The sequence below is a fragment of the Schistocerca serialis genome, chromosome 4 (assembly GCF_023864345.2).
Source record: "Schistocerca serialis cubense isolate TAMUIC-IGC-003099 chromosome 4, iqSchSeri2.2, whole genome shotgun sequence".
Taxonomy (NCBI): Eukaryota; Metazoa; Arthropoda; class Insecta; order Orthoptera; family Acrididae; genus Schistocerca; species Schistocerca serialis.
In genome coordinates, this window is record NC_064641.1 from 432432743 (window position 1) to 432576921 (window position 144179).

At 41.8% G+C, this 144179-nt stretch overlaps 1 protein-coding gene across 1 annotated transcript; it reads left to right on the forward strand.

Annotated features, from left to right (window-relative positions):
- The first annotated feature begins 12430 nt into the window (after positions 1-12430).
- On the forward strand, positions 12431-117271 carry LOC126474513 (juvenile hormone esterase-like). Its single transcript, XM_050101984.1, has 7 exons — positions 12431-12481; positions 28876-28983; positions 35484-35760; positions 43688-43884; positions 60740-60967; positions 101019-101191; positions 117103-117271. The coding sequence occupies exons 1-7, from the start codon at positions 12431-12433 to the stop codon at positions 117269-117271; spliced, it is 1203 nt and encodes a 400-aa protein (XP_049957941.1).
- Positions 117272-144179: the final 26908 nt, after the last annotated feature.

Here is a 144179-nt window from a genome sequence, read left to right on the forward strand (position 1 = left end):
CCAGGTGCTTAAATGTGAATTGCAATATAGTCATGTAGATACGGGTCTAGCTGAAACGCAAATAGATACCAGCTGGCTAAATATCTTCCTTTGTCAGAGACATGATTTCGATGCTTTATCCTAGATGATGTAATGATTGTCTTTTAAGTTTATCTTATCAAGAAGCTGCGGTTGATAAATAAATTACCCACTCTTCCTCTCATACCTGGAGAGGTCAGTCGATTCAGTACTGATTTGACGCTACTGGTGTCAGAAGACAAGCTGACATTATGTAACCGTGTACATACTGCGAAGATACATCGTGTAACGGGTATAAGTGTAGATATTTACCTTTTGTAGTATTCAGTACGCTATCAAGAACAGTGCTGAAGGTGGTTACCACTATTAGGTTATGTTTATGAAGGCGGTCCAAAGCTTTGGACTGCCTCAACAAATATGACTTAATGATCGTATAACAACCTTTAGCATTGTAGTTGATAATGACATAAAAGCTGAAATCTGGATGGTACAAAAGGTGAATATAATAATTCACAGTCAAATTACGGTTTGCTCTTTCAAAAAGTACTACATAACTGTGGCTCAAAGCCATCGAAAAATGTTTATATTTGGTACCTTAAAATGGATACGAACGCTGATGAGCCAAAACAATACGACCACCTGCTTAATAGCTCGTTTGAAACTAAATACTGAGACCTGCTGGCTTTCATCCTACCGATTCGTCTCAAGAGATCGTACCCTTTTGGCACTCGTGATGTGGTCGCGAGGTGACGCGCACGAGAAACGATGGGCGCGTTTAAGGATGGACTGTGTAGGGAAGAAGTTTAGAGGTCGATGGCCGATTATATGTTGTTGAGGGTCCTTACTCGTGACCTGCCTTTCCGATGCTGTTGGACACGGACTTCCACAGACGTACTAAGGTGATATCGTTGTACTTACGTCATTCGTTGAAGACACATTCTCCGCCCTCCGTGTCGCAAGTGTGATGAACCTGAGACAGACCACTGGTAGGTTCTCAATCACGAAACTCTTTGCACAATTAATGTCGTGGTTAGCCCCTACGAAACTTGTTGCGCCAATCGGTTTGTATGTAGTAATTCGTGTTGACGTCTGATGGCGTCGATATTCAGGTTTACCATTTAAAACTTGGAGGTTACTGTGTAATCTTTCTTAATCATAATATTTAGTCTGTTTCAGAAATCAAATGGCTCTGAGCACTATGGGGCTTAACTTCTGAGGTCATCAGTCCTCTAGAACTTAGAATTATTTAAACCTAACTAACTTATGGACATGACACACATCTATGCCTGAGGCAGGATTCGAACCTGCGACCGTAGCGGTCGCGTGGTTCCAGACTGTAGTGCCTAGAACCACTCGGCCACCTCGGCCGGCTTCAGAAAGCACTGTGCATCATTGAACAGACCTGTGCATCAATGTACGATCATTGCGTCAGATTTCTCTGCGGAGTCTTGAATGTTTGGTCCGTCAAGGACGTGTAATAATTGTAAGACTAATTTATCATTTTATGCCTTTCCTTGAGGGAATATTATGTTACTATGAGTTGAATTGGTTGTTTAAAATACCTGGCATTTGAGTGTCATTTGGCTACTGCTTGGAGGCAATGATAATATGCTTAACGTGTTTTGATACTACTTTGATGTTTTTTTACCTAGTATTGTCCTAAGCGCACTGCCTTGAGTTCATTAGGGAAGGATTATTTATTTCAGGAGCTTAAGTTGTGCCGTTCTCGCATTGGGACGCGCTATTTATTGGGTCCAAATTCTTGCGATTTGTTACATCTCCGAGCCTGGGTGTTTGTCTTTGTTGTTCCCGTTTATGCTCCAGGTGTACCCAATGACAGTTGCGTGTTTTGAAGTTAATACTGTATGATTGACTACATGTGAAACAACGTCGGTCTGATACTTGTATACCTCGCACGACTGGTCTGGACCACAATTACTGGTCGAGCGTTACAACTGGCCGTTGTTCACGCTGCCTGTTGTATAAGACGTTCGTGTCTGTATCTGGTTGGCGCCTGGAGCTCAGATACATATGTAAGACAGGTGTCGTTTACCGGTGCAAGATTCACAAACTTAAAAGAAATTTCTATACATGTAATTACTGCCTGTCCTTTTCAGGCATTGACTAAATCGTGTTTTATATGAAAGACGTGCATGTTTAAAGCTGCTTTTTGCATTTATTTACTTACGAATCCACTTGCCAAGCGTGTCGTTTAGTGTATGAAGCCATTTTCGTCACTGTTCTGTTTATCATGAGTTTAGTCCTCGATATACTTAACACTGAAAGCGTTATTTGTAATCGCATTAATACAAACCCGCGAAATTTGCCTTAACGTAAACTTGCTTCTGGCGTCTGATCTGTAACGATTGATCCCTATCATTTTACTGTTAGTCATGGTACAATAGTACCATGAATGTTGCATTAGTGTAAATCGGCTGCTGCCGTCTGATGGGTAACTATGTGGGTTGAATGAAAAGTAATGCCTCCGTCTTCGTTAATTGGGTTTGGATGAGAATATTTTAATAAATCAAACGCAGAAAAAATCCTTAGAATGAGATCTTTAATTACAAATTTTTTTTTCCACATATTCACCAGCCAATTGGATACATTTCTGCCAACGATGAAGAAGTTCTCTGAAGCCGTCACGGAAGAAGTCGACACTCTGTTTCCGCAACCACAGTCTCTCAAGCATAATGATGTCCCCGCAGATCATCTTTCATTATCGGGAACAGATGGAAGTCAGACGGTGCTATATCTGGACTGTATGGAGGATGCCGTACAGTGGTGAGATTGTGTTGCTCTGCTGTGGTGGCATCCAAGGTACCCATCGTGCACAGATCTTCCGGTAGCCAAGCAAAGCAATAATGTGACCCACACGTTCTTTTGAAACGCCGACTGTGCTTGCAATTTATGAGTGATACGACGATCGTCCTAAATCAATCTGTCGACATTATGCTTGTGAAACTGGGTGTAGCTGTCACACGACGTCCAACTCCTTGTTTGTCACGCAGGTCAGATTTTCCTGCCTCAACACCTTTAAACTTAGTCGCCCAACAACGCGCATAAACTGCTTTCATTCTCTGATGAATCTTCTTTGGGGTGACATCTTCTGCTGTGAAGAATGCAATGACTGCACGTTGCTTAAATCGCATTGACCGACCGTCAGCGTAGGCTTCCATACTTTGCGCTGTAACAACACAACAGTTCAATGCTAACTGGATCTATAGAGAAGAGGCTACCGAACAAGCCAGTACCTGCCACATACCAATGCTGCCTACTGTTGAAGAGTTACTTTTCAGTCAACCTTCGTAGTAAACACTGCAACGGCAAGGTGTTCAGGGAATTGTTATTTAATCCTAGTTTTTTGCTTTTGTAGATTGTATCTGTATCAGAATTATTGTGTCAAGAGCAAACTTGTTCCTGTTTAGATATCTGTTAACCACTCATTTGGAAAAATTTTTCGTTATAATTGTTGTTTGAATTAATGTTTATATGAATAAAACATTTTGTGCAATAAAAGGTGGATGAAGTTCTCCCTCCCCCAAGGGCAGTACTTCCACTTATTCAATTATGGGAGTTTTATGAGGCGCCGATGCATCCCCTTATCAAATACATCACTGGCTCTGCGTATCAGGGATACGACAATTTGTTGGTAGGTTTGTGGAGGTATGTGACATTAGATGTCTACGCACAGGTCGTATAATCCGCGTAAATAACGAGGCACTGCTTTGCGTGAGTGGTAATGGCGTTCGATAGCAACACAGACGGTTCCATAGAAATTACATCGGGCGAGTTTGGTCGCAGAGACATCAACGTGAGTTCACTGTAATTCTCCTCAAACCACTGTAACACCGTTTTGGCTCCGAGACATGAACAATTATACTTCTAAAAGATGGTATCGCCGTCGAGGAAGACATCAAGCGTCAACGGATGCAGGTGGCTCTCAGCTCTCAGCGTGTCTTTGATTACTACCTCAAGTCCCATGCAAGCGTAAGATAATGTCTCCCATAGCATAATAATGATGCCACCACCCTGCATCCACGGCGCGCTGCACATTTCGATCAACTTATCACCTCAAAGACGGTGTTTGGGAGACGACCTAGTATACCAAAAATGTGATTCATCCGAACAGCCGACATGTTTCCTTTAAGCGACGGTCGAGTCCTGATAATCCCGTGCCCACTGCAACCGTAATTGACGATGTGGTTGGGTCAACAGGTAAACACGTAGGGAGGTCAGCTGTGGAACTCCATGATCGACAATGGACGATGAATGGTGTGCTCCGGAACACTTGTGCGTGCACTAGCGTTGTGCTTTTTCGTCACAGATCACCATCTATCCCACTTTACAGAGCAGACAAGCCTGCGAACCCCACGTTCTGTGAATGGTCGTGGATGTCCAGCCTTGTAGCGCCTAGTGCTGGTTCCACTGTCCTTCTACCTCTTTCTATAGATGTTCACGACAGTAACACGTGAACATTCGACGAACTTCGCCGTTTTCGAGATACTCGTTTGTAGGCTGTGAGTAATATCTCCTCTTTGTGAAAGTCACATACCTCAATGGATTTGCGCATTTGCAGCCCATATCTTCTCTAGGGTGATCCCCGACCGTGTCTGCTCCACTTACATATTTTTGTTACCGCATCACGTCCCGGCAACGCCACCAGGAGGCATGCAACGTCGCGGTGGATAACGTTGATTGAACAGTGTATAAGTGTGTTCGCTGTTTTTTCTCTGCATCAAACAGTCTTCCCTCAAACACGTTATATAATTTACTACCTGATGTTTTCTGCATGGTCGTAACTGCACCACTAAATGGACTACGCCGGCAGTATGGACTAACTGTTTCGCGTCCTTAAGTCCACACTTCAACACAAGACGTGCTGCCCAGGGAAAACTAAACTTTAATGGCTTGCCACATGTGCTGGTAGGTACTAACTGACCTGAAACGTACTACCCCTGATAGATATAATCATTACTTTGCAGATAAAGCAAACGCTGATATAATGTGGTTCAATACACAGTTCTCAGTCACGAATAAAAATATCTGCACTTACACCCATTAAATCTGGAATACCTCTAAAAAAATGCAAGAATTAGAGTTTGCCACTTCGTCGTAGACTTTCGTATTTTACCAACGATACACGGTGCTGATATTTTCTTTGAATAAGCTTGTGTGCGTGCACCAGTGTTGTTAATTTCTTGTGGTCCTTGAATCACAACTAACTGCAGAATACTTTTCTACTGCCGTGTCCCTCGACTTCGCCTTCGACACCGCCAACTCGAACGCATCTGTACTTAACATGTTATTGTCAGCTCAACAGACTGTTTGTGTTCGAAGTTTATTTGTTCAAATAAACAAAGTTTAATTACATCTACCTGTGAGCTTGTGGATGTATTCTGAGTGAGGAATACTTCAACTACAATCTAAATTTACCGGTTACGAGTGATCGTTAGATAAACATTAGTAAGACTTACACGTTACAGAACAATTACTTTCTCGACGTTTGCAAGTGGAACACGGAAATTGTTAAGTGTTTCCATTTACTCACACAATAAAAATCGGAATGAAGTTCGTTTAGATGTAATATACGCATGGTCTGTAGGATGTCAGTACTATGCGGAACGCTATCACCATCATTGTGACGGAAAAACACTGAAAACTACCACCTGAAGGTGCTACATTTATTAGCAGATGATGTGTTCTGGAAGCTTAGTCGCGATCCGACACAAGCCATCTTCAGGAAGATAGGGAAGTTATTAAAGAATTCTGGTTTACCAGACGAAGTGGCGAAAAAATTAATGCCTCAGGCCACCGACCTCCCGGGCTTTATGGATTACCGAAGATACATAAGGAAAACGTCCTCTGAATTACAGCACTTGAGACAAGTGTTGAAAGGAGTGCTTAAAGCAAGAGAGCTATTGCGAACGGTTTCTGGCGCCACTGAAGAAAGACACCTTGTGAATCGGCTGAAGAGGTCAAACCGGCAGAAAATTGGGACTTGTGCGCAGAGACAATGCTTATAGCAAGAGAGTTATTGCGTACAGTTTCTGGCGCCACTGAAGAAAGACACCTTGTGAGTCGGCTGAAGAGATCAAACAGGCAGAAAATTGGGACCTGTGCGCAGAGACATGGAAATGAGACCAGTGTGTCGGTCCGCCCCTAAGATAGGAGATACGCTGCTCCCTGTTAAAGACGACACAGCTCTTCGTATGCTCAGTGTGCCTGGTATCCTTTGCGAATGCGGCAGCATCCACATAGGTCAGACAATTAGCACAGTTGCAGAGCGTTGTACAGAACACAAGCAACATACTACACAAAGTGAGCTCGACAAGTCGGTCATGGCTGAGCATTCCCTGGAAAATGGACACAAAATAATCTTTGAGAACACGAGAGTCTTGCCTCTTGCGACAACATACTGGGTTTCCGTTATGAAAGAGGCAGCTGAGATTAGAGAGAACAGCAACAATTTTATCAGAGTCCAGGGTTACACACTCATCAGGGCGTGGGGGCGGGCTTTGGATGTCGAAAGGAAGCAATGACGAATGCTAGACGCTTGTAGGGAGGCGGGAGCTGCAGTTTCAAACGTGGCGCCGGCCCCTCGCGCCAGCTGATGCCACTCGGTCTTCAGGCGTGCCGGAGCTGTTATGAGCTGCCCAATCATCTTCCACGTACTTGTTGGCCATCTCTGATGGGTGCCTGCGGCCGCAATAGTGACTATAAAAGCGGAAAACGGTTACGAGCCTGGCATCTCGAGGTTTGGATCCCCCAACTTCCAAATCAGATGATTCCGCCACCTGAGCTACTGTCAGGGTCGAACTGACGTTTTTGGAAGTCCCCTCCCCCTTCGCCGTCTGCCACTGCCGTCCGCCAGCCGCCGCCCGGTGCTCGCCGCTTCCGTCGCCGCACACTGTCTGTCTGTCCGTCACTGCCCGCCTGCTGTCAGTCTGTCGCCGCCTTTGTCATGAACCCTCCCACCTCCACTGTAATCTACACCTCCCACTCCTCCACTTCCACTATCACTTCCTGGAGTGCCGACTCTGGCCTCCCCACTTACATCTCGCCTCCCCTCCTCCCTCTCATCCATTCCCCATCTCCTCCCCTGCTGTCTACTTACGCCTCTACTCCGTTGCTCTAGTCTCCACACCTGCAATGGCTCCCCTTCCTGCCCCTGCCTTCAGATATGCCTCAGCTGCCACCTCCACTGCTACACCTCACCTTATCTTCTGCCCCCACCCCCACTCATATCACATCAGGCTATCTACTTCCAATACACCTGAAGGATCTGCAACCCACCACCTCCCTCTCTTCCCCGGCCCCCTCCCCACCTACCAGGTTACCCTCACAAAAAAAGCACTTCAATGCCAATACTGCTCCCGCCACTTCAAAAAAAGTCACCACCCCCTCCCCCTCCCGCTATTGTCTCCATGGATACCACCCCTCCTCCTGTCACTCACACCCCAGCCCCCACCTTCTACACCTTTGTCCTCTCGACCCCCAACCTAAAGTTCCTCAACACCCACACCCTAACCATGAAGATATGAAAATATCTTCCAGGTGCTCCCATCTCCCAACTGGTTCCCTGCAGGGACTCAGTCATGATCAAATCCCCCTCCCCTTTCTGTCATATGGTCCTCCTCCATATACTCCCATGTATCATGTTTGACCCCACATTCCTGACACCTACCTCTCCTATTCCCCTCCTCGCCAGCTGAAGCCTCCCTGTCATCTCCATCCTACACTGCCGTGATCACCAAGCTCAGCCCAGTGATCATTCAGGTTAAGGTGCTGGCTGAACTAAACTCTCACCCTGACCTTGAAATCCGCTCTGCTTGCCGTATCCACAATGCCTCCAGTCCCACTTATCCCATACACGCCTTTTTGGAGTCCACCCCTTTCATCGACCACCTCCTCACCCAGGGAATCGTGATTTTTCACCGCCACAACTCAGTTGAATCCTCCGTATACCCTCCACAATCCTATTGCTGCCAGTGCTGCTTAAAGTATAATGATCACCTGGCCCATAACTTTAAAAACCTCCCCACCTGTCCCCATTGCAAGGTCACCCATTCTTTCAAAAACTGTACCAACCTCGCCACCTTTCCGTCTTGTAACACCTACAATGGACTGCATCCCACCTACTCCCACAAATGCAGGGCTAAACCCCTTCCTGCCACCCTCAAGCTTACTGTCCCATCCCATCAACCTCTCATCCACCCCAACAATTCCCTGCATCGGCCCCTCATGGCTGAAGACATCATCTGTTACTGAACCACATTCCTTGAAAACATCCACCCTTTCCAACACCCCTGCACCACCCACTCCTTCTGTCTCAATGATTTCTACCTCCTCCCTTTTTTCCCTTCTCCCTCACACACCTACCCTTGGCAGATCCTCCCACTTTTCCCTTCATTATCAAGTGTACTGGGTCAATGTTGTGTTTGGGCCATTCTCCAGTGTTGTCAACTCATTTGGTTTTAATTGTGTGCTCGACTTGCAGTTTTGCTGTCTGTCATTGTTCTGTGCTATCCACGTGGCTGTTTTAATCGTTCTGTGACTTTTTATGCACTGGCCCTACTCCACCTTGTATCTTTTAATACTTACAGTGTGTTTGTTTGTGTGTAAAATACTTTTTTAGATTTTCTCTCCATTTTACAGTCACCCCTTTTTGTATGTTTTCTTCCATTGTGTTCCCCCTTTTTATATCTATCTTCCGCCATGTTTTCTCCTTTATATTGTTTTAAATATCTTCCTGTATACTTGAAATGTCCCTCAGCTGAAGAGCAGCTCCTATGCTGCCAGCAGACCCCCGCCCCTCCCCAGATGGGGAATGGAAAATACAATAAAGAAAAAAATCAGCCTGACGGTCACTTGTTGTACTCCTGACTGAGATGGCGGAAATGGCCACCGAAAGCTCGAGAATTTTATTCAGATTGAAGTGGCTTGAAAACCGAGAAGATTTTATTCTTACCTGGGTCTTTGCGTATATCCATGGAGTCGATAGGATTGGGTGCAGGGTGTTTTTGGGCTGATAGGTGGTAATATATGTTCTTATGTGTTAGACGCATGCCATCGTCTGAGGTGTAAGACTACGAAGTCCTCAAGAAATTCTTTTTTATCTGATGCCGTTGTGGAGGCATTATGTGACCGTTGGCACACAGCACGGCAACTACACAAGAAAGCTTCCAGCACCAGTCCATACTTTGCCATTTCTAGGGTAACGAGCATCATGGGCAACAAATATGTGGAGAAGAGGTTCGCGTAAGTGATTCATTAGAGCGATAGTAATCTTGCTAAGCTTTAGGAGTAAGTGACTTTGTCAGCTTTTGGCATGAAGAAATCACAGGAACAATAATTTGAGATGTCAGGCGATGACATGAAATTCGCTAGTGTCAGAGGCCCTTATTTGATCACAACAAATATCTTACAGGTTTTGCTACAGTGACTCGTAGAATGTGGTGAGATGAATCTTGACATCTGTTTGGGAAGGGTTTACCAGAGATAAAATCTGTGTAAGTCGTCTAAAGTGTTGGGCCACGTGTGATTGTCACTAGTATCCTGGTTTCATTTTCGGATACAGTGTAGCCACTTGGCAAACCGCACGGTGGTTACCGTGAAAACGGTCTAAAATTACTGTATCCATGGTTTAACATTCCTTGTTAGCAGAGAGTGGGTCTAGGAGGTGTACGGGGGTTGAGGTAACTTCTAAACATCATCGACTGTTATTCGCTTAACGAGGTGAGAGAAATCACAGCAAAACGAGTAGCAGTGTATTCATCGGAGGGAAGGCTAAGAACTGGAGCAGCAGTGGTGTTACTGGGCAAAATTATAATGAGTACAAGGGAACCTAGGCGCGACAGTAGGCAGGTCTGGCCGACCACGTCCTGTAGCCTTCTAGGGGATACAGTTCGACGTAGTACTCTTTGTGCTGATATTGAAGCAGAGATACAATGATGATGTTGTGCACGATGCCCCCCCCCCTCCCCCCGTCCTCACCTCACAGCTTTACTTCCGTCAATAGCTCATATCACTCCAAACTACTAGTTACTCTCGGCAACTTTGTGCGTTTGTGCTGAAATGGTACTTATTTTCATAGACATGCATGTAGTTCCATTCCTGCTAGTTTAACGTTTGTTTCGTTTCGCGTTCATGGAACAGAAATGTTAGCGGTCTGCAGTGTAGTAGAAGAGCACAAAAGGTGGAAAAATGTAAAAAAAAAAAAAAAAAAAAAGTAAGGAACTGCTAATGTTAATGTCCCATTAAGTTTGAATAATCACGAATAATTTTCGATATCTGAGATTTAAGCGTGTTTTGGTTTGTTTTATATAAATAAGGATAAGAGATGGGCCGGCCGGGGTGGCCGAGCGGTTCTACGTGCTACAGTCTGGAACCGCGCGACCGCTACGGTCGCAGGTTCGAATCCTGCCTCGGGCATGGATGTGTGTGATGTCCTGAGGTTAGTTAGGTTTAAGTAGTTATAAGTTCTAGGGGAGTGATGATCTCTGATGTTAAGTCCCATAGTGCTCAGAGCCATTTGAACTATTCGATAAGAGATGTGTTTCACGTCATCATCTGCAATAAATATGGAATAATGCCCTGAGGTGACGAAAGTCATGGGATACCTGCTAATATCGGGTCGGATCTCATTTGGCGTGGCGTGATATGGACTGAACAAGTCTTTGGAAGTCCCCTGCAGACAAATTGAGCCATGCTGCCTCTATAGCCGGCATAATTGCGAAAGTGTTGCCGTTGCAGAATTTGTGTATGAAATGACCTCCGGATTTTGTTTCTTAAATGTTCCGTGGCGTTCATATCGGGCTAGTTGGGTGGCTAAATTATTCGCTCGAATTGTCCAGAATATTCTTCAAACCAATTGCGAACAATATTGTGGTAGCTGAACGTAACCGAGGACCCAGTCCATCCCATGTAAACACAGCTAACACCATTTGCAGCCACCGACATCTTGCACAGTGCCTTATTGACAATTTGGGTCCATGGTTTCGTGGTGTCTACGCCACACTCGAAACCTGCCATCAGCTCTTACCAACTGAAATCTGGACACATATGACCAGGCCACAGTTTTCCAGCAGTCTAGAGTCCAACGGATAAGGTGACGAGCCCAGGAGACGCGGCACAGGCGATGTCGCGCTGTTAGCAAAGACAGTCGCGTCGGTTGGCTGCTGCCACAGTCCATTAGCGCCGAATTATGCCACGATTTTCTAACATATATTCGCCCTACGTCCCACATTGATTTCTACGGTTATTTCAGGCAGTGTTGCTTGTCTGTTAGCACTGACAGCTGTACGCAAACGCCTCAGCTCTCGGTCGTTAAGTGAAGGGCGTCGGCCACTTCATTGTCCTTGGTGAGAGGTAAAGCGTGAAACTGATATTCTCGCCACACTGTTGACGTTGTGGATCTCGGAATATTGAACTCCCAAACAATTTCCGAAACGGTGTGTCCCACGCATGACCTCCAACTACCATTTCGCGTTCAAAGTCTGTTAACTCCCGTCGTGCACTAACAATCACGCCGGAAGACTTTTAACGTGAATCATCTGTGTACAAATGACATATCCTGAACGGCTGTTTTATGCCTGGTGTACGCGGTACTACTGCCCGAGTGTGTATGTACATATCACGGTCCTATGACTTTTGGCATCACAGTGTATAAGTGCGTTTGTTTCGTAATAGGAAAAATAACAATATCTCAAAGCAAAAGGGAAATGAAATTCATTTTTTTGCTTAATTTGACTAATAATAAGTTCTCGAATGAAATTAAATTTAAGTATGATGCAGTAAGGAAGCAGGTGATAAAAAAATGCACTCGAGACTTCCTTTTCTAGCACTAGATGTCAACGTGTTATGTTTTGTCTGTGTGGAACGAGTCACAATCAGTTGCTTCTTGGATATTTAGTTTTGCCATCTTTGGTTATATAGTACGCGATTTCCATTCTTTTGAAAAGACCACTTTTTCCGTCCTATCCAGCAGACCTTTTTCCCACAAATCCACGCTGTGTTTGTGGGAACACTCCGTGTATGACTACTTTGTAATATCTTCACGTAATTTTCAGTGTTACAGTGCTACGATTCAGACGTTGGCATATGTGGAAGCACATATCTAGTTAATGCTTATTATCTGGAATGTAAAGGCGTTGTCAGCTGCTCCCATTTTAATCACCTTCTTCAACCCACTCGACATTCAAAACGCTTTATTAAGTATTTTCAAGAAAACTGACACTGTAGATACAGTGACTGGGTACAACGGACGCTGTACGCCTTCGCTTTCTCCCTCCACCTGTTAACTAGGTAACCTTTGTACAGCGACTTGCTTACTGGAGACGAGGCTAATACTTCGTGCTGCAGTTGTAAGGCAGTTGAGTCTCGGAGTACAGCAGCCCGGCGTCCAGTCCAAATGTCTCCTATGTGTGTTCTTCTGCTGTTCTTGTTGGTGGTCACGGTCAAGGTAAGTAAATTCCTACCTTCAGCGGTATTTCACCGACGACAATGTTTACTTTGAAGATCAGCAGAGCAATTCAAGAACAATCTGCATTAATATCAACAAGCCGCTCTCTTCGAAACGAATTTAGATTTGTAGAACCCTTGAGTGTAAAATGAATCTTTACAGAACTATGGTTTGTAAAGGCCTTTATCGATTAGACAATAATATTCCCGTATTCATTGTATTCCCTCTCTCCTGATTTGCATCAATGAGCTTCTGATACGTGTCCGCAAGTATTGAATATTCATCAGTCAGTTTGACCGTTCGAAATGCCGGGTCTCAGTGTGGGCATACGCCTTGTCTCAGTTATTTTCGTTGCTAAAGGGTGTGCTATCAGCTTTCGAATCTCCTCATTCTAAAACATGTATTATTTTCTCCAGTTTTAACCAGTCTGAAGTCCCACATTTATGTCTCGTGTCAGAATACCCTTTTTTTAAATGTAGGACTACCAGCTGCTTCTAATTTCTTTTTACTCCAACGAAATGCCTTAATATTCTGGCTTATCGATGTTTTACGCTATACTGTAGTATTTACGGAGAAAAAATACTTAGTCAGTATGTACCACTAAGTTTTAAGTCGTTAAACCCGTACTAAACGCCTCAGTGTTTTTAATCTTGGTTCCTGAACGGTGGGTTACAAGAACGTCTACTTGTACTCCTGTTCCTTCCTTCGAATTTTTCTAACGTTTCCTTACGATTAGTATAGTTTTACATGTGAGCAAGAACTAAGAAAAACAAGGCAGGTAGTCGGCTCGGCATTGATTGAAAGATTAGTTGAGTGTCGGGTGTCCTCGTAAGGGGTATCGTGCCAGATTTTGTCCAACTGGCAAGTTAGATGGTGAAAATCCCGAGCTGGTTGGAATGCCCTGCCCATAATGCTCCAAATGTCCTCAACTGAGAAGAGATCCGGCGAACTTACTGGCCTAGGTAGGGTTCGGCAAGCGCGGGAACCAACTCTTGTCGTTTGCGGGCGGCTACCATCTTGGAGAAATGTAAGCCCAGGATGGCTTGACATGAAGGGCAACAAAACGGGGCATAGAATATAGTCGCCGTACTGCCGTGATGAGAGGATACCGCGGATGAGAACGAAAGGGATCCTGCTACGAAAAGAAGTCTCCCCAGACCTTTACTCCCAGCTGGCGGGACATATGACTGGCGACAGACTGGAATCCCTCCTCTGTTTGGATCGTCCCCAGACACATCTTCGACCTGGAATCTCAATGAATGGAAGTAAAATTCCAGTTAGTGATGAGTCACGCCTTGAACTGAGTCCCAGTACCAGTGGAAGTGAAATTAGAACTTTGATCTTAAACGTAATTGTAAAATATACCTCAGTATTGTGTGTACTCGTACATGCTTGTAATATATATGTTGTTGTTGTTGTGGTCTTCAGTCCTGAGACTCGTTTGATGCAGCTCTCCATGCTACTCTATCCTGTGCAAGCTTCTTCATCTCCCAGTACCTACTGCAACCTACATCCTTCTGAATCTGCTTAGTGTATTCATCTCTTGGTCGCCCTCTACGACTTTTACCCTCCACACTGCCCAATACTAAATTGGTGATCCCCTGATGTCTCAGAACATGTCCTACCGACCGATCCCTTTTTCTGGTCAAATTGTGATCGGATGGTTCTTCGAAAAATAACAACTTTGTAGTCCTTTGCAAAAGTTAAAATTCACCTCAAGTTTCTTTGTTTATACATGTAGGAGATACAGTCTTGTGATGCTGGATGAACTTCTTTGAAGCACGCTGCATAAACCCATTCACCAAAAAGAACATCTTTGTTTCAACGGCTCCATTTGTCATACGACGAGTAACAATAATCTGGAAGAGTGTAAACGGTTTTGCTTTAGTCACAGATTACCTCTTCCATACTGAATCGCTCGCGACCCCTAGCCATCAACAAGTTTTGAGCTGTTAGTCGGAATTTAACCTTTAGTTTTTTTACTAGATTACTTGCAGAAACTTGTAGACTCTGATGGTGTAAATCAATATAATTTTCCATTAATTTAATTGGTATATAAAACACATTTCAATCAGCAACTGAACGACTGTTGCTAAGCGAATGTAAATATTTAGTCAATGTTAGCCATGTGAATTACATTACGGTATCTTTTATTAATATTATTTCCAAATTTTAGTTGTTAGTAACCTTTGAAGAAAAGAGAACCACTTGCATGAATATCAAGAGCTCAGATAGAAACCCAGTTCTAATCAAAGAAGGGAAAGCAGAAATGTGGAAGGAGTATATGGAGGGTCTATACAAGGGCGATGTCCTTGAGGAAAATATTATACAAAAGGAAGAGAATGTAGATGAAGATGAAATAGGAGATATGATAGTGCGTGAAGAGTTTGACAGAGCACTGAAAGACCTAGGTTGAAACAAGGCCCCTACGAGTAGATAACATTCCTTTAGAACTACTGACAGCCTTGGGATAACCAGGCCTAACAAAACTCTACCATCTGGTGAGCAAGATGTATGGGACAGGCGAAATACCCTCAGACTTCAAGAAGAATATAATAATTCCAGTCCCAAAGAAAGCAGGTGTTGACAGATGTGAAAATTACCGAACTATCAGTTTAATAAGCCACGGCTGCAAAATACTAACACGAATTCTTTACAGACGAATGGAAAAACTGATAGAAGCCGACCTCGGGGAAGATCAGTTTGGATTCCGTAGAAATGCTGGAACACGTGAGGCAATACTGACCCTACGACTTATCTCAGAAAATAGATTAAGGGAAGGCAAACCTGCGTTTCTAGCATTTGTAGACTTGGAGAAAGCTTTTGACAATGTTGACTGGAATACTCTCTTTCAATTTCTGAAAGTGGCAGGGGTAAAATACAGGGAGCGAAAGCCTATTTACAATTTGTTCAGAAACCAGATGGCAGTTGTAAGAGTCGAGGGGCATCAAAGAGAAGCAGTGGTTGGGAAGGGAGTGAGACAGGGTTGTAGCCTATCCTCGATGTTATTCAATCTGCATATTGAGCAAGCAATAAAGGAAACAAAAGAAAAATTCGGAGTAGGAATTAAAATCCATGGAGAAGAAATAAAAACTTTGAGGTTCGCCGATGACATTGTAATTCTGTCAGAGACAGCAAAGGACCTGGAAGAGCACTTGAACGGAATGGACAGTGTCATGAAAGGAGGATATAAGATGAACATCAACAGAAGCAAAAGAAGGATAATGGAATGTAATCGGATTAAATCGAGTGATGCTACGGGAATTAGATTAGGAAATGAGACGCTTAAAGTAGTAAATGAGTTTTGCTATTTGGGGTGCAAAATAACTGATGATGATCGAAGTAGAGTGTATATAAAATGTAGACTGGCAATGGCAAGGAAAGCGTTTCTGAAGAAGAGAAATTTGTTAACATCGAGAATAGATTTAAGTGTCAGGAAGTAGTTTCTGAAAGTATTTGTATGGAGTGTAGCCATGTATGGAAGTGAATCGTGGACCACAAGTAGTTTAGACAAGAAGAGAATAGAAGCTTTCGAAATGTGGTGCTACAGGAGAATGCTGAAGATTAAATGAGTAGATCAAATAACTAAAGAGGAAGTACTGAATAGAATTGGAGAGAAGAGAAATTTGTGGCACAACTTGACTAGAAGAAGGGATCGGTTGGTAGGACATATTCTGAGGCAGGAAGGGATCACCAATTTAGTATTGGAGGGCAGCGTGGAGAGTAAAAATCTTAGAGACCAAGAGATGAATACACTAAACAGATTCAGAAGGATGTAGGTCGCAGTAGGTACTGGGAGATGAAGAAACTTGCACAGGATAGAGTAGCATGGAGAGCTGCATCGAAACAGTCTCTGGACTGAAGACCACAACAACAACAACAGTAACGAAACCCGGCACGCATTGCCATACCTGTGCGTATTTTTATCTCTGTATATATAAAATAGAGCGATCTGTATGTCATCTAGAATCTTTAACTCGTAGACAAATATGGAAAAACGAGAGGTAGCTCATACTGATTAGATTACATTATTTTTATTGGTATAAACGGACCAACTGTTTACACATTTTTATTGATAATCGCTTCAATGAACAGTACTTTCGGGTACGCCATTGACTATAAAACTTAATCAACTTAAAATAATTTGTAGTAATGCCAACATTTAGTGTAACGCGAGTGGATACAGAGTATTTTTTTCGTTTCCTCATTTAGAGTGCAGACATATAGAGTTTTGGAGTTCCCACAATAGAGCAAACAATATGTAGCTGACCATGGGAAAAATATTGGTTTTCTAAATTTCATCCAGCAATGCACAGTGACTCCCCTTGAGCTTTGTTGGCTATCATTGTGAAAGCAAGACGCACAGGAAACTGTTGCCGTTTGAATGTGAAAGGCAGATTAGTGGGAACCGTGGAATGCGCGAAATCATCACATCTCTTTTACATTTGCCGTTAATTATTGTTGCTTCAGTCACATTTAGCATCAGTTTTTCACAGAAATTCTGGTTCCGTTACTCAACTTTGGCTTGCTGAGATTCCGAGAGAGCAGTATTTGTGAACCAACTTTTAACCTTATCATATGCTGTGGAATTCCAGAAGGTCCAATGAATTGAGAAATTCTATTGGATGGTTAATGGTTTGATCCACTTCTGTAACTGTGTCGATGAATCTGTATTTCCTAATCGCACCAGGAAATTTCAGATGAATCTTTTTGTTAATACGACTCATGATTCTTTGAAGCTAAGATAGCTCGCTCGTATTGTCAAACATGATTGTAGAAGTTTTTGGCGATGTTCGGAAAAACATTCTGTCCAAGGTCTTCAATTGATAACTGAAGTAGACAGTCGTTCGGTGAGAACGATATCACCTGTGTTTCAGGAGGAAACGAAAGTTTGTGGTTTCCCATATCCAAACGTGTTTCACATGTCTCCAGAGAGTCAAATTCTTCAGGCATGCCTTCAACTCGTCTACTGCTGCTTGTAAGAAGTCTGAGCAGATGTAATTTCGATGTATTGCTCACGCGCTGCCTGCGATATGTAAGGTATAAGAGAATCTCAGACCAGAGAGCAGTGTTGACTGCAGTAGGAACTGTGTACCTGTAGCAGTAAGTTGTTGCTAGCAGTCTAGTCTGGTGTATCGTGTTGGCTGGGCCGGTCGTGCTGCAGCGATGCCGGAACCTGAGCATTATTGTATAAGGTAAAAAAGCAGCCTCGCGCGTAAGTAGTATTGTTATCTCAAGTCCCATGTAAATGTTTTAAAAATGTCCTAATAATAATCTGTCTCAAAAAAAAAATTACTTTTAACAACCATTCATTTCAGTTTAAAGAATTTACAAATTTCTCCAATCCATGATCATCCCGATTATTGCAAAAGAAAAATCAGTTGTTTCCTTTCATGAATGACAAATCTATCGGCCAGCATTGCACAGGGCTGTGCCAGAAAAATTTATTGTAAGATCAGATATATATGCGTTATCCGGGGACTTCATTCAGGTAAGAATTTTTCTTCCTTTTATTCAGAATGATCTTTCAGGGCCATGACGCATCACTGCTGACATCCAAAATTTATCAGGTTAAATTCACAGTCAATTATTGAAAAGTTATAAGTGAGCGACAATTTAATTGAGAGGTTAGTTACACTGTTTTATCACCAGGTTACTGAATTTATTTTTTGTTGAGACGTTACACTAAATGTGAACGACATAATTATATTTTTTCTGTTGAGAGGTTTAGCAATTTTTCTGTTTTGAGGTTACACTAAATGTGTATATTATTTATATACATTATATTATTTTTATTTTGTGGGGAGGTTACACTTGGCGACAACCGGCCAGGATCGTATTTTTGTGAATTTCTGAGAAGTAGTAAGTTATATATCTGCTCTTATTTACTTAAATGTAGTTTGCATCTGGCGCAACGCATTTACTAATTTGTCACTCTTTCTTTCACAGATCACCGGCATTTTATTCCTCTTTGTTGTAATTATGTTTGTTCCATTTTTGCTTCGTCTTTGTTTCATTTTGTGCTTAATTTTGATTTGTGAAAAATGCCGCGAAAAACTGTAAACAGTACATCATGATGTGCAATGAGTGAAATAGCCGACTCGAATAATTTGACCGATAATACTTGCAACATTCAGTGTAATAGCGATAATCCTCTAATTACTGATAATCAGTGCGTACCGACCACTAGTAATGATTTTAATTTTAATGATGAGCAAACAAATTCAATTATGTCCACAGTAAATGTAACAACTGATGACGCGGCACGTTCTAATACAATGAACACTGCTCAGTCTGACACACTCGGTTTGCAAAATTTGCATTGTGAACAGACAAATTTTACCCACGAAGATGAACAATGTAGTCAGAATACGTCAGATTTATTTGATTCCGATGTAGTGGCCAACAGTGCACATCCGATTGGCAAACCTTTTCAAGAATCACAGAATGACCAAATGGTTATACAAAACGTGACACATACAGATACATCATCACACAGCACAGGGAATACAGCAGCTAATTTTGGCATGGATCGAGTTATAGCATTAATGCTACAACTTAATGAAAATCTCAAACAACAAATTAATGAAAATAATGATAATCTCAAACAACAACTTAATGAAAAACTAGACAGCAATTCCAAACAGTCGAATGATAAACAAGACAACAATTTCAAACAACTTAATGAACAGAACAAACAACTTAGTGAACAGATTACAGCCGTTGCCGCCAAATGTCATGATACTAAAGAACAATTACGTGAGGAAATTAAGCCTTGTGCTAGGAACAGTAGTGAAGAAATTAGATCTGTGGCACAAGAATTAAGTAATACACATGCAGCCACAACTAAATTACTTAGAGATGAAGTTTGAGCAGTCGCTAAACAATGTTCTGAAAACGCAACACAGTTACGCGACGAGTTTAAATTAATGTCAACAGAACTTTCACGCACACTGGATGCGAAAGTAGACGCGAAATTTGACCAACCCCCTACAAAACAGTGAAACGCGTTACCGTAAATTTATATAGGAACAGAATAAAGTAAAGCAAAAAGTCATGGAAACAATTACTGCACAGAGACAGGAAGATAAGCGTAGATTGTTTACGAAAGCAAAAACATACGTAGACAACAATATTGCTGCAGTATCAGACGAAATCAAACATCTGAACACCGAATTGCATGATGAAATCTCCGATCTTAAAACAAAAACAGACACACACACATTAGACTTTCAGACAATGACCAACAGACTTGAAAAGTTGGAACTAATACAGGATCCCGATGCCATCAAAGCAGATGTTAAGAAATTGAACAAAACCACACGCAAAATACAAAAACAAATTAATGCTTGTGACACTAAAAACGACGATCACGCAAAAGCACTGACTGAATATGATGAATTGGCCAGTCGTATTGACATTATCAAAAATAACAATGATATCAAACCAGACGATACGTCACCAATATCTTTCAATCAAACACCCGAATTCCAAAATTTACAGCAGACAATCAGTGAGATAGGTTCGTCCAGCAATACATTACCTAGAAATTGTCATCTTTACAGCACGAAGTGACAGAGATGAAAAATGTTTCAGCCTCTAACACGGCACAGCATACGCCACATTCCAAACATTTGTTACACCCACACAGCCAGTGTAATTTGGTAATTTACAGAGACTACGTGACTTAGAATCCGAACAGTCACAAACAAACAGATTATCATACAACCCTGAACCTGTTCATACAAACAGAGACGATAATTTTGATTACAAGCACTTTCTATCCGTGAGAAAATGTAAGGTATTTAAAAATGACAGAACACAAATACATCCTTTGGATCTGATACGACAATTTGCTTTTGTATTTTCATTAGCTTGGCCTGCAATGCAGAAACTAGAATTGGCCTGGATATAACAATTTGTTTTTGAATTTTCATCGGCATTGCCTGTAACGCATAAACTAAAATTTATTTGCAGCGCGTAATTGACCTCAGGGGATTCATTACACTTCGATGAATAAGTGCCGTAGCGTGCACAGGGCCCTGAGCCGTAGTAGTGCTATTTCCTCTCTAGTTTACTGCACTGCTGCCTTCTCTTTTACTATCCTTTATATCTATCAAAACAGTTTTTCAACTATCGATCTATCTAGGATTAGAATTGAGTAAAGGAACCCTGATATGACAAGTTTTACCTGAAAGTGACAGTTTTCATAAGAGACTCCCGAAATGACAAGAAATACCAGCATAATTTTAATAAGACAAAATTTTAATCATCAGTATGTACAAAATTTTCAGCAACCGCAAACACAGTTTGGTAACAATAGACGCTTTTCACCGCAACAGCATCAAAACCAGCCGGTTAGCGTACCTAACCAACAGTGTAGTCTGCAAGGTCAACCAAGCTTTAATGTTTCGCCGCCTACACGCATAGCGTCGGTTCCACCAAATAGTAACGCACAGCAACAAGGAAATCACTACGTACAGAAAACACACCATTTCAACTCGTATCGCAACGCACCGTATAGCAATGATTGTTGTGAGAGACGTAAAAGTAATGAGCACAGTTTTCAGTCGGTCTTACCAGCAGCAGAATCATCCACAACAGATTCTTATGAATGAACCAGACAGTCGGTATCGTCCCGAACCTAATACGTCAGAAAGAAATAACAGAACAGTACAAATAGTCGAGATGCCACAGCATCCTCCCGCAAATAACAGCACGTTAGAAAGAATTTGACTAGATACAATACAGGTTGCATCTTCCAGCAACGTAAGCCATACTTTTGACACACAGAATCTTGTTCATGAAAATGTTATTGCCTTTGACGACATCCGACACACACTTTTGCATGAAAGACAGAATCACAACGTATGTAGACAACATCGTTATCGCCTAAGCTAACTGGTCTGAACATAATCTGATTCTGGAACAACTGTTGCAAACTTTTCGTGCACAAGGACTCACAGTTAATCTTAACAAATCGCGCTTTGGCAAAACTTCCATAAAATTTCTTAGACATATAATTCCAGCAGAAGGCATTGCGCCTGACCCGGAAAAACTTCAAGCTTTACGTGACATTACTGTTCCTACGACGAAGAAACAACTACGCAGCTTTTTGGGATTAATTAACTTTTTCCGTAAATTTAGTCATTACTATGTTTTAGACACCCCTAGATTATGCCAATTGACGGGTAAAAACACTATTTGTTCGTGGGATAGCCAAGCACATTCTGAGTTTGTTAATTTTAAACATGCCTTGTTGAATGCACCACTTTCATCACACCCAGATCTTACTAGAAATTTTTTCATTGCCACCGACAGTTCTAACACAGCTTCAGGCGTACACATTTTTCAGGAAATTGAAGAAGATGGTACTACAGTAATTAAAAACATCGACTTTGCAAGTCGCATTCTGTCACCTGCTGAACGCAATTATTCTGTTACAGAACTTGAAACATTATGTGTTGTATGAGCATTTACGAGATTTCGGCATTTTCTTTATGGAAGACATACGACCGTTTACACAGATCATAGAGCTATACAGTTTTTACTTTCCGCAAAATGTACACACGACAGGTTAAACAGACGGAAACTTTATTTACAGGAATTTAATTTTACAATTGTTCACATTCCCGGTACACAAAATGTTGTAGCAGACGCACTATCCCGTTCTCTCAGCAACAATCAGCAAGACATCGCAACCAACTTCTGCAAGCAAATTTTAGCGTCATGTACATTCGACAAGTTGCATTTGAAAATTTCATTTCGTCATCATTACGAGACATAGCACAGGAGCAGAGCAAAGATAACGTATGGAAAGAAGTTAAACACCTTTGGCAAGATCAGAATAATGTTACCATTAGAAACCATTACACTGTACGCAATAACATTCTGTTTCGCCGTTCTCACCCTGACAGCAACAATTTGTTACTATGCATTCCTGACGAGCTTGTTAACAAATTAATTTGGTATACTCATTTAAGTTACGCACATTACGGAGCCATTAAATGTTTTCTTATACTGAGACAGAACTGTTATTTTGCCAACATGGAGAAACGTATTCGACGAGTTTTAGCGTCATGTAAAATCTGCCAGAAAGCTAAGTCAGACACGACTTCACATATTCCTCCGTTACATCCCATTGTACCCGTTAAATTGAGACACATGGTCGCTGTAGACATTTTTGGTCCGATTCCCAGAACTAATAGAGGTTTTTGCTACATCTTTGTCACTGTTGAACTCACTTAGAAATTTGTTACCTTCACTCCGTTACGCAAAGCTACTGCTAAATCAATTTCGAATGCACTTGTAAAACATTTTTTATTTCATGTAGGGCATGTATTGAAAGTAATTTCCGACAATGGACCACAATTTCGATCTGCTATATGGACACATATGTTACGAGCAAGAAACATTTCTCTGATCTATATATCCAGGTATCACGCTTCTTCCAACCCTTGTGAACGACTAATGAAAGAAATTGGTAAACTATGTAGAATGTACTGCCATAAAAAACATATTGATTGTGATGCACACATACTGTCATTCTAGGATGTAATTAACTCCACACCAAATGAATCTACTATGCTATCTCCGACTGTTATACTGAAAAATGTTGAACCACCCAACAAAATTAAAGAACTAGTATCTTTTCCTACATCTCGTCGACAACGCCACCATGAAACAATTGACATTGCGCTGAACAACATCAAACGTGCCACAGAGCGCCGGAGGAGACAGCAAAAACAGGTTTGTACACGCCGTGACTTTCACATGGGACAGAAGATATTAGTACATACATACTATTTATCCAACAGAGGAAAGAATAGATGCAGTAAATTTGACCTTCTATACGGAGGTCCATATAGAAATCGCAGCATTCCTCACCCCAATGTAGTACACGTCGAAACTTTGAGGACCAGAAAAAGCAAAGGCAATCACCATATCTCTAATATTAAACCCTTTATTGAATGAATATACTTTATGATTTATCACACTGTCGTGCCATTTGCAGATATTTATATGGACACTTACTGATGATTATCATATTTTTTCTTGGCAAGTGCCCGGCAAGGTAAGGTTAGCAGGTCGCTTTTCTTGTCGTTATATATCAGACCGTGCACATTTTCCATTTTTTGTGTATGTATGACTGTTTTCCTATCGAAAGTAGAATTTTTGTCTGTATGCACTATGTAATCTTTAAGATATAACAAACACCAGTTGACTTTGACATTTTTTTCTTATGATATCTCAATATCTTGACTATTCTACACTTTTTGCCACTACATTATGATACTGTGTGTACATTTTTTGCGCTTGAAAACTGTCTATGTTTTTGCCCTAATACGTTTTCTGTCATGCTATGCTGTATGCTTAATTATACCACTATAAACAAGTTTTTATCTAATGGGTATATGATTTAAATGCAAGATATTAATCCTTATTCATCATTTTCAGAAAGCAATAATGCGTACAAGAAATAAATTAAACAAACCACAGTGGATTACTATGAAATGGGAATTTCACCTTCGGAATGAATGAAAGAAAATGCAATATCTGGTCATGAAGAGTAAATGGATCAGAATTAACAAGCATTAACCAGAATATACTATACACATTGTATGATAGCAGTCTTAACTAATTATTTTTCTTTCAGAATAGGAGGCGATTGATGCAGGCTGTCAGAACTACACATCTTAGTTTTAGTGATGAAATATGCTAGAAATTAGAAACTCTATAGTATGAATAGTTGTATGAAGTAAATGGTAATATGAATAATGAATAATGAAGTGTCCTCTTTTGCAGATGATAATAAATGATGATGAATAGTTATATGAAGAATATGCTAATATGAATAATGAAGTTTTTCTTTGCAGGTGATGATAGTGATGAACTTATGGTAATATGAATAATGAAGTTTTTCTTTGCAGATGAGAATAATGATGAAGTTTATATATTTACTATTAGGTAAGAGATGCTATGTAGTTATTTAAGTATTTGTTGCAGTTACTTTTGACAGTATGTCTTATGTCGCATGGTGTAATGACTGAATGTTTTGGAAAGGACAGCTAGAGTACGTACATATTGAGTACACGTTTCATTACCTGTTAATTCGAAGTTCACTACTTTTCAGCATAATATGCGTTTCTTCTTTCAGCTCAATAATCCATTTTATATCTTTTCCAGGAGAAGCTATTCATGAAATTAATGTGCTATGAGCAGTTAGTCATTAAACCTGTTCTAGTACTTGCATTTTTTTTTCACCCATTTGTGTGCATCATTCATGAATGTGATCACATATACTCTACTTGTTTCATAACCTTGCTACAGCTGACTCATGACGAATGACGTTAGTAATCCTTATTTCCAGTAATAAGTCAAAAGTAAATATTTTCATGCCCCAGCAATTAATTACCGATATCAACGCAATGCATTGCTAGCAAAAAAAAAAAAAAAAAAATTATTACCAGTCCCAACTATTAACAGCATACAACCAAATAATGCTACCAGTTTAAGGTATATTTCTAGTCCTAAATATAATACAAATTTTTCTGATGTATTTATTCCATTATGTCTATGTATTAGTCGACCACAGACCTTGAGTAATAGTTACAGTGTGTTACATTTTAAATATGTGCTATGTCACTTGAATGATGAGTTCTGAGTAATACTGAATGATGTTTTGTAATAATGCATAAATGCTATGCCAATAATTTCTATAAATAATATTTTGTTATACTCTATAAATGCTATGCCACTAATTAACTCTTGTTTTGAATGATGACTTCTGAGTGATATTGAATAATGTTTGGTAAAACTATATGAATACTTTGCAACTGGCCAATGAGTGCCAATAATTACTATATTGTGATGACTTATGAACAATGTTCTGTAATACTCCATACATACTACTTAAATGCTGTGTAAATAGCCAATGAATGCCAATAATTATTCTAATCAGTTGATAGACTAGTGTAATGCTCAATGACGACTAGCATAAGACTTAATGTCCTTCATCTTCTGACCTAATTACCAGAAATTACCGCAATATCCGTTTGTCCTGTCCATCCTCATGATCATGGGGTACTATATTTGGTTTTTGCACAAATTCTACTTTGATGTGAGAATATGGAATCTACAAGAATGTGGTGTTGACATATCAAGCTGTCCACCACCATGAACGATGGAAATGTCATTATGGTCCTACTGTTTGGTGTACCTAATGTACTACCAAAATGATAACATTGAATATTAATACAACGTTTCAGTGTCTTGGGCACACTGATAAATACTTCAGGGAAGAGACCTTCAGATTGTCTCACTTGGTGTTGTGCTTCTGTAGAAAGATATGGGCTTTCGGTGCAACTACGTACAACCTACTGTGCTACAACCATGATGCAATCCTTCCCATTCCTTTCCTAGTTCTTGAAATATGCTAAAGACTTTTACAGTGCGTGTGCACTTCATTTCATTTGTTAATATGATCAGTCGTCCTAAATATGCTAAAGAGTTCTGCAGTGTGTGTGCACTTTATTTCACTCCATGATATGTTGTAAATATGCTAAAGACTTTTACAGTGCGTGTGCACTTCATTTCAATTGTTAATATGATCAGTCGTCCTAAATATGCTAAAGACTTCTACAGTGCGTGTGCACTTTATTTCACTCCGTGATATGTTGTAAATATGCTAAAGACTTCTACAGTGCGTGTGCACTTTATTTCATTTTTAGGGTAATCATTTCTTGTAAAATGCTAAAGATTTTTACAGTGCATGTGCACTTTTTTTTCATTTGTTAATAAGATCAGTTGTCCAAAAAATACTAAAGACTTATACAGTGCGTGTGCACTGTATGTCATTTGTTAATATATTTTGTATTGAGTGCGTGTGCACTTTATTTCACTTCATGATATGTTATGTAAAAATGCTAAAGACTTATACAGTGCGTGTGCACTTTGTTATTTGTTAATATCTTTTGTACTCATTGCGTGTACTTTTTGTCATTTTTTGATATATTCAGTACTCAGTGCGTGTGCACTCTATTTCATTACTTAATGTGTTCTGCACTTATCAATAATGTATATACTCTGTGACTGTAGACTTAGTAACTAAATAAATTTTAGAAAAATTTGTTGCTCATGGCAAGTCCAATTGACTCACCATCGCTGCCAAAGTGGAGGATTATGTAAGAGGTCCGAGCAGATGTAATTTCGATGTATTGCTCACGCGCTGCCTGCGATATGTAAGGTATAAGAGAATCTCAGACCAGAGAGCAGTGTTGACTGCAGTAGGAACTGTGTACCTGTAGCAGTAAGTTGTTCCTAGCAGTCTAGTCTGGTGTATCAGGCAATTGTGAGCAGGAATTCCCACTGTATTGAAAAGGTATTTAAGGTAAATGATGTACAGGAAGTTTTACAAAAATATTTGAATAGAAATACTTAGAATCTCTATGCAAAACATCTATTTGGAGAATTGGGTGCGCTTTATGTATTGATGACACAGCTGTTTAATTTCAGTTATACCTGCTGAAAATTACTTTTTAAGAAGAACATTATTTTCCTTGATCTAATATGCATATGAACCTGGTTTCTGTCATCAGAAAAAATTAAACCGACTTATGAGTACATGAGTTCACATTCAACCCTTAACTGACATATTATCAGAATATAGATCCGAAAATCAATAAGGTCGTGCCGAAAACATTACGCAGCCATCTCTGGTACTTATTCCCTGAAATTTTGTCTGTCGTTATTTGACGACAATATTCCAACAGCAGTTAAGACAAATACGGCTGAAATTAGGCTGCAGGTAGACGGAAATGAATACTGGATAAAGCAGGTATAATATACACCAAAAGGAATTTTCTTATTTTGGAACGATAGAGTTCCTGTTTTTCAGACTTTTGATTGAAAAATTTTACTCTGGTGAATTTCTGTGAGCACCAACTTCGACAATGACCCTTCGGCTTGGAAGACTGATTCCACTTAGAAAACTCGAAAGGGAAAAGTTCAGAAGCTGTTTGTGAACTATGTTGCGAAAGAGGTGTCACACGCATTAAAGACTATAACAGTCTCAAAAAAGATGAGAATAAGAATCAGATTGTTCAATAGGTCTTGCTGCTGAATTTAAAAAAAATATCCTACTGCTACAAAACTCTCTTTCAGGAAAAAATGTTTAATTTCTGTTTGAGTTCATCATGTTTTCATTCGATAGAGTGTAAATAAAAATGCAGTTTTCTTATAAAAGTTGCATACATTAATGGCTCAAATGGCTTTGAGCACTATGGGACTAAACTTCTAAGGTCATCAGTCCCCTAGATCTGAGAACTACTTAAACCTAACTGACCTAAGGACATCACACACATCCATGCCTGAGGCAATATTCGAACCTGCGACCGTAGCGGTCTCGCGGGTCCAGACTGTAGCGCCTAGAACCACCCGGCCACACCGGCCGGCATACACTAATTTTTCCCGTGTACCAGATAATGCTGGAAAATTCCGTGCAGAATATTGTTAACAGATGTTGGGGTGGTCTGTAAGTGTGCCCCATAACTAGTTCTTAGAATAAATAAAGGAAATCGTAAAATTACTAAAGAGTACACCACATTCAAATGGAGTTAACCATTGTATACTGTGTTCCATCTTCAACGTGTTTCGGGATTTTCTAGCATTTGTTGCTGGCCGGCCGCTGTAGCCAATCGGTTCTAGGTGCTTCATTGTGGAACCGCACGACCACTATGGTCGCAGGTTCGAATCCTGCCTCGGGCATGGATGTGTGTGATGTCCTTAGGTTAGTAAGGTTTAAGTAGTTCTAAGTTCTAGGGGACTGATGACCTCAGATGTTAAGTTCCATAGTGCTCAGACCCATTTGAACCAACTTGTTGCTGACTTTTTATATATCCTGCATTTTTTTTAAAAACTGGAACAAGATTAGGAGGCTGTAAGCATGAAAATTTTGTCATTCGAGAAATCACTTGAAGATAGGAACGGCCCTTGTAATCATGAAGTTTCAGCGCAGTCTTACGAAACGCTAGCCATGCACAGTGAAGAGCAATATCATAATGATTCATCTTTGGTAAATACAAAAAGTAATATTTGTTATAACTCGTGTATTCAGTTAACTGAAATGATGTGACGTTACTGCAGGGTGACGACGTGCTGGTGACCGTAAATGGTTCAAATGGCTCTGAGCACTATGGGACTTAACATCTATGGTCATCAGTCCCCTAGAACTTAGAACTACTTAAACCTAACTAACCTAAGGACAGCACACAACACCCAGCCATCACGAGGCAGAGAAAATCCCTGACCCCGCCGGGAATCGAACCCGGGAACCCGGGCGTGGGAAGCGAGAACGCAACCGCACGACCACGAGATGCGGGCTGGTGACCGTACAGCAGGGCACGCTGAGAGGGACCACGGCCACGAGCGGCTACAACACGTCCTACACAGCCTTCCTGGGCATCCCGTACGCCGAACCACCTGTCGGCGACCTGCGTTTCCAGGTGAATTACAAGAGTTAGGCAGATTAGTTTGTGGATCCAGATTCCGTTAAAGTCACTCTACCTGAATGTAAACAGTCAAGTGTATTCAAAATTACGGCGAATAGTTTTATAAGAAGCAAAGTAATATGATTACGTGGAATTTGACTTTATTTTCAAAGTACTGTCTTTGGCTGGCAACGCACTTACTCCAACGTTGATTCCATGACAGTAAGCATTTCTGGAAGGCTCATTTTGGAGGAGCGTTCAACTGCTCTGTCGTGGTGCTCTGAGTGTCGGGAATAGTGTCAAATCGTTTTCCTTTAAACACGGTTTTAATTTATGGGAAGAGCCACAAGTGGCATGTTGTCAAATCTGGTAAGGCGGATGTCAACTGACAGGAACAATTTTTCCCGCCAATAACAGGCGAATCAAATGCGAGGTGCGGCACGGCACGTTGTCGTGATGAAAAAGGAAGCAGTTGGACCATTCTTCTGGCCGCTTTCTTCGAGCATCTTTTGGCAAGCGTTTCAGTACGCCCCTGTAATATTCGGCGTTCACAATTGAAACGAACTCTGATAACACAATGCACACAATACAGGAAAAAAAAAGAATGAGTTTGGTCTTGATATTCGATTTTGACTGAAGTGCTTTTCTAGGGCGAGGGAATTCATTGGTTTCCCATTGAGAACTCTGAATTTTAGTCTCAGGGTGACACCCATAGCGCCAACTTTCATCTGCAGTTAAAGGTTTGGACATAAAGTCAGGATCTGAATGAAGACAATCCTTCATCTCCATGCAAACTGACACGCGATGTTGTTTCTGTTCATCACACAGAAGTCAGAGGAGCAAATTTTGCACTCACTCGTCTCATTTGAAAATGTTAATTTAAACCGATTTCACGGACTCGTACAAGATGCTAAGATCTATGGTAAGCTCTCGAGTAGTTAATCGCCTGTTTGAACGAACAAATTTTGCCAAGTTTTCTTCTGTTTTATTGGTTAATGGACGTCCCAAGTTTTGTTGGTTATCTACCGACTCATCTGTGATTTTAAATCGCTCGTACCACTTGTAAAGAGTCTTCAGAGTTCCAGCATTATCGACATACACCAGTTTCAACATTTCACGAGTATCTTCGGCTCTTTGTTTCAACTTGAAACAGAACTCAAGGCCCACGTGTTGTTGGAAAACCGTGATGCGCGACAGCCGCCCTAAACACAAGCTCATTCCAGCCTCTCTGGACGCTGACTGACAATTCAGAACGTGTTCCAAATTGGCGCTGCACACACACACACACACACACACACACACACACACACACACACACATATATATATATATATATATATATATATATATATATATATATACATGAGTTCTCAAGGGCTGAATACCCTCTACTCGCCAAAAACGCTCTGTAGACCCGGACGGTGACCGATCCAAGTGCTAGACTGGCCCAACAGCGCTTCGGTGATCTGAGGGGAACCGGTGTCTCCCTGGTATAGTATTCATAACTATAGTTTCAATTAAAAAAAAAAAAAAGAAAAGGGCTCCACTGCTCAGGATGACATCAAATTTGAACAGCATATTGTTGATGCAGGGGGAACGTCATGGAACAGATGGCATCGATAATTCAAACAAGTAGTAGTTTTGCGAGGAATGGTTCACAACTACACTCCTGGAAATTGAAATAAGAACACCGTGAATTCATTGTCCCAGGAAGGGGAAACTTTATTGACACATTCCTGGGGTCAGATACATCACATGATCACACTGACAGAACCACAGGCACATAGACACAGGCAACAGAGCATGCACAATGTCGGCACTAGTACAGTGTATATCCACCTTTCGCAGCAATGCAGGCTGCTATTCTCCCATGGAGACGATCGTAGAGATGCTGGATGTAGTCCTGTGGAACGGCTTGCCATGCCATTTCCACCTGGCGCCTCAGTTGGACCAGCGTTCGTGCTGGACGTGCAGACCGCGTGAGACGACGCTTCATCCAGTCCCAAACATGCTCAATGGGGGACAGATCCGGAGATCTTGCTGGCCAGGGTAGTTGACTTACACCTTCTAGAGCACGTTGGGTGGCACGGGATACAAGCGGACGTGCATTGTCCTGTTGGAACAGCAAGTTCCCTTGCCGGTCTAGGAATGGTAGAACGATGGGTTCGATGACGGTTTGGATGTACCGTGCTCTATTCAGTGTCCCCTCGACGATCACCAGTGGTGTACGGCCAGTGTAGGAGATCGCTCCCCACACCATGATGCCGGTTGTTGGCCCTGTGTGCCTCGGTCGTATGCAGTCCTGATTGTGGCGCTCACCTGCACGGCGCCAAACACGCATACGACCATCATTGGCACCAAGGCAGAAGCGACTCTCATCGCTGAAGACGACACGTCTCCATTCGTCCCTCCATTCACGCCTGTCGCGACACCACTGGAGGCGGGCTGCACGATGTTGGGGCGTGAGCGGAAGACGGCCTAACGGTGTGCGGGACCGTAGCCCAGCTTCATGGAGACGGTTGCGAATGGTCCTCGCCGATACCCCAGGAGCAACAGTGTCCCTAATTTGCTGGGAAGTGGCGGTGCGGTCCCCTACGGCACTGCGTAGGATCCTACGGTCTTGGCGCGCATCCGTGCGTCGCTGGGGTCCAGTCCCAGGTCGACGGGTACGTACACCTTCCGCCGACCACTGGCGACAACATCGATGTACTGTGGAGACCTCACGCCCCACGTGTTGAGCAATTCGGCGGTACGTCCACCCGGCCTCCTGCATGCCCACTATACGCCCTCGCTCAAAGTCCGTCAACTGCACATACGGTTCACGTCCACGCTGTCGCGGCATGCTTCCAGTGTTAAAGACTGCGATGGAGCTCCGTATGCCACGGCAAACTGGCTGACACTGACGGCGGCGGTGCACAAATGCTGCGCAGCTAGCGCCATTCGACGGCCAACACCGCGGTTCCTGGTGTGTCCGCTGTGCCGTGCGTGTGATCATTGCTTGTACAGCCCTCTCGCAGTGTCCGGAGCAAGTATGGTGGGTCTGACACACCGGTGTCAATGTGTTCTTTTTTCCATTTCCAGGAGTGTATTACAAAATGGTAAATGCGAGCATGTGTGTGCTTTTGGTCTGATGTTGTTGCAGAAATATCGGAATATGAGCTACAACTAATAAAGAATTTAGTCCTGTGGGAACTAACTGATCCTTCTCTTTATAGAACATTAGATTCACAAAATGTCACAACTGATACATCTTTGGCAAAAACTACATATTTCAGTTTTTGAAAGGTATCGCTGCCTGCACTGGGCGGTATGCTTCTTTTTGTAATTTGATTTCCCAAGTTTCTACTTTTGAGCAATTATCATTTGCTGCTGGAAAAAATATCAGATAATGTAGGACATGTCTTCACAATTCATAAACACATATCTTTCCCCGATCCACTTGACAACGGTTCAGATGCAGAAATCGCGATAGTGGAAATAAAATGAAAAATATACAGTGAAATATCACAGTGCTACCGATGAAAATTTTTATTACGTCCTTGGTCTATAATAAAGGTCATGCCACCAGCTTTTTTTCAATTTGGAGGTATGTTCTCTGTGAATCTGTCATTAACCTATTGCTAAGTTGTGAAGGTTCAAGGCACATCACATACAATGTTGCTAGTGTTGTCCAAGATTGTTTTTCAATCAGCTCTAAGCAAGATCTCTATCTGCATCCTCACACTTTACCTTTTCGGCCAGGTTGGACATTTCTCGAAATAACAAATATGTACTTTAAATGAAAAAAATACAAGCTATTCTGGCTCGGTGACTCACATGTTAAGAGGTATGGATACAAAGGCTTGAGAGTTCGATCCCAGTAGGATCAGGAATTTTTGTGTTTTATTTATCAATTGTTAACTTCTGGCAAAGCTTGTTAATGTGGAAAAATTCTTTAAACTTTAAGTCCCATTAGTACAGGCTGAAAAATTTGTTCGAAGGTGAGAGGAACGCCAGGGCGTACCACCCACAATGCATGTATCATATCTTAAATTCTTTGGTGATCGATGTTAATTTAACTTATTTTTTTGGTGCTAATTGTAACAAAGTCATCGGTACACATCGAGAGAATTCAATTACCTAAAACGTAACCAACAACGAACTATGAAACAAACAGACTTGCTGTACAAGGAAGTGGAAGTCAAGCAGGGATGTGTGACTCAGGTGCAACGCAGACCTGATTGTGCTGCGTCTTCGAAGTTCATTCACACACTTCCCTGCCCTTACCTGTGATGCAGTTGCTTGTTCACTGTGCTCCAACACATGAACTCTGATGATAAATTACTCTAAGACAAGAACACTCTGGCAAAGATTAGTACATCTGTAAATGAATAGTAAACAAATCTGGCAATGTCCTCCAATGTGGCAGGTTTACATTTTTTACGTAAATTGCTCATAGTTATGAATGCATTTTATTAGATCTCTTTGAATTGAAGTGACCGTAATTACATCTGATCAACACTTCATCACGGCTTGAAGAAAAAGTTATATATGTATGAATTTACAATTCTAGCCTGTCGCAACATTGTTATATTGTGCGGCATGTAAATTATGCTCACTGTCACGTGGAATTGAAGACCACGTTTACAGGACGGTTTGTTATCTGCTGGCAACCAATAGCCCGATATTCTCCAAAACATAAAAAAACCTAAACCACCGTCACGAACAACATGTCGTCACCGACACCGTAATGACTACCCTGAGGAAGTAAGCAACTAGACAAGAAAAGTTTCCCGCTTTGAGTGTAGGCCTATCACATGGTAAGCTGTGCTCATTATCTAGAATCGCAAATCTGTGTAGATTGCCACAAATCAAACCATACATTGTCAACACTAATCAGAAATATAATACCCTAAATTCAACATTTTATGGCATAACCGACCCAAATTTCAAATTTATGAGGTAAGTCTTCCTTAACGAAGTACTCATTGATGATTAATTGCAGGATAGCTAGGAAATTGCAGGGACATTCATTCCTAATTCTCTCCTGTCGTTGCAAATAGTTCCAGGCTTTTGCTATGGAGTACAGCGAGCCAGTCCCGGTGTCACATTGTCTCTGTGTTTGTCAAACTGGTATGGTATGCGTTAACCTTGTGAACACAAATGTCGTAATCTTGGCACATGGTGGTTACCACTGCATAAATATAATGCATATATGGAAGAGAGGACAACGCCTTCTCACTGAGGACGTTGAAATAAACAATCTGGATCGTGTTCATGGTGAACTGAATGAACGGGCCTAAGCCGTAAAAGAGATCCTAAAACGTGACTGAAACACCTCTTGCTCGAAATATATGCTCCACAGCGTGCAGGTTAAACATTTCATTCGGGTGCTGGTTCATCTGAAGCCTTACATTATCCCCACACTGCATGTCTCCAGAGGGACGCTATTCAGTTTCTGTATTGTTTGAACCAAAGAAGACGTCGAGCTTTATGTGACGCTGTGAATAATATACTTTACGCATGTTGCGAGCTCTGAACGTCCATTTAATGCAATTACCTTCATATAATGTTCTCTCGAAAACAATTTAAAATTGATCTCCGTGCAATGAGAGCAACAACTTCTGTCGGATGTGAAACAACTGTGACTGACAATGTGTGACATCTGTCTCCAATTCCAGTTAGTTAAGGCTTCTTACAAACACTGCTCTTATGCCATGTTATATGGTTGCAAGTGGTGCACCATTCTTTGTAGACATGTTTAACAGTCCGCATTGACAGACCAACAAATCGAGCTACTTCATTCACTGTGTGGTGATGGCCATTCTGTCAAGTTTCCATATTGAATCATCTGACTGCTCTGAATCCGCTCATTGATGAAGGATATACACACCACATCATTGCCACGTCTTAACTTATAACTGGAGGGTGACAGGATGTACTGGTACCAGATCTACGTGAAGTACAGCGCTCCAGAACAAACTGTGTGCTTGTTGGAGAGGGAGGTTAATGTTTTGTCTGCTGACAAAATGTGAAACAAAGACGTTAATTTCTAAGTTGCGTTTTCAGCTGCTCAAAGAGAAGTATATTGATGTATTGTGTGTTATATGTCAAATTACAATATTTAGTTTCCAATATAGACTGTGCTCTCTTATCGAGGTAGCAGCAGAAGTACGTATTGTAATTTAGCCATACGAGAATAACACCTTACAGGAAGGACGTCGCACTTTGTACAGGAATCCTTCTTGAAAATGCATCCAATAGGGAGACGACCTATGTGGTCTATATTAAGATTTAATTTCTCGATATGTTTTATCATCTTTAAACAAATACGTGGCACTAAGGTGAACCATGGACTGAGCGCTGATAGAAATCAACACAATAACGAAATGGAGAATACCTTTGTTAAAACAAATATTCGAGAAACTTTAAAATCTCCGTTAGTTATAAGGCAGTCACCTTCAGATCATGTTTATATGAGACAGCATTATGTATATGTGCACGTGCTACAGAAGATGACACCTATTTTCCGGCAGCCTCCGCAACCGGCCACTGGCTGGGAGGGCGTCCGAGATGCCACGCAATACGGCAGCGACTGCGTGCAGAACACGGGCGAGGGCTCGGAGGACTGCCTCTACCTGAACGTGTACGTGCCAGGGCTACCGCATGAGGGCTCCGAGCTGCCCGTGCTCTTCTACGTGCACGGCGGCGGCTTCGTCAAGGGCAGCGGCTCCGACCAGAAGTTTGGGCCGGACTTCCTCGTCTCGTACGGAGTTATACTGGTCACCATCAACTACCGCCTCGGGCCGCTCGGTACGTGTTACAAGTGTAAACCATTATTATGCAGACGAGAGAAATTAATTTCTCAGAATACTAACTACATGGTGACGCAGTTGACACACCACCTAGAATACGTCCAGCACGAGGAAGTACATCGAGGTGTGGTACTCGCCAAGTTACCAGTGGACAACGTGGGGAATACTCTAACATATTCAAGTAATTATTAACGTTTATGACATCTGAATTACGACATACCGTATTTAAATGGCGTCATATCTTTTTTCTCTGTCATTTGAATGGGTCTGCGAAGAGGACTCCAAGGACTTCACATGTGTGTAGCAATATAACAAACATCATCACAAACGACTGCCCTGGCATCAAGAGAAGAGGTTCAACGAACGTCTGCCCTACTGTACCACATGTAAGCTAACAAGTTACTCATTTGTTTGTTGGTATGAGTACAACATCAAGTATAAAAATTAGTGATCTTGAACAATGACAGATACTACACTGAAGCGCCAACGAAGCTTGTACAGGCTTGCGTATTCAAATGAAGAAGTGTATAAACAGACAGAATACGGGGCGGCTGTCAGCAACGTCTGTATAAGAGAAGTAGTGTCTGGTCCAGTGGTTAGATCGGTTGCTGCTGCTGCAGTGGCAGGTTATCGAGATTTAAGTGAGTTTGAATGTGGTGTTATAGTGGGTGCACGAACGATGGGACACAGCACCTCCGAGGTAGCGATGAAGTGGGGATCTTTCCGTACGACCTTTCCATGAGTGTACCGTGAATATCAGGAATCCCGTAAAACATCAAATCTCCGAAATCGCTACGGCCGGAAAAACCATGCTGCAAGGACGCCACCAACGACGACTCGTGTATGACTGCTTGACACAAAGCGTAACGCCCCACCTGGGTCCGTCAACACCGACATTGGACTGTTGACGAATGGAAACATGTTGCCTGGTCGGTCGAGTATCTTTCAGATCTTATAGAGAGGATGGATGCGTACGGATATAGAGACTATTCATGAATCCATGGACCCTGCATGTCAGCAGGGGACTGTTCAAGTTCGCAGAGGCTCTGTAATGGTATAGGATGTGTGCAGCTTGAGTGATACGGGAGCCCTGATAGTCTAGATATGAGTCTGACAAGTGATACGTACGTAAGCACCCTGTCTGGTCACCTGCACCCATTCACGTCCATTATGCATCCCGACAGACTTGGCCAATTCAAACAGTACAACACGACACTCCACACGTCCTGAATTGCTACAGAGTGTCTTCAGGAACACTCTTCTGGGTTTAAACACCTCCGCTGGCCACTAAACTCCCCAGACATGAACATTATGGAGCATATGTGGGAAGCCGTGCAACGTTCTGTTCAGAAGATATCTCCACCCATCGTACTCTTACGGATTTATGGACAGACCTCCAGGAGTGATGTTGTAAGTTCCCTCCAGAACTACTTCAGATATTAGTCGAGTTCATGCCACGTCGTGTTGTGATACTTCTGCGTGCTCGCGGGGGTCGTACACGTTATTAGGCAGGTGTACCAGTTTCTTTGGCTCTTCATTTTATAAAGTTATTGAACTTGTATTTCATCTCGACGTACCGCAATAAAGGTCCATGCTATACTGCATTTCATATCTCTGGTAGTTGTTAGTGTCTCCTTCAAGAATTGCTGTTTAATTTTCTCCACAAATAAATGTCCAAAGGAGTTTCATCTGGCTACGGAGCAGACCATTTAGCGTTTACTAAACCATTCAGAAATCTACTTATTACCTGTCAAGACAGTTTGTAATGATATGTGTGGGATGGTCGGCACGTTTACCATGTTGATACCAAACTGACAGCAGTATTTCGAATGGGATGTCTTCCAGTCTGCGGTTGCGTATCTGTTAAATACTTGTACTTATTAAAATTTTTATAAAGACACGGCCATCAAGTATGATATGTTGACTAACTAACGATCTTGTTTAACCACTTCATTCAGCTAACGGAAATTTTTAACAGGGAACTTTAATCGATTTGAAAGCCATTGCATGAAGCTATTGATGGACCGAAATGTGGAATATACGAAACACGTTGGAATACGGTATTCGCAGAACAGTTCTTTCGCTTATCCCATTCTGTCACCCCTTTTTGCCTCATAGTAATCTATGGGTTCTGTGTTACCGCTGCTTAAGTGTTGATCCAATATCCCTCATCAATCGCAGTTGCTTTTCGTTGGCTTATTTAATTCTTCACACATCGAATTACACATCTTTTAAGTAATGATTTCAATTACAGATCGTGAAGCACGACGATGATAACTTTCAGTTACAAACGTACCACTACTCCAACAATCTGGTGACATTCAGCATAAACGAAAGCTATACCCTCTCTTTTGTGATCACACTTTGTGAAAGGGTAGAACAAACTGTCTTATCTCCCCGACACCAGAACACAGATTGTAGTACTTGAAGAGCACGAGTAGGCACATCAGTCACTACTGAGACAAGTGCCTGCTTGCATATACATCTACATGGATACTCTGCAAATTACATTTAAGTGCCTGGCAGAGGGTTCATCGAACCACCTTCACAATTCTCCATTACTCCAATCTCGTATAGCGCGTGGAAAGAATAAACACCTATATCTTTCTGTAGAGCTCTGATTGCCCTTATTTGGTCTTGGTGGTCGTTCCTCCCTATGTAGGTCGGTGTCAACAAAATATTTTCGCATTCGGAAAAGAAAGTTGGTGATTGGAATTTCGTGAGAAGATTCCGTCGCAACGAAAAACGCCTTACTTTTAATGATGTCCAGCCCAAATCCTGTATCATTTCTGTGACACTCTCTCCCATATTTCGCGATACTACAAAACGTGCTCTTTCTTGGAAATTTTTCGATGTACTCCGTCAGTCCCATCTGGTAAGGATCCCACCTAGAGCAGCAGTATTCTAAAAGAGGACTGACAAGCGTAGTGTAGGCAGTCTCCTTGCGAGGGATTAGCCGAGCGGTCTGAGGCGCTGCAGCCATGGACTGTGCGGCTGGTCCCGGCGGAGATTCGAGCCCTCCCTCGGGCATGGGTGTGTGTGTTTGTCCTTAGGATACTTTAGGCTAAGTAGTGTGTAAGCTTAGGGACTAATGAACTTAGCAGTTAAGTCCCATAAGATTTAACACACATTTGAACATTTTTTTTTTTCTTTTTGCAGTCTCCTTAGTAGGTCTGTTACATTTTCTAAGTGTCCTGCCAATAAAACGCAGTCTTTGGTTAGCCTTCCCCATAACATTTTCTATGTGTTCCTTCCAATTTAAGTGGTTCGTAATCGTAATACCTAGGTATTTAGTTGAATTTACGGCTTTTAGATTAGACTGATTTATCTGCAACCGAAGTTTAACGAGTTCCTTTTAGCACTCATGTGGATGACCTCACACTTTTCGTTATTTAGTATCAACTGGCACTTTTCGCACCATTCAGATATCTTTTCTAAATCGTTTTGCAGTTTGTTTTGATCTTCTGACGACTTTATTGGTGATGAACGACAGCGTCATCTGCAAACAACCGAAGACGGCTGCTCAGATTGTCTCCAAAATCGTTTATATAGATAAGGAACAGCAATGGTCCTATGACACTACCTTGGGGATCGCCAGAAATCACTTCTGTTTTACTCGATGACTTTCCGTCAGTTACTACGAACTGTGACCTCTCTGAAAGGAAATCACAAATCCAGTCACATAACTGAGACGATATTCCATACACACGCAATTTCGCTACGAGCCGCTTGTGTGGTACAGTGACAAAAGCCTTCCGGAAATCCAGAAATACGGAATCGATCTGAAATCCCTTGTCAATAGCACTCGTCACTTCATGTGAATAAAGAGCTAGTTGTGTTTCACAGGAGCGATGTTTTCTAAACCCATGTTGACTGTGTGTCAGTAGACCGTTTTCTTCGAGGTAATTCATAATGTTCGAACACAATATATATTCCAAAATCCTGCTGCATATCGACGTTAACGATATGGGCTTGTAATTTAGTGGATTACTGCTACTACCTTTCTTGAATATTGGTGTGATCTGCGCAACTTTCCAATCTTTGGGTACGGCTCTTTCGTCGAGCGATCGGTTGTATATGATTGTTAAGTATGGAGCTAATGCATCAGCATACTCCGAAAGGAACCTAATTGGTGTACAGTCTGGACCAGAAGATTTGCTTTTATTAAGTGATTTAAATTGTTTCACTAATCTGAGGATATTTACTTCTACGTTATTCATATTGAGAGCTGCTCTCGATTAGAATTCTGGAATATTTACTTCGTCTTCTTTTGTGAAGGCATTTCTGAAGGCTGTGTTTAGTAACTCTGCTTTGGCAGCACTGTCTTCGATAGTATCTCCATTGCTATCGTGCAGAGAAGGTATTGATTGTTTCATTCCGCTAATATACTTCACATACGACCAGAATCTCTTTGGATTTTCTCTCAGGTTTCGAGACAAAGTTTCGTTGTGAAAATTGTTATAGGCATCTTGCATTGAAGTTCGCGCCAAATTTCGATCTTCTGTTAAAGATCGCCAATCTTGGGGATTTAGCGTCTGTTTAAATTTGGCATGTTTGTTTCTTTGTTTTCTGCTACAGTATTCTAACCCGTTTTGTGTACCAAGGAAGATCAGCTCCGTCGCTTGTTAATTTATTAGGTATAAATCTCTCAGTTGCTGCCGATACTATTTCTTTGAATTTAAACCACATCTGGTCTACACTTTTATTATTAATTTGGAATGAGGGGAGATTGTCTCTCAGGAAGGGCCAAGTGAATTTTTATCTGCTTTTTTGAATAGGTATATTTTTCGCTTTTTTTTCGAGGATTTGGGGATTACAGTATTCAATCTCACTATCCTCGTTATTAACTCAGGATTATTTGTTGATAAGAGGTCAAGCGTGTTTTCACAATCGTTTACTATTCGCGTTGGCTCATGAACTAACTGCTCGAAATAATGAATGCGTTTAGTACAATTTCGGATGATATTTTATGCGTACCTCCGGAATTAAACATGTATTTTCGCCAACATATCGAGGGTACATTGAAGTCTTCACCAACTATTATTGTGTGAGTCGGGTACGTGTTTGAAATCAGACTCAAGTTTTCTTTGAACCTTTCAGCAACTGTATCATCTGAATTGGGAGGTCGGTAAAAGGATCCTATTATTATTTTATACCGGTGCCAACAATGGCCTCTGCCGATACTAACTCACAGGAAGTGTCTACTTCAATTTCGCGACAAGTTAAACTACTTCTGACAGCAACAAACACGCCACCGCCAACCGTGTTTAGCCTAACCTTACGGAACACTGTTAGATTCTTCGCAAAAATTTCGGCTGAGCTTATATCCGGCTTTACTCAGCTTTCAGTGCCTATAACGATTTGTGTATCAATGATTTCCATTAGCGGTTGGAGCTCTGGTACTTTCCGAACACAGCTACGACAATTTACAACTGTTATATCTATGGTTCCTGTATCTACGTTTTTCCTGTGTTCAGCCAGCTCCGTTTGTGACTGAAGCCCTTACATCTCTTACACGGGGAAAGACGATAGTGGAACTTCCTCTAGCGATGGTGGGACGACGGTGACCATACTATCATCTTGTCACTATTCAAAGGTCATAAATTATGTGTCTTTCTGGTGCCATAGGAAAAGGTATGGTATTACACAAAAGACAAAGCTGACCTTATAATTTGGCAGCTATGGAAGTACAGTAAGACCGATGGGCTGTGACGCTAATGAATGGAGGATGAAGAAGCGTGGAGCGTAGTGGTGAGGGCCTGTCAGGTGGCCCAGTCGGTAATGAGACAGCGTTAGCGATTTATACATTTCTTACCTTCGCTTTTACAATTGGACCATCTTCTACAAGGCAGCAGCGAGGAGGTTTGCGGACGCAGCATGCAGAAGTGGAATGCACTGACGTGTTCAGCTCAGCCGTCCCTCGAGGGCGTCGGTGTGGTCATGAAAGCTAACACAACACGAGTGACACTGTGCAAGTTTGCCCTCATGGGCGGTGGCAGGCATTGCTAATCCGGAGGTGACGCCTCTCAGCTCTTCGATTCTTTTCACTAGGGCACATTCGTTGACTCTGAAGCCTCCAGCAATCCTGCATAGGACGTCAGTAGTGGTGCACCCCATGGTTTGGCCATTATAATTATCCGGGCTGTTATGCCGTGGTCAGTTGATGAATTCTGTGGTGATTCCCAACGTTTCGTCTCCGACTGCGGGAGACATCTCGCCAGTCAGTAGCGAGCCAGTGTGTGTGTTGGACCTTCCATCAAGCTACGGACCCCCTTGAAGATGTCTCCCGCAGTCGGAGACGAAACGTTGGGAATTACCACAGAATTCATCAACGGACCACGGTATAACAGCCCGGATAATTATAATGGACATGATATTTCCGGCCGTGAAAGTTTACATTTTAGTACCCCATGGTTTGTCCACTGTCAGTGTCAGCTCACATATACAAGTTGGGAGGGTGGGGGGCAGGGGGGGCGGGGCAGCAGGAGCAGCTATCACGCAGCAGCAGTACAGTGACAGCTTGACAGTACTCCAAACGCCATCTGTTTGGCCGCGATTCAGCTGATGGTAGAAGATTCCAGTCTTCACATCAGTGGAAGAGAGGTCGGCAGCTCACAACAGCGAAGTCCAGAGGACCACTCTGGCTGCCGTCTCAAAGGTAGTTGTCATCTGACGAATGGCAGTCAGCACCTCATAGGCCCAGCCTATAAGGTGGCTCACTGGGACTGGAATATAAAGGGACTTGGGAGCCTCAATATTTATAGGTGTCTGTCAGAGGAAATGATGTTTGGCGAGGTTGACTGAATGTAGCCTAGTTTGTCAGCAATCTTCATTGCACCTCGATGTCCCATCTGTAGCTTACAGCCTTTCAACTTGGCGCTTTCTGCAGTGCAAGTGGACTGCAAGGTGTTCTTTATAAGATTTATGTTTTGTAACGGTTCCTTGCAATGCTGCCAGAATGCCACTATTTTCGCTTTACAGTGTGATCATATTGTTGAATTTCTAATTCGAACATCTCAACTGAGCAATGTGTAGCACTGGTCTTGCTTGTATGCCACGACATTTGCAGCATCGGCTCTCTTGTCTGTATGTGATTCTGGTTGCAACATTGCACTGGAGCCTGCATTGAATTGGCTCAGCAGTGACTCCGGAAAGCTTCAAAAAATTTTACATTCGCCCAGTTTATCTTTCTTTAGCGCAGCAGTAAGTGGGAATATTCGATATATTGTCCAATACAGATAACCAAACTCTACACATTGATATAATTACTCATTCTAAAAATATTTCGATTTGTATCTTGGCTAGTCGATCTCAGTTGCTCCACTCTCTGCATATTTCTCAATGTTATGTACGATGTCAAAACTAAATGTTATTTAATCAAAGCAATAACATTAATCAATGTTGTTGCACCACTAAGCAAGACACCTAGATACGTTTCTAGGGATTCTCCATTACCTATTCTGAATGTGCGAGCATCAAATACAAATTCTGGTAAGACATGAGCAATAATATAAGTGGTAAGGTCTTTATTACTGTTATCTGTGTTGTACAAAGAGGTTATCACTCGTGATCTGATGGGTCTGCATCTCAGACCGGAAATTTAGGAATACAAAATCTGGATGGCTGGTCACTCCCCAATAGCAGACACGACCATAGCTGAGTCAAACGGATCCTTACAGAAAGGTTTCATCTGATTTCTAATCATGTCCAGCATGAGAAAACCCTTTATACACTCTGAATCGGCCTACAGTCAATACAGGCACTTACTATACGCTGCTGCTGGATAATGAACCACTCTGGTTACTATTACAACTTCGTGAAAAATTTACAATGGCATTCATACTTTCAGTCATTGTTTCAATATATGTAGTCAGTCGGAGGCGCCTAGATGCGATAGCTTTATTAAGAGGTCAGTTGGGTTGCAGGCTTCCTGAGCACTGGCGACGATGTCGTACCTGGCAACGTGGGCCTCAAAGACCAGCTGCTGGGGCTCTCCTGGGTGCAGAGCAACATCGAGCGCTTCGGCGGTGATCCTCAGCGTGTAACGCTGGACGGGCGCAGCGCTGGAGGCGTGGCAGTCTCCTTGCATCTCATGTCGCCGCAGACCGCAGTTTTGTACAAGGCAAGATCAACATTTATCAGGCGGACACTAACAGCATGTGGTGTTTGTCAAATAAAAATGCACTGATATATGAATGATGTCTTCTTCTTGGGTAAGGGTACCACTTTGACAAAGTAGCATATTCTGTGGAAGGTGGACTTTAGCTGGAGGTTGTTCTCTCGATTATACAAGTTTTTCGAACTGAGCGTGGATAATTTTGCAGTAGTCACTAGGAGTATGAGATAGCTAGTAGGATTCTATGGTTGGATGCATATGTATAGCGAGACAGGAAGTAAAGAATCATAAGTCAAACGAGTTATTGTGAATGCTGTGGTTATTAAAATAATATAAATTTCGGCGGATTATAACAGGTAGAATTGTACTAAAGGGAAACATATTATTTATGGAATATCCCGTCGGTTCTTCGAGGAACGTAGACATATTATTAACTTGAATACAACGTAATAGTATTGTGGAACATTAATACGTTGTATTCGAGGAAGCATAATAATTAAATAATTCATTGGAAAGGATGTAACGAATCAAACTCGCCGGAACGCGCCAGATATTAATGGCACAAGTATTACAGACAAAAAGTCGTGCAGGCACTTTTCGATCTGGTAATTATATGAAACATTATTTGATTTAGAACACAGAAAATTTTAAGGGAAACACACAGTAGAGTGATATTAACACGAATGAAACCAGTTTGTGAGTCAAATATGAGTTTAAGAGTCAACTGAAATACAGTTAGCTTAAGGTAATTGTCTAAGTAATAGTGATATTAACAGCTAGCTTTCTTAATAAATGGCTACAGCCACAGATATTACATTTCTAATAAATTTTAATGCAAAATGCTGGTAACACTCACACAATCACTGCTCTCATACTTTGCTTGCTCACCTGCGTGTAACTTCTTCTCCTTTAGAGAAATAGATTAAGATAGTCTTGATTAAACTGAATATTTCTAATATAGTACAAGGGGGGTGCAGGTTTTACAATACGTCAGTTTACTTTGTCTCTTTTTCTTGAGTGGGTAGATGGCAACCCTTAGTGCCATTCTACAAGTCCTGCAGTTACTATTTATTTTTATTGTAATCGACAAGTTTTGCATTCACAATTATCGTTAGGTGTGTATTATGTGCAACTCATGAGGTGCATATTTCAACATCTTTGACTTCATATTCTTCGATTTCTCACGGTTAAAGCGTCTAGCGCATTGGCGGACTAACGTAATATATTTTCCTCTTTCAACAAAGACGATCAAAAAATATTATACACCAGAAGATGTAACTTATAAGTTGCGAAACCGGTTGTGTGAGTCTCTAATCCAATTTAATAAATACAGCTATCCCGAATTATTGGACTTTTCCTTCCGTTTTCCTTTTTAAAAGTTTTAACAACTCTTTGTAAATACCTGTGTTATACAGTATCAATAATCAATTAATTACCGCATGTGCTTTCACAAATATTTGATTTTTTTCATCCAGTTTGTTCAAAAGACTAGCCAACTGCATGCCAGTTGTTATTTTAGCCTCTTGAAAGCAATTAAGCAGCGGGGAACTTTTGAACACAAAAAAAGCTATACGTTTCCTGTAGACAGCATGGATGTAGGCAGTTTTAGTATAGATTCCACAGTGGCTCTGAATGTAATTTCTGTTACGAGATGAACTGGTGCAGAAACACCTCATTCAAAGTAACAAGACGGTACACAGTGGCAGCTACAATCATTTCAGATCACTCAAATAACAGATGGGATATTTATTACCTTGTTTGTCTTCCATAAAGATTTAACAGGAGAGGTGTCAACCTTGCACAAATAGGCAATTATTCACATAACATGAACCACAGTCTTTCTTTCCATAGACCTCACCTAATCATACTTAGTCACTAATCATTAATCACCACATCGTGAGTAGTGGAACAAAGACCGATACAGTGGGCACATTGTATTTTTTATGTCAACAGACTGGTCACCTACCTTAGTCTCCTTGTGTAAACAAACCACACATTTCATTGACACCATTTTGTAAACAAGGCGACTGCTAGATGATCTTGTGTAAACAAACTGCTCACTTGGCTGTAGCCTTATGTAAACAAAACGGCTGCGAGATGATTTCAGCTGTGTGTAAGCAATCTGCCCTCTTGTGCTGTAAGATACATTCATGGACGTCTAATTTGTAAAAAATACTTTCATCCTAGAGTTAATTATCATAATTTACGATCCAAAATCGCTGTTTTCACCAAGCCCTCTATGAGTAGGCCACATCCACTCTTAGTCAAATTTATGTACATCTGATTTAAGACCAGATGCATTTAACATTACCTTAATTACCAAAATTTAGTGTCCAAAATGCTCAGGATTCTATCACCACTCGAGTAGGCCAATAGGGTGACATATGATTGGCCTATCAGACACTAGTGTTATTCAGCAATTATTTTGCAAATTTTTCATATACAGATTCTGCGAGAAGTTTTACATTGCGTTTGTAACTTCTGAACCATCCAAAGTCACAGTTCATTGGCATTTAATTGCTGTTTCCCTCCCAGTATTTCAAATACCTACTTTTGTAGATCATCACCCAAAGACACATGAAGGTACCAGACTTCTAATGTTCAATAATTTCACATTATTAAGACACAACACTACATTATTTAAGAGACAACACTAATATCCAATGGTTTAATATCTACAATGGCAATTTGTTACAGTTTTGGGGCTAAACTTTTAGGACAGTTCCATCCTCTTCACCCAAATATTCCAAGTAATTTTTTAAAATTTTTATTACATAAACATCAAAAGACACATGTAAATACAATACTTTTTATTTTGTTATTTATTTATTTCTTATTTAGCCTGATCAGATTAGGGTCTTAATAACCTCTCTTACATCTGACCAGTGACAACACTTACAAATAATTCCATAAAAATCAAAGTAACAACACCTGGCATTCTTAATAAAACGATAACTGGCAATAATAGCACAATTAAAGTAACACTATTAATGATGTTAAAATAATGAAGAAATTCAAAATCATATTAATTAGTTATTATATAAAAACTCAATAATAATTTGCATTATTAATACATAGAAACATTTGGCAATAATAATAAGAATATAGTAAAACTATTAATAAATTAATGGAAACATTAAGAATGATATTTTGTGAGAACAAAGAAACCACACAATAGGTGCTGAATCTACACTCTTTTATTGCTTATATGACTAATTTAGGATCTCTTAAATTTTCTTCACCCGGTGCAAAAATATAGTCATTTAACAATCTGAGGGCATCCTACGTGCAATGTTGTCATGGAACTAAGTTTCGATGTCAGAAGAATAAAAGGGAGGACATAAATTTCACAACATTGTTTGCCCTGTGCCACCCAACCAGGAGCACACAGATGAAGAGTGTTCCCACTTAGTGGTTTTTGGGTGGTACAGGACAGTGGTTTTTACAGAATTTATCACCCCCCCCCCCTCCTCTTAACCTTCTGACATGTAACTTTTGTTCGAAGACAATTTTGGGATAAGGGTGACCTCAGATGCTGAAAGATATTATTTTTTGCACCAGATGATGGAACTTTAATTGTTCCAAAACCAGTTGTGTATGTAGTAAAAGATGGTTGATTCAACAACTGTTATTCAGTTTCTTCATTTTACAAAATTGATGCATACAATTGTAGCTGCCCCACGAGAATAACTGTTTAAGAATTGAATTGGTTAGTTTAGCACTTTTGAAGCCTTGCTGGTATTAGAAGAAGTGAAAAGGATAATGACAGAGTAGAGCATGGAAATGAAAGTGACAGTGGCTGCAAGGAAAGAAGAGAATTTCAGTAGAGAACACTGTAGAAAAGCGAGAGTTGTCAAGTGTGAGCTGCAAGAAGCAATAGCTATTGTGATAGAAGGTGGGCCATTAGCTGTCTTTTGAAGATTGTAAGGATATTAATTTCCATAATATTGTATGAATGACTGTTCCAAAGTTGGGTTTTTGGTACAGTAAATGATTTAGAGAACAAGAGAGTTTTGTTTAGTGGAAAGGAGATGATTTCACTTTGTTGACAACGAGTATTTCTGCTGCTTTGTTCAGGTAGTAATGTAAGCGTTGAGATAAATAGGACGAAGTGCAGCGACTGAGACGACGATACAGCACACAACCATAATAAAATTTCATAGGTAGAAGTGATATGGTACAAATAGCGCACATGACAAATGTATGACACAGGCATTCATCACCATTCCCATCTGACATGAGCTCTCATACAAAAGTTTTAGGAGAGTATGGTCACCATAATTAAGTATGGTGAGTATTAGCGAATTTAGAAATTCTTTTTAAGCTCGAGAGGGAATACTTTTTTATATTTCCGTAATGAATGAAGTGATGCTGACACCTTCTTACAGACTGCAGTTGTGATTCAGTCCAGTCTAAGTGATGGTCCAGAATTATAACCACATTCTTTGCAGAGGAAGAAAAGGTTATTTCTGTGCTGTTTAGGGTTAAGTATGGAAGAGATTATTTGAACTGAAGAGTAACAACTCTTTTGCAAGCCAGTTGAACTGAAGAGTAATAAGTCTTTTGTAAGCCAGTAAGATTGTTTGCGTTTTAAATGGGTTAAGTTTCAAACCTATGTAAGTCAGCATTTACAGTCTCGAAGGCCGTCTGCAGATCTGTTGGGTTTGCACTTAGGTGTAGCTGAGGGTCGTCAGCGTGTAAATGATATTTGAAGTGGGAGATAATAGTCGATACATCATCGAGATATAATGGCAAAAGTAAAAAGCCTAATACTGATCCTTGGAGGACCCCAGATACTCTATTTCTCTATTGTGCCCTTTCTGTCCCGAACATTACAAACTGTTCTTGGTATGCAAGGTATTAGTAGAGCAATTATACAGCACTTGAAGAAGCCTTTTTGATCCATACCGGCTTTGCGGCTATCGGTATTTGTTCAGGGACGCTAACCTTTCGGCGCTTGTGTGTCGGTCGCGCGACACTGAGCGGATCGAGAGGCGAGCGCGAGTGAGTTGGGAGGTGGAGAGAAGACAGTGCGACTACCCGAGAAGGGGAGGTAAGCCGTTCGGTGAACAGGCGTTTTTAAAAGCATTATACAGGCGACAGTTGTACCGGCTGTGTCCTGACATGGTCTGCGCAGCCAACCAGTTGGTGGCCGTTAATCGATTACTTCTTGTTGGGAGATTGTAGTGGCGACCTACTTCTCTGATGTTGTTGGACGATGATTTCGCTGGATTGATAAGGTAACGTCATTGTAGTCATGTTTTCCATTGGCTATCCACCTTCTGATTCGCGTATTGCATGTGTACCTCACCTGTGACAAACTATTAGCGAATGCTGAGTAATGAAAATCTGTTACTTATCCATGTGTGGTGGAACCCTACGCAATTTGTTGCACCATTCTCACGGAACTCTTGTTGCTTGGTGTCTAGTAGCATCGGCGTTCTGCCTTGCCACCCCATCCATGGGGCTTATTGAGTATAATGTTTTAAAACTAAGTGTTTAGTTTGCTCCAGAAAGTCTGGTGGATTTTAAACTGTATGATGTACCGAGGTACGTTAACTCCGTGAGACACTTGTGCGGAGATTTGAATGTCGGCGTCCACCAAGGGGTCGATTATCGTAAGGATAAAATATCATTTGATGTTTTTTTCTGGAGCATCACGAGTGGAAGCGAGCTCAATCGGTTACTTAAAATATCTCAACCCCGAGTTTGTTTAATTGTTACTTGAAGGCTAAATTTAGCAGTAGAAACTTGTTTTGGGTCTTGCCATACTGCTTCAATGCCTTTTATTTAAAGTTGTTTTAAGTGATTGATGCTGGCTTTTATTAACATAGCAGTGTTCGAGTCATTTGATTGTAGCGTATTGTTACTGCGTCAGCACACACGATTTGTTGGATTGTAATTGTTCTACATCTGTGCATAGGTTGTGGGTCTGGGCTACGACTTCGGGTTCCCGCTTGTTCTTGAATCTGACGGAACTAAACGTTCCGTTAACACCCAGGCGCACCCGATATCAGGCCTCTGAATTAACCGTTTGAGGGGGAGGAGCACCCGGTAAGTGAAGTCGGACGCACCTACTGTATTCCGCGCCTTCGGTAGGGCCGATAAGTCGGTTCCGAGCAGCACAGCCAGGTGTGTCCCGTGTTAGCCACTCCGTTCATGTTCGCACTTGGCAGATGCCGTGAGTTGGGGACTATTTGTAAGAGAAGTGTTCGATATAGATCATTGCCTCTCTAGTTGAGAGTCCGTATAGAACGTTACCCTTTCCTTTTAAAACGAATATATTTGGGCAAGGTTTGAAGACTCTCTGTAAGTGTAGTTACGATAGACCTTTGGGCGTGCAATGTTTTCTGTTTTCTATAAAAAAGTATTACTTTTCTCATTTGACAAGTTGTTATACATTTGTTTGTAACTAAAGCAAACTCATGGGCTTTGCGTATAAATGTTCTTTGACTGGGAGTTTATTATTGTAAATGTTATTTCTTCACTATTTGTTAATACAAAATACGTCTATTTACAGTTCTCGTGTAAAGTTACCTTTTTTTAAGGTACTATCTTTCTCACATGAAGAGTTATTATATTTGCTTGGATACTGAAAGCCAACTGATGGGCTACATGTATATATGTTCTAATTTGAAGTTTATGACAATTGTTATTTCTGTTCATTGACTTTAATAAATACTGAGAAAAGGTGAGTGCCCCTTGCCCTAGGGTCCAGTCCTTCCGCTTAGTCCTATGGGTGTTTTATGATACGCCGAGGAAATATCGGTTTCACTTTTGACATTTGAGTTTAGCAAGTAAAACATCAAAGGTCGACAATGTTGAAAGCTTTGTTGAAATCCAAAAAGTCGCCTGTTGTTTGTCCATTGCTTGTTGCAATTCGTCAGTCACTTCTATAAAAACACTCATCGTGTTACGACTTTTCCAGAAAGCAGACTGGTATTGATCCAGAAGATTATTTGACGTTTTGTAATTAATAAGCTGACTGTCATCGATGTATTTTAAAGCCTTAGATAATGTGATAGAATGAAAATATGGCTTTAGTCAGAAGGTTCTTTTGCAGATTCGGTTTGGACAAGAGGTTTTATGAGTCCCTTTTTCAAGACCATTGGGATGATGCTGAAGTTGAGGGAATGGTTAGAAATATCCTTTGTTATTGACCGTAATGGATCGACAAGGAACTGAAAATTTCTATCGTAATATTCTCGTGATCTGTAGCTGCCAACAAATTCGTGCGGCTTCCTGGCTGCATTAACGGTTACCGGCTGCAGAAAAATATTTCTTTTGTGCCTACCACAGATACGTCGTGAGAATCGATGGTTTTTCTCCTTATGCTCTGGTAAAGTATAGATGTAGGCGTGATCAAACAATCATTTCGATCCTCCATAAGAACTAGAGGTCCAGCTGCGGATTGAGGTGTGACTATTCCACAGGTCGGAGGCCCTGTGCAAACCCTCAGTTAACCAGTGGGAGTATCTGAATTTTGTATTCCTCATAGACTGACTGACAAATAACAAACTTAATTATCTAAAGAAATGCACTAATACACGAATAGTTTCTTGTATAACAAACAGCACAGGTAATTATTTAAATAAATACACGCTTAATGTTTACCGATTCTGTGTTTCACAGTAAGGACCTTATCCTTACATTATTAGCATTTAAAAACAATGGCCTTCACACCATGAGATTACTACCAGTCTGCCTCAGAAGAGTGTGACATTATCAGATTTTAGCAGACTTGAAACTTCCTGGCAGATTAAAACTGTATGCTGGACCGAGACTCGAACTCGGGATCTTTTAGCAGACTTGTAAATAACAACGGAAAATTTAAGAAAAGTATCCCTGTAGGAATTTTGAAAAAACAAATACAAAGAATCACTAAACTACGCTCTACATAATATCCTACACTTTTTCTCCTCTCACCACCACTGGTACAGAATAGGATGGGGACAGTTACGTCTTTACTTCAGTCAAGTAAGGCGTGTGAAGGCCTCTCCAGCCATTTGGTTCACGTCACGTTGGGGATCTGTAGCAGACAGGTTCTGCTCCTGCTGTAAGCCACTGCCACCCCACTCACTCCACTGTGTGTTGAAATCTCGATGGGTGCCACAATTCATGAGGAGGACACAGCACCTCGGCCAACGGCCAGGCTTGAAATAACAGAATTAGTGTTCCCCCTCTAAATATACATTGAGGCAATGGGCATATCAACGGAGAATTCATTGTATGATCTGTCGCTACTAACCTGTGTGCCAATGAGCACTCGGCAGAGATGAAGATGTCCACAGTGGATCTTGTATTTATGCAGCCTTAAATCGTAATAATTTTGTAGCTGTAATATTTCCAGAAATGTGGTGTTATTAACATTCCTTGACACTGATATAATTCTCTCCATAGCAAGAGATATACAGAAGTCATATGTGTCAGCTGTACTATATTTAAATGTGTAATGACAGTTATACCAGTGTCATCACAGTAGCACACTGCTTCCTGCCAGCGATGTTCCAGCTTCCATTACAGTCATTTTTAATTTGCCTTTTCTCAACATACCTTATGTGCAGTACGTATTAAACAAGGTGCCTCATTATAGACCTCCACAAATGTTCTTTGGCTGAAAATTTTAATAAAATGATGAGACCTCTATCCAGTAATGACACGAAAAACCAATTACCACTGCCAAGGTCATGAACCTCCAACACAAAACCATATTATGCTTTCTCTCATTGGCTAAACACATTTTACTACCCAAAAGTGTCAAAAAATACTTTATGAACAAGTCCATTTCTTACATTTCGCTCCAAAGACGGATCTTCCTCTACTACTACCATTTAGCACCCGTCGCAGTTCTGTTAGCAAATTTTGCGTGGAAAGAATGTGCAGTCATTTTACGAGAGGAAATATCGCCCTTATCATATTCGCTTTGACTTCTGCAACAATAAACCACTCCTGTTGCACCAAGCCTCTCTTGTTTGTTTAGCATCATACGCCAATCAAACGATTCCTTGAGAAAACGCATAACTATTCGATGGATGTTCTATTAGTCTGACTTGTTAATGGTCCCAGGATAACAAGTAACGTTTAAAAATCGGTCTAATAAGTGTTTTGTATACCGCTTCTTTCGTTGATAAGATTCCCCTTGGCATAGCAATGCTGTTCCTACTATTTTCTTTACGTGCTCATTTCACTTTATATTAGTCTGATTGGTTACTTTCATACAATTCCCACTGTGCTCTTTGGTCAATAGTGTAACAGAACAGCAGCTGGTCTCTTCGCCTATTTGTATGCAGTACATTATATTCATTTACGTTCAGCTCTATTGCATTACAGTGTACTAACCGTCAGTACTCTCCGTAAAGCGCTACAGTCTACAGCTGTTGCATACCTCCTATAGAGAACAGCATCGTCTGCGAACAGCTTGCATCATGTAACATGATTTTATCAGTAGTGGTGTTTTGTAAACTGGGTATTTCATGATAGTTACCACTTTCGGCAATAATTTAATAAAACAATACTAAATTTCTTCCCGTATGTAATCACAATAAATTACATTTATTTACATCTAATCTCTGTAGCAATAATCGAGTACTGTTTTGTAAATCACTTTCTTTGTGGATGAATTATATTTGCTTAAAATTTTTCTCACCCAGGCATATAGTTTTGCTTACATAACTATTCCACTGTAGGTCACTCCTGATGCTTATTCATAGGTATTTTGTGTAGTTACTGTTTCTAGAAATGGTGCAATACAATAGAACTTGATTTATTCTCTAAGTCAGCACAATATGTTGAGACCTATGGAACAACAAGATGTACAATTCGCAGTCCATCGTATATTATCAACTAAAAATTAGGCTGAAATAGTCTGAACTAATACAGTTATGTAAATGAGTGATGTAATAAACTAAATTCTGAGGACTGCAGCTTTAATGGAACATTTGTCGATGGCAAGAATATAGGGAAAGATGGAGTGATAGTTCTCCAGAACAACGATCAAATAGGCATGTTGTTCCACTTCAAATTATTATACTTTGATTAGTACACCTGACCTGATATTTTTCGATTAGCTGTATATATATTTTCATTATTGTTGTTGTTGTTTTCGCCATAGATTCAATTTTTATCACCTTCTCCATTTTCAGTATTTTTTCACGTTCGCTCAACACGTTAACTGCCCTTATAAATGAGCAATCTCTTTGGTAGTGAATGGTTTAAATCCACTTCACATAGGTTCTTCTTTCCTCAGATCTGCGGAATGACAGTTTTTGGGAACGAATAATAATTGGGTAATATCTGTATTTAACGGAATCGTGGGGAATTATCTCCTAAAGGAGCACACACAGGAAACCCAAAATCAATTTGTGATATTTTTTATTACTGTGATCCGCAATTACAGATCTGTAATCATATGTATGTTTTAGAACATTTAACGAGCGTCTCTTCTTTATGTGTGCTAGTACTCTAAATCTACTTATGGAGGAAATTTGGTTGTGTGTATTTATTAAAGTATCTACCTTGGTATCATTTTACTGTCAGATGTCACTCCCAAGCGAACATTACGTCTCACCCAGTAAATTGTTAACGTGAAGATCACCCCTTCCTCGTTAATATGTGGTGCTGGGAACGTGAATGGGGGACAACACTCTTGAGGATAAACACAAGACGTAGTTCACCTAAAACTATTTTTTCTTCTACACATATAAGTTAATCATCCACTTCTTCCGCCTTCCCACTTCGACCCTCCTTGGACAATAAGCCCAGTATAATCCTTAAATATGTATGGTGGTGTATTTACTCTGTTATGGTTGAAGGCGTACTGTGTGAAGTTCTGAGATCACAGATCCATGTTGTGGACTATTGTGGGCTATGTGTCATACGTACGAGACGAGTACTGCTCAACGTCCTTTCCCCGAAGGGAATTAATTCACTTCGTATTTTATAAATTAGAGAGAATTACCACGCCGCCACTAATACCTTTGCTTATAAAAGCATTTCTTTAAAGACACGGAGCGACGTTAAGCTTAAAAAATAAGTCGTCGCTTTGGCACTGTAGTGTACTCTCCATACAATACACATTGGCGCAATTGTAATTTGCTATGGGTGCATTATTTTCCTACATACCGATAAGGTTTTCGAACAAAGATTTTATTGCCAGCAAAGTAGGTTACCACAGCTCTGCTGTAATGTGCAGATACCTAGAGTAAATCGCAGAAATTCTGTATGCTTACCTGTAACTTAGGACACTAGTGGAAACAATAAAAGAATTCCGATTTTGACAGAAGGATGGACGAAAATTTTTTAGTGTTGTACATTTATCAAAGTACAGATATACATCTATCATTGGCTATACGATAACAAAGTAACTTTTCTTAGTACACTAAGGGTCTAGTTGCGAAGTTATAAATGGCGGGCTTAATGTCACATTATTTACTCAAGAGGAGGTACGACAGGGCATTTAATAACATCGATGAGACATACAACATACTCACCTCTTTAGTACGCGTAGTGTCACTCTACTCCCAGAACCACCTACTTAGGTATGTAAGTTAGTAATGTATATTTATTAAAGTATCTTCTTCAGTGTCTTTTCTAAGCGACATATCACTCCAAAGCGAACATCACATCTCACCCAGGCATTACTATATGACAACTGAAGTGAAAAACAAGGCAATGCCAGCCAGCTGTTACCGCTGAAAGGTATCCTTGGATGGTGGGCAATGTGAGGTATGGACGATGTTGGTGTAGGCTTTAGCATGACTAAGCCATGTTTTTCCACGAAATAATACAGACAGTTGGGTGTGGAAATAACGCTGATTACTGGTACAAAGGTTGAATGAATTTTTTGTTCACAGTAAGAAATCTGTTATTGTGCTTAAATACTATGATTAAAAACTTGCTGTTCTTAACATCACCTCTGAGATGTAAATCACAGATTAATAGCATGCTCATTAAGCAAAAAGACATGTATCTGAGTGTTTTAGAAGATGCCTCCCTAATCGTAAATCTCGATGCATGTATCATATAAACTAACGTGACTCACTCTGTCACAGTAGTACCATTTTATGCATACTGCCACCCACTACCCCAGTAGTGGCATTATGCAAGCCACGTGTATTGCTCTACTGCTATAGAAAAATTTAAGCTGCAACAGCGGTGCTGCTGGCCGCTGTGACCGAGCGGATCTAGGCGCTTCAGTCCGGAACCACGTGGCTGCTACATTCGCAGGTTCGCATCCTGCCTCGGGCATGGATGTGTGTGATGTCCTTAGGTTAGTTAGGTTTAAGTAGTTCTGAGTCTAGGGGCTGATGACCTCAGATGTTAAGTCCCATAGCGCTTAGAGCCATTTGAAGCATATTGAATAGCTGTGCTACATATATGTTTTAGACTCAAAATCTTTAATAGACACTTGCTTAGATCTGTTCCACACACTGCATATTTTTCTTAAGACCTCTGCAGTACCATGTTCATAGGAACGAATCCTAATTTGGTAGTACCTCTATATTTGACAGTATTGTGACGAGAAATGGACTGAGAAGAAATATGTTTCTTGTGCTTTAGTATAACACTTCTGTGTCACTAGCATTCAACACATTTAGATAGTCCTCCACAGAATCAGATACAAAATATTAATTGTAGGGTTACAAATCGCAGCCTGAAAATATATTTCTTTTAAATGGTCTCCAATGCTCACTCCCAAATTTTTAGCAAATATGCAGCCTAAGTAGTGCTTCCGTGTCGGAGGAATGGTAGTTTGGTCTTGATATCAAGTCTCTAGAATGTATCGTCTTTCCTCTTTTACATTATAGGTAAGTGATATCATCCCTCTCTTATATCGTGCTCACAGCGTCTCCTGCAAATTGCGATTGCTCCCATTGGATAATGCTTTTTGCTAAGTGTATCTATAAATTAGTGCAATATTACTAAAGGATTCTGACATGCTGGTGTACGAAAAGAATTATAATTGTTATGCAATGAATTCTGATATTCTCCATGGTATACTTCCCACTGGAGCTTCAAATCGTTACTAGGTTAGCGTAGTGTACGAGTTCTCCTGGAGTGCTATTACCATAGCACACAGCACTTGTTAAGAGACGACACAGAACTGCGTAGTACAGAACAAATATATAGGAGTGGACAATGAATTATAACTACTACGTAACGGAGTCTAATATTTTACGTGGTACTCTTCCCGCTGCTACCTCACGTTGTTGCCAGGTTAACAGAGTGTACAACATGGTATTCCCACTTCGCAAAGCACTTGTTACCAGATGATAATCGAGCGAGGTGGCGCTGTGGTTAGCACACTGAACTCACATTCGGGAGGAAGACGGTAGGAACCGATGTCCAGCCTTATTGATTTAGGTATTCTGTGATTTCCCTAAATCACTTCAGGCGGATGCTGGGTTGGTTCTTTTGAAAGGGCACGACCAACTTTCTTCCCTACCCTTATCTAATTCGATGGGACCGACGACCTCGCTGTTTAGTCTCCTCCCCCAAATCAATCAACCAACCAGACAAATGACACAGGACTGTGTAACATGGGTCTTAACAACAGTATTCTGTAGGGAATAAAATGATGTTATTAACACCCTGAAACACATTCCATGCCGACAAATGGTGGTATTGTCTATCAATCCTATATTTTTACACTGAGATCACGATTCTTTAATGTGGATCAGTGTTCATATCGGAGTTTTATGATTATGTTGTAGCCATTGCCATCATGTTAAGAGATAAAGTACTAAGATATTACTTGTCTCAATAGAAAATGTTGATGTGCAGTATACAACGTTAAATAACGACAACTAACTCCCTTAGAAACATATAAATGTGTAATTGTTTGGCGTATCTACATAGGTTTTATGAGTGTCTACCTTAAATTGTATGAGACTATGTATAATATAGGGAAAAATCAGTTTGTCTCACAAGGAATAGCAGTATTTCGTGGGGCAGTCATTTTCGATAAGCATACCATGGTGTGATCACCGTGCACTAGCATTTAAGGTAAATGGAGATATCTTGTATCCTCCATTCCATACACTGTATAAAGAAAGATTTTCTGACACGTAGTTGGCAGTTTCTTCTTGTTCGAGCAACAGTTTATATATATCCTTCATGGAAGAGTTTCTGCATTAACTGCACATAAAGGGATAGTTTCCTGAATAGGAACTGGCCTTAGTCATTTGGGTACATGGCTTATTTCCCTTAAGAACTGTGGAATAACAGTATGTTCATTGTCCATACCATCATATGTTGACACAATATAACCACCCTTTTTTACGCAAATGTAAATGGTGTGAGGCAATTTATAACCAGATTTTCTACAGTGTATTCACGAATGTAGTAAGCGCTTCTAATGCTTTATTTTCCAGCAAATGGGGCATCATGTGATTGTTTTCCGTATTTCCCTTTCGTATGTAGTTTTTCTTTTTACATATTCTGTTTGTAAATGTATATGTAAATTCACTATTTGACAGACCTGGTGTGGGCTCTTTCCTTTACCATTAAACTGTGATACAGATCTTCCACCCATCGAGAATAACTACAATGTGCTAGCAGCAGCATTTTCTCCTCTTCTTCCTACAAATGTCTACCCAGAAAAACATCTCTAAACACACACATATCAACTACATCAGCCACCCCTTATATACATTTAACGCCTGACATGTAGCGGAGTGCACTAAGTGGTACAAGTTTCTTAAATACAGTTTTATGCTTATTGATTATTACACAAAGTGTCACTCAAAATGTCACTCCATAACCCCAAAACAACTGTGACACAAAATCTCACCTTTTTATATGTTAATAACACATAATACTAATTAGCTGCAGCTGTCAAACCTTCGCATATACTCTAAATATCCAAAATATATGTAACTGATAAAAATAATATCGAGGAATCGTCTCCAAGTAATTGTTAACGTACAGCTCAATAACATTTTTTGTGAATGTGCTGGTTTGGCCCCAACACGATACAGTCTGGACAGCTCGCGATGCCGTCTTCCAATATTTTGCTTGCCTTAAATAAAGACGAAATTGGCTTCATCCCATCTATATCAGAGATTGATGTTAGCAGATAGAGTGTAGGGAACTGTTTTTTACGGTGTATTTAGCTGTTTTGTGTTATGAGATTTTTAACATTACTGTTTAGATTATTTTTTATTTTTCGTCCTTGTATTTACAAGTCTGCTAAAATCTTATACAGTCAAACTCTTTTAAGGCACCCTTGCAGTGGTGCAGACAATTGTTTTACCACAGCATGTAGCAAGTTGTTTAAATAATGAACTGTTAAACATTTGAAGCCTCATATTTATGTGTGCCTATGAATGACATTCTAAAAAAGATATTTGTTTGGCCTACATTGAGGGGGAGGGGGGGGGGGGGGGGAGCTTAATTGCTCCAAAACTGTAAGACATTGCCTTGTTAAAAATTAAACCACTAGATATTAGTGTTTTTGCTTAAGTAATCCACTGTGATTATTGGTAAACATTAAAAGCCACTTCTTACAAAAATCTGCCTTGTCTTGGATGATGATCTTCAAAAGTATGTATTTGGTATAATGGGAAAATATGAACCAAAATTGTAACAAATTGCCACAAAAATTGTCAATAAGAGTGGTAGATTCAGATGTTGCAAAGCCATTCCAAAACTTCTAGCAATAGCTGTATAAGGAAAATTTGCAGCAGAATATATGCTAAATAACACTGGTGCCCATCACGCTATTTAAATGTAACTTGATTAGTCTATAGGAGTGGAGGTCGACTGACATACAGAGTATGAATGACAAATACATGCCATTCATGCCCAAAAGAGAGGTGGGGTGACTGATGGTGGGGGTCAGATCCCACCAATAGGGGCGTGTCCATAGAGTAGAGAAGTAGGAGAGGGGAGGAAGCCCTGTTTTGGGTCAACAACTGACGATACTTGAGATTATGCTGAAACTTTGATTTGTATAAGCATGTCCTTAGCACAAATGAGCTGCTGAATGGGTTGGTGAAGGACAGTCATTTTGTGTCATAATTTATTGTAATTAAGAGACAGTCAAAAACATTTGGTTGTATATTTCACTTGCATAAGCGCAACCAGGAGCGCAAGTAACCAGTTTGTTTACGTAAGGCTAGAAGCATCTGACAGCCTTTTATTTACATAAATGGTGCAGACAAATGAGCGGTTTGTTTATGTAAGGGAAACAGCAATGCCGCTCAATCAGTTTTCGTGAGGGGTATCGGCCAAGTGTGTGCTTTGTCTGCTTAAGGAGGCTAGATATTTCGGTTTCGTGGAAAAAGAGTTATACTTAAATTCGAGTTACAGTAATTACTCCACACTCCAATATTAGCATCTGACAGGGGGAATTTCACGCACCCTATCAAATACAGCCAGGAGCCCTCACTCCATCCTTTGTGTTTAATATCAGTGCCAGCAGACGAGATCGATAGTAACTCGGAGGCATCACACTTAGCGACTGACAGACGCCACCAAGGGCTCAAGCGATGGGCCGCCCGTTGTGACACCTCTGTTAGTCCACTTTTGTATTGGTCCACTACACTTGTATCAAATTATTATTTAGTAAGCAGTTTCGTTTGTAGATTAGTTTGCATTTATCCTGAATCTTATCAATGAGCCTAAATCTGCCAAAATTAAGCCCATGTGAGATTCCATTTCAATTCTGTTTCAGGCATTGCTTTATCTCCAACAGTTAGGAAATCTAATTGTTTTATCCTGCTTGATGTAATTAAGGTCATAAAGTAGGTCTAGCAGGAAGAGCTTGTAAGACAAAGAAAATCTGGTGTAAATGAATTTAGTAGTGCAGATCATAAGACATACTGGCCGTCAAGTACTAACATGAGCATTTTTTTAGTAGATAGTGTACATGTGGATGCCTGCTATAGGTCTGTTCTCACGCCTGGTAGACCAGAGCGGCACCTTCGTCGCTGGCATGTCCGTGGTGCCGGATCCTCGGTACCACGCTTTCAGACTGGGTGGAGTCCTCGGCTACGAAGCGGAAACCTCTCAGCAGCTGGTGCAGTTCTTACGCTCTGTGAACGCCACTGACCTCCTGGTGGATACGTCCGTCTTAATGACGGATGAGGTAAGTCTTGCTTTTCTGTTGTGTCAGGGGATTTCACACTGTGCGGCACTTAGTGTCAAGCAACTACAAACTGTTACGTACTTGGGTTACTTCCAGAAAATTAAACGCAATTAATAAGGGGCCACACATCATCTGTTCTCGATATACGTAAACATCCTTAAGAGGACACCTACTAAAGGTCATAGATAAATGACGGTAAAACGTGATATATTCTACACTCATAGGTCTTTAATTATTGGTGAATGTAAGAAGCAGGGTTGCACTTTGGGAGCTGATTCGTAAAGGACAAGGAAAGCCTTATGAACCTGATCATTTTTCCAGAAATTCATCGTTTAGGTACTTGAGGCCAAATGATTATTTCCAGAAAACCACTCAGCAATCTGTGCAGTGTAGCGCAATGAACGATGGGAGATCAGACAAGAAATGCTTACTGTCGCAAATTTTTTACATTGCTAAGGGAAAGTCCCACGAACACTTTACCAAAAATGTTGCTGTTTAGGCCTGAGCATGGGGGTGGAGGTTGGAGGAGTTTAAAACTCATTTTTTATGTCTTCTTTGACTGTCTCGAAAACCGCGGATTCTAGGAAAAAAGTTTCTCAGTGCAGAGTTAAACTGCATTCATTTCCTACAAAAAAAATCCTATTAATTTTCTATCTAGGACTAATAGTTTCCGCGTTGCAGAGGATGTAAAAACCGCAGATAATTAAAATTGGAGTTCAAAGGTATGACGGTAGCCCCTATCATTAAATGAAGTGCGTTTAGGACAAATATTAGATGTGTGTGTCACACCTAAGTGCAGGAGAACAGAATTAAGGAATAAATCTTGTTCTAGAGGTGCAACAGGCAGAAAGCAGCGGGGGTGGAGTTTAGAAGCTTGAGCAAAGGTAGGTCGCCGGATTATAGTCTTACAGTTACCTCCTTCATAGGTCTGCAAACCGGAGGGTAAGCAGGCGATTGCCATTCTCTCTATCCCGGTACATATAAAAATCAACTACAAGGTGTTCACAAAGTTATACCGACCATTCAACAGCTCGCGTTATGAATTATTGAAGATGAAGTATGCAAACGTGCCTGGCCGTGTTCATTTTCAAAGATCTCTGTTAACACTACATGGAATGCAGGTATGAAATATTAATAACACTAACTCGAGAACGCGTAATGACGGGATCTACGTAAATCTCTGTACATTGTTCTACACTGCTAGAGGAGTGCTTGGACATCCCGTAGAGAAGCTATAGCCTTCCTCCGGGAAAGAAAACTCCCCCCACCATGGGAGCTGCAGGCTCTTCAGTTTACAGACAGACGGTCCATCCCTTCCACTCTTGTTCCATCATATGAGTAGACAAAGTAACTTCACTGAGCTCGTGTTTACATATTGGAGTCGTTTACAGTTTACTGAATACTTATTTGCAGTTGTTAAGAGAGCCATTGCGTAAAAAAGCTCCACATCTGGAACTGTGGAATGTCTGCTACACTGGAAAGCCTGTCCCAAGTCTAACATGCTGCTAAAATGTATTCGACAATATTGCGTACATTGTCTCCGCTATCAATGGCTGGAACAATTTTCGAAGAATAATGGGTATCAAATGCGTGAGCGCTCCCAACATCTGAAGAGGCTGAGGGGCTTAAATTGACTCCCTGTGTAAGAGAAGTAGATCAAGAAAGTGTTTCGAACCTTCATATATTTCAGCGTAAGTCAAGTAATGCATTATAGTAGAGTACCTTTCTAGATTTAAACAAGTTCAGTCCTATTCCATCATATTTGCACCAATCTTGGAAGATAGTAGTAGTAGTAGAGGGGTTTTTGGGCGCACGACAGCAAGGTCTTCAGCGCCCGTTCAGTATCATAGTGAGACGGGTGTCAAGGAAAAAAACCTCAGAACATTTACATAAAACGGAACATGAGACACGGGGAACAATCATTGAAAAATATGTGCTCACCCACACCGAAGCGTGGGATGAAGCAGGGCGGCAGCAGCAAAACACGGACAACACAGGAAGAAAATGGTAGAGGGAGCTAAAACAATGTAGCAGATGGAAGTGGCTGCTTGGAAGATAGGCTGTGGATATGTGGTAAGTGGCTAACTCAGTGCAACTCATTCTCCAACATGCCACCAGTTACTGAACTTAAGAAATGAGTGGTGAAATAAGTGCAGTAACTTCCTGGTTATCCATTAATTCACCAACAAACAGCACGGTTAGACAACTTTAAAGTATGCTGTCAACAATAGACAGCAGCAACATGCCACATTTACCGATCCAATCTCTTTCCCACCAGAATCACTGAAAATATTACCCTTGCAAACTAAGCCGTGCTCAATCGTTGTTTACAGTAACGTATTTTACAAAGAAGTCCATTCAACAACTAAAAATAAATACCCACTTAATAAATAAAGAACAGCTACACTATGTAAACACAATCTGAAGGATGTTATTTTGTCTACATACGTAAGAGAACTAGACGGGAAATTCTTGGGAGGTACAATATGTAAACTGAAAAGGGAACAACGCTCGTGGTGGGGGAAGCAACCTTTTCAGGAAGAAAGCCACAGCTGCATGCAGGATGGTTAAGAAACAAGTTCCCCTTTAGCACTGTAGAACAGTGTACAGTGGTTATGTAAATTCTGACTATTTGTATTTGTGGCTTTAGTATTATTAGTAACTCACATTTGTATTCTATGTAGTGTTAACGGACGTGTGGAAACTAAACACAGCCTGGCACGTCTGCAAACTCCACAGCAGAGTAACATATAAGGCGAACTGTGGAAGTGCCGACAAAACTTCGCCAAACACACTGTAGTTGCTTTCTTGTGATATAGTGGGGTAGAGAGAATGAGGAATCGTCCGCTCGCTCTTCAGTCTGCAGACCTTTGAAAGAAGGAAGTGCACGACCACAGTCTGGCCACCCACCGTCCCTCACTCCTCGCGCCTCCACCCCTCCTCCCTTTGCAGCGTGTTACACCCTCTTAATATTGTTAGCCTGCTCTTAGATGTCGTACACACATTTAATATTTGTTGTTAGCGCATATCAATGAATTATAAACATTAGAACTCTTATTTTTAATAATCTGTGATTTTTCCATCTTCTGCAACGCAGAAACTATTAGTCCTCGATAGAAAATGAATAGGCTCGGAAACATTTTCATAGAAGCCGCGGTTTTCGTGATAATAAAAGATTAATACAAAAAACTTACACGCCACCATTCCCATCCCCCCTCCCCCCCCCCCCCCCCCCCCACAAAAACCACACCCATTGGCCCGCATTTTTAGTATGTTGTTCATGAGATTCCCTCCAACCAATCTACAAAATGAGCGATGGACACATTTTTTCCCTCAGTCGACCATTTTTGGACTTCGTTGGCTGAACCAGTAAACTGAAGTGTCGCAATGGGAAACTGCTAGTTTCTGGGACGCCAACAATATTTTGCAGTGAGGCTGCATCACAGACAGCGACGATATGTGAGACCAGCTACCAGCAGCATCCACAGAGTAAGACCAGATTAGGTGCCAAAACGTCCATCTCAGTATGCAATATAAAAAGTATGTGGTAATTCATCCTCATTGTAAGCGTTCTCAAGGCATTTGAACTCTGTAAAATTCACTGGTAAAACAAAATACGCAAGTGGTTACGAACACTTTGGTGACGGAGGTTGCATCGGTCGTCACGTGAAATGAGCTCTGGAGAGAACGAATTGCAGAAGAAGTGACGTCAAGCTTTCTTAGCCACGGAATCAATTACAATTAGTTAGAAACTGGTACAAAACCCAAGTGCTAATGGCGCACTAAAGAAAAAGGTGTTATATGAGAATTTATTACAATTATCGAATACCATTAATCCCTCGGTAAGGGGTCAGTATTTGTAGGGACGTGACATTTCACTCACCCGGTGAAATTAACAGAAACGCTATCATGATATAAGGATTGGATGAACAGAAAACAGTCACTCAAATGGAACTTGACTATCCAGTCGTTTTGTGCCTTTCTAATCGACGTGTGAAGCACGAAATTTTCTTGACAGAGTGAAACTCTCACGGTCGCATCCCGGCACAGATCCTATCACCAACTTTGGACGAAGGTGTAGCCCGCGTGGCGCGGTCACAACGTTGATAACGATGTTGGCCGAGGACTGATAAGTTACCTTTAACGGAGTGAGAGGGCGGAAGTTTCCTAGGATGCGTAGGACAGATGATTTAGGCACGGAGAGGAGATGTTGGAGAGGAGATGTTGACTTCGTAGGAAGTGACTAATGGTGGAAAAACTTAGAAATACAATTTAAGAACAAATTTTTTCCCGATACTTCAACCTTAATCGAAGAGATCTCTTACGGTGGCTTTATACATTTGCACATCAATGTTTACTCCCTACCACCCTGCATGACAGTCTCTTCCAGTAAGTCCTGACTCCTGAGTTCTGTCTTTGCACTATCAGAGACGAGCCCTCTCCTTGTAACTTGTTACAACACATAATCTAATAATCTAAACATAACACTACACAAGTGCGAGAAAGCGCTTGTTAGTCCCTATATTTTGACACACATAAAATACCAATTACACTAGTCAACAAACTCAAATTTTTTCTGTATCTGGTTTGTAAACTGTTGTATTTGTCCAATTTTGGGATGCTGAGTACACTGGTAAAATCAGTCCCTCCCCATCGCATCAGATTTCCCAGACACGCAGTAAAACCAAAAACAGTACTGCGAAACACTGACAGAACTAAAACAAGGAATAGGTATTCACAATTTTAGAACCCAATATTATTCAATATTTATATTTGGACATGAGGCCAGTATAAGGACTAAATTAGTCCACAACATATTATTAACTTTAATGTCCTCTGCTATTCGAAAAATGTAAGAGTAGTGCTCTGCTTTTGCCTGCCGTTTCATCGGTCTCCCTCAGAACCCAGCAGTAGTCGCTCGGCGTGAAAGGGTTCCAGTGACCTTGATAAATGTTCTATCGTATAGATGTCTTGATGAGATCGTTCACCCTGCTGATGCTTATGGCTCCCAAGTTTCCAGGAAAGCAATCAAGTGGCAGTGTAAGATTTGAGTTTTAAGCGGCATTCCTTGTTCCTGCAGCTGACAAGAATTCATAATGGAAATATGGTTATCATATCTTCTGTTGCCCAGGAAGCCCTTCACAACTGCTTTGAAAGAGGAATAGCAGCTAATTCGATATCTGTCAGTTAAATATAAACGGTTGGATGTTTCATCAGTTTTCTTATTTGTGGTCGAACAAATATACCTTATTTCAGCTTTGCTTCACAAATTTAGGAAAACTTTCTTTAAAAAGAATGAAAGCCTGACAGTAAAAAAATCCTGCACACCAAAATACATACTAATTGACATATAACACCCGTAACGCAAACTGACTTTCGATTAGTGTTACCATCCATTGAGACTCACGCAGTCAGACACGATATTCACACAAGGAGAGAGGTGTAAGGCACCACTTGTTCCTCACTATACTCTGACACCTAGAAAATGCCAACTATTGCTGGTTGCCAGTAATGGAAAGAGACATTAAAGAGCATGACCTTCACTAACAGGCAGAAGACTAAAGTTACTAACGGCTGCAGCAGCATCGCAGTGTCACTGTGCAGATACTCCAAAGGCTGTAGTACTGCTTCTTCTACTCCCTGGCACTGACTGCGACTGTCACTGCCTTGGTCTTCTGCGCTTATCGCGAGTGTACTGGTTCTTCAGGGACTTCTGGATGAGCTTCTCTAGAAGCGTTGCTTTCCTCTTAAGGTCTCTTTTGAACAGCACGTTGCAAGGCATCCCAGATATGCTTAATAATGTTCACGTCTGGAGAATTTGGTGGCCAGAGGAAGTGTTTAAACTCAAAAGAGTGTTCCTGGAGCCCTCTGTAGCAATTCTGGACGTGTGGGGTGCCGCGTTGTGCTGTTGGAATTGTCCGTCACAATGCACAATGAACATGAATGGATGCAGGTGATTAGACAGGATGCTTACGTACGTGTCACTTGTCAGTCATACCTAGAGGTATTAGGTGTCCCATATCACTCCACTCCAACTGCACACACCTCACAGCATTACAGGCCTCCACCAACTTGAACAGTCCCCTGCTTAAATGCAGGATCTATGGATTCATGAGGTTGTCTCCATATCCGTACACGTTCATCGCCTCGATACAATTTGAAACGAGACTAGTCCGACAAGGCAACATGTTTCCAGTCATCAACAGTCCAATGTCTGTGTCGACGGGTCCAGATGAGGCGTAAAGCTTTGTGTTGTGCAGTCATCAAGGGTACAAGAGTGGGGCTTTGGCTCCGAAAGTCCATATCGATGATGTTTCTTTGAATGGTTCGCACGCTGACGCTTGTTCATGGTCCAGCAGTGAAATCTTCAGCAGTTAGCGGAAGGGTTGCACTTCTGTCACGTTGAACGATTCTCTTCAGTCGTCGTTGGTCCCGTTCTTGCAGGATCTTTTTCCGGCTGCAACGACGTGGGAGATCTGACGTTTTATCGGATTGCTCATATTCATCGTACACCCGTGAATTGGTCGTACGGGGACGCCCCCACTTCATCGTTACATCGGACATGCTGTGTCGTGATTTCCCTAAATCACTCCAGGCAAATGCCGGGATGGTTCCTCTGAAAGGGCACGGCCGACTTCCTTCCCCATCCTTCCCTAATCCGATGAGACCGATGACCACGCTGTCTGGTCTCCTTCCCCAAACCAACCAACCAACCATGCTGTGTCTCATCGCTAGTGCGGTGACTATAACACCACGTTCAAACTCATTTAAATCTTGATGACTTGCCATTTTAGCAGCAGTAACCGATCTAACTATTGCGCCAGACACTTGTCTTATATAGGCGTTGCCTACCGCAGCGCCGTGTTCTGACTGTTTACATATCTCTGTATTTGAAAACGCATCCTATGCCAGTTTCTTTGGCGCTTCAGTGTAGATCTTGTATACAGATGTACACGTAATTGTGCTATATTGACCGTGATTGTGAGCGAACCACTTTCGCCTCATCGTGGGGACACTGTAATGTTAACTCCACCTCTCACTGGCCCAGCGTCACTCGCATTACGCCTTCGCAGCACTATGTGCCAGCATGTGCTAAAGTTACTACTTAACAATGTTTTCTTTCTTTCAATAGCATATTACTTCTTGCATTTATAACATTTTATAGCCATGACCACCCTCATATTAAGAAAATTGACCGCCATGACCCCCTGCCAACTAAAATAGTTTATGAGCACTTGTACAGTGTTCCTTTAATTCATTTAAATGTACTATGTCTGATGTTACATGTTGTTTCGTAGAACCTAGTTAGTAATATACAAATTTCGTTTGTGCCTTCTATTCCACTAGTATAGTTTATCTTCTTCTTCACGAAGACGCTTCTTATAAGTGACAACGTTGTCTGTTCTCAGTCGAGTAGGCTCGGTTGTATAAACAGGTGTAGTCGTAAAACAAATCGACTACTAACGATTTCTACTGTCAAAACTGTCTGTATCAAACTTATATACGTATCTGCAACACGGACAATGCAAACAGCAACCTACAACTATTACTAAAGATAAGGTGGACTCTTCTCTAAAGGTCCATTTCCATCTACTGTTAGTCAGTCATCGGTTCCATATACCCCAGTCTTTTTACAGCTACCCGTAAGTAATGTAACCTAGGCGCCGCACTTCTTAACAGTAATTCTAGCGGTATCTCAAAAAGGTTAGACATTTTCTCAGTAATCGATTTCTATAATAATACTAGTTTATATGCCAACCAGCTCTGCAGATGATGAAGAAATTGATGAAATGTATGACGAGATAAAAGAAATTATTCAGGTAGTGAAGGGAGACGAAAATTTAATAGTCATGGGTGACTGGAATTCGAGTGTAGGAAAAGGGAGAGAGGGAAACATAGTAGGTGAACATGGATTGGGGGGAAGAAATGAAAGAGGAAGCCGCCTTGTAGAATTTTGCACAGAGCATAACTTAATCATAGCTAACACTTGGTTCAAGAATCATGAAAGAAGGTTGTATACCTGGAAGAATCCTGGAGATACTAGAAGGTATCAGATAGATTACATAATGGTAAGACAGAGATTTAGGAACCAGGTTCTAAATTGTAAGACATTTCCAGGTGCAAATGTGGATTCTGACCACAATCTATTGGTTATGAACTGCAGATTGAAACTGAAGAAACTGCAAAAAGGCGGGAATTTAAGGATATGGGACCTGGATAAACTGAAAGAACCAGAGGTTGTACAGAGTTTCAGGGAGAGCATAAGGGAACAATTGACAGGAATGGGGGAAAGAAATACAGTAGGAGAAGAATGGGTAGCTCTGAGGGATGAAGTAGTGAAGGCAGCAGAGGATCAAGTAGGTAAAAAGACGAGGGCTAATAGAAATCCTTGGGTAACAGAAGAAATATTGAATTTAATTGATGAAAGGAGAAAATATAAAAATGCAGTAAATGAAGCAGGCAAAAAGGAATACAAACGTCTCAAAAATGAAATCAAGAGGAAGTGCAAAATGGCTAAGTAGGGATGGCTAGAGGACAAATGTAAGGATGTAGAGGCTTGTCTCACTAGGGGTAAGATAGATACTGCCTACAGGAAAATTAAAGAGACCTTTGGAGAGAAGAGAACCACTTGTATGAATATCAAGAGCTCAGATGGCAACCCAGTTCTAAGCAAAGAAGGGAAGGCAGAAAGGTGGAAGGAGTATATAGAGGGTTTATACAAGGGCGATGTACTTGAGGACAATATTATGGAAATGGACGAGGATGTAGATGAAGATGAAATGGGAGATAAGATACTGCGTGAAGAGTTTGACAGACCACTGAAAGACCTGAATCGAAACAAGGCCCCGGGAGTAGACAACATTCCATTAGAACTACTGATGGCCTTGGGAGAGCCAGTCCTGACAAAACTCTACCATCTGGTGAGCAAGATGTATGAGACAGGCGAAATACCCACAGACTTCAAGAAGAATATAATAATTCCAGTCCCAAAGAAAGCAGGTGTTGACAGATGTGAAAATTACCGAACTATCAGTTTTATAAGTCACAGCTGCAAAATACTAACGCGAATTCTTTACAGACGAATGGAAAAACTGGTAGAAGCGAACCTCGGGGAAGATCAGTTTGGATTCCGTAGAAATGTTGGAACACGTGAGGCAATACTGGCCTTACGACTTATCTTAGAAGAAAGATTAAGAAAAGGCAAACCTACGTTTCTAGCATTTGTAGACTTAGAGAAAGCTTTTGACAACGTTAACTGGAATACTCTCTTTCAAATTCTAAAGGTGGCAGGGGTAAAATACAGGGAGCGAAAGGCTATTTACAATTTGTACAGAAACCAGATGGCAGTTATAAGAGTCGAGGGGCATGAAAGGGAAGCAGTGGTTGGGACAGGAGTGAGACAGGGTTGTAGCCTCTCCTCGATGTTATTCAATCTGTATATTGAGCAAGCAGTAAAGGAAACAAAAGAAAAATTCGGTGTAGGTATTAAAATCCATGGAGAAGAAATAAAAACTTTGAGGTTCGCCGATGACATTGTAATTCTGTCAGAGACAGCAAAGGACTTGGAAAAGCAGTTGAACGGAATGGACAGTGTCTTGAAAGGAGGAAATAAGATGAACATCAGCTAAAGCAAAACGAGGATAATGGAATGTAGTCAAATTAAATCGGGTGATGCTGAGGGGATTAGATTAGGAAATGAGACACTTAAAGTAGTGAAGGAGTTTTGCTATTTAGGGAGTAAAATAACTGATGATGGTCGAAGTAGAGAGGATATAAAATGTAGAGTGGCAATGGCAAGGAAATCGTTTCTGAAGAAGAGAAATTTGTTAACATCGAGTATAGATTTAAGTGTCAGGAAGTCGTTTCTGAAAGTATTTGTATGGAGTGTAGCCATGTATGGAAGTGAAACATGGACGATAACCAGTTTGGACAAGAAGATAATAGAAGCTTTTGAAATGTGGTGCTACAGAAGAATGCTGAAGATAAGGTGGGTAGATCACGTAACTAATGAGGAGGTATTGAATAGGATTGGGGAGTAGAGAAGTTTGTGGCACAACTTGACTAAAAGAAGGGATCGGTTGGTAGGACATGTTTTGAGGCATCAAGGGATCACAAATTTAGCATTGGAGGGCAGCGTGGAGGGTAAAAATCGTAGAGGGAGACCAAGAGATCAATACACTAAGCAGATTCTGAAGGATGTAGGTTGCAGTAGGTACTGGGAGATGAAGAAGCTTGCACAGGATAGAGTAGCATGGAGAGCTGCATCAAACCAGTCTCAGGACTGAAGACCACAACAACAACAACAACAATAATACTAGGGACACTGTCCCTTCTAGTGACTTTGTTCTGTACTAGTGTAGCGGCAGTCGCCGAGCCGAGAGGACGCGCAGCATAGCAGCTGCAGCAGCTGCAGTTCTTGTGAGATAAACTTTAAATTAATTTAGTCTTTGTTTTTTGTTCACGTGTTTCTGCAAAGAAGTGAACTGTACGTGTGTATTTTACTGTGTAGACTAGTGGTTAAGAAAGTAATAGTAGTTTTTTGTTTTTGCGTAATTCTTGTTAATATCGTTGTGTGGGGCGGCTTCCTAGTGTAAATTTTTCGTGTAGAGAAATTTATTTTTGTTTAATTTCTTGCGGTCTCAGAGTTCAGCAAGAAATCTGCACACTAACTTTTAGTATTACTTTATTCTCCTTTGGTATATTTTCAAACTGAGTAGCGCCATTTGAGACCTCATATCTATTTTATACGCAGTATGATATGACTAGGAACTGTGCTTGTTGTGAGAGGACACAAGAAGAGTCGGCAAATGTCTGTAAACAGCTGGAAGCTACGTTGGCTACCGTCGACAAGCTTCTAGCTAATGCTCGAAGTTGCCCTGACGCCGGGCCCCAGTGACGAGACCTGCGACACCTTTGGTGTCACTGGAATCCCCTGGTGGCCTGGACGTCACTTCGGCTTCCGGTACGTAACATCTGACCGATTCGTCGTCACTCCAGAGTGGGTGGCAGACAGTGGTGGGTCCACGTGTCACTGGGCGGAAGGCGAAAGAGGGTAGCAGGCCGTGCGGCTGGCACCCCACGCCATAGCGACAGGTACGAGGTGCTTCCCAGTGTTGATGATAACTCTGAGCCAGCAAGGGATGCCTCTCCTGTTGGGCCAGCGGTAAATTTTCCTGCCCAGTCTGGACAAGTGTAGAGGGTAGGTACGCTAGTCATTGGGAAATCCAATGTTAGGTGGGAGGTGGAGCCCCTCGGGGAGATAGCAGGCAAGGCGAGAAAGAATTCCGGTGTGCATTTGGTATGATTGCCGGAAGACCTCATCCGTGATGTGGAGGCGGACCTGCCGGCGGCTATCGAGCGCTCTGGGTGCAACCGGCTGCATGTAGTGGCACATGTCGGCACGAATGACGCCTTCCGCTTGGGTTCTGATGCCATCTTCGGCTCTTTTTGACGGCTGGCTGATTCGGTGAAGACAACTAGCAATGCACGCGGGGTTCAGGCTAAGCTATTTGTAGCATCGTACCCAGGGTACTTTGGATTGGAGCAGAGTGGAAGGTCTAAACCAGAGGCTAAGACGGCTCTGCGACGGTATCAGATGCGAATTTCTCGACCTCCGCTGTCGGGTGCAGAGTTGTAGGATTCCTCTTAATATGTCAGGCGCGCACTACACGCAGGAATCGGCTGCTAGGGTAGCAGAGTACATTGTGCGTACACATGGGGCTTTTTTAGGTTAGAGGACACCTCTCTTGGGAGCAAACACGATTTGACTGTTAAATTAGCCACAGTGACCTCAGAGAATCTTTGTCCTCGCAGATCAGAGATAGAAAATATTAATATGATTTTAGTAAACTTCAGCAACATCCAAGGAAAGGTCCCAGAATTAGTATCGCTTATTGAAAGTTATAGTGCACAGATAGTACTTGGAACAGAAAGCTGGTGAAGCCAGAAGTCAACGACAACGAAATCCAAAGTTCAGACTGGAATGTTTATCGTAAGGATGTGTTAGTCGCCAGTGGTGGCGACGTGTTTATTGCAGTAAAAAATTCGATAAAATCTAGCGAGGTTATCACGGATTCCGAATGTCAATCTGGGTGAAACTGAGTATCAAAGAACACTCAAAAATGCTGATCGGTTGCTTTTATAGACCAACTCGTCCAGGATCTGTAGTTGTAGAGCGCTTCAGATACAGCTTCCCGAATATCATTAGTCATTTTCGTGATCATGCCGTTGTGATAGGGGTGACATCAATTTGCCAGGTATAGACTGGGAGTGTTATGCTATCAAAACTGGTGCAGGAGACCGGGAATCGTATCACATTGTTCTCGATGTCTTGTCTGAAAATTACCTTGAGCAGATACTTACAGAAACAACTCGTGAGGGTAACGTCTTAGACCTCCTGGCAACAAGCAAACCAGAACTTACCGAATCAGTTAACGTAGAGAAACGTATCAGTGATCATAAGACCGTGACAGCATCTATAACGACGGGTCCTACAGGGAATGTTAAGAAAGATAGGAAGGTATATTTGCTCAACAAGGGTGACAGGATACAAATTTCAGAATATCTCAGCAGTAAACATCAAATATTCGGTGATGAGGACGAAGATGTGGTGAACAAATGGAAAAAAATTCAAATGCATAGTTCAATATGCCCTAGAAAAGTATGTTCCGAGTAAGGTTTTAAGGGATGTGAAAGATGCACCATGGTTTAATAGCCATGTTAGAAAAACGCAACGTAAACAAAGAGCACTTCAATTCAGATTACAGAGAAGTAAAAACCTAGCTGACAAACAAAAGCTGAATGAAGCGAAGATGAGAGCAAGGAGAGCAACGAGAGAAGCGTTCAGTGACTTCGAAAGTAAGACGTTGACAACCGACCTGAGTAATAACCCTAAGAGATTTTCGTCGTATGTGAAATCAGTAAGTGGGTCAAAATCATCTGTTCATTCTCTGAGCCACCACACCGGCACCGAAACGGAAGATAACAGAGAGAAAGCCGAAATACTGAATTAGGTCTTCCGACGTTGTTTCACCGCAGAAGATCTTAACACTGTCCCTCCTTCAATCATTGTGCGAACGTCGAAATGGCAGATATTGAGATGACCGATCGCGGATTTGAAATGCAGCTACAATCGCTTAGTAGTGGAAAGGTTTCAGGACCACATGAGGTACCTATAAAATTCTATAAAGATTATGCGAAAGAACTTGCTCCCCTTCTAGCAGTAATTTATCGTAGATCACTTGAGCAACGAAAGGTACCTAAGCACTGGAAAAAAGCACAGGTCATTCCAGTTTTTAATAAAGGCCGTAAGACAGATTGTGACCGTACAAACCCCCGTTACTAGATGAATGGGTCTAGTATGCAAGTATTGCTTTGTGGAGAGCGAGTGCGCTACGCGGTGCGTGATGCGCGGAAGCGCGTGGCGCGCCCGCGCGAGATTCGCAACGGTCGGTGGGACGCCTTCGTCGCCACGTGGCCCGCAGCTTGGGGCACTGTTTGGTTTTTCGCGCATTACGCGAAAACTATGTAACTTACGGTGAAGAGCGATGCGGCAGTGGATTGTGGTCAGCAATATCCACCTTCTGAAAGATCGATCTTTATCTTAAGACACGAGACGAAAAAGTTATAGTAACCTCAAAATCGGTTAATATCACGAATACTGAAAGAGTAATAAAAATAGTAACTACCAACATACAGGGATGAGCGAGCACTCATTAAAAACATTTCGTCATAGCGGATCTAGTGCCGTAGTCATATGTTAAGATTCATAAATAATTAAGCCCCCAAAGAGCAATACACAAAATTTGAGGCAAAATTGCTCATAAAATTCAGTAGAAAATTCATGACGTAAAGGACGGCACTGTATAATATTTTGGGTGACATCACACTTATTTTAAACTAGTTAAGTTATATTATACACTTAACTTGCAATAGTTTTCATTGTTTGCAAATTATTATTAACATTTATCGGCTATAATTAATTAATTATTATAGATATGAGTATTTTGAGCAGCGCAATGTGTAGATCGCTATAGATTACTACTAGAGGCGGTGCTATATGCCGTTCTATGTTAAAACTTTGCAGCACAGATGTAAACAAACAAATTTGCGCTAAATGGGGAAATTTTGCAAAAACTAAAACTTGATTTACGGGTGATAGAATAATCCTAGAAATTAATGTATCATAGTAAATAAGGTGTACTCTTTAGCGCGGTTCCGATGGTGTACTTATTTCTGTTGAGGGATGTATGTATCAAAATTTGTAATCCTAACTGGTGAGATTGGTACTTGCATAACCAGTGGGGGGCTGACGTCCGAGCATATAAAAGTAAGCGGGCATGTTGGCCAAGATGTCAGTCGTTGGTCAGAGGTTTTGGAGGGTGGGTGGCGAGCAAGCACCACTTGAGGGTGGCCCATGTGGTCGTTTGAGAATTCTTTTTCGCGCCAATTTATTTCGGCAAGGAGCATTGTTTAATAGTGCAAGTGTGCGAGAATATATTTGGTGAACTGGAACTGCTACGATTATTTGTGTGAGTGCGATTTACGAGGTATACATCGTCGTAAGTGAACATGTGGCGAACTGTGATTTCGTGCCAAAACTGTTAGAACAAAGAGTACAGTGGGACTTGTGGTTCTGTTCGAATTGATTGAGTAATTTTCGTTTATAGCAGCCTACATTACTGCTATTGGGGGCTCGGAGTCAAATTATTATTAAAGTAAAACTGTAAACCATCTCACCAGTACTAATTTCATTGTGTGAAAGAAAAGGACAACGCCAATAAATAGTGATTGAACTGTGTCGTGAAAAACTGATTTTGCTATAATAATCAGCTAATTTTTGTTCCCTAGCATAAACTGTACTTATGTCTGAGTGAATAATTAATTGAAGAACTACACTCCTGGAAATTGAAATAAGAACACCGTGAATTCATTGCCCCAGAAAGGGGAAACTTTATTGACACATTCCTGTGGTCAGATACATCACATGATCACACTGACAGAACCACAGGCACATAGACACAGGCAACAGAGCATGCACAATGTCGGCACTAGTACAGTGTATATCCACCTTTCGCAGCAATGCAGGCTGCTATTCTCCCATGGTGACGATCGTAGAGATGCTGGATGTAGTCCTGTGGAACGGCTTGCCATGCCATTTCCACCTGGCGCCTCAGTTGGACCAGCGTTCGTACTGGACGTGCAGACCGCGTGAGACGACGCTTCATCCAGTCCCAAACATGCTCAATGGGGGACAGATCCGGAGATCTTGCTGGCCAGGGTAGCTGACTTACACCTTCTAGAGCACGTTGGGTGGCACGGGATACATGCGGACGTGCATTGTTCTGTTGGAACAGCAAGTTCCCTTGCCGGTCTAGGAATGGTAGAACGATGGGTTCGATGACGGTTTGGATGTACCGTGCACTATTCAGTGTCCCCTCAACGATCACCAGTGGTGTATGGCCAGTGTAGGAGATCGCTCCCCACACCATGATGCCGGGTGTTGGCCCTGTGTGCCTCGGTCGTATGCAGTCCTGATTGTGGCGCTCACCTGCACGGCGCCATACACGCATACGACCATCATTGGCACCAAGGCAGAAGCGACTCTCATCGCTGAAGACGACACGTCTCCATTCGTCCCTCCATTCACGCCTGTCGCGACACCACTGGAGGCGGGCTGCACGATGTTGGGGCGTGAGCGGAAGACGGCCTAACGGTGTGCGGGACCGTAGCCCAGCTTCATGGAGACGGTTGCGAATGGTCCTCGCCGATACCCCAGGAGCAACAGTGTCCCTAATTTGCTGGGAAGTGGCGGTGCGGTCCCCTACGGCACTGCGTAGGATCCTACGGTCTTGGCGTGCATCCGTGCGTCGCTGCGGTCCGGTCCCAGGTCGACGGGCACGTGCACCTTCCGCCGACCACTGGCGACAACATCGATGTACTGTGGAGACCTCACGCCCCACGTGTTGAGCAATTCTGCGGTACGTCCACCCGGCCTCCCGCATGCCCACTATACGCCCTCGCTCAAAGTCCGTCAACTGCACATACGGTTCACGTCCACGCTGTCGCGGCATGTTACCAGTGTTAAAGACTGCGATGGAGCTCCGTATGCCACGGCAAACTGGCTGACACTGACGGCGGCGGTGCACAAATGCCGCGCAGCTAGCGCCATTCGACGGCCAACACCGCGGTTCCTGGTGTGTCCACTGTGTCGGGCGTGTGATCATTGCTTGTAGAGCCCTCTCGCAGTGTCCGGAGCAAGTATGGTGGGTCTGACACACCGGTGTCAATGTGTTCTTTTTTCCATTTCCAGGAGTGTATAACAAATGCGCGGGTGTGGAAGTGTACTAATGCACCAAGTATGGAAATCATCCCCTGGGACTTACGTGAGAGCCAAAATTTGCAATAACATTTTTCAATCAACATTTGTATGTGAACATTCGTGTGATCTGCTGCAATCGCACTTCTTCTTTATTACTAACCGCCCCGTCGCAAGGCCGAAAGACAGATCCACACAATTATAGACTTATATCGTTGACGTCAATCTGTTGTAGAATTATGGAACATGTTTTATCTCAAGAATTATGACGTTCTTGAAAAATGAACAGTTCCTCTATAAAAGCAACATGGATTCCGCAAACAGAGATCCTGCGAAACTACGTCAAGCCACAAAGAAGGTTGTGCAGTTATAGTGGGTGTCAAAAACACTTTGGACACGGATGGGGTCTGTAGATGTTGGCATGGACAAAATAGCTCCATAACTCGTGGTATCAATATGTAGTCGTTCTGACTAAATGATCGTCCACACGATAACAGATCTGAGTGGCGGATTAATGTGTGGTTGGAAATGACACTGATGCCTGTTGACTTTGTCCATGTTGTTTCGGTACTTAGTCTGGAATGTCGATAGACGGGGTTTCGTGGGGGTGTGACTACATATAAACAGAAACGGGAAGAGCTTGTTTATTATGGTTGATTAACGAAACTATATGGGGCTGAACCTCTGGCCACAGATTACATGTATCCATTGGAAGAAGAAGTAACCTTTAGGATAAATCGAGAGAGTATGTTCCCTTGAATGAAGGATATCTCCTTCAGCATAGCATTTAGCGGAAAACACTCACAACACAGATATTGGCACACCAAAAGGCAAACTTATTAGACCTCATGAAGAAAATGATACCACTTGGACAAATAACACAGAACATTTCACAAACTTAATAATTCATCAAAACTTGCCATCAATAATTGGTTAATACAATTTGAAATTAAACTCTACTCACTGAATAGCAAATCAATTTGTGTTGCTGAGTGCTAGCGTAGACACACAGATGTGAAGCACATAGGATTATCGTTGTGTGAATTGGTTGACTCTCACTGCAGGAGTACTCCCGAGAGAGGAGGACTCTGCGTCAGAAAAGAATCCAGGCTATATTTAGATATGATCCTGACACATACTGTGAAAGAAATACTTCCAGATATCAGCTAACGAATAGCAGGACTTGAAATCAACAGAAAATTATTGATTTTGTTTGGATATCGATCACTGAGCAATACTGTGGATACCTATAAATTAACAGAAGATCCAGATGACGTCCCATCCACGAACATTAGTGCAATTTTATGTGGGGAAGAAAACATAAATGTCTAGATGACACTAGCAATACTCTCTAAGCATCCTTCAGTTTTGCCATGTCCCTTTTGGTAAACAGCCCAATAATAGTAACTACAACAGTAAAGTCCGTAATGGACGTTGTGGCCAGGAATATGTACAGCGAAGAATGTGATGCAGTTTTAAGAGATCTTGGACTTTTTCTCCATTTCTGACAGATAATAACAGTAATGATCAGGCATGGGAAAGATACCTAAATTACTGACCTGTAAGATACTTTAAACTTTTTCATGAGGACTGGCAAACTGTAGTTAGGAGACGTGTACTGAGAAACCAAAGGAAATGCGAAAAAGCTGTGGTCCTAACATTGTTTAAATTGATCTTTGAAAAGGCATTTCCAAATTTATGCACATGAGCAGCATTATCTCACGAAAAAAATGGATACGAACATGTATCAGAAAGTCTTTTTAGTGAGTTAAGTACATTACTTCTACGGTTCAGTTTCTTAAATTACCACCAGTTTACGGGGGGTCACTCACTGCTGCAAAAAAGTAATTTAATGACAAATAATCATAGACAAGCAAAACAAAACAGGCTGGTATATCATTAAATAGAAGGAGGTAAAGGCATTATAATATATTAATAAGGGACAGGGATAAAGTAGTAAATGTTGCATGCCAATTAGTAAACTACGTGAATGCTCGTTCTTCAGGTAATACGTTTAAATTACAACAAAAGGTCTCGAAAACAAATATCCCGGCTGTAAATAATTGAGTGCATCATGTTATATTACCCACACGTCATGAACGCAGTAAAACTACACTCCTGGAAATGGAAAAAAGAACACATTGACACCGGTGTGTCAGACCCACCATACTTGCTCCGGACACTGCGAGAGGGCTGTACAAGCAATGATCACACGCACGGCACAGCGGACACACCAGGAACCGCGGTGTTGGCCGTCGAATGGCGCTAGCTGCGCAGCATTTGTGCACCGCCGCCGTCAGTGTCAGCCAGTTTGCCGTGGCATACGGAGCTCCATCGCAGTCTTTAACACTGGTAGCATGCCGCGACAGCGTGGACGTGAACCGTATGTGCAGTTGTCGGACTTTGAGCGAGGGCATATAGTGGGCATGCGGGAGGCCGGGTGGACGTACCGCCGAATTGCTCAACACGTGGGGCGTGAGGTCTCCACAGTACATCGATGTTGTCGCCAGTGGCCGGCGAAAGGTGCACGTGCCCGTCGACCTGGGACCGGACCGCAGCGACGCACGGATGCACGCCAAGACCGTAGGATCCTACGCAGTGCCGTAGGGGACCGCACCGCCACTTCCCAGCAAATTAGGGACACTGTTGCTCCTGGGGTATCGGCGAGGACCATTCGCAACCGTCTCCATGAAGCTGGGCTACGGTCCCGCACACCGTTAGGCCGTCTTCCGCTCACGCCCCAACATCGTGCAGCCCGCCTCCAGTGGTGTCGCGACAGGCGTGAATGGAGGGACAAATCGAGACGTGTCGTCTTCAGCGATGAGAGTCGCTTCTGCCTTGGTGCCAATGATGGTCGTATGCGTGTTTGGCGCCGTGCAGGTGAGCGCCACAATCAGGACTGCATACGACCGAGGCACACAGGGCCAACACCCGGCATCATGGTGTGGGGAGCGATCTCCTACACTGGCCGTACACCACTGGTGATCGTCGAGGGGACACTGAATAGTGCACGGTACATCTAAACCGTCATCGAACCCATCGTTCTACCATTCCTAGACCGGCAAGGGAACTTGCTGTTCCAACAGGACAATGCACGTCCGCATGTATCCCGTGCCACCCAACGTGCTCTAGAAGGTGTAAGTCAACTACCCTGGCCAGCAAGATCTCCGGATCTGTCCCCCATTGAGCATGTTTGGGACTGGATGAAGCGTCGTCTCACGCGGTCTGCACGTCCAGCACGAACGCTGGTCCAACTGAGGCGCCAGGTGGAAATGGCATGGCAAGCCGTTCCACAGGACTACATCCAGCATCTCTACGATCGTCTCCATGGGAGAATAGCAGCCTGCATTGCTGCGAAAGGTGGATATACACTGTACTAGTGCCGACATTGTTCATGCTCTGTTGCCTGTGTCTATGTACCTGTGGTTCTGTTAGTGTGATCATGTGATGTATCTGACCCCAGGAATGTGTCAATAAAGTTTCCCCTTCCTGGGACAATGAATTCACGGTGTTCTTATTTCAATTTCCAGGAGTGTATAAAACATCTAAAAAATTACAAATCATAACCCTTGGACGGAACATCAATATGTGCACTGAACTGATATACACAGAGTATGCAAATTTGACAAATATAATAAATTAATAAGTTAACCATTTGTGTTAGGGAACTTCCCAGATTATTCAAGGCATGAGTTGCTCATCCAGTAAAGAAAGATAATGTAGAAACATAGAAAACTACTGGCTCATGACCCTCCTGTCATCATTGTCAAAATAATGGAATCAGTTTTGAAGGACAGATTACTTAATTATTTGAATGAATACCACCTTATAAATGAATCACAGTTTGGATTCCATAGTGGCAGAAATACAAAATCAGCCCCAGGGAAATTCACAAAAATTATACATGAGGATGAGTGGATGAATGTTCGACATTTCTGAGTTCTTCTGGGGGTTTTTGATATAGTTGACCCTACGATTCTACTAAGGAAGGTCGAACCATAAGGCGAGGGAAAGGTGACTAATTACTCATTCCAACCATGCCTAGCAGGTAGCATACAACAAGCAGAGGTGACACAAAACTCAAAAGAGTAAACTCTCAGTGAAACTCTTATCAAAACCGAAACACATTACAAGTTCCTCAGGATAGTATATTAGGACCAATGCTGTTCCTGATGTACATAAATGACTACCCCAACTGCGTTAGTCTTGGGGAATAAACTCTTCTTGATGATGACACCGTATGATAATCACTGAGAACATGAGAACTGCTTGTAGAAAAACAATTAAATTATATTTAAAGTAAACCTCTGTAGACCTGGTGACAAACACAATTTCTAGGATTGAGTGTTGATTCTTGGTTGATGTGGAGTCAACATGTAGCGTCCCTACAATCCAGTCGGTTAAACCACTTGACTGTGTGATCTTGTACCTAAGAATTTCAGAAGGAAGACTATCGGTTTTGAATATTGCTGAATCGAAATTAGGAAACAAATGAAACACGCAGTCAAGAATTGCAGTGATGTCTCACTGAACCATTACAAAATCTTTGATATAAAATTATAAATGAATTGAAGTATTTATATTAGTACTGACTTTTCACAGAAGTAACTGCTAACACCGGCTGAATAATTCAGTTGCATCAGTAAATCATAGGTAACTTTGAAATAACACCGTTTGTCAGACCAATTCGATGTACTCTAACAGAAAACCAATTAATTATACAACTAGTATACCCAGTTTATGATAATTGGTTATATGATCGAGTATGGAATTCTGTATCATGTCTGTTGATGCATGTGTTCCATGTAATTACTTAACTTAATATACCTGAATCATTGTGCACGGTAGTTTTCAGTCAATATCGGCAATACAACAAAATTTTCTGTCAGTATTGTAACACAGAAATGACCTTGAACACTACAACACAGAGACATTGTTGCAGACTCACGCTTACCTTCAAAATTAAACAAACTACAAAATTAAAATATCAAACCACCAAGAGCCGTTATGAAAGTTGGTCCGCTGAAACAACGCTGAATTACTGCGCACCAAGGGATCAGCACACAATAATATAGATTAAAAAGAAAAATTCGTTCAATATCTCACTGGTTTGGTGCCAGTGTTGGGCATAAATGAAATAAGTACTTTAAATAAAAAAAAAACACTATGACAAAGGCCTCTTACTATGCCAACTGTCTGTTACTGGACTTAGATTTCCTCATGAATTTTTCATAGGAATGGTATTTGGTATAATTCTGTTTAATCCTGTTATATATTACGATATCCGGTCGTGCGAATAGGAATCTTAGAGTCAGGAACACATCTCAGATAACAGTGTAATAGGACAATGATGTAGTCTGCCACACACACTATGCTGATGCAAAAGCTTACACTGTAGTAAAAATAATGTTTTCAGAAGTGTCACAGAGATCCACAATTTCAATTAGTAATCAATCTACCAATTTTACGGTCTAGCGTCGTAGAGTCCTGGTCCGCAGCAGCAGAGGCCTAGGACTGCTCCATATCCAAAGATTGCGACATTAATATTGTGTAGTGGCATTGAATTTTGCCAGAGTTTTCTTCCCTTTCCACTGCAGTTTACGAGTATGAGGCTTGTGAGAAGCTCACATGCTCTTAACCCGTGCCTTACAGATGCAGTCGTGAAGTCTCTGGGTCATAGTCTTGTGGAATGGCAGGCAGAACAGTGCAGTGCGGTGTACTGACAGTGACTATAAACAGCATGGAACATAATCACAGTTTAGCAGATGTGGCGGACTGTTGCAGAAGGCTAGGGTCACGTGTAGCAGTACCAGCGGCGTTTAACGAGGAGATTTCAAAGGAAGCGCATGATTATGTGTTATCTGGTCATGGATGGTATAGAGCAACAAACCAGAGAGCGGCCTAGAGATACTGGTGGAGAGGAACGAAAGCGGATGAATACCTGAAGAATTTCACACAGAACACACAGTGAGCTGATGTGAACCGTAGGTGAGTATAGTTGTGGAGGCTTGTTAGAAGCATCGAAACAATTGAAATACTGGGGGTCGATGGATTAGGAACGTTCAGCCATATACCAGCAGCAAACCGATTTATATTAAGAATAACAGATCACTTTTCTTAGTCTGTGGAGATGGTTGCTATGCCAAATCAGCAGGCAGTGGCAGTCGCACAAGGAATGGTTAACAACTGGATATTGAAGTTTGGAGTACCAGACACGATAATTACAGACAAGGTGCGAACTTCATGTCAGACCTATTGAAGGAGCATAGTAATTTATTGCATGTGAAGTAGTTTTGAACTAGTTTTCTCCCATGGGCCAGCGGTAGAATAAAAGAGATACGTAATACAACTGGGAAAATGTTAAGTTACTATGTGAACACACATCATATTGAATGGGATGTGTGTCGGTGAATAATTAAAAAGTATACACAAATGCTAAGATCTCCCCGTATGAGATTACATATGGAATATTCCATCACCATTGTATATGATAAAGGCAAAGAAAGGTAAAGCTCGGGAGTCGGTATGCGAGTTCGCGAAAACAATACCAGAAGTATGGAAACGAATACCGAAGGCGAATCCGAATGCTTTGGGGAGGCAGGAAGAATCAGCGGGATGCACAGCCAGTATACCACAGTATAAAGTAGGGCAAAGGGTGATATTTCTAATCCATACCGACCGCAGGGGAGACAAATAATTTCATCACAAGGTATCAAGAATATCAGGTGGTGAAGACTGCATCGCCACTTAATGTGAAACTTCATTTGCTAGCAAAAATATCAACAGTACATGTTGGGCATCTAATTTTCCGAGGTCGTCCACAACTGACTGCAGAAGTTCGAAGGATGGAGCCAGAGAAAAATGCAAGGTGGAGGAGGAGGAGGAAGAGTGGGAGGAAGACAAGACGGTGTGGTTAAGCGAGTACATGACGCACCATATTTGTTAAGATCAAGAAGATAAACGGTGTTGTCAACAATTTCTTTTGCTCATATGTTTGCTTATGTACAGCACTGTAGCGAATAAATTATGTTAGAGATCTTTCCTGTTATTTTGTCGTTTGTGAAGAGGCTTGATAGTATAATAATGTCGTGCGACGAGGGCCTCCCGTCGGGTAGACCGCTCGCCTGGTGCAAGTCTTTCGATTTGACGCCACTTCGGCGACTTGCGCGTCGATGGGGATGAAATGATGATGATTATGACAACACAACATCCAGTCCCAGAGCGGAGAAAATCTCCGAGCCAGCCGGGAATCGAATCCGGGCCCTTAGGATTGACAGTGTGTCGCGCTGACCACTCAGCTACCGGGGGCGGACAGGCTTGATAGTGGCAGCAGCCTTTTGAGTGGGCGGAGGAATGATATTTGTCCCTGTATATGATGCTACATGTCGAGGGTAAAATTTCGGGGAATAGCAACATTGGATTTTGTCACCTGAACAGTACTTGTCGGGGTTACAGAAACCATGAAGCGGGCTACCGCCTCAGGTCAGCCTACTCATGCGATCTAGCAGACAGAATTTACCTGTCTACTACCACATGCCGTCAGTAGAGATGAAAATCGACCCAGCACGGATTTATATTCTCATTAGATTCCAGGTAACAAGAAGACATGCACAGTTTCAGTGTTACGTCATTCACACACCCAGTGAAATGTGGAGCTGTTAGAAAGCTTGTGCAGTTGAGGATCCACGGGATATTATTAATTTCGGAAAAAAGGCAGAAAGTATGCACTAATGACGAGGAGGAATTACAACGGTGTCGAAGGGGGAAGTTCACAGAGTGTCCTACCAGAGTAACACGAACCATCCAGAGTACATGCGCAATACAGCTGCTCTTAGACAAGCAGAAAGGACTAGATTGTTGGAAGAATATCGTGGAACCCGTGCAGCATTTCCATCGAGCAGGTTCTCATCGGATTTACTCAACTTATGACGACATGCTGCATTTCCAGCGAGCAGGTTCTCATTTGATTTATTCAACTTATGACGACAAGACAGCAGTGGTGCGTTGTTATGGGCAAGAAAAACTGACGGAGGCCAGACGTATTGATGGTTCAAAATGGTTCAAATGGCTCTGAGCACTATGGGACTTAACATCTATGGTCATCAGTCCCCTAGAACTTAGAACTACTTAAACCTAACTAACCTAAGGACAGCACACAACACCCAGCCATCACGAGGCAGAGAAAATTCCTGACCCCGCCGGGAATCGAACCCGGGAACCCGGGCGTGCGAAGCGAGAACGCTACCGCACGACCACGCCAGACGTATTGAATTTAAGGGAAGTTGGTTCTTAATCAATAGCACTATATGTGACATAATGGGACCAACCTTTCATCAGACAGCCTTGATTATGAGAATCACGTAGGTGAACGCCTTACAGTCACAGTAGCACTGGCCAGATACACTTTTGCAGTTATTCCCAACGACGTACATAAATATCAGAATCAAACACTAGAAGCTAACTTAATCGATTCCCTGGATCTGTTCATTATCATGTAGGAAAGTGGCATTTCAGCCGAGCAGTACATGCAGCGTGTAGAGAGGTTCAGAGAAGGACAATGATACGTAACAATTTTTCTGAGTGCCACAATACCAGTTCCAGTGTGCATAGGTTTTATTCATTTGAGGCATAAACCATCAATAGCACAGATTCCAGTAGACTGGATCTTACGAGCATAAGAAAGAGTGAGAGCGTAGCCTTTTGGTGTAGATGCAGAGAAAGTATAAATTTAGGGTTAAGAGAAAAGGAAGCAGTGCGACAAGAGTGAAAGTTAAAATGCCGAAGGGACAAAAGAAGTGCAAGCAACAAGCATCATAGTAAGATTGGATGCAGTTTCTATCCCAGTTGGGCAAATCGTCAGTTCTTTGGTTTTTTACTTTTCTGTACTCATATGTAGTATAATAAGAAACTGGTTTTAAGGCAGACCATGGGACCAGGTCTTGATCATAGAGGTAGCGTACCGATGTGTAGGCATATTAAAGTGAAGCATATTAATGTGTATAGGCATATTAATGTGAACGTAAGTGGCGTATTGCAGCAGCGCTACCATCAGATGAGCACGGGTTCTCACTGCAATTATTCAAGGCCAGTCTAATCTTGTGAAGCAGGTTAGCCGGCTGAAATATCAGCCGTGATGCACACACTGTTGCAGCAAGGGGCAATGCAGATTTCCACGCTGACAGGGGCGGTAGTGTTCTGGGATACGTGATATTAGCTGTGCATATGCACAACCAGCGCACCGCTGCTGTCCTCAAGTACTGGACATCTTTGTAATGGATTTGTTGTTTGTCATAGAGCCTGCTATACGATGGGTTGATACCAGATGAGGACGTCACACGGATCTGCCAGTAGATGCCACTGGATCTAGGAACTGGCACAGCAAGGGAACAGCTCTTTACACTGATCTTCTAATTGGACTTAGTGACAAAATGCAGATGGCGATGCCAGATCATTTCCGGCAGCAAGCCCGACTTCTGCCCGGGGGCCAATGGTTCGCACCCCTTGCTCACCAGCCTTTCTTCGCCATCACAGTATGGGTGACTCAGCGTGCCATGACGCACCCTGGCAACGCCTCGTGCTTTAGCAGTTACGTATCGTCAAGTACACGCCGCTGGCACAGGGACCGCATGGTCAGCTTACGTAACCAGCCTGTCGACGCTCAGAAGACTAGCCGGGTCAGCGTTGTAGGGTATGCAGACAGGCTGTCCACCAGAATTTAGCAGATAGCTGGCCACTGTGCTGTTGTAGCAAGCAGTTCAGAAGCGTCAATAAGGAATTTATTGCATTTCCAGCTTCCTTTTTCTGCAGCCTCCAGGACTACCGTCATGCCTCCACCACTTGCTCCCACCATCTGCCTCATAGTCACCCCATCCTGCGCTGGGCCATTATATTTTCAAAACACAGAAAGCTCTATGACAATACCTGACATAAATGATAATGTGACTTATTGTAAAGAAGTCTTCAGAACGATGAATACTTCCACTAAACAAAGGGCGGCACATTTACCAGTCGCTTAGACGTATAAAATAACCTTGACAGTTCCTGCACGGCTAACTCAATACAGTCCAAAAGAAGGTATCGACTTAACTAACATTTAAAAAGGAAGATTAAACACAAAACAAGCTTTTTCAGACAAAGAATGAATTTGTATCTTAATTGGTCCAAAAAGATTAAAGAGATTAAGGAATATAATGGATTATTTAGTTAAATAAGAGTAGGTGATCGGTAAAAAATACAACACAACTAAATAGTAACAATAATGAAACATCTCTGTTATTCCAGATAAAACTTCTTTTAATGTTTTATTTATTGTTTTCTTTTTATTCGTCTTTTGTTTTTCTGGGCATCTTGCTCCTGAAGTTCTGCTATTTATAATATCAGCATTTTACCCAAATAAAAAGTTGTGGTACACAATGTGGAAACAGAACACCGTTGGTGTAGTCTTTCATATCGTCTAATATGTGTAGTGTGCACAGTGACTTGTAGTGAGAAATGAATTTACAGTGCACCGTGCTGTTTGCATCTTTAAATACCTTTTTACAAAACAGTTCTGTATACGACACATAAACGAGCGAGTTTGCGCTGCTTTCAAAGAGCATGAGATTGAATTCAGTTAGTTTTCCTTTGATTTTCCTAAATTGAGACAAACCCTGATTTGATTTCTTGGCCCGTCGATCGTCGAACTAGGTCTAAGTATGTAAAAGTCTGTATATACGAATAATTTTTATTTCCGTGTTCTTAAATCGTTTTACCAAGAGAAGTTCAGTATCCTTCTAAAATCGATTTATGGATGAATAAAAGTGCTACTAGCAACAAATTTTGCATCTGCTTCGTGCTAAAGCTTCTTTCTGGTCACTTCTTAAATTGACATCTTAGTGTTTAATCTAGGTGACGCGATTCAGAAGTTCACCAGTGAAACTGCAATTTACCAAAGACGCTTATTAATCGACGCAATGAAACAATAAAATTAATGCACTATTTACATTTCTCTTTCAGAAAAAACTGTACTACTCTTGCCGCGTGGGATTAGCCGAGCGGTCTAAGGCGCTGCAGTCATGGACTGTGCGGCTGGTCCCGGCGGAGGTTCGAGTCCTCCCTCGGGCATGGATGTGTATGTTTGTCCTTTGGATAATTTAGGTTAAGTAGTGTGTAAGCTTAGAGACTGATGACCTTAGCAGTTAAGTCCCATAAGATTTCACACACATTTGAACATTTTGTACTACTCTTACAGCGTTTGGGCTCCTAGTATTGAACCAGATATCGAAGGAGCCTTCATAAGGGAGTCACCAATTCGTATACTGAATGCAGGCACTTTCAACACAGTACCTATCATGATTGGCATTACGTCTGCTGAGACTGGTAAGTGTACATAGTGTGAGTATCTTATGCACGACAAGCCATGACTTAGTACGGTATGTTCCCAAGAGCTGAAAATCACTGATTAAAGTAAGTCCTACGCTGCACTCCAGTTTTCAGATGATTAATTCATCTCCATTTTACAATGCTTACTCACTAATGAATGTTTGGCATCACATTTCCATCATGTAGTCCCATCCACTGCCTGCTTTCTCCCATATATATTCTTTCTAATTCTGTTATGTATATATGGCTCGCTGTTAAAACTTCCTCATTTGTTACTCTCGCTGTCCACGGTATTCCAAATTTTCTGTGGTATATCCGTACCTCAAAGCTACGTTCTTAATTGGTTTACTTTAAATGGTGGGAACAGTCATACTGTAATTCTTAATAACGTGTTTTTCAGAAGTGGAAAGGAAAGGGATCGCCATAGAATAATGTGTAAATCATAACTTTTTAGGATTCCGCTCCTCAGTCGGTAAAAGCGGAACCATTATAGCATAAATTTGTTGCCCATCCGTCTGTCCCTCTGTCTGTCTCTCCGACTCTTAAGGCCCCTTTTGCTCTGAAACGGTTAGAGATCAAGTTGAATGTTACATCACATACTAAGGTCTACGGACCCTTGCCGGGGCAAAACATCTAAGTCATTGCAATAAAAAGATACATACGTTTCTTGATAATCGCAAACTCACTCATCGGAACATGTAGGGAATATCCCATTGACCCGGAATCCTGAAATTTGCAAGAAGCTCAGTTTTACGGAACTAGCAGGAATAAATCCGAAAGTTGTTTATTTGGAATTATATCACATAAAATATCTTTTTTGGGATTACAAACTTACATTGCATCCGTAAACCGTCAAATATCTCAGGAACTGTTGTAGTGATTTTAATCTGCCTCTTTTCAGTAATACGTAGAGTGATTTACTAGGAAGCTTTGTGTGTATAATTTACAAATATTTCGTACTACTTGCTGCTATATGACGAAGCGATGTCCCCTGCCACTGTTAAATGATGCATATCCGTTCTAGCGATGACTGACCCTGAGTCCGCCGACTCGCCGCACCGGTTTATTCGCCTTACAAACATCCCCCTACAGTTTATCATACTTACGATACCTACAGCGTCAGTAACGTTTCAAAGCAAATAATACTAGTAACTGATGCACTTCCATTGTTTGGAATGAGGTTTCAGTATCACATAAAATATATACTGAAGTTCGACATTTGCGTAACCACAGCAGCCCTAGGTTCGGCTCTAGCGTTGTCTTCTCTCACATCGTTCAAGTAAGTACAAAAAGGACGATCGCAGCTTTAGTAACACATGTTAACATAACTCAGAAATTAATAAATGACACATTACGATAACGAATGCGAAATGACATAAAAAATTCGAACTTGAAACTCAAAAGTAATACATTCTCGAAAGTCTTGGAATTTCCAGGTGAGATTAGTTGCCACTATTAATACCGATAATAGGGAAAAATAGTCGAGATTCTCCATTCTCGGGGTGGATGAACTGTCTATATACGTTGTTAAGTTTGTACGGAACCCTCGGAGCGCAAGTCATAGTCGTCCTCGTCCAACTTTTTATAAAACTTCATCTTTCTGTAGGTCGCAATCGGCTGTGGCGGTGTCCATGTGTATGCTTTTGTTTGTTTAACAACACCGATTTCAACGCGTTCCGTGCATAGTATATCTTGATATTGTACTGTATTTTACATCTTGTATACCAGTCTCGCCGTTACGACCAAAAGTCTAATTACTTTCGCACTTCTATTTCTATTACCGAAACTGTTGGTACTGAATCTAAACTTTGAAACTAGATCATTATATGATACAAAAGTATGAAAGAGAGCGAAGGCTATGAAGACGATGATTTTCAATAACTCCATGTATGCTTCAAGGCCTGGGCCTGGGTCCTGATAGACAATACACATTTAACACTTTCACGTAGAGCAGGCGGCTACTTAGTGTCCTAGGCTGGTTTGGGGCGTGAGATGGTTGTTAACACATTTATCCTTAAGAATTATTGAAATGGGCTGGAAAGTCGGTATACACCATACCCACTGGTAAGTGCAAATATTTAGGACAATAGTACGCGCTGACCATTTCATAATCATAGATGATTAACATAGTTAGTGAGAGCGGCGTAGCACTTAGGATGACTTATGAATGCTGTTCCTGTTGACGACGTATGAATGCTGTAGCACATAGCTATTTTTCGATGAATTATTACCAATATTTTATTTTATCTAGGAGTCAGTATTCTGAATAACTCAGATGTTGTCGCGAACCTCAACGAAAATTTTGAGGCAGTGATGGGGCCATGCCTTCATCTAGAGACGACGGCTGAACAGACACAAGCAGCGCTTGAACTCAGGAACTTCTATTTCGGCAACGAAACTATCAGCCTCGATGATCCTGAACCTTTGATCCATGTAAGTAAATTGGTAATTAAATATTTCAGTAGATATGAAATACGATGAGATTTTTGTATTCATTATAACACTTATTACATTTATTAACCAGTGGAGTGAGGTGGTGCAGTGGCAAGATTCTGCAGTCGTAGTCTGGAGATTATTATGGAGGTTAATTCTGGTGGATGGTAGATCAGATTCCCAAGATTTATGTTTCCCTTGACTTCCTAAAATAATTAGAGTCGAATGCCGGGATATTTTCTGTGAAAAGACACGGGAGAGTTTCTTCCACGTCGTGCCACCCTATGATCTTGTTCTCTAATGACTTGGACGTGTATTGTACCTTACACTCCGTTCCTCCTCTTTCATTTCTTAGTAACCAGTGACACTAATAACTCCACGCTACGAGTACGACTTCCTTATGGGATACCCTTGATTCGGAACAGTTAGTCTGGCTGCTGTGTCAGTACAGATACGATCCTCTCCCGGATAGATCTAATCTACCCTTACGCACCTCTGATCAAGCGAGTTAGCGTCACTAATGGGAGAATGCTCACGGTACTAGAAGGGTACTTATTTAGAAAGGCTGGGAATGACACTTACACTGCAGCCTACAGTAAAGAACTTACCAGAATGAGTGACTCTATTCAAATGGTGTTAAATAAATGAATTAGGAGGCAGAGCGAGTGTGATGGGGCTCGTAGAGATAATTTTGTTTAAGTTTAAAGTACTACGTTTCGAGTGCTTTTAAATCTGATTGAACTTACGTTTAGCCACATCATATTAACGATGTATTTCGGTGGGGAAGTTGAGCAAATTTTCTGGAGTTGTAGATAGGTCACGAGTCAGCAGTGACACGGTAGCGAACTCTCTGGAACAGGCATGTATAATTTTCGCCGTCCATGCTAGAGTAACGAGCAAGTCCGATTTGCATACCAAAATTCGATAGTCAAGAATCGCGAGAAAGGTTAAATACAATTGAAAGGAGGAGCAACTTACATCTGCTGGTGTGTGAAACTTGGGATGCGACTGGAGAAAAATAACGAGCGTAGGATCTGCTTCCATACGTTCTGACACAAAAAGAAGAGAGAAGTCGGATCACAAAATCGAGACAAACTGATCAAACAGATGCTACGTCACTGTGCACACTAACCAGCAGTACCAGAAAACTTCCAACCTTTTGGAAGGTAGGAGATGAGATACTGCAGGAAGTAGAGCTATGAGGACAGGTCGTGAGTCATGCTTGGGTAGCTCAGGCAGTAAAGCACTTGCCCGCGAAAGAAAAAGCTTACCGGTTCGATCTCGCTCCGGCGAACAGCTTTAATCTGTCGGGAAGTTTCATATCAGTGCATACTCCACTACAGAGTGGGAATTTCATTCTGGAAAAATCTCGTAGTATGTCGCTAAGCCGTGTCTCCGCAGTATCATTCCTTCCAGCGCTAGCACTGCAGGCTTCGCAGAAGACATTCCGTGAAGACTGGTAGGTAAGAAATGAGTTACTGACGGAAGAAAAGCTGTGAGGACGTCTTGTCTGGGTAACTCGGTCGTTAGAGTGCTTGCCAGTGAAAGACAAAGTTCTCGAATTCGAGTCTTCATTCGGCACACAGTTTCAATCTTCCAGGAAATTTCAGAACAACTGGGAGTTGAATGTAAGTGAAACGGAGCAACTGTTATCGGGGAATAAAATGAAACACGAGAAAGGGAGTATCTGGCCTGTAACTTTAGAGAACTCTGCTTTGAGAAGAGTTCTGGACAAGAAAGCTTGGGAAATCTCACCATCCACCGATGAAAAGCGCAGTTGAAGTGAGCACACCCACAATGGTACAGCGAGAAATCGCAGTGGCAAGTACAGACAGTGATTATGACACGTACGCAGATACGAGAAACGCCGATGACTAAAGTAGGAAGTGGTACAGATCTCGACCAAATAATGGAGGTTTCCGTGTCAATAATGAGAGACGAAAACAAGCAACACAAATCATCAATAGTGATGGAATTACGTGAAAAAACAGATAACCCTATGAAAGAACTCAAATAATCAATTGGTGCCAACGGCTTTGGCGCAGTGGCTAACACCGCTTCACATTAGATAACCGAAGAAAAGCGCTATCGGAGTTGGCTATCATTTGGATGGATGACCTTCCGGATCTGCTGAGCGCTGTTGGTAAGCTTGATGCCCTCAGCCCTTGCGAGGCTAACTGAGGAGCTGCTTGACTGGGATGTACAGGCTCCGATCTCGTAAACTAATAACGGGTTGGAGAAAGGTGTGCTGAACAAATGCGGCCCCCCTCCCCCATATCCAAATCCAGTGACGCCTGTGAGGATGACAAGGGGTTGGACAGGGAGGTTAAATCAGATATTCGAGTAATCAAACAGAATCAATGAAAATGAATGGCGACTTTTGGGGGAATGTTTGAAACGTAGGAGAAAGGAGTATGTGAGGAGATAAAAACGGGACACGAAGCACAGAAGAAAACGAACGAAAAAATAAAGCAACAAAGAGGGAGACACGAAAAAGGAATTAAAAACATTAGAGGATGATAGAAACAGCAGCATCTGAACGTAATAAAAGAGGTAGACAAGACAGCTGTTCTGGCAGACATGAACTCCCAAAACAAAACAAAATCACTGTACGCATAGAAGAAATCAAACAGAAAGTGGAAGACGTGAAACGAGTGGTAGAGGGATGTTAAAAGAAGTACACAAACAACAGCACAACTGATCGAGCAAGCACCAAGTAGCAAACTAAGCAGTGAAACTGGATCAATGAACTGTACCGCAACAGTTGTAGTTAAAAGTGGCCCTCTTGTGGAATTTGTACACAGTTCAATAATTTCCAGCCTAACGTAAATTTACATCCAGCTGCATTCATCAGATTTTCACGACGTACTGCCGGGAACATGGAATGACAAAATGTAGATTGCTTACTTCGTCAACCAAATAGACGACGAACCATATAATTCGGATTCGCAATTGGAGAAGGAAGTTTAATGTAAGAATAGCTCGAGAACAAGTTCTTAAACAAATGCTGCTCAAAGTGCAAGCAGGACGAAATTTGAATTTCAATATGCAGTCGCCTGTATAATCGATAGGTGGATCGGACAAAAGGTGAGTTTTTAGAAAGACAGCTGGAAACAGGAAAATACCACCACGTACAAAGACTATCGCACGAAATACGTAGTCACTTAATAGGATTGATGATCAAAACCGTAGAATAAGTTAGAATACGAGGAAAGACAGCCGGAGACGCAAAGAGAAATCTTCGGTAACGCAGGATCACAGCTCGAAATGGGAAGCGAACCAGAAATGAGTGGCAAAACATAATAGTAGAGGCGGTTTTGATTACAAATACCGCGAGCAAAAAACAACAGGCGGGCGAGAAGATGAAGAAAGACGCGGCTCGCGAGGGAGATGCGAAGGGTGGAGCCGAGAAATGTCGCGGAGCCGTTGACCAAGGACGGCGCGGAAACGAACAGTAGTTTCAGGAATAGCCCACTTTCAAACGAACAGCATGGGGCCAACAGAGGTAATGGACGGGATGAGAAATACGTAGTGTAGTACCATGATGATACTACAAACTTTCGGAGGTAATGGGAAAGAGTAAATGTGTCAATTTGAGGTGTGTGACTCTGGTCCGGAAACGACAGAGTCGAAACTTATAAGCGAAAATCTTGCTGATACATCCGACTGTTGCCTCTTCCGTTGTAATCTCTTTGCTTTCCATATTCTGAGAGGTGGTAGTGTGGACCAATACAGAAAAATCGTATTGAAAACGTGGGCTGTAAAATGCGTACATTAAATGCTATGAGCACTTGTCCAGTAGAAAAGATGTGTTTCGCAGTAACAAAGATGATCAAATGCTCAAAGCTGAAAGTGTCTGCTTCAGAGCCCTTTTTACTAAACATTTTTTCCTGTTTTGGTCTATACTACCTATTCCAGAAATACGGCAATAAAGAGCCGACAGTAGAAGAGGTCCGCTGTCAAAGTGTCAGAACGATTTTCGCTTATAACTTTAGAGTTGGTCATTTCCGGACCAGGGCCTCTTACCAAAAACTTCTCCATAATCCCTGAAACTTTGTAATATCATTATAAACTCATCCTGTACAGGTCATAAAAACAGATTTTAAATTACGAAGAGGGAGAACTCGTAGAGGAAAGTATTATATTGTATGAAAAGACAGTAACACTACACATTGTGGAGGCAAAAATGTACGCGCGAGAAGGTCATTAATTGATTCAGGAAGCCAGTTATGTGCGATCGGAAGTAACGTGTAGAGTGAACTACGTAAGTTGAGAAGAGAAATACTGCGTCTGCGGATTAATGGACTCAAGATAAAAAGCTAATAATGTTGGTGAATATGGAAAAACAATTGATTGACAAGTCGAAATAGATTTACAACCGTAACTCTAGCTGCACGGTGCTGAAATAAGCTAGAGAAGAAATCAAATGTGGTTCCCTGAATAAGGAAAAGAGACAATGGTGAAATTTTTTGAGGAAACAATATTAGGCAGTATACCAGGCTTTTGCCAAATATACGAAGTAGCAGCATATGAAGACGAATAAAAAGAAGTAGAAGAGAATTTGGTGGACAGTAAACAATGGAGGGTAACCTCGTCCAATGAAGAATTGGAAGGTGCATTTACTCGGAAAAAAGTGAACAGAAAAATTTTTGCGATTGCAAATTTAGGATCTGAAGAACCTGGTAGCTGAAAGAATTAATAGGAAAATACAGACAAGTTTTTACAAATAAATCAGGAGTAATTAAGGGTCCACCAACCAAGATACAGATAAAAACTTTTAACTCATAATCGAGGTACAAAATACGATAGGCAAAAAAAGAGCCTGTGGGGAAATTCTTACATCAGGCGTGATAGAAAGAGCTCGTAGTCAATACAACAGCCATTTGGTTGTCCTGCCAAGAATGAATGGCTACGTGAGGTTTGTCCCACACGTTCGAAAAAGTTAACAAAGTGGTAGGAGGTCACCCTGCAAATATGTACAAAATCATAAAAGAGCTCGTAAGCCACAAATTTTTTATCACTCTTAATTTAACGTCAGGATACAATAAAAACGTGACTAGACCCTGAATGAGGACCATACCCCACCTTTTTACATCACGGATGCAGAATGTTGCCTTTCGGCTTGAACACGTCGGCATTCGTTGGGACCATGGACCGAGTGTTAGGGGACGAATTAAAGAAGAAGATTATGGTATGTGTGGACGATAGTTTGATAAGAAGCAAAACGTGGGAGGAACGTATGGGGATGTTGAAAGACATATTTGAAAGATGCGCTCTACCAGGTCTTTAATAAATCTGAGTTTAAGCAGAAAGCCGTACCGTTGTTAGGATACCTCATAGACAGGAAGGAATCAGCTCTGACCCTGATAAGCTGAGGAAACAATTAAGATGCTTCTTCGCTATCTAGTTACAGTGTCAGTTCGTCAAATATTAAATAGCGAGACACTACACAGACTCTTGCGAAAAACAGGTGGTCCTGGATGGATAAATGCACAGATGATTTAAAAAAAAAAATTGGTTAGGATGTTGTTTGAAGCGCCTATATTATCACACCTCAAGGTAACAGAAACTTTTCACGTAGGCTTGGGTTTCCTATTTAATTTGTAACAGTTCTGATGCAAATGCCGTGAAGTGTTTCCTTCTGTCTAGAAATCGAGTTGAACTTACGAGGGCTTAAGTCAAGGGAGTGCAGTAGGTGGTATAGCACTTAGCAGCCCCATCAGTCAAACAAATCAGTAACAGCTTGCACTGTACGTGCTTGAGCATTGTCCTGCAAAATGATGGTCATGTCCTGCAGAAAGTGTTATCACTTATGTCTCTAGGCTGGTCGCAGGTTGTGTTCCAAAAATGAACAGCATAGAACTGCTACAAATTTGTCGGGCAATAGACAGCACCGCTCGAACTGTCAACACAACTGGCACTTCTAAGAGTATCCTTCGCCTCCACATCGCTGGCAACGGGTTACACACATTGCTAGTGACTACTTTGAAGGTCAGTAAAACTTCACGTATCTATTTTCTACGAGCTGTAAATAAATAGTTGCCACTATTAAAGTTCCAACCCTCGTAATGTTTAACACGATTTATGTCCACTGATGTAAAAAGAAGATTTCCATTCCCTACTTCATTCACCTTCTTATGGACTGTTATTATTACTTTCTAAATTATATTATGTTGCTCGTCAGGGTTCCGCCCATCTCCATATCCAATGTCATCGAAATCTATTCAGCGATTTGGTCGTGAAAACGTACCAGGTAGTTCCTTTCACGTGTAGTATCAGTATGAATAATGAGAATGGAAGACAGAGTGAAGTTCTCAGATTGATAAGTCCTTAAGGTAGGAACACATTGTATCTTCCGTACAGTTAAAGGTATCCAGGGTGTAACGAAAATTTAAGCTTACTAGCAAATCCTAGATGGCTTTTAGATGATGCCTTGAGGAACATATTGTGAATATGAACTCATCTGTGGAAAATTCATCCAGCGACACCGTGCAGTGTGGTAGCTACAAGAGAAACTATTGCTGCTAGACCATCCACCTCATTTATAAATCTGATGTACCGCAAGCGGAAATTCTAGAAATGGACCTGAAGGTATTTGGGCCGTTCGATGGCCTCTAACATGTCCATACTTGTCACAACAGATTCTGCCAATTGTAGTGACGGGGTGCTCCGTAGCTCGTTGCGTATTATTATTGGAGATCAGTCCCTATCCTTAATTTGTTACTCAAGGCAACCTCTACAATGAATGAAAGTTGATCAGTGACAACATTCTCTGATGACGCTACTATCTTCTGTAAAAGTGGTGAAGAATTAACCCACTTACTGAATGGGACGAACAGCGAACTGAGAATTGAATGAGGATTGAGAGTCAGTAAAGAAAGTGGATGGTATTAAGAAGCAGTGGCAATGAAATCAGTGACAACCTTAACATCAAAATATTGCCTCACATAAAACACAGATTAAATCGGAAGCATGGTAACCCAAGATAGAGGAAACAAGGAAGATACATGAAAGAATCATTTGCGAAGAGAGCATTCTTTATGAAAGAAAATGTGTTAATATCTAGCATAGGCCTTAATCTGGGAAAGTATGTCTGGAGCACGGAATGGTGATCTAAGTGGATCATAGTGTATAAGGAAAAAACGAAAATTAGTTATTCGAATCGTTTGAAATTTCATTTAACGGAAAGGCGCTAAAACTTAATAAAGTAAGTGAGCTGGGTTGAAGAGATTCTCCGTAGAATTGATAAGGGAAGGAATAAATGTGGAAACACTGACTAGAAGAAGCGACAGGATTAAAGAACATACGTTAAGTCATCTGAAAATAACTTGCATAAAAAAGCCATGGAGTGCAAAAATTTTAGGAAAAGAGAGGGTTCAGAATATACAGAACAGATAATTGAGATATCAGCTGTAGGTGCTACTCTGAGACGAAAAGATTCTCACAGGAGGCTAAAAGAAAGTTTCTACACATACGATAGTCTTAGTACACTGTAGTATGTGGCAGTTGTAGGCAGATCTGCATGTACCAGTTCGTGGCTTCCTTATTAAACAGCGAAGACATCGTTCTGTATGCGAAGGATTGCAGGTTACGAAATAATAGCGTTTGATATTCTAATGATAATGATTTGCAGTGCTTTATACACTCCTGGAAATGGAAAAAAGAACACATTGACACCGGTGTGTCAGACCCACCATACTTGCTCCAGACACTGCGAGAGGGCTGTACAAGCAATGATCACACGCACGGCACAGCGGACACACCAGGAACCGCGGTGTTGGCCGTCGAATGGCGCTAGCTGCGCAGCATTTGTGCACCGCCGCCGTCAGTGTCAGCCAGTTTGCCGTGGCATACGGAGCTCCATCGCAGTCTTTAACACTGGTAGCATGCCGCGACAGCGTGGACGTGAACCGTATGTGCAGTTGACGGACTTTGAGCGAGGGCGTATAGTGGGCATGCGGGAGGCCGGGTGGACGTACCGCCGAATTGCTCAACACGTGGGGCGTGAGGTCTCCACAGTACATCGATGTTGTCGCCAGTGGTCGGCGGAAGGTGCACGTGCCCGTCGACCTGGGACCGGACCGCAGCGACGCACGGATGCACGCCAAGACCGTAGGATCCTACGCAGTGCCGTAGGAGACCGCACCGCCACTTCCCAGCAAATTAGGGACACTGTTCCTCCTGGGGTATCGGCGAGGACCATTCGCAACCGTCTCCATGAAGCTGGGCTACGGTCCCGCACACCGTTAGGCCGTCTTCCGCTCACGCCCCAACATCGTGCAGCCCGCCTCCAGTGGTGTCGCGACAGGCGTGAATGGAGGGACGAATGGAGACGTGTCGCCTTCAGCGATGAGAGTCGCTTCTGCCTTCGTGCCAATGATGGTCGTATGCGTGTTTGGCGCCGTGCAGGTGAGCGCCACAATCAGGACTGCATACGACCGAGCCACACAGGGCCAACATCCGGCATCATGGTGTGGGGAGCGATCTCCTACACTGGCCGTACACCACTGGTGATCGTCGAGGGGACACTGAATAGTGCACGGTACATCCAAACCGTCATCGAACCCATCGTTCTACCATTCCTAGACCGGCAAGGGAACTTGCTGTTCCAACAGGACAATGCACGTCCGCATGTATCCCGTGCCACCCAACGTGCTCTAGAAGGTGTAAGTCAACTACCCTGGCCAGCAAGATCTCCGGATCTGTCCCCCATTGAGCATGTTTGGGACTGGATGAAGCGTCGTCTCACGCGGTCTGCACGTCCAGTACGAACGCTGGTCCAACTGAGGCGCCAGGTGGAAATGGCATGGCAAGCCGTTCCACAGGACTACATCCAGCATCTCTACGATCGTCTCCATGGGAGAATAGCAGCCTGCATTGCTGCGAAAGGTGGATATACACTGTACTAGTGCCGACATTGTGCATGCTCTGTTGCCTGTGTCTATGTGCCTGTGGTTCTGTCAGTGTGATCATGTGATGTATCTGACCCCAGGAATGTGTCAATAAAGTTTCCCCTTCCTGGGACAATGAATTCACGGTGTTCTTATTTCAATTTCCAGGAGTGTATGTATCTGGCGAGTGCTGCACCATCACGACCGACACATGTTCTCACTCAATAACAGGCTGTGGAGGCCTTCGGCATTTAATCCACAACATAACCGGTTTGTTGGTGATCGCAACAGCATTTTCCTTTCGCTACCGAATACCAGAGGTTAATATGTACCCCAGGATGAGCACTCGCATCGGTTACCTCCCACTGACGTTTCTTAACTTTCGACGTAGGTGGTAATGTGAAAAACATGATAAGATTTATTGGTACATAGAAGAAGTAGTGATAATGGAAAGTAGATAACATATACTATAGGAGAAAAAAATATCTAAACCCAAAGCAGTTGACAGGAGTTGCTGTTCGATGCTGTAAATATCGGAATCCCTTGAATCTTCGACTTGTGAACACAAAATCATAATGGGTAGGCTGCAAAACCAGAATGCATCAAGTACACATTCAAATCTACACCAAAGCCCAGGCATACGTTGGAATAGAGATTTCACCCCAAACTGTTACGTTGATGAAAGAACTATGCCACAACTTCCATTAAACCACTGATAAATCGAGATAAAGAGTCTCTTGTGGGATCTACTTAGGGACCTATGTTATTTTGGTGGGGTGCTGTCTTATTTAATTATTAGGGTTGAGGCAGGCTTCGACAAAATGGCTCAAATGGCTCTGAGCCCTGTGGGGCTTAACAGCTGTGGTCATCAGTCCTCTAGAACTTAGAACTACTTAAACCTAACTAACCTAAGGACATCACACACATCCATGCCCGAAGAGGATTCGAACCTGCGACCGTAGCTTCGAGAAAATCATGTAGTGCAAGCCCTCTTAAACTTTAATATACTATCAGACTCTGCTGTAATACATTTGTCTCATTTTTTCAGCTTAGTGAAGACATAGATTTCTTCAACCCCACTGACGCACTCGTCAGAAGAATAGTGGAAGTTTCTGATCTACCAGTCTACTACTACGAGTTCGACTATCGCGGGATGAACGTACCTACAAACGAATGGGGTAAGTTCAAGCGGAGGACGTACACGAAGATACAATCTGCAACGTTTGTGCCTTGCTCTAAAAAGAATTTGCAAATTTATTTTACGCATCACCCGGTTTTGGCTCTGAAGGATATTATCAATGTGGCCATCTCGAGCAACGTGAGTCTATTCTATCTCGCACCTGAATGGATTCATGTTAATTGAGACAGCCACAGCTGCTAATAGCCTTTTGGGTCGAAACTGATTGTGCCAAAAATAAATGTGTAGCTAGTGCGGAAATTCCCTAAAGTTGCGAATTCGCTGTGTGTTCGTGTGGATAATGTCAAACATGCTTCCACTATTACGTTTAGTTATTTCTGGATGTAGTCTGGGAAACTATCACAAGATCAGGTTATGAAACTTAGAATCTTAATATCCAGTAAGGAATAATTTTATCCGTTTTATCAGTTTTTGCAGCTATGACGCTTTGATGGGAGACTGTGGCGGTTCGGTATATTTTCAGTATATTTTAGCAGCAGCAATTGACTATGGGAAGGGAATAGCTGGGAGTTGTGAGGACAATAACGTGTGTTCCACGACTCCTTATAAACCAGAGGATAGACTTTAACGAAACTTAATACATATATACATATATACAGAGGAGTATATAAGATGAACATCAACAAAAGCAAAACGAGGATAATGGAATGTAGTCGAATTAAGTCAGGTGATGCTGAGGGAATTAGATTAGGAAATGAGGCACTTAAAGTAGTAAAGGAGTTTTGCTATTTGGGGAGCAAAATAACTGATGATGGTCGAAGTAGAGAGGATATAAAATGTAGACTGGCAATGGCAAAATTAAAATTCATTAGATTTCCTACAAGAAGGGTCCTTCACCGTTTTCTTCTAGGACCCTTAGTTTATCCGTAGAGTGTAAGAGAATATTAGAAATCTCGCCCAATGTACATGCGCTGTAATTTAGTTGGTTTTTATTCGCCAGTTTGCGGTGGTTTACCAAATTAATAGACTCAATTGTTCTGCATGAATGTGTTCGTCTCCACTTTCTCTGCACTACGTCGTAAACAATTATAGTTTAGACCCTGTGTACCTATCGTGACTTTTCATGCGAGAAAGGGGACAGAAATAATCCGCAAAAGCCTTTCCTATAGCCTTCTCTTCACAGCTTGAATGGAGAAGACCACGACGATTATTAGGATTACGCTTACCGACCTTATATGCCTCACAATCAGTAATCACACTTCTTATATCTGTATTTAGTGTTGGCCATGTGAGTTGCTCCTAAATCGTCACCAAGGATGTTTAGTTCCCCAGACTCTAACACCGGCTACAACTGGTTCCTGATCGTGTTTTTTCCATTAAATTAACGAAAGCAAAGGCATTTCGGCTAATACCGCTGAAATCCATGGCCACCTTCGGTATCATGAAACGATCCCGGATAAGTGTGCTCGACCTCAATCGAATCTGGAATAGAAAAAACAGGAGCACACATTTATCGAGGCCTCCAGGATCTACTTATTTGACCCCATCACACGCTTTATAGAAAACCGAAAGGCGAAAATGCGGAGAGTCCAACGCTCAGGCACCCAGCTGAAGGCCTCGCTGTCGGTTTTCGACAAAAAATCCTTATTTTTGAGGTAGAACTTAACTTTCTCCTAAGTGTGAAGGACCGCTAACGTTTCTAACTGATAGACGCAATATTTCATTTCAGTTACAGAAAAGGGTCTAGCAGCGTACACGGCTCGTATTCTGTCGCTGTCATGCACTTGGAGGAGTACGGCTGTAACCTGTAATATTTCTTTGTGAAAGAGGAAGTGTATCAATGGCCACGGTTCACTGAAAACTTTCTGTTTATGGCTCAGCTAATTCAAGAGTCAGGCTAACGGGAAACATTTTGTTCTGAATTCTTTGATGCACTCTTGATCAGTTCTGATCCCAATGGTCAGTTTAACTTTAGATGGTTTATCATTTAAGCCTGATACTGCAAACAAGGCCTTTGCTTAAGTGATCTAAGTCTTCCTGAAGGTTTTAATATTTACTAGTACATCGTCAAGTTAATTATGAACACACTCAAGCTCACAACAAAACTGAGCCCAATAAACAGAAGGAACTGTTGCATCTTTCGTTAAACCAAATGGAACTGACTGAGTAAAAATCTATTCCTGTCAGTACAGAATGCTGTCAGAGGTTCAAATTCTTCTGCTAAGGGTAACTGTTGTTTGGGCTGATTAAAGTGTTACACGGTAAAGTAGCGCATCCTGGCAAATCAGGTGAAACAATTGCGTAAGTCCCGCAGGCGAACTAACTGCCAGACAACTGTTTTATTGAGAGCACAGTAGCCTACAGATTGCACTATTCCCCTTGGGTTCCAGAAAGAGAGATGAAGCATGGGATAAACTGGATGGCCCATTAACTAGACGGATTGCCTTATAATACTGACAGCAAATAATCCGCCAATAATCTGGCATAAAACGTCCACTTTTGAAGCGGATACATGATTTATGTTGCTTAACAAACGATCACCCCCTTGGACAACTGAGTCTAAGATAGTAACACCGAATGTATTGATCAATAAATCTGGAAGCTGATTGAAAAACCTTAAAAATCTGTTTGGTCTCTGTCTCTTTCAAATGTGGCACTAATTTAATAGGATTATCATCAACGGTATTTGCACCTGGGGTACACGTAAGGTCACAAAATTTGCCAATCTGGTGAGGCTGAATTCTGAAATACAATTTCTTTCCAGAATAATCTAGAATAAGTGTGGTAATCGCAGTAATGTCACAACCTAGCCATGAATAACGTGAATGCATACACTATTGCAAACCTCAGCTACCAACAGTAGCAACTGTCCATTCACGGACAAGCAATGCTGACTGACGAGTTGCAATAGCGAGAATTTTCATGTACTGCAGAAATAAAGTACCACTCGCAATTAAAGATGCAGACGCTACTCCCTGAGTCCCATGAGACTAACGCAGGTCCATGGTCAACAGCTGTGCACAAATCGTTCAAATGGCTCTGAGCACTATGGGACTTAACATCTGAGGTCATCAGTCCCCTAGAACTTAGAACTACTTAAACCTAACTAACCTAAGAACATCACACACATCCATGCCCGAGGCAGGATTCGAACCTGCGACCGTAGCAGTCGCGCGGTTCCGGACTGCAGCGCCTAGAACCGCTCGGCCACACCGAACGGCAGCTGTGCACACAAACGGAAGAGATTGATTATAAGAGCTCTTAGTCTATTACATTCTTTCAGTTTCAGCGAAATGTTACTGACAGTTTCAGATTTTCTTCGGTGATCCCTAAGCATAATGCCGAGAAGGTGGTTCTAATTTGTTAGATACATTGGCAAGTGTCACTTCGCGAGAGTATACTGGTAAAAAATGCTTATTAGTGAGCTGATTCCTAACCCTGCTAGATAAATTCTCCTGAACAACCTATTCAATCTTTCAGTGTCCCACCGATCTGCGAAACCTCAGCAACAACTATACCAAATACACTCCAACTAAATTTAGTTAATGGATATTTTACTTGAAGAATAAGTTAATGAGATACACGCTGAAGCGCCAAAGTAACTGGTATAGAGAAGCGTATTCAGATCCAAAGATATGTAAACAGCCAGAACACGGTGCTGCTGTCGGCAACGCCTATATAAGACAGTAAGCGTCTGGCGCAGCTGTTGGATCGGTTACCACTGCTAAAGTGGCAGGTTATCACGATTTAAGTGAGGCTAAACGTGGTGTTATAGTCGGCGCACGAGCGATGAGACACATCATCTCCGACGTTGCGATGAACTGGGCATTTTCCTGTACGATTATTTCATGAGTGTACCGTGAATATCAAGAGTCCGGTAAAAGATCAAATCTCCGACATCACTGCGGTCAGAAAAAAATTCCTGCAAGAACGGGACCAACGACGACTGAATAGAACCGTTCAACGTGACAGAAGTGGAACTCTTCCCCACATTGCAGCAGATTTCATTGCTGGACCACCAGCAAGTGCCAGCATGCGAACCATTCAAGGAAACATCATCGACAGGGGCTTTCGAAGCGAAAGGCCCTCTTGTGTACCCCTGATGACTGCACGACACCTCGCCTGGGTCCGTCAACACCGTCATTGGACCACTGATTACTGGAAACATGTTGCCCGGTCGGACGTGTCTCGTTTCAAATTGCATCGAGGGGATGGACGTGTACGGGTATGGAAACAACCAGGGGACTGTTCAAGCTGGTGAAGGCTCTGTAATGGAATGGGGCGTGTACAGTTGGAGTGATATGGGGCCCTTGATACCTTTAGATACTTCTCTGACAGGTGACATGTACGTAAGCATCCTGTCTGATCACCTGCATCCATTCATGTCCATTGTGCATTCCGACGGACTTCGGCAATTCCAGCAGGACAACGCTACACCCCAGACGTCCATAATTGCTGCACAATGGCTCCAGGAACACTTCTCTTCCGCCGGCCACGAAACTCCCCAGAAATGAAATTTATTGAGCGTTCCTGGGATGCCTTGTAACGTACTGTTCAAAAGAGATCTCCAACCCCGTACTCTTACGGATTTATGGACAATTCTGCAGGATTCATAGTGTAGGTTCCCTCCATCACTACTTCAGACTGGTGAGTCTTGGGACAATCTGTAATGTGTGTGGTCTTCTTCAGTTGTCATTAATGAATGAGAAAGTTGAGGGATACGAGATGTTCTAACCGAATGGAGAACCAAAGGGTTTAATAGTTTTCTTGCACATTTGCAGTAGGTACTGAATCATCGGTAAAGTAGACTGAGGTAATTTATTAAAATTGTTTATATGTCTCTATACCACCACCAATCAACAATTCATCAGCCGATGCTTCACTTAGCTGAGAGGAATCACATATACTATGAAATGATGTGCCTTACGATTCTAATGCTTTACGTACGACCTGCAACTGCATAACCTTTCTTTGAAATTCATAAATTCTGGAATTTGTTCCAGATTTGTACCTACTGGCTTTAAATCCTGAACATGATTTCATAAATGGTTAATCTGAATGAGAACTCAGCAAATTTGAGCTTGTGATGGACTACTGGACTAAGAACAGAAAGTTGTCCCGCACACCTGCGAATAAGGTAGAACAAACAATTACAGCAGCACTTAGGTCACTCACGTTCTCTGTGGTTACTTCTAGTGGGCAGCCCAACTCACCATAGAGCTGCACCCACAGCACGGTCACACTACATTCTGGCAGTTGTTGACTGTTAATCCTCAACTCTGCTATTGCATACTTTTTAAAGCATGAAACCCCTGTCCGCCTCTTTGACTCCTTTGTCAGTCACAAAGGCACCAATAACATGTACTCAGACGAAGGTATTGCATGTAACGATCTAAAAAAAAAGAAATCCATCGTTGCAACTAAATGAAAGGCAATTTGATTTCTGCCATATTTATGAAATACCCTCACAGGCCTGTAATGCATGTTTGTTTTTATATGCATAATAAATGCATTATATAGTGGTAACAAATGTACTACTCTGTTACGTTTTCTCATGTATTTATCTTCTTTTTCAGATCCGAAACAACTTTTGTAGCACTAGTTTCATGAGGTTAAATAATCGTCTGTCATTACTTACGATTTCCAGTGTTGCTATCCCATTTGTGTGGTCCTGAAAAGTGTTCATTTGGTCCCCACATAACAGATTTCCGATTTCAAGCGTTTTTCGTGTGTTGAGAGATCTTTCAAATCTGAAGAAAACATGAGAAAACGTAACATAGTAACGTATTAGTAACTAACAGATAATTGATATATTGTATACGTAAAAACAAACATGCATTACAGGCCCGTGAAGGTGCTTTATAAATAAAAGAAACGAAACGAAACGAATGCAGCAAAAAACAAACTGAATTTCATTTAGTTGCAAGGACGGAACATACCTCCATGAATTTTGAAGATAACTGAGGAACGACAGAAATCGGAAAAAACACAACAAATTCATTTAACGAAATAGACGAAATCACGTTTTCAACAGGTTTTTTTTTTAAATTTACACAATTTTGGGCCGGCCGAAGTGGCCGTGCGGTTAAAGGCGCTGCAGTCTGGAACCGCAAGACCGCTACGGTCGCAGGTTCGAATCCTGCCTTGGGCATGGATGTTTGTGATGTCCTTAGGTTAGTTAGGTTTAACTAGTTCTAAGTTCTAGGGGACTAATGACCTCAGCAGTTGAGTCCCATAGTGCTCAGAGCCATTTGAACCATACACAATTTTGTTGCCATCAGGCTTGACACAAGTACGTAAGAATTAGAATCACATGCTAGACATGCGCTAAAAAATTATAAAAGGTGCAATATTGCACCTAACGTAGTATAAGCAGTAGCTTCTGTGACCAGCAGTCTTGATGTGCACACCGCCTGGTATGATGATGCATGTTTACGGTTTTTCCAGGGTATTAAACTGGAAACAAAACATTTGACAAACTCTCATAAAAACATGGAAACCAGTAAAACATTCACAATAAAAGACATGATAGCAAAAAATTCCAGTCTAACACATAAATGATGATGATATTTTTTAGTTTCGCTATAAATGACGCTGTAATCGGAAAAATGTTTCAAGCAGAAAATCGTATGTTTCAAAATGCTGTCCAGTGACACCTGAATTAATCCCACATCTGTAATCTGCTGGGGTAGGAGAGGCAATTATTTCATAACTTTTAATGAGAAACTCGGTTCGCAACGTTGTATGCCTCCAACATAACGAAAAGGGGAGTGCTCGGCGCGTCACTGTGAGCGTGTAAGCAAATTACGATTTCCAGAATGAGAATTTCACTCTGCAGCGGAGTGTGCGCTGAAATGAAACTTCCTGGCAGATTAAAACTGTGTGCCCGACCGAGACTCGAACTTGGGACCTTTGCCTTTCGCGGGCAAGTGCTCTACCATCTGAGCTACCGAAGCACGACGCACGCCCGGGCGTGCGTCGTGCTTCGGTAGCTCAGATGGTAGAGCACTTGCCCGCGAAAGGCAAAGGTCCCAAGTTCGAGTCTCGGTCGGGCACACAGTTTTAATCTGCCAGGAAGTTTCAAATTACGATTTATCACAACAGACAGTGCAGTCCCATTACAAGTTATGAAATAACTGCATGTCCCACCCTCACACCATGAAGGTGGGGGAGGGGGGTTAACACAGGTATCAGTGGACAGTATTTTGAAACATCCTATTTTCTACCCATCTTGATTTTTCGTACTGCAGCGCCATCTGTTTCGGACCCAAAAATTTTTCAGATAAAACTCGTGAATTTTGTTTCGTTGAATCGAAATCTGGAACAAAACCTGAGGATAAGTGTTTAAGATTTCTAAGTTGCTCCCCGCCCTCACACATGGCGTGGGGAGGGTGTTTGAATTTGGTACCACTGGCCGTACCCCTCTCAGACGAACAAATTATAACCGTAAATTTTTTGGCTCTCATGTTTGTTTCAGAGATATTTCCATGTCTTCATATACGTATATATGCAGAAACTTACAAACCCAATAACACAAAAATGACGGAATCTGGATTATAATATATTCTACATGTAATCCCTGCAAAATGAGATTTACATATAATTTACATAATTATTTACATATAATTTTTTTAAATTCTGGCAGTGAAACTTTAACGACTATAATTTAAAGCACAACAAGATACAAACAGAAATACAATGATACTGAAAGAGATTATTAACCTGGCCAGTTAAATAGTTTGCTAAGATCAATCTTACAACTACCACGCGCAGAAACGCACAAGTCACTCTGCTTTGATAGATGAGAGAGCTAAAAGCATTTGTTATAAAATGTATCTTCCCAAATAAATTTTTCTTTGATGCTTCGCTCGTGGTGTGGTGAACAAAGCAGGCAACTGTCACCATATTATGCACAGTTGCAATCAGTTTGCCGCTAGTCAGATCCTTCAGACTACATCATGTTCAAGTCAATGTCTTCTCAGATGCCGTATAACGCTTCTCCAACGGACAGGAACATGGAAACAACGAACCCTTGTGCCTCAAGTTGACGGAAGAGAAGCGTATTCACATTCAACATAAAGAAAACTATGGTATCATTACGAAAACACAAGAATCACAATTACCCATTGTTTTGCTGCCAGTACACTTAAAGCCACTAAGAGAGGATCTCCTGCTTGAATGGTAAACGCTCTATACGTCTAAGCCATCGAGGACACAGAGGATAGTGCGACTGCAGGGACTTATCTCTTGTACGTTTCGCCATGAGCCCCACATTTCCAACGCCCGGGTTCCCGGGTTCGATTCCCGGCGGGGTCAGGAATTTTCTCTGCCTCGTGATGGCTGGGTGTTGTGTGCTGTCCTTAGGTTAGTTAGGTTTAAGTAGTTCTAAGTTCTAGGGGACTTATGACCACAGCAGTTGAGTCCCATAGTGCTCAGAGCCATTTGAACCATTTGAACCCACATTTCCAACTTATTGTCCACATACTACATTTGTAGTGTCCCTGCCCGCTATACTCATTATTCGCGGCAGTCAATCTACCATTTCCCGTTAGAGTTCGGGCAATATGAGTGCATGCACTGAAGGAGATCATTGGCCGATAAGCCTCATTTATATGAAGATGGCACCTGTTCTTTCGGAACATGTCCGAAAGAATAGATACTATTGGTTATTTTGCAGCTGTCGAAGAATGAAATTACAATGAAATCCAGACCTTTAGCTGCTTACAGGCGTAGATAAATATTAACTGGGACAGTTGAAAATGTGTGCCCCGACGGGGACTCGAACTGGGGATCTCCTGATTACATGGGAGGCGCTCTATAGTGAGCATAGTGGGCAGGGGCGCTACAAATGTGGTGTGTGGACAATAAGTTGGAAATGTGGGTCTCACGGGTATCATGTCAAAGGTAAGTCCCTGCAGTCGCTCTATCCTCTGTGTCCTCGATGGCTCAGAGGGATAGTGCATCTGCCATTAAGCATGAGATCCCGGGTTCGAGTCCTGGTTGGGGGACAGAATTTCAACTGTCGCCATTGATATTTATCAACGCCTGTAAGCAGCTAAAGGTCTGGATTTCTCTGTAATTTCATTCAACACTTCTTTCGTCTCACTAAGCAGCACCAAGTAATGCTGCTCACAGTCCAGAAGGATATCAAGCGAAAATGTTTGTTTTTCATTACTCCCTAAAGAGGGTGAGGAAACTGTTAAAACTGTTTTCCGAAGTGGTCAGCATCTAAATGAAGGATACTGCTCCCAGCGACCTTCACAATCCCAATCCATGTTAACTATAGCTCTGTTCCTTTGTTCTAAAACTGTATTTAGCGTTAAGTATATCTGTGCAGAATTTGCCCAGGGGCACACCACGACATCGTTATTTGCTTCGACTTTACATTGTGATTTCAATGTAGCAAACGGTTCCCATAATGCGCAAACCTTGCGACCTCAGTGACACTTCCGCCACTAGAATTTTACTTAATGAATCAATGTCGGTCAAAGCTGATAGAAGTGATACACAGCCAGTACTCACATTGCCCTCTTGACGTTAACTGAACTGGATGTCCCAGCACTCTGGCAGTGTAGCTGCTGGGTCGCAATGAGCAGTGCTTTCTATAGCTGCCCATAATTGTAAAACTGTTACCGATGTAGTGCACGAACTGACCTCTCTATAAATGACCCATAAATGTTCTATGGGTTTCATGTCGGGCGATCAGCGTGGACAAATTATTTGCCCCAACGTCCAGAATGTTCTTCAAACCAGTCACGGACAACTGTGGCCCTGGGACATGACGCATTGTCATCCAAAAAATTCCATCGTTGGGGAACATGAAGTCCATGAATGTCTGCAAATGGTCTCCAAATGGCTTAACATAACCATTTCCAGTCCATGATCGGCTAAGTTCGACCAGAGCATCCAGTCCATTCTACGTAAACACAATGTACACAAGGAACCCCCAGCTTGCATAGTGGCTTGTTGACAACGTGGAACCATGGCTTCGTGGGGTTAGCGCCACAGTGGAACCTTACCATCAGCTCTTACCAACTGAAATCGGTACTCATCTGACCAGTGCACAGTTTCCCAGTTGTCTAAGGTCCAACCGATACATCAGGAGTCCAGGAGAGGCCCGATGAAGTGCTCTTATCAAAGGTTCTTGCGTTGGTCGTCTGCTACCATAGCCTGTTAACGCCAAATTTCGCTACCCTATCCTAACAGAGACGTTCATCGTACGTCGTACATTGTTTTCTGCGGTTATTTAAGTCAGTGTTGCTTGTCTGTTAGGACTGACAACTCTATGCAACCTCTGCTGCTCTCAGTCGTTAGGTGAAGGCCGTCGGCCACTGCGTTTTGCGTGGTGAGTGGCGATGTGTGAAATTTGTTATTTTCGGCGCAGTTTTGACACAGAGGATTTAAGAATACTGAAATCGCTAAAGATTTCCGAAATGGAATGTCCCATGCATCTAGCTGCAACTACCATTCCGCATTCAAAGTCCGTTAATCCCACTGAAACATTTTCACATGAATCAGCTGAGTATAAACGACAGCTCCGCCAATGCACTGCCCTTTTATACCTTGAGTAAGCGATACTGCCGCCATTCGTACATGTGCATAGCGCTGTCCCATGACTTGTTTCACCTCATTATTTATTACACTAAAAACTAAACTCCATCAGAACAGGCCTTGGAAGTCCCAAGGGTACCGACCAGCTGCCGTGTCATCCTGAGCCCACTGGCGTCACTGGATGTGGATATGGAGGGACATGTGGTCGCCCCACCCCTCTCCCAGCGTATGTCAGTTTACGAGACCGGAGCCGCTAGTTCTCAATCATGTAACTTCTCAGTTTGCCTCATAAGGGCTGAGTGCACCCCGATTGCCAACAGTGCTCGGCAGACCGGATGGTCACCCATCCAAGTGCTAGTCCAGCCCGACAGCGTTGAACTTCGGTGATTGATGCGAACCGATGTTACCACTGCGGCAAGGCCGTTGGCATTTCTTACACTACAAGATGGAATAATAACAAGAACTGGTTTCTATATGTGGAAGCTGCCTGGTATTAAGAAATAACAATAAAATGAAAATAAATTATACTCGGAGGCTTATACACAGGGAATACTCCAAAGACGTAACAACAATACAATAGGAGTAAGCAATCTAAAATTCAAGATATCTTTTAAAACAGAAAACAGATGGAAGCAGTACGTTAAGTAACCACAACAGGTCCACAGCACTACACAACAAATGCATTGTAAGTCTTCCGTGTTTCATCCAGTGAAAAGTCACTTTGGAAGCGTGTATGGAGTCCGCATCCAAATGCTAGCGTGGATGGTATGAATGGGTAGTATTTCCGAAAGGAAGTGTGCTTGAGCTGTGCTTCTGATCAAACTGGTTCTATATCCAAGAAGGGGTGTGGATACTGGGATATTGTGCTCCTACTGTAAACTCTGTCATCAGTTTTGTCAAATGCTGTAAGTGATGAAATATTTACTATGCAGTTCAACCAAGAAATCTGCATTACTGATTGTTGTTAGTGAGTGTGCAAAGAATGAGTAGAAGACGGTAGATGAAGCAATACTTCATCTGCCCGCAGCTTGTGGTCGTGCGGTAGCGTTCTCGCTTCCAGCTCCGGGGTTCCCGGGTTCGATTCCCGGCGGGGTCAGGGATTTTCTCTCCCTCGTGATGACTGGGTGTTGTGTGATGTTCTTAGGTTAGTAGGGTTTAAGTAGTTCTAAGTTCTAGGGGACTGATGACCATAGATGTTTCAAGTCCCATAGTGCTCAGAGCCATTTGAATACATCTATGAGATGATTTCTTCCTCGTCTTGAATTTTCACATTTCCCAAATAAATGGTGAATGTCATTCTTACATATTCGTGGTATTCTGTGTAGTTATTTACTTTGCTGATGCAACCCGTCATTCAGTACTGTGAACGATGTTGACCGGTAAACGTCTTCGTTTCAGGTGTTGAACACGAAGGAGAGCAAGAATTCCTGTTTCTCCACAATAACGGCGACCTTAATTATAACTTGGACCCACAATCCGAAGAGGATCAAGTACGGAGGAATATGTGGACCAACTTCGTAAAATATGGGTATGAGTACTTGTAATTACTATTTAGCTTCTGTAGAAAATTTATGCTAACAGAGCAGCTCAGGAGAATCAAAATACTGACTAGCGTATTTTTTAGTAACTGTTCAGGAGTAGGACGTCATTTCTATAATTTGTCGTATTCACGTCTATGTATAATGTTAATATTATATTTATGAAACAAATACCCCAATATGTATTATAGAAATCACCTTTTCTGTCTCTTTTATTACTGAGTTGTATGAAAGGCAAATACGTTTTACTTCAGTAAACCTTCTCAGAGAGTAACATTATCAGCACATAATAATCGTAAATTTTAATAATCGTAAATTTCCAGCAAAAAAAATTGTCTCTTATATACTGGAAACCAATAATAATAAATTGAAAGGATACCTGAGTTTATTTAAAATTTTCAGAAGGTGACAAGCAGTGGCAGTTCTGTAAACTGGTTTTTTACGTTACGCAGCCGAAATGCGTTTTGCTTTTCATATTACCTGTGACTAGGAATACCGTCATTTAACATATAGAGTTCACCCGGTTCTACATACTGAAACGTATGTTTTCATCTGCAGTTGGGTGCAATCTCGAAATCTCTTATGTGGAGTCAAATACTTTTTAAGACGAAGACTCATTCTACTGTGATATTTTCATTTGCGCTGCACAGTTACACGTGTAAACTAGCGGTCTGTAATATCATTACATCGAGTCGTAGATCGCAAAGAAGCTTTGAAGGAAACTTATGTGCTTGGATGTGACGCTAAAAACTACAAAGAGAAAATATACCTGTGATATTACGACGCTGACGATGGGCTGTCAACTGTCGGTTGTGCCATCCTCTGGTAACGACGTCTCTAGCTCTCCTGGGCGTAAATGCGGCATGCAGTAACCGGAGGAGATATTTCAAAAATAGTTCTTCTTTTGATCCCATTGCAGTCCTCATGCTAAGAAGAAGAGTTGACAACGTTAACACTCGAGCCAATATGTTTTCCACTCAATGGTCGAGTGGACTCTGAATCTAAACCATGCCTGTTGTTTCTGTGTAGTGACAGACATCAACGACGCTAGAGGTTTATCGTTTTTCTTAACCAGTTCCCGACTGTTCGTGGTGACTCACTGCCCGGATTTCAGCTGGTCTCAACGTCGAGCTGTCAGAGACAGTCGAACAATTCTACGATCATCTCCTGTTGTTGACTTGCTGCCCACTTTGCTTGCCACACTCCAACCACTTATTCTGGAGAAATTCCTCTACAGCAAAGCATAAGCGTTATCTGTCGGTATGATAATCTATGTCGCTCATGCCAAAGATTCGACTTTTTCCCAAGTCGAAAAGTTGGAGATAAATTGCACATGCACGTCCCATGTGCCTACTGTGATGAGCGCTGGTTCTGATGAGGCGATGCGGTAACACACCCAGTAGACATCGTATTCTCATATAACTCTTCATTTGTAGAAGTGGCTTTTTTCTATGTTGAAACAACGATTAACTTTTAACCACCACCTCGTGCATGGAAATACAGGAGTATCAGTTGGATAGCATTCAGGCTAGGTTTTATTTCACGACAGGCACCTTCGGATGTGATGTTCATTCAGTTGCACCAGAAGACTTTGCTAACAGTTATCATAAATTGTTTCACCCATTGCGAGATCGCCAACAAGAAAGAAAGACTTCTTTCGCACTAAGGCCATAAGCTCTGAGTAAAACAAATTCATCTGTTTCTTTCGCTGCGGACGTGATGTTACCTGTTTCACGATGCTTTAGTTTCGCAATGTCTAGTATTGTACTGCGCATTTTATCGCCAATTATATCTGTAGTTGCTGTTCCGATATGTCGGTCAAGGAAAGTGCGTCCATGAATGAATTGTTGCCCATTTTATAGATTTTATATAAAAAAGGGAGAATTGTGTGACGGTACAATGATCAAAATCATTTACACTCCTGGAAATTGAAATAAGAACACCGTGAATTCATTGTCCCAGGAAGGGGAAACTTTATTGACACATTCCCGGGGTCAGATACATCACATGATCACACTGACAGAACCACAGGCACATAGACACAGGCAACAGAGCATGCACAATGTCGGCACTAGTACAGTGTATATCCACCTTTCGCAGCAATGCAGGCTGCTATTCTCCCATGGAGACGATCGTAGAGATGCGGGATGTAGTCCTGTGGAACGGCTTGCCATGCCATTTCCACCTGACACCTCAGTTGGACCAGCGTTCGTGCTGGACGTGCAGACCGCATGAGACGACGCTTCATCCAGTCCCAAACATGCTCAATGGGGGACAGATCCGGAGATATTGCTGGCCGGGGTAGTTGACTTACATCTTCTAGAGCACGTTGGGTGGCACGGGATACATGCGGACGTGCATTGTCCTGTTGGAACAGCAAGTTCCCTTGCCGGTCTAGGAATGGTAGAACGATGGGTTCGATGACGGTTTGGATGTACCGTGCACTATTCAGTGTCCCCTCGACGATCACCAGTGGTGTACGGCCAGTGTAGGAGATCGCTCCCCACGCCATGATGCCGGGTGTTGGCCCTGTGTGCCTCGGTCGTATGCAGTCCTGATTGAGCGCTCACCTGCACGGCGCCAAACACGCATACGACCATCATTGGCACCAAGGCAGAAGCGATTCTCATCGCTGAAGACGACACCTCTCCATTCGTCCCTCCATTCACGCCTGTCGCGACACCACTGGAGGCGGGCTGCACGATGTTGGGGCGTGAGCGGAAGACGGCCTAACGGTGTGCGGGACCGTAGCCCAGCTTCATGGAGACGGTTGCGAATGGTCCTCGCCGATACCCCAGGAGCAACAGTGTCCCTAATTTGCTGGGAAGTGGCGGTGCGGTCCCCTACGGCACTGCGTAGGATCCTACGGTCTTGGCGTGCATCCGTGCGTCGCTGCCGTCCGGTCCCAGGTCGACGGGCATGTGCACCTTCCGCCGACCACTGGCGACAACATCGATGTACTGTGGAGACCTCACGCCCCACGTGTTGAGCAATTCGGCGGTACGTCTACCCGGCCTCCCGCATGCCCACTATACACCCTCGCTCAAAGTCCGTCAACTGCACATACGGTTCACGTCCACGCTGTCGTGGCATGCTACCAGTGTTAAAGACTGCGATGGAGCTCCATATGCCACGGCAAACTGGCTGACACTGACGGCGGCGGTGCACAAATGCTGCGCAGCTAGCGCCATTCGACGGCCAACACCGCGGTTCCTGGTGTGTCCGCTGTGCCGTGCGTGTGATCATTGCTTGTACAGACCTCTCGCAGTGTCCGGAGCAAGTATGGTGGGTCTGACACACCGGTGTCAATGTGTTCTTTTTTCCATTTCCAGGAGTGTATTTGAATGAATGCTACGCTACACAGCTGCTTCTGGAAGTTGTACAAACGGAGCTTCACATGAAGTCAACATCTGTTTTACGCTACTGCGCAACACATACCAAGAAAACGTCCGTCCCTGGTAGCTGAGTGGTCAGTGCGACGGAATGTCATACCTAACGGCCCTGGTTCGATTTCCGGCTGGGTCGTAGATTTTCTCCGCTCAGGGACTGCGTGTTGTGTTGCCCTTACTATCAACATTTCATCCCCATCGACACGCAAGTCGCCGAAGTGGCGTCAACTCGAAAGACTTGCACCAGGCGAACGGTCTATCCGAAGGGAGGCTCTAGCCACACGGCATTTCCATTGTACTAAGACAATGTGAGGAAAACAAAGTAATATTCGCATAATCGAAGTCTCTGGTCCACTCTAAAGACTTTCTACTTCCTCTCGTATGGAACATCTCTGATATACATATAGAAAAAATACAGAAAAATAGAAAACTCGCTTCAGCAATATACTACAAATTGCAGATGATAACATACCAAAATCAAGCGTAATCACAGATTCACAGGAACGTTTTCTACAGGAATCCAACCCCTGAGGCGGATCCCGTGGTGTGGGAGCCGTACGACCTGAGCAGCCGCAGCTACCTGCTGATGCAGGCCAACTTCTCGCTCGCACACGACAGGCTTGGCGAGCGAATGGACTTCTGGAACGATAACGTACCACTAGAACCGTCTCCTGGGACCTACTGATGGAGTCACATTGGAAGTCACATGGAAGTTTCGAAACTGTCGTTCAGTAACTCATGGAAGTAGCATGAAATATTTTAAATGTAATTTTTCTAAATAACAGCTGCGAAATAAAATATTTGCCTAGACATTGTTTTTATATTTTGCTATCTTTCATTCATTTTAACCAAACGTAACTATACTTCAGGCAATTTGTTTACTCCGAAACTAACGTCAGTTCCTGACCGCTTGGATGGACCACTTGAACATATTTCTTCACAGGGAAAAATATCGAAACTTCGGGGTCACAAAACACACTTACTCTAGAAATCCATAGACGCTGATTTCACAAAAAAGAACTCCGCTGTTCTGTGAAGGTGCTCTATTTCTATAGCTGTTTTACGTTCACCAAGAGGGGAAAATTCTAAGATATATACATGAATGGGTTACAGTGTTGGCTGACAAAAATATTTGTTTCTGTTCCAATTTAAATATTACCTGAGTATGTGAATGATTCGCTAAAATTACTTGTGTAGCCGCATTCCAAGTTGATCTAAGTAAATTATAGTGCAAAACCACCATTCTATGGTGATCATATTTTGCCGGAGAAATAAGATCACGTCCTTTCTTGTGGTAGACTCTAGTTCTTTTACTAACGTATCTTCAGTTTTCTTAAGTCTTGCTTCCATTATCAAGCGCTACTCCAGGACCGCTTTTTTGGTTTGGTTTAAATGGCTCTGAGCACTATGAGACTAAACTTCTGAGGTCATCGGTCCCCTAGAACTTAGAACTACTTAAACCTAACTAACCTAAGGACATCACACACATCCATGCCCGAGGCAGGATTCGAACCTGCGACCGTAGCGGTCGCTCGCCGCTTTTTTGGCACCTTTATCTTTCCCCTGGCCGAAAGGAGAATCTCAGTTTTCTCTTTCAGCCATATGTATATTATTATTATCAGTAACTTCGATGCAGCAGCTGTTATGTTGATTGCAGGAAATCTCTCGTATTTATTTGCCTTTGGTACCTATGAGATGTAGTGGATTACATTCTTCTGAAAGCCCAGTGGTCACTAGTCTCACGAATTCTACACACTAACCTAATAATCGTTCAATGGTTCGGATGTCACAGTTGAGAAATTCTGAAAGAATGGTAGATATTGGTCGTCTGTTTGTGAGTTATCTAAACCTCTGTCAAATTCCAACTCTCATATCTGGTCTCACGTGTCTTCCAAATCGACATTTCTCTCCTTGGCGTTTATGACGAAATTACTTGTTTACTCTCAGTGTAGACGCTGACGCTTTTAATATTCTCTAACACAAATTTTAGATTTTTAGATGCGGAACATGTCCATCCGACTACCGTTTAATTTTCGATCTCTTTACATTCTTTTTGCAACCATTTCACTTTAGCTTCCCTACATCTCATATGTATTCCATTTCTAAATGACTTGTATTGCTGTGTTCCCTTCTTCTCCCGAACGTTGTATTGCTTCATTCTTTCGTCACGTCGTTGAAATATTTGCTCTGTAACTCAAGGATTTATAGCAGTTACCTTCCACGTACTTTGATTTGCCAATCTTCAGTGATTTCACTTCCTAGGGACGTCCATTCGTCTTCAACGATTGGCAACTGTGGTATTCTTTATCGCAGTATTCTCGTCCTGAGAGATCTATTGCACATCATCATTTCTCAGCAGCTTAGTATCCTACTTACATACACAATGATTGTTCTTTGCGATAGCAGTGACATAGACAATGATTATTCTTTACGATGCTCTTACACTTCAACCTTCTCTCCATCAGAACTAGTGACGTGAATCTGTATCTGTTGCTTGGGACGTCTTACAACGACTTTCTCATTATTATGTAATCCACCTCGTACCTTCCCAGCCGGCCGGTGTGGCCGTGCGGTTCTAGACGATTTACTCTAGAACTGCGTGACCGCTACGGTTGCAGGTTCGAATCCTGCCTCAGCCATTGATGTGTGTGATGTCCTTAGGTTAGTTAGGTCTAAGTAGTTCTAAGCTCTAGGGGACTGATGACCACAGATGTTAAGTCCCATAGTGCTCAGAGTCATTTGTACCTTCCCATGCCTGCAGGCCTTCTCCAAGTATAACTCTTATCTTTTGATTCTTGAACAGCATGTTTGCTACTACCTTCTGAAACTGACTTCAGACTTTAAGGAGGCTTCTGCTATCTGTTTTTTTGAAACGGGCCAACATTCTCCCTTGTCTCTGTCCTATTTTCTTCATCTGCTACAGCGATCCAATACCAAATGATTGTTATATACGAAGTTACCTGTTCAGTGCGCTCATAATCTCTCTACTCTTCATTTTCTGCTCGAGACCTCAGGATATATTCCTGAAGTACAGTTGTTGGTGTTCTAAGATGCTACTCCAGGCGAGTGTAAAAATGAATGTGCGCAACGGAAAAGAAAGCGAAAATGAAGATTTGGCTCTGTCTGACTACCCCCGAAGCAGATTTTGCTTTTTAACACATAAATTATATAAATGAATGATTAAGGGAACTAGTAACTACAAAATGATAAATGTTGATTCTGATTTTACATTTATTGTAGATTAAACCCCTTTTATATATTACAAATGTTTATATATCAATGTCCAATGGACATAAAGAGACACAAATGAATTTCCTAACTAATATTACTGATCAACTGCTCAGATCTGTCCCTTCTTGTAGCTACGCGATCTAATATAAATAACGCGAGATGACTGACATCACCAACGTACCAAACACTAGAAGACAATAGTTTCAATGATGATCTACAGGGGTGTGCAACCTCAGTGGAAATAAAATTTACATGATCACAGCTGTTTAGCATTATAGCCACAATAAGCCGAAGCAATTAGCAATATCACCGCGTCCGATGCGTCGGAGTGATGGTTTGCGTACATGTCTGCGACGATGGAAGAACTCTGGCCACAAAATAAAAAAAGCTCATTCAGACGCTAGGACGGCAGAAGGCGGCCCTCTGACTAGTATAATCTAATACTGCCTTCTATGTTTTCTACAGACAAGAAACGCGAACTCCCAGCCACAAGGACGGAATTCAGATAACGTCTCTGCGTGAGTATAGGCAGAAGTAGTGCTCTCAATCACTGAACGCTGCGTACTCAACAACGACTCCCCATCCGGAGATGAAGTCCAGAATCTTGTAAGTTCGCAACAGTACAGTGGCTAACCGTTCTAACTATAAAATCTCCTGAGAGCAAAGACAGCAAGACCGTCTGTACCAACAAAATCTGATACTGAGCGACCGTCAAACACCGGCGCTCAAAACTGAAGACCACATTCTCTCCACCGCTGGCTTACCAGGAAGCTCGGCTCCCTTCCCTCGTACTTGCAGAAGGCGAATCATATACTCACTCACTCTCATCTGATACTTTCCTCTCTTTGGCGAAATGTGTAGAGGAGTTTGTCGCCTTTCGGCTTTTACTCCACTTGTTCACTTGTGTGTGTCATTATTTCTGTTCAAATGGTTCAAATGGCTCTAAGCACTATGGAACTCAACATCTGAGGTCATCACACACATCCATGCCCGAGGCAGAATTCAAACCTGTGACAGTAGCAGCCGAGCGGCACCGGACTGAAGCGCCTAGAACCGCTCGACCACTGCGGCCGGCCATTATGTCTGTGATTTTTGGGTGTCTGCGTAATGTGATGAATGTTCTGTGTGTGTCTGGTACTTGCCTGAGGTTGGCGAGAGGCGAATCATATTCTCGTAACCTCGGAATATTCTCCCTCTCTACATATTCTTCCGAACGCTGGCCAATCATATTTTAATCTTTTGTCGTCCAGCGCGGAAAATTTGCGAGGAAATAGCTATACCCGTTAATTAGAAATTCATACAGTGGTACGCTTCTCAGAGTAAAAATCCTCGGAAATAACCCAGCCTGCGTGATTTCCGAGGTAACGCTTCCTCTTTCCTATCTGTGGCGTCCAAGATTTTCAGAGTTTCTGAAGTATTATCCGGTTATCCTTCCGGCCCAGCTACAACTGCTGCCGTATTGTGCTTCAGCGCTCATGTGCCCCGACCGTCCGTCTTGGGCTACTTTCTGTCTTAAGCAGACCAATACATCTGTGCGGGCTTTTCCACCCAGGGCCTGAGTTACGCCTGCCGTTTCATTTCCATTGGCGTTTAAACCTCTGCTAGCACAGGCAATCATTCATCACGCCGTTCTGATAGTAAAGACAATCCATCACCTTTCATGCAATAAGCGCTAACAACTATCTACAAGGTGTACGCGACAATGTCAGTCTTCTTTAAATATTCAAATATACGACCTACAACCCATCAAATGATACCTAATTCTGGTTTTAAATCATGGCAAAGTATGTAGATGAGTTCTTCTATGTGTTAGTTAGCTGTCATATCTGATGAAAATACTCCTACTACTGACGGTTCGTAATAACTGTCTCTTTTCCCGACATCCCTATTCATAACAAAACCTACTACTGTCATTCCATAGTCTGTTGCTGTGGATATGAACCTCGAATCTTCTAATCAGAAATCCTTATCCATTTCACTTCACTGACTCCTACTATATTTATATTGAACCGCTCGGAAGTAGAAGCTACGGATCCTAGAAAGGCTATAAAACCGTGTACAAGAAACTGCTACCGGTTCAATAATTACAAATTTTTGCAAACTTATATTAAGTCCTCCGAGATAGAATACATTGTGGAGATCCTTTTTCAATATTTCTTGATAAACCAAAATGTAAAATATTTGCCAGAAATCGATCAGCCAGTCAAAAATAAGTAAGAGCACTAATAGACTCTGAGAGATAACGACATAACTACGCTCTTCAATTATTAGCTTTATTGTAGTCTTCGTTTCTGTTTTTGTTCGTCATAAAGTGCAGACGTATTTGTGAAACCTGGTACTATATTTATGAAAGTTTTTTTGAATAATCACCAGTTTAAATCAAAACGATATCTCCACGTTTGTCATTATTTATGGAAGCCTATTAACACACTTTTCTGGCCCAGTACGGTTATTATTTATACGAGATGAATACTGATAGCAGCGACGATCTTCGCGACGACGCAGTACAAAAATGGAGATAGGTGAACATGCCCTTTTCTTCCTTTGTGGCCGCCATTTTCATTTTTTAAAATTTGATTGACCTTCATCATTTATCTCTTTCTTAGGGAGTCCGATTCCCTTTGTTATAATTTTTATCCGAGTCTTATTTCCATCTTAAAGCGATATTCTTTGCAACGAGGCCACAAGGAAAGGTAAGCCTAAGAAAATGCGTGCGCCTACCTCTCCCGTATATTCGTCATATGCGATTGACTTTTACAGTAATTATAATTTCTCACCATCATCCTCAAATGCAAATGTTATTAGACAGCACACTCACTCGCGATTGTACGAGCCTTTTCTCGTTGCTGCAGCCAGTCTGATGTAAAACATTAGTTACGTTTTATTAATATTCTGTGGCATAGTTACCACTTGTGTATATTGCTATTGCTGCAACACTGCTTCACCGCTAGAATTATTAGGCGACTTTATAATTAAGCCTATTATTCAAATTACCCCACCGGCTGGTGAAATAATAGGAAAGATTAAAAAACGACGGAGAATATGAATTGCAATGGCGAGCGATTGCCATGTCCATTACTGAACCAGTCAAATAATTAAGTTTGAGATTTTTAAGTAATTTTTCCCACTTCCATTATTGTATTTACAACTATTGTTCTTTCTTTCATGCTATGAAAACTCAGTGCCGGATACATATTGGGGGGGGGGGGGGCAATCCTCCCCCGCCAAACGACGCGCGCAAGAGGTCTTTCCCGCGTCTAGCAATACTTTTTTTTGTTCTAATAAAACCCCATGTCATTCCAAGCATGTGTGTCAATTTTTACATCTCTATCTACATTATTCCGTGGTTTATTAAGTTTTCAAATTTATACTGACTTTTTGATCACCCGGTAGATAGCTAACACATACTTACGAGAAAAGTTGCGGCCATTCTAGTGATCTCGATACGTTATTCTGTTTGGCATTTCTTCGAGCAAAGTCGCGAATATTCTATTTGCCGAATAGGAAGGTAGTTTACATTCAGAAGCAGAAATATTATTACGGTAAAAGTAAAGGTGGCTCATGATATATTTAGCGCCCCCTCCTTGAGGTATCCTGTATCCGCCACAGCGCCAACTGCATACTATACGAGAATACCAATACCTTTACCAGTACCAGTATATAAAGCTGAAAATTATTTACACTGAATATTTATTGGAAAAACGAAATTTTGGGAAAATTTTAAACCATCATCCAGTCAGCCGAGCTACACAAGACAATAAAGGTAGAGTGACAGAACTATTACGCTTCGGTTGGTCGTAAATGTAGGATTCGTGTGTCATTTCTGCGATACCCACTGCGTAGCACGCATTTCTTCAAAATTTTTCATTTCAGAAGTTTTTTTAGATTTTATATCAGTATTGCACGTAAAGATATCACAGGATGGCGGACGGATTTTAGTAAATGTGCGCGAGTTCGTTAAGCACTTGTCTATTGTTCAATCAGATATACATTTTACAGCCGTGATTTTTATGAGCAGCGCGGCGTCATCTGTGGTTTGTTTAAGGGTGGTGCGGGATTTTCTCAGTAGTGAAACCTGGTCGTACACTATACAACGAATATTTACAGACCTGGTGAAGCTCAGGTCACAAACTAATACTATGGAGGATACATCCGATGACGAAACTATGTTTCAACCAGTAGTAAACGCCGGTGCGGCTGGTGCCGGCGGAGTTTCGAGTCTTCCCTCGGGCATGGGCGCGTGTGTTTGTCCTTAGGATAATTTGGGTTAAGTAGTGTGTAAGTTAGGGACTCATGACCTTACCAGTTAAGTCACATAAGATAAAAAAAAAAGTAAACCCCGACGTAGAAAATATTCATGACAGTAATACCACGGTCGCAGTGACTAGTGGTACAGAATCACAAGCAGTAGGTGATACTTCACATGCGCTTGAAACTATACCTGATTCGGCATTTACACTAATACCAGCAGAGCGTAAATTTCTGCAACTACTGAAGACAATGCAAACCGAGCTGATTACGTAGATAGGGAATGTTTCAACACAAAATAATAGCGTAAACACTTAAATAAGCAATGTCACAACACAAATGGGCAGTTTGGAAAGCAACATGAATGCACAGATGAACGATTTGGAAAACAACATGAATACAAAAAAGAACAGTTTAGAATGTATCATGAATACACAAATAATCGCTGAAATAAACAATATTTCAACGCACTAAATAACTCAAACAGGCAGTTTAAATTCACGAATAGACAATGTTTCTACATAGATGGGTAGACTAGAAACTAATTTAAAATGTCTCACAGAGACGCAGTTTTACTGCATAGATTACACGACTGAAAACCGAAGTAGCTGATCAGGTAATCGAAGTAGTACGACAAGATCTTAACACTATAGACAAAGAAAACTTAAAGTCTACTGTGAAGAGGTACCTGATCAGATTAGGAAACTCACTGAAGATATCAATAACATCCCATTACAACAGACCACACTTACTACAGACATGCAGTAGGCAGCAACGCAGATAGAGAAGATGGCGAGAAAACAGAGACAGCAATTCGATGATTTATTGCAAGAAAAAGATGTAGACATAAACCGGACTTTGGAAACAGAACTGAGAAAACCAGTAAGTGATTCCATGGAACAAGTTTATACTAAACAAAACACAACTGTCACACAAATACAGAACGACGTGGAACACATTCAAAAAACATGATCACAGGATTTACCCTGTTGGAAAAATCAGATTCAGGAACAATTTACCAGACAATTTAATATTTTCAAAGAAAAACATCGAGAGATCGCGGAACAGGAAGAGGAATTTGAAAAAGTAACTCCAGTATAGACAATGGTGTGCGAAGCGATTATCCAGCTGCCAGTGGTAATTTGTATTCGCCTAGATGCGAAGTATATGGCGATCAACGATTAAACAAAGCAAAAAGACACCAACATGCTGCCGCCTTTGTGGCCGAGCGGTTCTAGGCGCTTCAATCCGGAACCGCGTTGCTGCAACCGTCGCAGGTTCGAACCCTGCCTCGGGCATGGATGTGTGTGATGTCCTTAGGTTAGTTAGGGTCAAGTAGTTCTAATTATAGGGTACTGATAACCTCAGATGTTAAGTCCCATAGTGCTTGGAGCTATTTTTTGAACCGACATGCAGTAGAAGCAACTCTGACGACAGTTTTACTTGAAGAGATCTTAGTAAAATATAGACAATTTCAAGTGTTTATACGTGAACGTAAATTTGTTCACCCTGTGATTTTCATTAAATCATTTAGAAATGTTTTGCCTGAAGTCTGGTCAGAATAACAGAAAATCCAATATATTACTGGCTGTATACATGAAGACGGCCTTTCTGGACGACGGAAATAGCAGATACTTGTGACACATAGTTGAAACACGCGTTCCTGTTCAAATATTGGTCACGATTCGTAGAAGAACGTCTAAGAAAATCGGCGTTTGGTCCAGAACAAAATAACCCCAAGTTTGGACCACAGAAAAAGTATTTCGGTAAGTATCTCAATAAAACAAGCTTTTGGGACGTACCAATATCTCATACGGATGTGTTGCGAATTTTGAAAGCAAAATTACCTATCCATATAAGAGAGAAGCGAGTCCAGATACCAGCAAGTAATCTAGAAAATTCTTATATATCCTAGACTCGATAAATCTAATTACCGAAGACGTAAAGCGAACGAGAATAATCAGAACGATTATAGGAACGGTGGAGGAAATCAGCACCCTCCGCGGCAGCCGCAGTACAGCGCGGCTGAGTCGCAGCCTTCTTTTGTCCATCCTGCCGCCCATCAGCAGATGCAAAACCTGAATTTGGGGAACAGTCTAAATTCCGGCTATAATCAGAATTACAACCAAGGCTTTAAGAGAAAAAGAAAAAAACGGCGATAGGAATTATGTGGGATTCTCCGGAAATGGCGACCGGAATTGGAACAGACAAGAAAATAGAGCCAGTTCCAACCTCAGTTTGGCAGTACTAATAACGTGATGTATACTGGGAACGTTCAATGGCAATATCGAACAGCAAGTCAACCGTTCCAGTTCAAGGCACAGAACAATATTACGCCTGTAATTTCTGTATCAAGCAACGACCCGATGCACAACGCAGGAGTAACGCACCAGCTGTAAATATTATTGAGGTAACAGACGAGACACAAACAGACAGCAAAGTGTCGTTAAACTAGAAGTCCCCGCATTAAGCTCCCCAATGTTGGCTATGGAAAGTCGTGGGGGCGATCCATGCACTCAGGACAGTAATTTCCTGCCATATCAAGATGGGAACGACATACGTGACGTTTTAGCATAATCAGATTCTTCCTCTTTGTACGAGGAAGACGGTATCGTACAGGCAAGCGTTCGGGCAGTAGTACGAAGACTGCCTACCAGTATCCTTCTCGACACTGGCGCGAAAACCAACGTTTTATCGAAAGCATTCTTTAAGGAAATTGATTGTTAATCATGACAATAAATCTGATGTAAACATTACGTCATGCATTCTTCCGCTTGCTTGAATCTCATTGGATTTAGTTTCACATGGAACGGGAGCCAAGATATGACCGGTACAGTCTAGTATGATCATAGGTATACGTTTCATGTTGTGTTACACGCACATAGACTGAGCAATAACGCGGCCAGACAGCGGTCGAACTAACCTGCAATGGTATGAGCAGCTGCTGTTCAGACGTAAAAAGAGACGAGCAAAGAAACAATATAGCTTCGAATGTTATTTAATTTTTAAAAAGAACGAAAAACATTCGGCAAAGCTTCAGCGCTACCGCACGCTTCTCTGATGACGAGACGGAAAGCATAAGATGATCTCGTTCTCACCTTACATAGTGTTCCAATTACAAACAAGAGTCATAAAAGTTTCTAATTTAAACACAGGGTAACTTCTCTGAGCGGGCTATATGTGATGCGAAAACGTACTGCACGGATTTCACCGTACTGTTGAATACTGAAGCCAATGAAGGTATCAATTACAGTCAGTCGTCAGGTATCCTTTAGCACCTTCGTTATCCGGATCCGACAAATACGTTTCAGCTGTGGAAGTGTCGTCTGTTACGCTGATAACGAGTCGATCGACAACGGCTGCCACGAAGCCACCCTGGCGCCGCATTTTCCCCTCTTCTGAGATGCCGTACTACATCCCGCCAGTATTCGGCAGTGACATGTGCAAAAGCTGCATGCATTAGTTCAAGTATGTCTGGCCGCTAAACAGCCTTGTTATTTCTCGCGCCAAATGCCTTAACTTGGCTCCAGATGAGTTCTGTTGGGCTCATATTTTAATGGTACTGTGTCAAATGTAAAAATGCATCATTTGTATGATGTGCTCGATGCTGTGAAAATGACAGTTTTCCATTTTCTACGACACTTATCTACATCTTTGGTATAAAACAATGGACATAGTCCAAATAAAGAGTATTTGGTTTTTCATTTTTGCCTTCAAAACTTAAACTGTTATATTTTATTTTTAACCATTATTAAGTCTTTCATAAAATATCGATAATTAAGAATTTATATTTGAAATGAAAACAGGAATTTCACTTGCAGTATGCAATTAGAAACAAGAAGACGCACATTATTCATAAAAAATTATGACGAATTTTATAATTACGAGATCTAGGTATTTCAAATTGAACGAGGATAAAAGAAATGGCTCTGGCAAGACTTGAACCAGTGAACAATGAAATGAAAGCAATTATCAATACGTTACGCTACCGATACCGCCATACATACAAAAAATTGGTGTCTTAGGTGTATCTAATACATTTTGTAGAAAAACTTCAAAGCAGGTTATCTCTGTGAATTTATAAAAAACATTAAGGACAACCTATTTCTCGGCGCTTTTTAACCGTGTTACACTGCGAAACAGTGAGTAGCCTCGGCCATTTTCATACCGCGTATCAACAGCGCGACATCCAAAGCACAGCAGTGCAGAGACTGTGGCCGTACTCGATTTTTGAAATAAAGGCAACATAGCTAAAGCGTGATTAAGAAACACGGTGGTAGTTGTTAATACATTTGAATATCTTCAAGTTTCATTTAACGTAACTAAGTAGCAATATATCTCATACATAAGTAGGACCTACTTCTAAGAGCGTAACAACATCAGTGTACGTGTGCTACGGCTTCTGACCAATCATCGCGTTTGTGTTTGTTTACATCAGGTTTATTCTTACTGTGTATGGAGTATGGTAACAAGTCTTTACCAGCATACCCTGTTCAGAACTGCGGTATTCTAAGCGCCATCGGTGGCAAGTCCCAGCTTATAAAGATACAAACTACGGTTGAAGTGCAGATAGGCGAGATCGTTTTCCAGTCTATTTTACTGTTGGTAGAGGTTTTAATAGAAAGATGTATTTTGGTATGTATTTTTTGAGAGACAAATGGAATGTCAACTGTCTATTAATAGACGAAACTGTGTTATCGATCTGATTAAGGTGGAAGGTAGGAGTGGCAAACCTTCTCAGACGATACATATACAGATCCGAAAAATTAATCGGTTTCATTGCCTTAACTCAGCAGAGCAGTTGTAGCAATGCGTCGAACATGAAAAAATTGAGGGTGAAATTGAGGAATCTACGGAAGTATGTCCTCATCAAAAGGAAGAACTCAGAAATGTTTTGTTTAATCACACACGTGTATTCGACAAAAGACCTGGTGTTATTAAAACCTATCAGTACCGCATGGATGTCCTATCCCCCAACACTTTCTACAAAAATACGAACTTCATACCATCGAGTCAAAGTGAAGCAGTAACCCAAGAAATAAAACCAATGTTATCCTGGAACATAATAGAAGCCTCACTCTCACCATACTGCGGCCCGCTACTCGCGGTGAAGGAAGCTGACAACAGCGTAAGGCTTGTTCTCGATGTCCGGGAGGATAATAAGATTATTGTTCCTGTTACTACCCGCCAGAAAATTTGGAGGAGCAAATCCAATCACTACCATGATCTCCGGAGCGTTGTCTTCTGATAGTAGAAAGTAAACAGCTTTTATTTTCGTCGGCAGATCTTACCAGTACTAGGTTTTCCATTTCGGGTTAAACGTCAGTGCTGGAGGTCTCATAACTGCACTTGACACAGTTCTAGCTCCTGATCTACTATAGTTCAATTCTTTTATCTTGGCTGCGTTGCCAGTTGCACACGACGCACGCGCCAATAGGAGCAGCGCCATAGTATAGTATAGCTCGCAAGCTTACGTGTAGGGGGGAGCGAGCAGTTCATGAAGTAAAGCCACCACGGCCGCATTAACCCTTTCGCTGCTACAAAGACGTGCTCCCTGCATCCCGCGCTGTGGGCGATTTTGTCACTGCACTGCTCGCCTGTGCAGACACATTGTGTTCCGACTGCTTTGACACTCTTTCTCATTCGATTCCACAAAAACTATTTGGCTCAAAAATTAGATTTGATTCCACAAAAACTATTTGGCTCAAAAATTAGATTTTTACCTATCTTCTTGACTGATACCTTCCCCCCATAAATGACTTAATTTTGTTTCGATGTTCAACGCAGTTATTATGCAGCATTAAATATAGTAAACCTTTGCACGAAATTTTGAAGAGTTTTCAGAGGTAAAAGTCCATAGAGTATACTTTCCGTATGGTCGATTTTAGTTGCCACAATGTTGAGAATGAAATGTGGACAAGATACCTATATATTTCATTTAATTTAAGTACCACATAAATATCGTATGTAATATTGATAAATATTCCACCTTTCGCGACTGTAACAAAAGTTTTACTTACACTGGGCACGTTTGGCTTTATTTTAAAGCACTTCAATCAATCAAAAGGAAGTAGACAAAATACATTAAACAAAACTGTGGACTTACAAAAACATTAGGACTTGAATATACCGTTTGTCAGTGAAGTGCTCAGAGCTACGTCAAATATAATTTTGCGTGTGGCACACACAAACAGCATTTATTTGCTAAAACACTGATGAGCCAACACGAACGTTGAATATTGTGCTACCGCAGCACAAAACTACGAAAGGTTACTTGGCAATGGAGGACACAAAATACAGTCCTCTTATGATGCTTCAAAAGAGAGAAACGCGTCTGGCCTAAATAAGTCGCTTATTACAGTTGCAAAAGAGGAATATATTTCAATACCATTGGTAAAACAGCGACTGTGGAACAAAAACAAGAAATAGAACTTGAATACCATTGTGTATGTGCCATACCTTTCACCGATGGAAGTGCTTTAAAATAAAGCCAAACGCGCCGTGTGTATATAAAACTTTTATTACAGTCAGAAGACGGAATATTTCTCAATATTACATACGACACCTATGTGGTTCTTAAATTAAATGAGATATTGTTATACAGTAAATATTATATGAAATTTAGGTATCTTGTCCACATTTCATTCACAACATTGTGGCAACTAAAATCGACCATACGGAAAGTATACGCTATGGACTTCTACCTCTGCAAACTCTTCAAAATTTCGTGCAATGGTTTACTACATTTAATGCTACACATCAAAACAAAATTAAGTAATTTATGGGGGGAAGGTATCAGGCAAGAAGACGTGTAAAAATCAAATTTTTTGGCCAAATAGTTTTTGTGAAATCGAATGATAAGTGTGTCAAAGCAGTGGGAACACCATGTGTCTGCACAGGCGAGAAGTGCAGTGATGACAAAATCGCGCACAGCGCGGAATGCGGGGAGCACGAGTCTGCAGCAGCGAAAAAGTTAATGAAGAGGCAAAGCACTAGAAATTTCATTCAAACGAATAAAATTCGTGAAGTAAGGCACTCCAATATTGTTTTTAAATAAAGAAAATATTAAGCACCACATAAGGTTTGAGCTCATAACCTTTCACTTGGCAGCCCAACACCTTAACCGTTCCGCTACCTCAGCTCATCCAACAGAGTAACTCTATAAGGACTCTAACACCTCACGCAACTACTTATAAACACTGCTGGTATGACTATGAATTACTCACGCTTTGTAGAAGTACAATAGGAAATAAACAATTACCGCTGTTCTTTATTGCGAAAAAGCAGTTCGTGAGATTGAAACAAACATCTTTCCTTGCTATCGCCTGATCGCCTGAATTAGGAGTCTTATTACTTGTTTGGTTTAATTAATTAATAGAATATGAAGCAATTGGTATAAAGAATGCTTTTTCCAAACTTTCTGTAAAAGAAAGTCTGCTATCAAGACATTGCTTTTGTTCTATTACTTTATTTATGACTGAACGTTTCTAAAACTGAAGACACTCGTCCGTGCTCTGCACTGCTGTCGAGATCTGGCAACGTCGTTATCTGTTCATTGGCTGACTGTGTTTTGTGACGTCAGATGCGCAGAATGAACCTAAACTCGGCCGCCAAGATTTATGACGCGCACTTTAGACAAGCTCACCGTCTACATTGACGATATTTTAATCGCCACCGCTACCTGGGAGGAATATTTAGCCCTACTTGAAAGGATGCTACAAAGACTATGAGTGACGGCCAACCTCAATAAATTTGGAAATTTGTGGTAAGGACTATGGGACCAGACTGCTGAGGTCATCGGTCCATAGACTTGCACACTACTTAATCTATTTTAAACTGACTTACGTTAAGGACAACACGCACACCCATGCCCGAGGGAGGACTCGAACCTCCGACGGGGTAAGCCGCGAGAACCGGCTACTCCGCGTGTCCAACCTCAAGATGTCAAAGTTTGTGAGAAAAAAAACACTAAATTTTTAGACCACATAATCTCACTTGCGGGGATAAAGCCAGACCCTGAAAAGTTGATGGCAATAAAGAATTTTCCTTATCCATGTGCGGGGTTGTGTTCTTTCTTTCGACGTTTGGTACCTATCCAACAGCTTAGCAGTACTGCTCTGTTAGGATTGTTGAGGAAATACAACTAGAAGATTTGGACACCACAGCGCGAAAATGACTTCAATGAAATAAAACACGCTCTGATAAAGTCTTTCATCCTAGGCCACTCTGATGTGAGCCGTGACTTTTGCATCGCCAACGATTCATCATTTTCAGGTTTAGTTGCTTGCCTCTTTCAGCTGAACAAAGATGGGGGCGCCGATGACATCGAAGTAATCATTCTTGGTAGCAGGACACTTTCCGAATGCGAACGAAAACATTCAACAACAGAGTTAGAGGCTCTCTCAGTCGTGTGGGCTTTTAAAACTTTTCACTAATATCTGTAAGGTAAACACGTAAGAGTATACAGCGATCATACAAAGATCATACTTGTAAAGGACTCTAAATTTCGGAAGTATTTTTTGGATATGTGCAATAACTCGGCTAACATACAAGAAGAAGATAAAAGATGTAAAAAAGTAAGATTTCAGCCTTACGAACTTTACCATGATGTTTTGGTTTCCAGGAGGAACATTGACAGTGATGTGTGGTGTGTTTGCATCCCTGAGACATGTCAAGAGAATTTAATTTGGCACACACATTTCACTTGGGAACGCTATGGTGCCCTTAAGTTTCGTCAGAAACAAAATATGTATTGTTACTTCCCAAATGTGTTTCGACACACCCAGCAGATTCTAGAAGCTTGTATTATTTGCCAGAAGGCTAAGCCTTCAAACCAGAACGGTGAAACGGAATTGCATTCCATCATACACATGAACCCACTAGAGTTAGTCTGTATTGATGCTACTGGATGCCTGCCTTCTGCTCGAAGAGTGGTGAAATACATTATTGCTGTATGCGATGCTTTCTCCAAGTTTGTGAAACTATATGCAACCAAATCTACCGCAGCCAAGCCTATAATTAAACGCACTTTGAATAATTACTTTAGGTGTGTTAGAAAACGCCAAGCGACATCATGCGACAATGCAACTAATTTTACTTGCCACGCCTGCAGACAAATTTTAAGGGAACAGCAGATCCGACAGATTTTAATTTCAAGGTATAGCCCGCAATCTAATCCCACTAAAGAGTGTTTAGAGAACTTAATAGATTAATGAGTACCTATGTAGCAAGTAGGTTACCAAAGTAGATCGAATACCTAAATGCCTTCGAACAGGTAGTAAACAACTTGCCTATTTCTGACACTACTGTTCCAACGTACGATTTAACCCATAACGAGAAGTAGCACAATCGTTGGGTTAATCCCATCCCGATTATACCTAGGGAACAATGAAGCGCCGGCCGCGGTGGCAGTGCGGTTCTAGGCGCTGCAGTCTGGAACCACGGGACTGCTACGGTCGTAGGTTCGAATCCTGTCTCGGGCATGGATGTGTGTGATGTCCTTAGGTTAGTTAGGTTTAAGTAGTTCTAGGTTCTAGGGGACTGATGACCTAAGATGTTAAGTCCCATAGTGCTCAGAGCCATTTGAACCAACAATTAAGCATGGAGGACAAGGTAGGACAATTGCTGATTTCCATCAACGACAATGCCAGACGCAGAAAGAAGAAGTTCGACAGCAAATTACACAAGATTTCACAATTCAGAATAGGAGAGAATATTTTGCTAAGTCACACTTTAAATTGTCTTTGTTAGCTAAAAGGAATACGAAATGGCAAAGTATGTATACAGGACCGTACACCATAGTTTAAGAACCTTTTACATCTAAGTTTATGCACATGAATAGTATTTATAAGCTAGGATTTTGAAAGAGATATTTTGTGGCTAATGTAATGATGTAAATATTATACAGCAACATGAACTGTTTATGTAATGCCAATTTTGTTTACAGAGGAAGAGTTTGTGGATGTCATACACTATTGATCTAGGACACATGTAAAAAATCGTGGCTAGTGTTTGAGCACAGTGTGTATGAGCTAGATTTGCTGGAAAGACTTTTTAATCACAGTGGCATTTCTTTAGTTTTGAGTTTGCACGTACAAGCTGGGACAAAAAGAAAAAAAAGCACAGACCTACTATGGAAGCCAATTAGTTTGTAAGTAATTTTTTTACACATCTAGTGTATCAACTATGTAAGTAAGGGTAAGCTACGCAAAAGACGCACTCCCTAAGGCAAGATATTATACGATGGACACGAGTACATACTACAGCTTTAAGGAAGGTTTTTATCGGCGTTTCCACTACACGGAACTAGTAAATATCATGTTGCAAGACAAGTTGCATTAAGTATGGCAAGTTTTTTGTTTGGTAAGCAATCGAGTTCTTTGTTGCTGAAAAGGAAAGAAGCTTCTGATTATATTTATCGAACGACCTAGCCTTAGTAATGTGCATCAAACTACACTTTCGTTCTTAGGATATTCATGTGCTTTGGTAGCGATACAGATGTTTTTACACGGATAAAAAAATGGTTCAAATGGCTCTGAGCACTATGGGACTTAACTGCCGTGGTCATCAGTCCCCTAGAACTTAGAACTACTTAAACCTAACTAACCTAAGGACAGCACACACATCCATGCCCGAGGCAGGATTCGAACCTGCGACCGTAGCGGTCACGCGGTTCCAGACTGAAGCGCCTTTAACCGCACGGCCACACCGGCCGGCTTACACGGATATGAAGGTGATAAACATACTATAGAGGTACCTTCAGGAAACAGAGATTTTATGTAAATATGACACCGTCATATATACATTTGTAAGATAAGTTGCAAACACATGTCCTGAATAAAACACTAGCCAGCATCGATGGAAACACAAATATTTACTGGTGCAGCTCCAAGATATACTCCGAGACTTCACCTAATGTCGAAATCCAGGGTAGCTATTTTCATGTCACTATTATTTAATGCATTATTATACAATGTAGCACGAGCTCTGACAGTACACGGCATACCATTCAGTTGTGGATATGGATATGAGGGTTTTACGGTCCAAAAACAAATCACATTGGGTATAGTCCATATAAATACAGGCAAGCTAGAAAGGAATGTTACCTTCTTAGTTATTGAATTTAGCATATGTTAAAATGAAGGACTAAGTAAGGAACACGTATTTTTTGTTTTCACCAAAAAAATTTCTACTCCAAGATACAGACCTCCAAAGATGACACTGCATATACCATTCTGAAGATGGGAATTTTGGAAAAATTTTGAAATGCTGTATCTCTGGAACAGTTCTAGATTTGTTGTTGGGGCTTTTTTATTTGGAAGATAACTGCTTTATGATTACAAATAAATCCTCCATTTGGACTTATCTGTCAAAATTCTTTTACTATAGCGTTCTGAACCATTTTATAATTATAGAAATTTTTTCAGAAATGTCCATCCATAAAATTTTAATTTTTTTCTGATGATCAGTACCATACAGTTCTACATTCGCTGAAAAGGAGAGCTTCCTCTTTTAGGTTGAACAGGTTTTATAAACAATTGAAATTTTTGCCATACATAAAACCTATTTTATTACCACATTATCACATAACAAGCTCATAAAAATCAAAACCTAGCCTCATTGTACATAAACTTAGATTTGAAAGATAAATAAGAGACTCATTTTTCAAGCATTTTAAATAGTTCCAAAATGGATGTGAAAGGTCCAAAGACTTAAAGGTTTCAATTTGTACAACTTCTATGCTCTCTGTTTTGTACTGAAGTTAGCCAGTCAATGAACTAAAACTGTGTTCCACTGCTTTAGTATCTTACATTGATATAGAGTTATGCCTTCCTGCTGAACCAATAGGAACTGGAGCACTTACAATCTTCAAACCATTGTGAACAGGAAGTGAGCACTGATGGCGTTGTTGCTGTCCTTGAGTTAGAAACCTATATCCAACAGCTGGTCCATATGGTAATATAAAGTTCACTACAATTTCGTTTAACTGATGTCTATAATTTCTGCAATCCACCAATCACAGTCATACACACACGCCACAAACATCCCCCTTCTCAGGTTTTGACTCTGAATATTATTCTGCTGTTTCTGAGGTGTTGGCCGAACGAACTAAATTTCTTCCTTCTCGCTCTTTAAAATGTGTGCAATATGAGTTCGCCCATCACTTTTGAGCCCAAAAATGTGTCTTCTGAATTCCTTTAACAGGGGTAGATTTTTGGACCATTCTTCTTTTTATGCTCACGGAATTCTTCGATTTCCTCTTTGGACAAAAGAATGAGGGCTGTAGATGTGTAATATTTCACGACTCTCGTTAGATCCTCAGCATTCTGTATAGCAGCTGTATTTTGGTCGGGAAAGATTACGTTTTGAAGCATTGTGCCTCAGCAGGCCTCCCACACCATCACAAGGCCCCTTCCCGTGACCAGTAGCTCTGTTTACCCAGTCAGTTGGCACAAGCGACTTATTCAATTCAAACAGCTGGTGACGATTTTTAAAATGACTAGGAGCACCATCAGAAATAATGATGATCTTCTCTGCCCCTGTTTGCTGTTGAAGAATTTTGCGCATTGCTAACAAAACATGTACTGAGTCATGTCCAGTGTCAATACTTATAACTGCAACACTTGTGGTCTTGTTTTGAGAATATGTCACTCCTGTAAAAATTGAAACCTGATCATTACTCCAATTATACCCTTGTACTTCTTTTGAGAGATTTACAGTCCAGTTCTCAGCAAAATCACAGTAAAGAACTAAACATAGTTCCTCAGCTTGTATACACACTTTCACTTCTGCAATGTGTTGTTGCCATTTCTTCAGATACTACTGTGTGACTGATTTCGCTGACCATTACCAAGTTCATCAATGAAACTGTCAAAGGCAACAGTTTTCTTAATTAGTGTATTTCCTCCCATGTCGCATGTGTAATGTCTGCAGAGTTATCTGATAAATCTTCAGGGCAAAGTGTCTGTAAAGACAGTTCTCCCTTTCCAGGGCAGTCGCCACATTCTTAAAACAAACAAGCCTCCCACTTTACGTCACAGACTACTAATGACTTCGCACGCTCAACCAAGGTGTCGTATGTCAAATGCTCCAGTAAGTTCTTCAAAGTTACCACACAAAATTCGCGCAATACACACATAGGAAGTTGTGGAACTACCCACTTAGGTCTTAGTGCATAAAATTTTGATATTCCAATATGTGAAATTTTATAGTTGTTCTTACACACTGCAAAGTTTCCTTAATATTATGAGTCATGCACCTCTTCCCTTTCACAACTTTTTGACCTTAAACTGTTTCAGTTATAGAGTCTTTTTTGCTGGCGCTCTGGCGAGAACAGCCCATTTATCTTCCAGAAAAATGCCTGCACTATTTGAACTTGAGCTGCATCTACAGGATGACCATAATAGGGATTTGGTCTTCCAAAGGCTCCTTTTACAGATCTCACATTTCTTGATTTGTCTACCAAGTACTTTGATCCTGACGGAACGTGGTTCAAAATTGTTTTCGTTGAAAATGTCTCTGGAATAATAGTTAAAACTTGCACCAAGCCTATAATTAAACGCACCTATTCACTGTAGAATGCACAATATTCAACAGCTGAATTGATATTTGAGAAAAATTACTGGCAAGAAGTGCAAGAAAGCTTTAGTTCATTTTCTTCTGAAGATGGAATTCCTACATTGAAGATTGTGGTCAGTATGCTGTAGTGTATTCATCCAACGCTTTAGTAATTTCTCTGCACATTCTTGATGCACAGAGCTGACGACTAGGCTCCACTGACCACGGTTTCTGAACACGACCAACACCTACTCTGTAATTGACTGATTCAGGGTATGTAATTCATCTACTGATGCAAAATCTGCATCATCTGCACCATGGCAGGTTTTACCTTGTTCAGATACTATCACTGTTGTTATTCTGTCAAAACATTTAGAACACAAAGAGTCATCACTGCAAACATCTTCACTTTGAAACAAAGTCTTCACATGAGAACACTTACTCCCAACCTGAAGAAAGTCTGTGTCTTTGTTTGTCTTGTATATCACTCTTTTATGGACATGCAGATACTCAGCACACTTCATTCTCCTATGGCCCCAGTCAGGAGACATTTCAAACAGTCCTTTTCACAAAACACACTGCAACTGTGTGAACTGGCAAACACAGAACTCACTGGATGGTCTCAGATTTCTTAGAAGACTCTTCAGTAAACAAATTAGCACTGAACAACTACAACATAGAAACGTGCAATGAACAACCACGACACAGAAACTGATAAGAAACTACAACGAAGTGTAGGAAATATCTGCAACAGTGAAGGCGAAAAGAAACAACTGCAACAAGGACAATAGAAATAACTATTGTAACAAAGAAATTGGTGAGAAACAACTTCAGTGAAGACATACATTACCCTTGAAATTTAAAAAAATGATATTGTAAAATAAAACATGTCCAGCTTGTGGGGTGGCCCGTGGAAAAAATTAGTTATACACTCCTGGAAATGGAAAAAAGAACACATTGACACCGGTGTGTCAGACCCACCATACGTGCTCCGGACACTGCGAGAGGGCTGTACAAGCAATGATCACATGCACGGCACAGCAGACACACCAGGAACCGCGGTGTTGGCCGTCGAATGGCGCTAGCTGCGCAGCATTTGTGCACCGCCGCCGTCAGTGTCAGCCAGTTTGCCGTGGCATACGGAGCTCCATCGCAGTCTTTAACACTGGTAGCATGCCGCGACAGCGTGGACGTGAACCGTATGTGCAGTTGACGGACTTTGAGCGAGGGCGTATAGTGGGCATGCGGGAGGCCGGGTGGACGTACCGCCGAATTGCTCAACACGTGGGGCGTGAGGTCTCCACAGTACATCGATGTTGTCGCCAGTGGTCGGCGGAAGGTGCACGTGACCGTCGACCTGGGACCGGACCGCAGCGACGCACGGATGCACGCCAAGACCGTAGGATCCCACGCAGTGCCGTAGGGGACCGCACCGCCACTTCCCAGCAAATTAGGGACACTGTTGCTCCTGGGGTATCGGCGAGGACCATTCGCAACCGTCTCCATGAAGCTGGGCTACGGTCCCGCACACCGTTAGGCCGTCTTCCGCTCACGCCCCAACATCGTGCAGCCCGCCTCCAGTGGTGTCGCGACAGGCGTGAATGGAGGGACGAATGGAGACGTGTCGTCTTCAGCGATGAGAGTCGCTTCTGCCTTGGTGCCAATGATGGTCGTATGCGTGTTTGGCGCCGTGCAGGTGAGCGCCACAATCAGGACTGCATACGACCGAGGCACACAGGGCCAACACCCGGCATCATGGTGTGGGGAGCGATCTCCTACACTGGCCGTACACCACTGGTGATCGTCGAGGGGACACTGAATAGTGCACGGCACATCCAAACCGTCATCGAACCCATCGTTCTACCATTCCTAGACCGGCAAGGGAACTTGCTGTTCCAATAGGACAATGCACGTCCGCATGTATCCCGTGCCACCCAACGTGCTCTAGAAGGTGTAAGTCAACTACCCTGGCCAGCAAGATCTCCGGATCTGTCCCCCATTGAGCATGTTTGGGACTGGATGAAGCGTCGTTTCACGCGGTCTGCACGTCCAGCACGAACGCTGGTCCAACTGAGGCGCCAGGTGGAAATGGCATGGCAAGCCGTTCCACAGGACTACATCCAGCATCTCTACGATCGTCTCCATGGGAGAATAGCAGCCTGCATTGCTGCGAAAGGTGGATATACACTGTACTAGTGCCGACATTGTGCATGCTCTGTTGCCTGTGTCTATGTGCCTGTGGTTCTGTCAGTGTGATCATGTGATGTATCTGACCCCAGGAATGTGTCAATAAAGTTTCCTCTTCCTGGGACAATGAATTCACGGTGTTCTTATTTCAATTTCCAGGAGTGTATTTTCTTTTGTATTGCCGTTCTTAACACCGGCCCTTTAACTACAACTGCACAAACGCGACGCAGCTTCTGACATGGAGTGCGCGCTGATATGAATCTAGAAGACAACTGGGGCCTTACTCTAGCTCGCACGCCCTTATTTACATAGTCGTGGTACGGACCGTCGAAGGAAAAATTGGTTTAAATGGCTTTGAGCACTATGGGACTTAGAAGTCCCCTAGAACTTAGAACTACTTAAACCTAACTAACCTAAAATATACATCCACGCCCGAGGCAGGATTCGAACCTGCGATCGTAGCGGTCGCGCGGTTCCAGACTGTAGCGCCTAGAACCGCTGGGCCACGCCGGCCGGCCCGCCGAAGGAGCAGCCGACAGTAGCCTTACTGACTAGCTGCTGGGGATAGCAGAACACCATTTCAAGTTACTAAATAATTAATTGCTTGATTCGATGAAGGCTAATGAAGCTCTCGATTTAATTGTGCAATCAGCACACAGGGAAGTATCTGTAATAAAATTCTGATGTGGCTACGCTAAATACTTTTGGCGGGAGAACTTTTTTAGTTCTACTGTACGTAATAGATGAGCTCTGAACTTGCACTTTGGAGAGACGCTACAGCTATAGTTTTATAGCTACGTTTTTGAAACTTCTCACATATTTGTTATTATGGCGTATCTCCATTCTACGTAAATCTAAACATCCTAGCTTTATCTAATCACTTACTTAATCTATCATGCTTCCGAACTTTTATGACACAAAAACAGAAAATCATTAATTTCAACCAAAATACTGCTTTATTACTATATTTTGAAATTTCTAGTTCCTTCCTGTTGCCCCGATGATTTTTACATAAAGTCCAAATTTCGAAAACTTTTAAAGTTAGCCAACTGAAACTTAACACATTATTATTTTAGCTTCATTCCTGACATGCTGTCAACTTTTTAGATTATTTGCTTTAATTTTAAGGTATTGTGCAAGATTCGTGACGTCATAGCTAGTTACAGCGGACTAGGCTTGCACACAATGGAAAGACTACGAATTTTATATTGCGTGAGAAGGCTGCTTCCCCACATCACCCTCTACTTAATTTTTTTGAATGTAAATTTAAAAAAATTAATTACAAAAAGGGAAGGAAGAGCAAAGCTGGACTCTGTACGAAAATGGAAAAATTGAATTTTAAACATTCAGAAATATTAAAAGAAGAATTATTATCTAATTTAATTATTTAGTTTAAAATTGCAAAACTAATAAGAACATTTATAAAATACATAAATTGCAAGTCTGCAAAATTCATGGCACTAATGCCTTGCATATTAAATTATTGATTTAACAGGTATTAAACGAATGGCATGATACTGCCCAGAAAATCACTCAGAATTTTAAGTAGTTTCGGAAAACAATTAAACAATATGGCATACATATTGCCTCAAATACACAAACAGATAAACATGTAAAATTATGAAAATGTCTGGCTCATGTTTCACTTAATTATGTGAAAATCGTAAACCTATTAAATTGTCTGTAGATATTTTTACATACATAGGTACAAATAAAATTACATGATTATTCTTGTGTACATAAATAAATAATGAAATGTTGCCAGTCTTTTCTACACCTGAAAGAGAATATCACAAAACATAACACTTCCGTTATTACATACGTTGTAGTAGCCACTTTGGCTGGCGTTCTACATTTTAATTCATAAGGGTGGAGGAGGGAAGTTGCTATGGTGTGCGTCCTTCGCGTCCACTCTATACTACAACGGGGAAAGGGGAGGGGTCACTGTGAGTCGTGTCCAAGTCACTGCACGCTTTCATGCAGCTACCAGGCTGCTATTATCTGGTTTGTACTGTAGAACAAACAAAAAGAGTGCCTGAGACTCTGTTCATTAAACAACTAAGGGAGGGTCACAGTGAAATGAGGATATATATATTTTATCTCTCAACTCGTTACTGAAACAAAGTTAAAAGAAGTGTTTTCTGTTTCAGTCTCATGGTTACTTTACTGGAATGAAATCGGTAAACAAATGGCTCAAACGCCATTAATCACGTATTAAAGAAAATTCCATGCCCAAGGCATACAATCATGAAACCTTTAAATCCCAAATTATTATTTGTGGGCCGGAATACCGAACCAATGCTCGGTACATTCCTGACACATCTGTATTTATTTACAGGCTGACTCATCGTCAACTATATCATTCTTAGAGGTTAGCCGATTACTAAATCAACTTATTGGTCCTTCCCTGCTGTGTCAGTTCCACCTTTCATTGAAATTGAATTATGCTGAGCTATCAATAATACCACGTCTGCAGCTATGTTATACAATTACGTTGCTAGTGTATGTACTTATGCAATACTCACTGTATTAACAATTTAAAGCACAGGATAGCACATTGATTTCATTTCTATGGTGTATTGCACCTGATCAGTTTGCTCACGTGGCAATCCATTACCACTCGATCGGATGCTGAAACCGCAGGTAGTCTCTCTCGACTATCACTAAAGTGCATTAAGTAATCATGGATATGCATTATGCTAAATTTCTTAAATCTATAGGACACCATGAGCTGCTTCGTCTCATCTAACATAAGGGTACGTACGGTCGCATTCACGCCTCCAACTCATAACCTTAATACGCGTAGGAGTGTCCTAGCACACACTGCTCCAAAATAATGGCCAGCTCCTACCTCATAAATACCTCAAGGACGTGTTCTTCACGTCTCAACCACAAACACCAGTTTCATTATTAGTGCCATTCCTTGCTATACTAGGTGATCTCATCATTACAACATATCTGCATATATTCCATAACACTAAGCAATCTATTCTACAATCTACAGTTAGCTCTGACGCAGACAATAGGTCTCATTGCCACTTCAGCTTACAAACGAATTTGCATACATTTTTAATATTACTGTGGAACCATTTCTAATAAAACAACGCTTTGTACTTACAATATTACCAAGGTTCTACCTAAAACGTATATATACATACTTGTTACTCAGATGCATTTATGTCTTCATTACTTCATACCTCTCTATTGTTTACTTGTCACTGTTAGATATATCACATCCAGTAGTTTCTTCACTAATCGGTGGATAGAATAGTTACAGAACTCATGGTTTGTTACTGGCAATATTTGCAAAATTTCTTATGGGTGTGGATGTGTGTGATGTCCTTAGGTTATTTAGATTTAAGTAGTTCTAAGTTCTAGGGTACTGATGACCTCCGATGTTAAGTGCCATAGTGCTCAATGCCATTTGAAGTATTTGAACCTGAAATGGGGAATGAATATCTCACACAGCTGGGACTGCACACCTGCCACACTGTGTAGAGGTTACATAACAACCTCCTCCCTACAGAATTCATTCACTACCTATGAACCTCTTTAGGTGGATCGCGTTTCTGAGACCTAATACTATTTTACTCTTTGGGTACTCCAGTCTATAAGCATTTGCATGTGGTTTTCCCATAATCCTGAAAAGTCCTTGGTATACGAACATGAATTTCCTTGCTTCCGCATTAATTTTCTTATAATTTTCCTTGTTTTTGACAATCTGAAAACTGGTAGGTACAGCTTTCGCGTCATGGCGCTTTTCCTTTCAAATGCTCGTTTACTTATATTTGCCCTAGCTCTTAACTTTTTTTCGTCGGTGAATATTTGCGTTAGAAGAGGGAATTCGACCATACCTGCTATCACATTGTGCGGTTCTTGGCCAAACATCAATTCGCAAGGTGCAAAACCAGTTGCATCATGCCTTAGGTTGTTAATTACATTCTCAGAATACTTCATGTGCTCGGCCCAACTTGAGTGTTTCCGAGCACAATAACTCCTGCAGAGCCTATTCAATTCCCGCATAATACGTTCGCTCATATTTCCTTGAGGGAAATACGCAGACATTTTCAGACGTTTCACTCCAGCCTTAACCAGACGTTTTTTAAATCTATCACGTGTAAACTGAGGCCCATTGCCTGACAGCAAACTCTTCGGAACGCCAACATTCACGAAGAAATCTTTTCCCAATTTTTCTACCAGCGTCTTGTCATTAGCTCTTTTATTTGGCTATAGCTTAAAATATTTACTAAACCCATCTACAACAACAACAACATGGGTTCAATCATCTCGCGAAGCAGGAAGAGGGCCGAACAGATCACAGGCCAGTAAATCTAGGGTTTCAAATGGCTCTACTGAATGCATATCCCCTT

Coding starts and splice junctions, on each gene's coding strand:
- LOC126474513 (XM_050101984.1), top strand. CDS start 12,431: ATGTCTCCTATGTGTGTTCTTCTGCTGTTCTTGTTGGTGGTCACGGTC. Junction 35,761..43,687: donor CTACCGCCTCGGGCCGCTCG/GTACGTGTTACA, acceptor GTTGGGTTGCAG/GCTTCCTGAGCACTGGCGAC. Junction 60,968..101,018: donor CCGTCTTAATGACGGATGAG/GTAAGTCTTGCT, acceptor TCATTTTTTCAG/CTTAGTGAAGACATAGATTT.